Source organism: Toxotes jaculatrix, chromosome 3 (assembly GCF_017976425.1).
Source record: "Toxotes jaculatrix isolate fToxJac2 chromosome 3, fToxJac2.pri, whole genome shotgun sequence".
In the NCBI taxonomy this organism is placed as follows: Eukaryota; Metazoa; Chordata; class Actinopteri; family Toxotidae; genus Toxotes; species Toxotes jaculatrix.
Window position 1 is genome coordinate 12468116 of NC_054396.1, and position 144179 is coordinate 12612294.

At 42.1% G+C, this 144179-nt stretch overlaps 1 protein-coding gene across 3 annotated transcripts; it reads right to left on the reverse strand.

Moving 5' to 3' along the window:
• Positions 1-16906: 16906 nt before the first annotated feature.
• On the reverse strand, positions 16907-107045 carry foxp4 (forkhead box P4). Of its 3 annotated transcripts, XM_041033641.1 has the most exons (18): positions 106507-107045; positions 72720-72899; positions 56201-56290; positions 45470-45592; positions 41855-41977; positions 37658-37796; positions 34691-34892; positions 34087-34185; positions 32529-32627; positions 29147-29234; positions 27764-27847; positions 25364-25589; positions 24518-24594; positions 24261-24362; positions 21062-21183; positions 20390-20456; positions 19035-19207; positions 16907-18465 (listed from the first exon to the last, which is right to left on the reverse strand). In XM_041033641.1, the coding sequence occupies exons 2-18, from the start codon at positions 72888-72890 to the stop codon at positions 18318-18320; spliced, it is 2133 nt and encodes a 710-aa protein (XP_040889575.1). In that variant the 5' UTR covers positions 72891-72899; positions 106507-107045; the 3' UTR covers positions 16907-18317. The 3 variants fall into 3 exon arrangements, with proteins under 3 accessions (XP_040889575.1, XP_040889576.1, XP_040889577.1); XM_041033642.1 differs by lacking the exon at positions 34087-34185; XM_041033643.1 differs by lacking the exons at positions 16907-18465; positions 19035-19207; positions 20390-20456; positions 21062-21183 and adding an exon at positions 23394-23500.
• Positions 107046-144179: the final 37134 nt, after the last annotated feature.

The following is a 144179-nucleotide window of genomic DNA, read 5'->3' on the forward strand; positions in this document are numbered from 1 at the left end:
TTGGCCGAAAAAAACGCCATACTATACTATGATGTTTTTTATGACATTTTGAGGTCAAAATTTTTTTTGACTTTTTTTGGCCGATTTTGACGCCTTACTATACTATGACGTTTTTTATGACATTTTGAGGTCAAAATTTTTTTTGACTTTTTTTGGCCGATTTTGACGCCTTACTATACTATGACATTTTGAGGTCAAAATTTTTTCGACTTTTTTTGGCCGATTTTGATGCCTTACTATACTGTGACGTTTTTTATGACATTTTGAGGTCAAAAAAAATTTTGACTTTTTTTGGCCAATTTTGACGCCTTACTATACTATGACGTTTTTTATGACATTTTGAGGTCAAAATTTTTTTTGACTTTTTTTGGCCGATTTTGACGCCTTACTATACTATGACGTTTTGTATGACATTTTGAGGTCAAAAAAAATTTTGACTTTTTTTGGCCGATTTTGACGCCTTACTATACTATGACGTTTTTTATGACATTTTGAGGTCAAAAAAAATTTTGACTTTTTTTGGCCGATTTTGACGCCTTACTATACTATGACGTTTTTTATGACATTTTGAGGTCAAAAAATTTTTTGACTTTTTTTGCCCGAAAAAAACGCCTTACTATACTATGACGTTTTTTATGACATTTTGAGGTCAAAAATTTTTTTGACTTTTTTTGGCCAAAAAAAACGCCTTACTATACTATGACGTTTTTTATGACATTTTGAGGTCAAAATTTTTTTCGACTTTTTTTGGCCGATTTTGACGCCTTACTATACTGTGACGTTTTTTATGACATTTTGAGGTCAAAAAAAATTTGGACTTTTTTTGGCCGAAAAAAACGCCTTACTATACTATGACGTTTTTTATGACATTTTGAGGTCAAAAAAAATTTTGACTTTTTTTGGCCGATTTTGACGCCTTACTATACTATGACGTTTTTTATGACATTTTGAGGTCAAAATTTTTTTTGACTTTTTTGGCCGATTTTGACGCCTTACTATACTATGACGTTTTTTATGATATTTTGAGGTCAAAAAAATTTTTGATGTTTTTTGGCCGAAAATAACGCCATACTATACTATGATGTTTTTTATGACATTTTGAGGTCAAAATTTTTTTTGACTTTTTTTGGCCAATTTTGACGCCTTACTATACTATGACGTTTTTAATGACATTTTGAGGTCAAAAAAAATTTTGACTTTTTTTGGCCGATTTTGACGCCTTACTATACTATGACGTTTTTTATGACATTTTGAGGTCAAAAAAAATTTTGACTTTTTTTGGCCGATTTTGACGCCTTACTATACTATGACGTTTTTTATGACATTTTGAGGTCAAAATTTTTTTTGACTTTTTTTGGCCGATTTTGACGCATTACTATACTATGACGTTTTTTATGACATTTTGAGGTCAAAATTTTTTTTGACTTTTTTTGGCCAATTTTGACGCCTTACTATACTATGACGTTTTTTATGACATTTTGAGGTCAAAATTTTTTTTGACTTTTTTTGGCCGATTTTGACGCCTTACTATACTATGACGTTTTTTATGACATTTTGAGGTCAAAAAAAATTTTGACTTTTTTTGGCCGATTTTGACGCCTTACTATATACTATGACGTTTTTAATGACACTTTGAGGTCAAAAAAATTTTGACTTTTTTTGCCCGAAAAAAACGCCTTACTATACTATGACGTTTTTTATGACATTTTGAGGTCAAAAATTTTTTTGACTTTTTTTAGCCGAAAAAAACGCCTTACTATACTATGACGTTTTTGATGATATTTTGAGGTCAAAAAAAATTTTGACTTTTTTTGGCCGATTTTGACGCCTTACTATACTATGACGTTTTTTATGACATTTTGAGGTCAAAATTTTTTTTGACTTTTTTTGGCCGATTTTGACGCCTTACTATACTATGACATTTTGAGGTCAAAATTTTTTTCGACTTTTTTTGGCCGATTTTGACGCCTTACTATACTGTGACGTTTTTTATGACATTTTGAGGTCAAAATTTTTTTTGACTTTTTTTGGCCGATTTTGACGCCTTACTATACTATGACGTTTTGTATGACATTTTGAGGTCAAAATTTTTTTTGACTTTTTTTGGCCGATTTTGACGCCTTACTATACTATGACGTTTTTTATGACATTTTGAGGTCAAAAAATTTTTTGACTTTTTTTGCCCGAAAAAAACGCCTTACTATACTATGACGTCAAAAAATTTTTTTTTGACTTTTTTTGGCCAAAAATAACGCCATAATATACTATGATGTTTTTTATGACATTTTGAGGTCAAAAAAAATTTGGACTTTTTTTGGCCGACAAAAACGCCTTACTATACTATGACGTTTTTTATGACATTTTGAGGTCAAAAAATTTTTTGACTTTTTTTGGCCGAAAAAAACGCCTTACTATACTATGACGTTTTTTATGACATTTTGAGGTCAAAATTTTTTTTGACTTTTTTTGGCCGATTTTGACGCCTTACTATACTATGACATTTTGAGGTCAAAATTTTTTTCGACTTTTTTTGGCCGATTTTGACGCCTTACTATACTATGACGTTTTTTATGACATTTTGAGGTCAAAAAAAATTTTGACTTTTTTTGGCCGATTTTGACGCCTTACTATACTATGACGTTTTTTATGACATTTTGAGGTCAAAATTTTTTTCGACTTTTTTTGGCCGATTTTGACGCCTTACTATACTATGACGTTTTTTATGACATTTTGAGGTCAAAAAAAATTTTGACTTTTTTTGGCCGATTTTGACGCCTTACTATATACTATGACGTTTTTTATGACATTTTGAGGTCAAAAAAATTTTGACTTTTTTTGCCCGAAAAAAACGCCTTACTATACTATGACATTTTTTATGACATTTTGAGGTCAAAAAATTTTTTGACTTTTTTTGGCCGAAAAAAACGCCTTACTATACTATGACGTTTTTTATGATATTTTGAGGTCAAAAAAAATTTTGACTTTTTTTGGCCGATTTTGACGCCTTACTATACTGTGACGTTTTTTATGACATTTTGAGGTCAAAATTTTTTTTGACTTTTTTTGGCCGATTTTGACGCCTTACTATACTATGACGTTTTTTATGACATTTTGAGGTCAAAAAAAATTTTGACTTTTTTTGGTCGATTTTGACGCCTTACTATACTATGACGTTTTTTATGACATTTTGAGGTCAAAAAAAATTTTGACATTTTTTGGCCGATTTTGACGCCTTACTATACTATGACGTTTTTTATGACATTTTGAGGTCAAAAAAAATTTTGACTTTTTTTGGCCGATTTTGACGCCTTACTATACTATGATGTTTTTTATGACATTTTGAGGTCAAAAAAAATTTTGACTTTTTTTGGCCGAAAAAAACGCCATACTATACTATGATGTTTTTTATGACATTTTGAGGTCAAAATTTTTTTTGACTTTTTTTGGCCGATTTTGACGCCTTACTATACTATGACGTTTTTTATGACATTTTGAGGTCAAAAAAAATTTTGACTTTTTTTGGCCGATTTTGACGCCTTACTATACTATGACGTTTTTTATGACATTTTGAGGTCAAAATTTTTTTCGACTTTTTTTGGCCGATTTTGACGCCTTACTATACTATGACGTTTTTTATGACATTTTGAGGTCAAAAAAAATTTTGACTTTTTTTGGCCGATTTTGACGCCTTACTATATACTATGACGTTTTTTATGACATTTTGAGGTCAAAAAAATTTTGACTTTTTTTGCCCGAAAAAAACGCCTTACTATACTATGACATTTTTTATGACATTTTGAGGTCAAAAAATTTTTTGACTTTTTTTGGCCGAAAAAAACGCCTTACTATACTATGACGTTTTTTATGATATTTTGAGGTCAAAAAAAATTTTGACTTTTTTTGGCCGATTTTGACGCCTTACTATACTGTGACGTTTTTTATGACATTTTGAGGTCAAAATTTTTTTTGACTTTTTTTGGCCGATTTTGACGCCTTACTATACTATGACGTTTTTTATGACATTTTGAGGTCAAAAAAAATTTTGACTTTTTTTGGTCGATTTTGACGCCTTACTATACTATGACGTTTTTTATGACATTTTGAGGTCAAAAAAAATTTTGACATTTTTTGGCCGATTTTGACGCCTTACTATACTATGACGTTTTTTATGACATTTTGAGGTCAAAAAAAATTTTGACTTTTTTTGGCCGATTTTGACGCCTTACTATACTATGATGTTTTTTATGACATTTTGAGGTCAAAAAAAATTTTGACTTTTTTTGGCCGAAAAAAACGCCATACTATACTATGATGTTTTTTATGACATTTTGAGGTCAAAATTTTTTTTGACTTTTTTTGGCCGATTTTGACGCCTTACTATACTATGACGTTTTTTATGACATTTTGAGGTCAAAATTTTTTTTGACTTTTTTTGGTCGATTTTGACGCCTTACTATACTATGACGTTTTTTATGACATTTTGAGGTCAAAAAAAATTTTGACATTTTTTGGCCGATTTTGACGCCTTACTATACTATGACGTTTTTTATGACATTTTGAGGTCAAAAAAAATTTTGACTTTTTTTGGCCGAAAAAAACGCCTTACTATACTATGATGTTTTTTATGACATTTTGAGGTCAAAAAAAATTTTGACTTTTTTTGGCCGAAAAAAACGCCATACTATACTATGATGTTTTTTATGACATTTTGAGGTCAAAATTTTTTTTGACTTTTTTTGGCCGATTTTGACGCCTTACTATACTATGACGTTTTTTATGACATTTTGAGGTCAAAATTTTTTTTGACTTTTTTTGGCCGATTTTGACGCCTTACTATACTATGACATTTTGAGGTCAAAATTTTTTTCGACTTTTTTTGGCCGATTTTGATGCCTTACTATACTGTGACGTTTTTTATGACATTTTGAGGTCAAAAAAAATTTTGACTTTTTTTGGCCGATTTTGACGCCTTACTATACTATGACGTTTTTTATGACATTTTGAGGTCAAAATTTTTTTCGACTTTTTTTGGCCGATTTTGACGCCTTACTATACTATGACGTTTTGTATGACATTTTGAGGTCAAAAAAAATTTTGACTTTTTTTGGCCAATTTTGACGCCTTACTATACTATGACGTTTTTTATGACATTTTGAGGTCAAAAAAAATTTTGACTTTTTTTGGCCGATTTTGACGCCTTACTATACTATGACGTTTTTTATGACATTTTGAGGTCAAAAAATTTTTTGACTTTTTTTGCCCGAAAAAAACGCCTTACTATACTATGACGTTTTTTATGACATTTTGAGGTCAAAATTTTTTTTGACTTTTTTTGGCCGATTTTGACGCCTTACTATACTATGACGTCAAAAAAATTTTTTTTGACTTTTTTTGGCCGAAAATAACGCCATAATATACTATGATGTTTTTTATGACATTTTGAGGTCAAAAAAAATTTGGACTTTTTTTGGCCGACAAAAACGCCTTACTATACTATGACGTTTTTTATGACATTTTGAGGTCAAAAAATTTTTTGACTTTTTTTGGCCGATTTTGACGCCTTACTATACTATGACGTTTTTTATGACATTTTGAGGTCAAAAAAAATTTTGACTTTTTTTGGCCGATTTTGACGCCTTACTATACTATGACGTTTTTTATGACATTTTGAGGTAAAAATTTTTTTTGACTTTTTTTGGCCGATTTTGACGCCTTACTATACTATGACATTTTGAGGTCAAAATTTTTTTCGACTTTTTTTGGCCGATTTTGACGCCTTACTATACTGTGACGTTTTTTATGACATTTTGAGGTAAAAAAAAATTTTGACTTTTTTTGGCCGATTTTGACGCCTTACTATACTATGACGTTTTTTATGACATTTTGAGGTCAAAATTTTTTTTGACTTTTTTTGGCCGATTTTGACGCCTTACTATACTATGACGTTTTTTATGACATTTTGAGGTCAAAATTTTTTTTGACTTTTTTTGGCCGATTTTGACGCCTTACTATACTATGACATTTTGAGGTCAAAATTTTTTTCGACTTTTTTTGGCCGATTTTGATGCCTTACTATACTGTGACGTTTTTTATGACATTTTGAGGTCAAAAAAAATTTTGACTTTTTTTGGCCGATTTTGACGCCTTACTATACTATGACGTTTTTTATGACATTTTGAGGTCAAAATTTTTTTTGACTTTTTTTGGCCGATTTTGACGCCTTACTATACTATGACGTTTTGTATGACATTTTGAGGTCAAAAAAAATTTTGACTTTTTTTGGCCGATTTTGACGCCTTACTATACTATGACGTTTTTTATGACATTTTGAGGTCAAAAAAAATTTTGACTTTTTTTGGCCGATTTTGACGCCTTACTATACTATGACGTTTTTTATGACATTTTGAGGTCAAAAAATTTTTTGACTTTTTTTGCCCGAAAAAAACGCCTTACTATACTATGACGTTTTTTATGACATTTTGAGGTCAAAATTTTTTTTGACTTTTTTTGGCCGATTTTGACGCCTTACTATACTATGACGTCAAAAAAATTTTTTTTGACTTTTTTTGGCCGAAAATAACGCCATAATATACTATGATGTTTTTTATGACATTTTGAGGTCAAAAAAAATTTGGACTTTTTTTGGCCGACAAAAACGCCTTACTATACTATGACGTTTTTTATGACATTTTGAGGTCAAAAAATTTTTTGACTTTTTTTGGCCGAAAAAAACGCCTTACTATACTATGACGTTTTTTATGACATTTTGAGGTCAAAAAAATTTTTGACTTTTTTTGGCCGATTTTGACGCCTTACTATACTATGACATTTTGAGGTCAAAATTTTTTTCGACTTTTTTTGGCCGATTTTGACGCCTTACTATACTGTGACGTTTTTTATGACATTTTGAGGTAAAAAAAATTTTTGACTTTTTTTGGCCGATTTTGACGCCTTACTATACTATGACGTTTTTTATGACATTTTGAGGTCAAAATTTTTTTTGACTTTTTTTGGCCGATTTTGACGCCTTACTATACTATGACGTTTTTTTATGACATTTTGAGGTCAAAAAAATTTTTGACTTTTTTTGGCCGATTTTGACGCCTTACTATATACTATGACGTTTTTAATGACACTTTGAGGTCAAAAAAATTTTGACTTTTTTTGCCCGAAAAAAACGCCTTACTATACTATGACGTTTTTTATGACATTTTGAGGTCAAAAAAAATTTTGACTTTTTTTGCGCGAAAAAAACGGCTTACTATACTATGACGTTTTTGATGACATTTTGAGGTAAAATTTTTTTCGACTTTTTTTGGTCGATTTTGACGCCTTACTATACTATGACGTTTTTTATGATATTTTGAGGTCAAAAAAAATTTTGACTTTTTTTGGCCGAAAAAAACGTCATACTATACTATGATGTTTTTTATGACATTTTGAGGTCAAAAAAATGTTGACTTTTTTTGGCCGACAAAAACGCCTTACTATACTATGACGTTTTTTATGACATTTTGAGGTCAAAAAATTTTTTGACTTTTTTTGGCCGATTTTGACGCCTTACTATACTATGACGTTTTTTATGACATTTTGAGGTCAAAATTTTTTTTGACTTTTTTTGGCCGATTTTGACGCCTTACTATACTATGACGTTTTTTATGACATTTTGAGGTCAAATTTTTTTGACTTTTTTTGGCCGATTTTGACGCCTTACTATACTATGACGTTTTTGATGACATTTTGAGGTCAAAAAAAATTTTGACTTTTTTTGGCCGATTTTGACGCCTTACTATACTATGACGTTTTTTATGACATATTGAGGTCAAAAAAAATTTTGACTTTTTTTGCCCCGAAAAAAACGCCTTACTATACTATGACGTTTTTTATGACATTTTGAGGTCAAAAAAAATTTTGACTTTTTTTGGCCAATTTTGACGCCTTATTATACTATGACGTTTTTTATGACATTTTGAGGTCAAAATTTTTTTTGACTTTTTTTGGCCGATTTTGACGCCTTACTATACTATGACGTTTTTGATGACATTTTGAGGTCAAATTTTTTTTGACTTTTTTTGGCCGATTTTGACGCCTTACTATACTATGACGTTTTTTATGACATTTTGAGGTCAAAAAAATTTTTGACTTTTTTTGGCCAATTTTGACGCCTTACTATACTGTGACGTTTTTTATGACATTTTGAGGTCAAAATTTTTTTCGACTTTTTTTGGCCGATTTTGACACCTTACTGTACTATGTCAAAATCGGCCAAAAAAAGTCAAAAAAAAGTCAAAAAAAACGCCTTACTATACTATGACGTTTTTGATGACATTTTGAGGTAAAATTTTTTTCGACTTTTTTTGGTCGATTTTGATGCCTTACTATACTATGACGTTTTTTATGACATTTTGAGGTCAAAAAAAATTTTGACTTTTTTTGCGCGAAAAAAACGGCTTACTATACTATGACGTTTTTGATGACATTTTGAGGTAAAATTTTTTTCGACTTTTTTTGGTCGATTTTGACGCCTTACTATACTATGACGTTTTTTATGATATTTTGAGGTCAAAAAAAATTTTGACTTTTTTTGGCCGAAAAAAACGTCATACTATACTATGATGTTTTTTATGACATTTTGAGGTCAAAAAAATGTTGACTTTTTTTGGCCGACAAAAACGCCTTACTATACTATGACGTTTTTTATGACATTTTGAGGTCAAAAAATTTTTTGACTTTTTTTGGCCGATTTTGACGCCTTACTATACTATGACGTTTTTTATGACATTTTGAGGTCAAAATTTTTTTTGACTTTTTTTGGCCGATTTTGACGCCTTACTATACTATGACGTTTTTTATGACATTTTGAGGTCAAATTTTTTTGACTTTTTTTGGCCGATTTTGACGCCTTACTATACTATGACGTTTTTGATGACATTTTGAGGTCAAAAAAAATTTTGACTTTTTTTGGCCGATTTTGACGCCTTACTATACTATGACGTTTTTTATGACATATTGAGGTCAAAAAAAATTTTGACTTTTTTTGCCCCGAAAAAAACGCCTTACTATACTATGACGTTTTTTATGACATTTTGAGGTCAAAAAAAATTTTGACTTTTTTTGGCCAATTTTGACGCCTTATTATACTATGACGTTTTTTATGACATTTTGAGGTCAAAATTTTTTTTGACTTTTTTTGGCCGATTTTGACGCCTTACTATACTATGACGTTTTTGATGACATTTTGAGGTCAAATTTTTTTTGACTTTTTTTGGCCGATTTTGACGCCTTACTATACTATGACGTTTTTTATGACATTTTGAGGTCAAAAAAATTTTTGACTTTTTTTGGCCAATTTTGACGCCTTACTATACTGTGACGTTTTTTATGACATTTTGAGGTCAAAATTTTTTTCGACTTTTTTTGGCCGATTTTGACACCTTACTGTACTATGTCAAAATCGGCCAAAAAAAGTCAAAATTTTTTTTGACCTCAAAATGTTATAGAAAACGTCATAGTACTGTAAGGCGTCAAAATCGGCCAAAAAAAGTCAAAAAAAATTTTGACCTCAAAATGTCATAAAAAACGTCATAGTTTAGTAAGCCGTTTTTTTCGGCCAAAAAAAGTCAAAAATTTTTTTGACCTCAAAATGTCATAAAAAACGTCATAGTATGGTCTGGCGTCAAAATCGGCCAAAAAAAGTCAAAATTTTTTTTGACCTCAAAATGTCATAAAAAACGTCATAGTATAGTAAGGCATCAAAATCGGCCAAAAAAAGTCAAAAAAAATTTTGACCTCAAAATGTCATAAAAAATGTCATAGTATAGTAAGGCGTTTTTTTCGGGCAAAAAAAGTCCAAATTTTTTTTGACCTCAAAATGTCATAAAAAACGTCATAGTATAGTAAGGCATCAAAATCGGCCAAAAAAAGTCACAATTTTTTTTGGCCTCAAAATGTCATAAAAAACGTCATAGTATGGTAATGCTTCAAAATCGGCCAAAAAAAGTCATAATTTAGTAAGACGTCAAAATGTCATAAAAAGTGTCATAGTATGGTAAGGCTTCAAAATCGGCCAAAAAACATCATACTTTAGTATGACCTCAAAATGTTATAAAAAACATCATAGTATAGTAAGGCGTCAAAAAATTCCATAAAAAGTCATATTTTTGTAAGACCTCAAAATGTTATAAAAAACGTCATAATATAGTAAGGCTTCAAAAAATGTCAAATTTTTGTAAGACCTCAAAATGTCATAAAAAACATCATAGTATTATAAGGCTTCAAAATCGGCCAAAAAAATTCATACTTTAGTAAGACCTTGAAACATCATAAAAAATTTCATAGTATAGTAAGGCTTCAATCTTCGCCAAAAAACATTTAACCTCAATGTTTTCTTTGACCTGCTTTAAAAGCTCAAATAACATACTTTATTACAACATTGTTTAATTACAGTGATAAAACAATGTTGGAATAAGTTTACCTTGAAACTCAGGTAATTGTATAAGAATTTATATAAGACATGATTTTGAACTGTTATTTCAGACGTCCCCTGCTTTGAATGTTTTCTTTCATTAGAATCAGTTTTATCAGTTGTTTTGCTGCCACGGTTATGCTTTAGTAGGGACATACTGCACCTACTAGTAGGCCAGAAGGTTTGCGTTGTTGATTCTTATCCTTGACAGAGTTAATTAAAAGTTAATTAAAGATGATTGAAACATTTTTCTTCTTTACGTTGTTCATATTGTCATCAATATAATGATAGTATGAAATGTACAATGTACCAAAGTGAGGTTTAAAGTATATAAGTGCTTAGGTCTTTACTTGGATGTAGCCATGCAGCAGCAGATACATAGTGTGTTGCGTTGTTTTGAGGGACTGAAAATCCTGTTTGGAGGACAGCCCACTCCTTTAGCCACAGATACAGAGGAGAAGAAGGAAGAGGGAGGATGACAGAGTCAGTGAACGAGGGGGGGAAACAGAGAGAGATGTCAGCATGACTCTCAGTAAATTTATTTTGTGACTCATAGGGTCTGCCTGGACCTCAGTGCTCTCCATGCTGCTGGGACTTGCAGCCGTTCACACCCACCCACACACCCAATCACACACACACGAATATTGATTTTAGCATCACAGGTCTGCACACATACCCAGGGAATGGATGCATAACCATGTGTACAAATCTTTCTTCATACACATAAACAGGACTGCAAACATATGTCACACACACATACGCACACACACACCCAAAGCTTACTCTGCCCAGATGAGCAGTAAGAAATATATTCAGAGCTTTGGCCTCAGGTTTATGCCAAACACTACTGTGCCACGCCAAGAATAACCTCTTTGTGTGTTGCTCTGCACCCTGGCTCACCTTGTATAAGTATATGGTACTGAGTTTCTGCTTAGTATTCATGATGTGTGCATGCCAGTGAGTGTGTGCTTCTGTATGTGCATTTGTGTGTGCATGTGCGCTTGTGTGTCTGTAATAGGCTTAGGAAGGGGTCTCTCCCAAAACCAAATGTCACAGGGATTTAAGTGTCAAGAGTGAGTTTCCTCCCAGCTGACTAACAGAGAAGTTCACTAAAAGCACAAGATTAAACAAAGTTTCAACTTACCAAGAGACAGCCAGTTTCCATTTTTTCTTCCTGTGGCAACACATCCACGATGCAGCGCCGAGGTATAAAGATAAGCTGTAGGGCATGAACCAAACCTGCAGGGAAGACAGAGACAGGTTAGGAAGGAGAAATGAAAATGTAGGATGGGAATGAACCATAAGCACAGACAGGTGACAAAAACTAGTTCTTACCATACACAGAAGCTATTCTGTTAAACTAATGAGGCTTCGTCCACATGTATTCTGGTTATATTCCATCACATATGTTACAGGTAGTTCACTCAGTGCTCTGTCTGTTCTGCACTCTCTGGCCCACCCTGTTGGTCGGATCATGTCAGTGGACCACAGTGATGTTTGTTGCTGGGTTTGTGTTTATGAGATGCTGCTTGTGTTGTCCGGTTTGTTTACTCCTCCTGGTGGCCATTCTCTGTATCACAACACACGCTGACCTGGTTGCAGTCTGGCAGGAATGACACAGGCTGACCTTTGAAAAGTTACCATTTAACCTGCAGTTTGTCATTTGATGAGGTTTTTGTGTCGTTTCATGGGCTGTCTCCTATACTGCGATGTCACCGTAGGAGTCATTTGATAAACAAAGAAGAAAGAAGTGTATTTTCTATTTAAAAAAGTTCAGGACCGTAGCTATTAAAACTGTTAAAAGCAAATCATCAGTTAGTATTGGTAAAACACTGTCCCCTAGAGAACAGAACAATTATAATGAGCTCTCCACCAGCAAACAATTGGGGACAGTGGTTGTAATTTTAAAAAGTACATTTTGTGTTAAATGTGTTTCAGGTGAACATTATTTTAATAAATGGTGCAGTACTGGTCATGTGGAGGTTAAACTGATTCTTTTTACCTCTACAGTATGACTCAACAGGATGTCACAGGCAAATTTACTCAAGTTTCCAAAAACATTCAGCCCCACTTCCTTGTTAAGAGAAGTTGCTTTGGCTGGTTTTCCTTAATCATATTATTTAGAAACTGCAGGAGCCGCGCATTTGTGGGTCAAGGTGAAAATGTTAAATATTTTAATATTTCAAGATAATTGTAGAGGTTGTGTTCTTTAATGTAAAAGAAAATATCTAATTGTGAAGCGGTTACTAGTTTTTACAGTTTTTTCAATACCACTGGAGAAGAAACAAAGACGCGGCATAGGACAGTGTAATAAGTATTTTATTGCATTTTATAATGCCATTGTCAATAATTAGTACAGATTACATGCAACTAGACCTACTGTACAGTTTTTTTATTGTCTGCATGGACAGACACAAGAAGATTCAGGTTACAAATACACAGATATATGTGTGTGTTTTTATACAGCATGAAGGAAAGGGCAGTGACTGGCATTACATGGCTACCCGGGGTGGAGGGTCAGAGGGCTGGGCTCCACTGTCTATCTAAAGCCACCACCCAGTCCCTATCTCTGCCTCTTCCTCGGGTCACACTTTCAAATAACAAGAAACAGAACAAAAAAAAAAAAAACAAAGGATAAAGAGAGGTAAGCAGGTAAACTGAAACTAAGAAACAATACAGAGAGTCACTGCTGAAAATGTACACACATTCCTAAGGTTTAACCAGAGGAGAAATGAAGTGGTAGTTCCATTGGATTCTGGCTGTCTACTTGATAATACCTTCAGGCAATGCTCCACTTTGAGAGTCCCTTCCCCCCTCACGTGACACCTCAGAACTGTCCAATCACACATCAGGATTTGGGTTACCCACGTCCTTCGAGTCACCCGCCAGCCAATAGGATGCAGACTGGTCCTACAACACCAATACGTGGATGTACGAGAGATAACAGCTATCAGTAAAGGTGATCAGTGAAGTCAATGGAGAGTTTTGGAAGTAGCTTGGTTTTTGTTTGGTTAAGGTTGTGGCATTGGTTTAGTTATAGTTTGGTTACAGTTCAGGAGTTTGGACTAAGCAATGTTTGCTTGCAATGCCTTTGGTAGTCAGAGGATGAGCTGCATCTCTGAGAGCCATTCCACATTTTGGCATTGAGACTACGCAAGAGGAGGAGTATCAAAAATGCAACAGTGTCAGTCTTTGATCTGCCTTTGTGGGACTGGGAGATGAGGTCTGCGACTGGTCACCACCAGTCAGGTGTGTGACTCAGTGACAGCCCCATGGCACCTGCAGATGATTGACAGCTCTGCGGGTCAGAGTTCAGCACAGGAATGACAGGGGTCAGGGGTCAAAAGGAGGGGTCACAGGGAGCTGGGACACATATTGGCACCTAAAAGGACCAACAGCAATACCTTTCTAGAGCTCTGCATTTTTTTTTTAAAGCAAGAGAGGGGCTACATATTCTTACATTTTTTTCCTCTTTCTCATTTTCTTTTTGGAGGTTTTGGTCCTGTCTTTGAGGAAAAAGTCCTTCTGAGGTATCAATACATAATGAAGTAACTTTTTAGTTTGTTTTCCATTTGTTTTTTTTTCTTTCCTTAAAAATGCATAAATGCAGTACAGAGACAAAAAAGTATCAAAATAGACCTAGCTAAGATAAATATACAAACAGGTGTTACCTAAACCACTGATCTAACTTTTATTCTTTTAATTTTTTTTTAGAGATAATACACTTAAAAAATCAGCGTCCCAGACGTTTTATGAAGAACTGAAAAAAATGGAAACAAACAAAACAAAAACAAAACTATTAAACCAAGATACCTGCAGCACTTAATATGATAAATACATATACTTCAGCATTAGCAGTACAGTATAGGAATCAGAGCTGAAAGCTTTACAATAGCTAAACAGGTGCAGAGAAAAGAGAAAAAAAAAACAAACCCCAAAAAAGAAGAGAAAATCAAAGAACAAAATGGGAAAGAATGCCCTGGAGAGATAAGTCAAGCATTAATATACAAGAATACATCATGTTATGCCAAGCTGGAGAAAAAACAGAAGTGTTACATGGCGACCTGTGAACAATCTACATCTTTATAAAACAGCTTTGTTTACAGGTGTACCTTAAAGCACAAGTCAGAGATCATCTATGTACTGTATGCAGCAGTTCCTCTTGGTTTGGATATTACTAGTAGTAGTGATGAGTTTCGTTAAGTGTGTGTTGGTCTTCTCAGCATCTCTGCGAGTGTTTTGGTGAAGGGGGTGCTGCTGTGTTGTGGGTCTTTGGATATCTGGATGGTCAGAGCCTCTGTTTGCACTAACCCATAGCCCTGCTTCTATGCTTCCTGTATGTGTACGTGTGTGTCTGTGTGTGTGTGTATATGTGTCCTGATGGCACTGATATATTTTGCCCATCATTACCCCTGACAACCAGCTCCCTGCAACACCACATAGCCATTAACGACCAGTTTCTCATTGGCTGAGATCATTAATATGCACACATACAGTTAGAGCACACAGTTGAGAGGCTGTTCACGTAGCTCAGTGCTAATCAGGTGCAGGAATATGGTCAGTTTTACACAGCTGATAGAAAACTTTTCATATATAGCGAGCACTTCACAACACACTTTGAGACATAGAGAGTGCTTTAGATGTGGTTTAAGGAGAGGTAGTCATTTTTAATTCTATGGAAAGTGAAACGTCTCTATGTTTTTGGGCTCAAGCAGATGTGTTAGGGAGTCCGGATCACCAAATAACTTTTTTTTTTTTGTCAGTCATACAGTAAGTGTAACACAATTTTGGCATTCATTATTATCACCGAGGAAGAATGGAGAAAAAAAAAGGATTTAAGAGAGTTCAGTCTCCCATTGGCTATGTGTTGAACTGTTTCGAAAAGGAGGTAGTGTTATTTTTGGTTTTTATCTCGTTTCAAGATGTCTGTCTGCCACTTTGTACTTTGTTAGAAATCAGTCTCTAATGTGACAGGAAACAGTCCTGTTTGAACACAAAGTCATCAGAAAGGTTCTTTCATTAAATAAGAAAAATCGTCTGAAGTGCAAGAGATAGTTTGACAAAAAGTATGAAAATATGAACCCAACTTTGAATTACATGATGTCCCTTGGTTGTTTTCCTCTTACATTGGTATATTTTCATTGTTTTTAGTTGTTCCCTCTTTATTGTAATATTCATAGATATTTGGATTTACTCCTCCCTGTTCAAAGATCTGACTTTTGGAACCACATTACAGTAGACTTCCTCTTCCTGTAAATACTACATACAGATCAAGAGGTGATCGTGTTTGTTTCCTCGATTGAAAAACTCCAAATTTTTGTTAAGACAGCATCAGAAAAAATATACTGTAAAGCCAGGTGTTTCAACAGAGCCAAATATTTTCGTTTTGTTTAACCTCTCTTTTTGTTGGTATCTCAGATTATGAAGGTAAATGTGTTCAAATGCCTCAGGAGTGCCTCATTTTTAGGTCTGCTCATACAGTAGTAGGGCCAGTCCTAGGATTGTGTTTGGAACACGGTTCAGCCTGAGTGTGGGAGAGTTTCACCTCTAAGTGCTTTTTTCTTTTCTCTTTCTTTTTGTTCTTCAGAGGAACTGTGCGAGGTTTGTTAATACTAGTTTTTTGGCCTCATACCTAATGTGAGTCATTCGTAACCACTTATCATGTAAAAGCTTTGATGTCTCCAAATTCTAGTTTGCTTTACACACTTTGGTTTTGTGGAATGGTCAGCACTGTTCGTCATGTATAGTTTCAACACAATAGTTATATGGATACAATAATAAGAATTCAAACTCCTGGTTTGTTGTCTTTTGGCCAGTTCTTTAAGAAGAAAAAAAAAGAAACTCAAAAAGGTTAAAATAAACTACAGGGTTTTTGGTTTTCTACATATTTCTTTGGTTACCTGTAACAAAAATAAAACGGGAATAAGCAGATAACAGATTAAAACAAATGTTAAATTTGGTATGGCACTGTAGAGAAAAGTAATGCTTTTATGCTCACGGAAAATAAACAAAAAAATAAATCTCACGTGCTATTCCTTTAACACAAACTCACACAGTGAATTGCAGATAGCTTCTACACAGTAACTATTACAACCATAGAGCTTTGAATCTGAAGCTGAGCAGAGTTGCCACATTTGGTGTCCCACAGAAAGAATTCCCCCTTATTTCTTTATCAATTTGGACACAGTTCCAGGCAGAACCTTTGTGGGATGAGGTATTCTCTGACTGCAGTAATAATATATATATTTTTTAAAGCATTACTGATATTTCTCAACTAAATACACAACCGAAAAAAAGTGAATGAGAGAGAATTAACACAAAAAGATTCAGCTGTTAAATAATCTGTCTGGATAATGGCAACTTTAAGTGCTATTTCCAAATTTCTTGCCTGCTACACTTGGGACAGAAAGGGAGAGGGGCAGGTGTTGGGGTCAGGTGTCACAAGTTGGGACAATACTGCGCTTTCTTTTTTTTTTTTTTTTGCCAATACTCATTTGGAATGGTGTGAACAACCAGAGTAAATCAAACAAGTAACAATACAAAAAAAACAGCATCCTTAGAAAAGGTACGTCGAAACAGAACGCCACCATGGAAATATTGATCCTCAAAAATAAACAATGATAATAACATCATCAACATAACATCAAATAAAAAAAAGGAAATGACAAAAGCTACCACGCGTTTTTTTCTTGTTATATTCCATAATCATCGACAGTTTTCTTTTTTAGTCACAATATTTCTGTAGATGCTTCCTCCCTCTTTTCTCTCTGTTTCCTCTCTTTTCTTCTCGTTCTTAAAGTGTTCCAAGCTCGTCACTCCATCCGCACACGGAGGAGAGCAGAGGGACAGCACCGAATGGTCCTATTCCTGCGTTCTTTTTGGGGGGGTGTGGGATGGGATGGAGGTGGGTAGGAAAATGTCTTCTTTTTTTCTCACTTAGAAGCAAAGAGTTTAAAAGATGTCCGTCACTAAGTGTCTTGCTGGGGGGCAGAAGTCTGGGCAGGGACCAGGGCCACACTGCCTCTGTTAGGTCAGCCTCGCCGTGGGCTCACACACAGACGTGGAGGCAGGAGCCTGATCTGCAGAAGTGTTGGAGCACTGTTGGAGGTAATCTTTAAAAGCACTCTTCCTTCCTTCTTTCCTTCCCATCTCGAAGCCCAACAGTTTCATTTCAATCAAATCAAAGAAAATGAAAAAGCAAGTGATTGACTCAAAGAGGGGGAAGAAGGAGAGGTATACTGCACAGCCCCTGATGACTGCTCCAAATCTATATACACATGATCCTGTGTGTCTTTTTCTTTCTAACACACACTCACACACACACCTGTGTGTCTTCTCAACTGACAATTAGAAATAAAATGGCTAGCCAGGCAGCCCGAGACAACAGTGAGGAGAGTGTATGCAGAGTGGTGGGGCGAGGAGGAGAGAGTGTGTGTCCACGCCTCTAGGGGTCTCTACACAGAGGCTGATGTTACCAGGGAGGATAATGAAACATGGTTTGACAAGTGAATGAGTGTGTCTGTGCTGTGTGCATTTGTGTGAGTGTGTATGCATTAAGTGGTGTTACACCTCTGAGCCAAGTGTTGGAAAAGAAATACATGGAGGTAAAGCAGTGCTCCACAGTCTTGTTTTTGCGTCTGAAAGTAACGGAGGTCATCTAACCCTGTTTGGAGTTTCTCAATGTCGTCCTTGGTTGCTTGCATTTTCTTAAAAACAACAAAAAAACATTCTCTTTTTTTCTTTCTTCTCTCGTAAGTGTACTGTAGCTATCTTTTCCTCATCGCACCGACGAGAGGGGCTCGGGGATTGATCTCGCTATGTCCCGTCCCTCTGTCTCCGTCTTGGATCTGTCCTACTCCAGCTCTTCGGTGGGAAGATCCTCCTCCAGATCGCGCTCGTCGCTCGGCAATGGCAGGCTGTGTGTGACGCCAGCCAGGAGGGATACTGGCCGACTGTCCTCCTCAACCTCAGTGGGCTCCTCCTTCACATGCACCGGGTGGCTGGAGGAGAGAGAAAACCAGACATTAGCAAGGCAGACTTTTTGTACTCATACCATCAAATATGCTGATGCAGGAGCCTGATCCAGGTACTTTTATTGTGATTTGCTTAAGTTTTTGGAAAATGTCTCTGCTATCACTAATGTAAAATTGAAGTGCAATTGTCTGATTCAAGAAATCATGATATGGTGACTCTTAGTGAGCATACTATGATAAGAAATAGCTGTATCTGCTCCTTTTGCAGTCTTTGGATTATCTATGTAAATCATTATGTTTGGCAAGTGTCATTTTTAATCATTGCAATGAATTGTGTTCTGCAAAGAAATAAAGGTGAACTTTGATGTCTTAGATTGTTCTGTTGTGTAAAATTCTCTTACACTAAAAGGAAATGATTTCTCTCTTCAGCCATCTTTCATAAAGATAATAATAATAATGATATCACTATCACCATTATACCCTAATTGTTTTTGATTTGCTGATACACTCCCCTTTGTGAACACAGTAACTGTCAATATGCCCAATGATATATGTTGTGCAGTGCATATATATGTGTGTGTCTGTACTGTACATACCTGTACTGTTGAGGGCTGAGCGTGGGGCTGCAGCTGCCGTTGCTGTTGACCTGCTCCACAGTGGAGCTGACATCATCGTGGCCCACATGCAGCATGTTGAGGCTGGCCGCAGACGGAGGGGTCACCAGGGGAGGGCTGTTTAGCAGAGAGAGACTGCTCTCTGCCAGAGCCGCCTACACACACACACACACAGACACACACAAACAGATTTGCAAAGTCATTTTTTTTTTTTTTTTTAAATATGACATATCAAATTAGAGAAACTAAATGATAATGACAAAAGGGGTGTGCAATGTGATGAAATTATGTCCAGCATAACCAGATGTGTTGAAACTTCTAACTCTCCTCCACTTAATAAATTTAAACAGTAATGTTCAAAATTTGTTTGTAAGTTCAATTGACACATAACTAGATGTAAAATACAGTATAATAAATGGCCACAGCCACAATGAATGATGGGGAGTTTTTCTTAAAGTACTGATGAGAGCTCTTCCACATGGAGCACATTTGAAGCCACTAACTTGCTAGTGAACTTGACAAGCCACTAGGGGGCACTTATATACAGTACTTTCCCCATCATGGCTTGTACTTCTACAGTTTAAGTCCCTGACATGAGTGTCTGTGCATGTGTGTTCACATAAAAGTCTCAACGGGAATGTTAAGCGAGACTGAGCCACAACCTCAGCTTAAAAACACACACAAAGAGTGAAGCATCGAGGTCTGCATGAGAGAAAACAACTGAACCAACAGGGGCAGCTTCTGTCACTGCTCCAAACACATCCAGCTGTTTGTAGGTGTGAGTTACACCCCAACATACCCCCTCACACGGGAAAAGAAAAGACAAAAGGAGGGGAATTCTCATTGGCTCAGAGATGGATTTTCTGGGACATGCAATAATTTTATGCAGTAACCTTAATTGACAACTACTTGACGCCATAAATCATCTCCGTGGCAAAATTGCATATGTGTCGGTTTAGCGTGTATGTCTGCATAGGAGTGAAGAGATGGGTCGAGTGTGTGTATGTGTGTTTGCGTGTGTGTGTGTAGAGGTGGGGGTGGCGCATGTATGAGAAAGTGAGGTGGGAGGTGAGAATGTGTGTTGGTGTGGGAAAAGGAGGAGGGAGGTGGCGTGAACGTCGTTAGGGAATCTGCTAATTATAAGAGGGAATTGATATTAGTGCCCTTGATTGCGATTGGCTGCTCTGTATGTGTGAGTGTGTGTGTGTGTGAGAGAGAGAGAAAAAGAGAGAGAGAGAGAGAGAGAAAGAGAGAGAGAGAGAGAGAGAGAGAGAGAGAGAGAGAGAGAGAGAGAGAGAGAGAGAGAGGGAAAGGGGGGAGGAGAGGGCATTCCTTACCTGGTAGCTGGCGTTTAGGGATCCAAAGCCCAGGCCTGAAATCATGTTTTTCACCAGAGTGGGACTTCTACACACACAAACACACACACCGGGAGAGAGAGCGAGAGAGAGAGGGAGAGAGAGAGAGGGGGGGTGAGAATCACTGATTAAGTGCACATGTTGAAAGATGTCACCTCAGCCAAAGCATGCTGACAAATCTCACAAATACGTTTGTTACAAGTAGAAACACACGCAGACTGTAAACAGATGCTAAAACACACACACATGAAAGTGTCTGATATCTGGTGTGCAGGTGCGTGTGTGTATGTGTGCAATTATCCCTGGTTTCTCCGGCGGTTTGGAGAGAACATCTGTTTACATACGCTAACAAGGTTTTTTGCTCTCTTGCATCTCACACAGCTGCTTACTAATGGTGTCGACAAACAGGGAAAAACACACACACACACATATACACACATTTACAGTACATACACAATAAGCCAGCAGCCCTCTTTTTTTTTTCAATGATTGCTGAGTTGGCTTCTTGGTAATAGTAGAGGGTCCATTTAGGCAATCATAGTGCCAGCACCCATAAGCTCACACTCACATCTCACTCAACTCAAGCATGTGCATGACAGAATCCGCATATGTGTGTGAGTACATGCATACGACTGTAGGTGCGTGTGCTGTTACCCGGTCATCTTTGGTGGTCTCCTCTTTTGGTATTCAACTTCATCCACAGTCCACACGGCCCCCTTCACGTTCTCAACACGAACAAAACACTTGTGCAGACTCAGGTTGTGGCGCACAGCATTCTGGGAAAAGGGAGAGAGAGAGAAAAGAAGACCTTTAATATGACTGAAGATGAGTCAGTAAGCCTTTAGCATGGGCGTTTTGTTTTATTTAAAATATTTTCTATTTTATTTTGTTTCTACATTTTGTTTTATCTGGTTGTAATATTTTTCCCTCCAACTTTTTATACAGAAACTTTTTTTTTTTTTTTTTACATTTGCCTTAAAACATTTGTTCTTTCTTTTCTCTCAGCACATAAATGTTCCAGCGGACTTAAAAAATATGCATCTTAAATTGCCACAATATTCCATGGATTCCATGTTATCCCAATGAGGACTTCACAAGTGACATAAGAACAGCTGAAATTATTATTTTTGTTCCTTTACCTGAAGTTGTTACCTTGCTGGAGTTAAGAACACTAACTCTTGCTCTTACTCTAAGCTTGTGCTCAGTATAAACAATACTTTCCAGCTTATTGTTAGGCTCCTTCATATGTAGTGTGACCCATTGTTTTTCTCTACCTACACACACAGGGTGGACAGTGCTTATACGAGGTAGCAGTTCCCTTGCAGTGTTATTTTATCTCAGAATTTTTCTAATCAGTCATCATCAGCACACACACACAGAAACACACACACACACATCCACAGGCACTCAGACAGGCAAGCAGGCAGGCACACCGCTATCTTCGTCTCACCCCCCCAGGGACAGGCCTCCCTTTTCATCTGCTATTTGTAGTTTGTTCATGCCCAATTTCATTACCAATTTTAATTCGTCTATAATTAAATCCTGCATATTCTCTCTGACACGCTGTTCTAAGCCGAGAGGGAGGGACAGGCCAGGCATGCATCACTCCTCGCCGTAATTACACACACAGATACACATACACACACACACACACACACACACACACACACACACACACACACACACACACACACACATATAAACACACACACACGCACACACGTAATTACACAAGCCATAATCAGCGGAGGAACCCTTTCTCCCCCGCATCTCCTCAACCCCCGAGCTGTGATGCTAAGTTTTGTAAATGAGTCTGACCCCAATCTCTGCCCGCCACCCTGACAGTGCAAACACACACACACGCACAGACACACACGCCAGACACCAGTGCTATTGCAGTGCTATTTGCATTCGTCTCCGTGATGAAAGCCTAATTCTCCCAGTTAAAACATTAGCAGTCATTTACAGTGGGTCACAGCACATGTGCCACTCATCTCCACTCCCTCCGGCTGTGAGGGGGGTGGAAGCTGGAGGCAGAAATTTTTTGGAAGAAAGATTGAACAGTGTATCATCAAAAAAAAAAAATTCTTTCAGGATCACAGGTATTACTGGAAGTATGAATGACTTTATGCTGTAAATGTAAAGTTGCATCATATAGAGCACTGATCGCATTTTTAAAAAAAAATCTTACTCTATTCTATTCCATTCCCACAAGTTTCTTTACATGTGGAACCAAAAAAAGAGATTGTGCATCTGAAAAAAAATGTAAAAAACAAATGGGATACTGCTTCTTTTAGGCCTCCAACTCTTCATGCAGCACCTTGAAATAACACTCAGCACTCATTTCTCCTCCTCTCGCAATCATCCCTTTCTTTTTCTCTCTCTCTTGTCTCTTCCTCATCCTCTGCCCCTCTGTTTCTCTGATCAATGGCTTCCATTCCCTGACACCGCTGCTCTCCTCATGAAATATAACGGCTTATTAAAGGACATACATCTCTATGGCTCTATTTGACTCGCCGAGCTGCTATATAAATACATAAGGCCAATCCGAGCTATATTTAAAGGTCTGCGAGGCCAACGGCACAGGAAGCAGACACCAGACATTAATAGTTAAAATTCATAAAAGTCAGATGAGGAGGTAAAGATATTCCTGGCTGCCCTGTCTCTTAACCCTCTCCACACCACATCATCATCCCATCCCTCCTTCCTTAGTTTTGGGCTATTAGAGGAAGGCCGGGGTCTCTCCTCACCCCTCCACCTTCTCCTCCTCCTCCTCCTCCCATCTCTCTCCGTCTTTTGCTCATTCTCTCACTTTCCCTCTCTCTGGAGGAACTGACACTCAAATTAGTGCAAGGTTTCTGTAGAAATGGGTCAGCACCTACAATGGTGGGATCAGGCCAGGAGTGTGTGTGTGTGAGAGAGAGAGAAAGAGAGAGGAGGGAGACAGAGAGAATTCAATATGTGTGATCATGAGCACCAGCTTTGTATGTGCATTTCTATAATGAGGCAATATAACAGCTAGATGTGGCTCTACTGGGCTAAGTGGGGCCAACTCTCCATGTGCAATGTTGGAGGTGAGAGAATTGTTTAGGGCTGAGAGGGAGAGAGACAGAGAAAGAATAAAGGACAGAGTGAGAGAGAAGGAGAAAAGGAGAGCAGCAGGAAAGTGTCTCATAAAGAACAGAAACAGCCATTAACTGTCAAATCAGTCATATCTTTAGGAGCAGAGCAAAGTCAGCTTTTAAATTTGTGAGCAACAATGTGTGTGTTATTGCACTTGAATCAGTCTGGGAATAAGTGTTACATTTAGGCCTTCAAAGTGACTCCATCTTCTACAAAGTGAGTCATTTGGCCAGTCCTCAAAGTTTCAAATAACGCTGCAAAACCTGCCTACGAATTTTGTTTCTCTCATTGTGGTCTAACAAGCCTCAGCTGTCATCTACTTGGGTTAGGGGCTTCATCAGTGGGCACAGACCACAATTACTTTGCAGGCAATTAGCTCAGCTGATTGAGTCAGAACCGCAGTCCCAACTTTCATTTTATAAATATGGTGCTGTAAATTTTCACTCATCATTTAAACAACTCCAAACTAGTTTGCTAATTGGTCTGTTTTCTAGTTTCCATCAGTTGATCCTAAGTTTTCCAGAATAATGTTTTGTAGCAAAAACTGTCTCAGGATATTTACATCAAAGTGGATTTTGAAAGTAGTGTCAGGGTGAGGATTTAGGTTAAGAAAATGAATTGAGTTCATGTTTACTTTTTATGTCACCACTCGCATTAGTTATATATAGCCAAAAGAGTGTCTTTTGAAGGATGAAGTACAGGTTAGAGTGTATATATGTTGTGCCTTTACCTTCCATGTGGCTGTGTTTCTCCTGAAATAGGCAAACTTTCGTGTAAACCAATTGTAGATTTCGTTGAGAGTCAACTGTCTGTCTGGGGACTCCAGAATGGCCTGAGGACAGGAGGAGACAGGACAACATTTAGACGAGAGAACAACCTAATTTCCCTTTGGGGATTAATAAAGTTTTCTGTCTGTCTGTCTGTCTGTCTGTCTGAGAGCATGGACAGAGAGAAGAGATGGTGAAAAGCATCAGTGCGGAGACTTACATGACGTATAAGAGAGGCGTAGGTAAAAGGAGGCCTGACATCAGCGTTCTTGTAGAACTCACAGTTCTGAGCCAGCTCTGGAAAAACACAGGCAAGATAATCTGAAATTAGCTGCTGTGAACTGAATATTTGCAAATTCTGAGTGTGTAGTTTAACACATGTAAAGCGTAATCTAAATGTAAATGTTGATAAATGAAAATAAACATTTAAAATAAACTGGGGAACTGTCTGAGTTGTACTTTGTAAATAAATAAATCCATATAAGAAAAATCGATGAAACGTTTAAATTGTGCCAAGAAAAATCTTAGCAGTGTTTATCCAGTTGCTTGATATTATTCGTTATGCCACGTAACAGGCAAATTCTAATGGTCAGAATTTGTTGAACACAGCTTTGCAATGCCCTATCTTGTAAAGACTGTAGAGATGCTTTTGTTAAAAAATGATTTATAAGTCAGTTATATATTTCTTGCAATTTTTTTTTTACAATTCAAAGCTTTTTGCTATACTAATGTGAATGACTACAAATGAATGTGACTTCTTTCTAAGCCACATACTTGAAAATATATTACACAGATACCTTGAATTAAAAGCGACAGCATTTTTACTGCAAGAAAGGCAAGAGATGCCAGCAACTGCATCTTTCTATGAGCCATGAATGAAAGGTAACCGCTGAATGAAAACACACTGCAATTTATTTCTCTTGCAGGGAAATTTGTGAAGAAAATGATCACATGAAAACAGAAACAAGTACTGTGGGAAAAGCTTAGCTTTACATAATTATATAACTAGGACAGTAGTGAGTGAGTGTGAAAATCAAAGATAGGTGGAATGTATGTTACAGTATACCTGAGGCGATGGGGGTGCAATACTTGTCGGAGTTGCGCCTACGTATGGGCCCGACATTGTGCGTGTGGGAGTGGGAGTGTGTGTGCAGGCTAGAGGAGCTGATGACCGAGGGTCCCTGGCGCAGTGGGGTGATGGGGGTGGCAGCCGAGGTGGGAGGGTGGGGAAGACCCTCTGGGTAGGCGTCACTGTCCCGCTTTAACAGAGAGCCACTAGAAGCCAGGTTCAGCTAGAAAGAGGCAGAGACAGACATAGGGAAATAAGGGATAAAAAAAAATGAAGTTCTGCACTTTGAATAGCTTTTTTTTTCCAAATACACACAAAATCCTCATATAACTTACTGCACCTTGATTTATTAGTTTTTAGTGTAATGTTTACTGTGTGTATCAATTTACCTTGTGGTGACTGATACCAGCCTGGAAGGTGAGAAGCTTCACATTGGTAATAAAAGGGGGTAAACTAACTTTGGGTGGGCTTATCCATTATTAACATAAAAATGTAGTGTTTCTGTCCAAAGTGAGGAGAGATGTTTTAGTGCAGGGACATCAAATGGATTTTTTACATGACTAATGCTTCCCTCATGTTTACTTAAAAGCTTCACCATCTGCTGAGTGCTGCTGCTGTTTACAGGAAAGCATCATCTAGATAAGATCAGGGTCAGGTGATATCAATGCATTAGACAATGCTTTCGTATCATATACAAAGCAAATCTCCTCCAGGAAAGTGTTTCTAAACAGCTTTGTCTATTAGTTGTGTAAGAATATTAATACATTTGGGATTGTGCCTAAGTGAGCAGTCCCAGTAAGTAATCCCGCTGCGCACAGAAGTGATTTAAATACACGGGCCAGCAAAGCCACGAACCTATCAACCAATAATTTGACATTATTTAACCTACAGCAGTATAGGGGGCTACATCCAGGAAACACTACTGATGTTAACTCACATCACATTATAAAAAATAAAATAATAACATAAAGCCATCAACACTCCTTTTGAATTTCTGTCCCCACCATTTACCCAAAAGCAGCCTACATCCTTGCACAGAACCACGCACACTTGCACACACTGAACATGCGCATTCATTTATATACACAGTGCTGGCTGCAATTAACCCTAAGCTTACAAAAACAAAACCACACGACAGTATGTTTGCAAGAAGGGAGCACACACATGCACTCTGCGGTGGCAAAGTCTTCACGGACCAATACGGCCCAATTAGGCAGAGCCTTGCACACACGTGCACATGCATACACACAAAACCAGTACTCCCAGCCTCTCTGGGACAGCCGTTGCAGGGCTGCTAGTTTAGGACTAATTAAAACCACAGTGTGTGTGTGTGTGTGTTGTCGATATGTATGTAAAAAGTGTGAATCGCCTCCTCTTTACTCTGCCCCCTCTATGTACCATTTAAGCTGACTGGAGGGGGCGGGGCTGTTTAACAGGTACTTCATTAACGCTGCAACCCTGCCACATCACCACAGCAACAGTCGAACCCTGTTAATTGAGGCCAAGCTTTGTTTCCATTCCTGACGCTCCTCCCCTGCCCCTCCTCCTCCAATCCCTGACCCCGAGGCTTGTCTCCAGTGGCGACAGAACACGCCTCTTCCTGATTTCCCATTAGATGTTAATGGCAGCTGATCCCCCTGCGATCAACACATCATCCAGACACTAAAGTACACACAAAGACACACACACACACATTGCCACTCGGCTGCACCCATTTATATCCCCTCAAATTAAGACACTCTACCCCTAATTGACAATTAATTTCAACATCTTCATATTTTCATAAGACTCCTCGTCAATCTGAATAATGAAATATTCATTAGATACCTAATAACAACCTTGCCAACCAGTGTGGACACACACACACACACAGACATGTACACACACATCACATCAAATTTCGATCCCTTTTGTCGCTGCACACTGAAAATACCGCAAGAGATTGCTTTGGCTGTTTTCTCTCGGAACAGCGGAAAAAAAAAGATCAGAATTGAATCAAACACAAAACTGGGATTCAACTCGGACACAGTTTGAATCTGTCAGTGTCTGGAATTTATGACTTTCTCTAAGGAATGAAACACACGGTATCATGGGAAGTGTAAGGCGGAGAGAAGAGAGAGGGAAGGAAAGAAGAGAGAAGAAAAGAACAAGACAGACAGAAAGTAGCCCTTATGATTTATAAATAATATAATAACCCCCACTGGTCAATAGAGGGCGCAGATATCAAGCTAGACAGGAGCTGAGGAATGTTTAATACCAAGAAGGTTAAGCAATAAAGAAACTGATAAAGGGGAGTTTGTATGTGAATAAGGTGCAACAGTGGAAAAACAGCTTGGGGTCAGAGGGTGAAGGAAAATGTCATGTAATTTGGGGTTTAGGGCGCCAGTGTGTACTCACAGGTTGGTTAAAAGGCTTTGGCTCTGAGGGGCGCATGTGCAGGTGGGTCATCATGGCCTGGAGTCGCTCGCTCTCTTTCGCCAGCTGTGAAACGCACAGGGAGATATATCACCGTGAAAAACACTTTTTTTTTGTGGTATTGACACAGAATTACAATTACAATTACACCTCAGGCAGAGAGATGAATATGAGAGTCAGCTGCCTCAGCACCGGGAGCTCTCTCACACACTCACACTAGCCTGCAGACACACTCGTTCCCGTTTGACATTGTTAACTGCCGTTTAATGGGTTCTGCAACAGCCTGTGGGAACGTTGCATCCCGCGTGTGTGTTTGTGCATGAGCACAAGCGTACACACCTGTAGCCTCCAGAAACAACGGATTTAAACTAAGACTGATGGCGCCATTAATATACTCACACTCTACAGCAATGTGTGGCAATGTGCAAATATGAGAAATTTAAACACAGTGCCTGTGCTACTGTGTGTGTGTGTGTGTGTGTGTGTGTGTGTGTGTGTGTGTGTGTGTGTGTGTGTGTGTGTGTGTGAGGAGGGTAGAGTGGTGGGCTGCCTGTGGACTGCTGAGGGATGAAGTGACATGTTAGGGAGAGAGAGACGGCCGTCCTGATGTGATGTGACACCAGCTGCCTCTCTGTCACTTTGTGTTCCCTGGTGGTGGCTTCAGGGGCTCAGCTAAACGCTGTTTACCACCGCCACCAAACACAACGCTAACCCTAATTCTGGGCAGCCCCTGCACACACACACACACACACACACACACACACACACACACACACACACACACACACACACACACACACACACACACACACACACACACGCAGTGATGTGAATAGAGTATTCAGGACTGTTTTGGAAACTATGTCAAGATGTGTGTGAAGAGACAGGTTTTGTGTTTTCATTTTGTTTGGAACTTTTCTTATGGGTTGTTTAAGAACAGCATCTCACTTCTACACATCCACTGTTGGTATTTTGCTTTTGCTGGAGCATTCAGATGTTTCAAGAGTGTTGCATGCATGAACCACTTTGAGGACAAGAGAGGCCACGCAGCCTGGTCCTCCGCTTTCTAGCTCGTGTCTCTCTCTCTCTTTTCTCTTCTCCCTCTTTCCCTCCTCCCCTCTCAGCTTCGCTCTCTCTTGCTGGTGACCAGAGCAGCTTTATAATTGGAGCAGCGATGGCAGCTTCCCTGCCGACTGCTCCTTTTAAATTACAAGCTCCAATGCTCTCCATAAACTCTGCCCTGCCTCAGACAAGTTACTGCCATTGACTGGCTGAAACAGTCTTCATGACTTTGTTTGTGAGCGGATGAAAATTAATTGTGTGTTAATGTGTGTGTGTGTGTGTGTGTGTGTGCCTGTAACTCACCTGTATCTCCAGCTGCTGAACCACCTGCATCTGGACTCGGCACTGAGCAGTGCTGCGGTCATCTAGGGCGTGCTCATTGTTCAAGTGCCTGGACGAGAGGGGAGAGGTGAGATGATCAGCATTCAATCATTTCTGAGAAATATCTACAAATAAAAAAGCGTCAAGATCAAAGTGCTGCTGGTCGTAATTCAGTGACGATTTCTAAGTTACACTCAAGTCAGCAGAATCATTGTTAAATCATTTCACAGGTCCTGAGTGAAGTAACAAAACTCAGTTCTTTCACTTTTATTTAAACTGACTTATGAGCTGATTCGGCACTATTAAATAAATCATAATCTTGGAGGTTTATTTTGTCTAGTGAAGGACGCACCAGCTGTGTTTTGTGTGTGTATACTTCATTGGTGCTCAGTGAGCCATGATCCAAGACAACCACCTGGATATGAGCTCATGTGTTATCACACAAAGCCTTATCTTAAGACTTTCTGTTAGCTAAACTCCACTCCACTTATTAACAGTGGTGTGTGTACGTGTGTGTGCATGTGCACAGACGTGTGTGTGTGTGTGTAAATGGTGGCGCTGTTTGTTTCCTCCAATGTGGGAGGACCCGAGACCTTCTGATCTTTCCCAGTGCACCCCTCCCTGTCTCCCTTCCTTCATCCCTTTCTCTCCCCTCTGTCATCGCCAAGGTTATTCACAGGTTGCCGCTGCTTGCTCAGTGTATATGAGTGTGTGCGCTCATGCATATCATGGTGTGGGATATATCAGAGTCCCGGCATATCAGTTTTCTCATATCATGAGGTGTTAACTTCTAATCTGAGTAATCTTCATAAAGCCGCTTTTCTGACTTGTTTACTGTTAAAATGTATGTTACATGAGGAAATGTGTGTGTGCCTGTAGTGTATGACTGTGTGAATGTATGTGTGTGTGTGTGCGTCTTTAAGAAAGTAGAAAGTTAGGCAATATCAGCCAAAGACTAGAAATGAAACAAAAACAATGATGTCATGGCATGGCTAATCCAGGCAGATAGACGGCTCAACACAAGTGCACGATAATAATAACAAAAACATGATCTCACCCCTCTCTCTCTTTCTCTCTTTCAAGCTCTCTCTCCCTCTTCCTCACTTGTACTTTTGTCCACTCTCCCCTTCCCACTCTTCTTCCCCCACAACTCCCCAAATGCCTATGATTCACACTCATTCCAACCAATTCTGCCCCCAAAACCCTCCCCTCTCTCTATAGCCGGGCCATAAACAGTAGCAGGGATTTTTTTTTTTCGCAGTGTCCCGACAATGAGGCTCTGTTTACTCCTCTGAGTGCTGGCAGACAAGGCTTTAACCCACATTACACCCAGCTCCACCGACCACAGCCAGAATATTATACCAGAGGACAGGGAGGGGGAGGGAGGAGAGGTGGGCAGAGAGAAGAGAAGAGAAGAGAAGAGAAGAGAAGAGAAGAGAAGAGAAGAGAAGAGAAGAGAAGAGAAGAGAAGAGAAGAAAGGCCTGAAATAGTGGAGTGTCCCCCTCCTCTGTTCTTCTACTCTACCCTTTTCTCTCCTGGGGCGATGACTAAAGCTGGCTGGAAGGGAGCGCACTGTCGGACTGACGGCATTATCTGTCACTGCCTCCATTTTTTTTTCATCTTCCTCCCTCTCACTCTCTCTCTTACACACACACACTCTCTTTCACTCTATCTATCTCTCTCTCTCTCTCTCTCTCTCTCTCTCCTTCCATCTGCCCTGGGGCTACGTGAAATGAGACACCAAACAACAGCTTTCCTCTCCAAACTTTCCCAGCCTGCCTACGAGCTTTGATCTGACTGTCCGATGCCATCACAATCACTACGCACACTTCTGTGATTATGTGTGAGTGTGTGCGTACGTATTTCATCACCCCGGCTTATTAATATCTCCATTGCTCAAATAGCTAAAAGTTCCAGATAATTAGAGGGTGAGTTTGTTTAGGGCTTCATTAGAGGTTTGTGGAGCCTTTGTTAGCAGAGTGCCATGGGGAAGTCCACTGTGCTGTGTGTGTCAGAGTAGGAGGTAGCAGAATGTCAAGGCCAGATACTGCATCAGCATCCCCCAGTGACTCCAAACTGGCAAATAACAGCTATGAAAGACATGCAGAGGGAGGAGAGGAAGAAAACAGGAGGAAGATGGAGGCAGAGTGGGAACGAGTGAGAGAGAGACTGATGTCTTCACCATTGCTGTAGAAACATAAAAATGTCCTCATTGGATGAGCTAATTAAGAATAATTTTCTATTTATGCAAAGACACAATCTGTCTGACCTTTGAGAGAAAAACATACAGAGCACAAAAATGCAAAAAAAAAAACACAAAGACACTGATTCTGAGGAAGATGGGACTTGGTGACAAAGACATGGACACTGACTCACATGTTGAGATCACTTATTCCGGTCTGTGTTAAGGCAACAAATGGATGTAGACAAGTGCGCACACGAGCAGCCAAGAGAATGTGTATTAGCTGAGAGAAAAATTACTGAACAGGAGGATAGAGTTATAGTGTGAGGCTGGAAAATCTGCACACATGACACGTGTGTGTGTGTGTGTGTGTACCTGTGTGTATGCATGCATGAGCTTCAGAGCGAATGTGATGCAACAGATTGCAACTGATGAATTAGTGATGTACGTGACTGACACTCCACATTTAGCTCGTACTGTAGCTTCACTTTGTTCTGCTTTATCTTTGGTGCCTACAGGTAATCTGAATCAGAGAATGTGTCATGTTTCTTTCTTTCCTGTAATAATACCAGAGGCTAGTGTTGGTGTTGCTTCTTTAAGCACCAGGAATTGTGTTTGTTACCAATTAGTGATGAAATTGAAGGAAGTTTTAATATGGTCTTGAGCATGGTTTGCGGTTAATGCGAGGGGAGTGTGCCAATAAGATTGCATATTTACACCTCACCACCTGAAACAGAAAACAATGAACAGAAAACAATGAACATGGAACTGTAATCCAAAAAATAAATAGGTAAGGAGATTTTGCTGATCTTTAGCTGCGTGATATTTCAAAAATAGAGAATTTGGACAAAAGTGTATGAGAATAATTCAGGGAATATTTTCCTCATAACTTCACCATGGGAACTGTAGACACATCCATAAGTGGACACTTTAACGTGAGTACACGTCGAAGCAGAACCTCTGCCATTGTTATCTTTTGCCAACTGCAGTTTTACATAAACAGAATGCAGGCAAATTATATCATGAGCACTCATATTATCACTTTAAATACATTATCTTTGATGCAATCATCCCTATCAAGAACTAATATATACCTTTTTCATTTAGAAGTGCATTTTCATCTTTAACCCCAACCTACACATCATGCTGTACGGTATGTTTTTGGGTGGTTATTAACTTACTTGATAAACTGTCCCATGTCCTCACACAGTGCTTCACAGCCAGGCCACTTACACTCTCCATGGCCGTAGAGAGGATGGGAGCCAGCATGTTCCTCATGACTGTGGACAGAGAGAGACACAGTCATGAGAGACAGTAAAGCAGATGTCGAATTATCTGCATTTTTTTGGATTATGTACATAAAATGTTCAGCAAATAAAGGCAGATACGTCTTCAGAATAAGAAGCAAAGCATTAATATACCACACTTTCACACACAAACACACACATGCTAAACTAAACTGTAGCAACAGCAGCAGTATCAATACAGCCATCTGAGTCTGTTTAACAGTCATTAGTTTGTACAGTTCACAAAGCCAAGTGCAGAGAGAGGAGGATAGAGCGGAGTGGGGTCAGTTACAGAAGCCAAGCAAATAAGGGAATTGGTCCAGCAACCTCAGAGGCACATTTTGAAGTCCATGACCTGTCTTTCTGTCCTTGGCATGTGTGCTGTGCATGTGTGTGTTAGTGTTGGTGTGTGTTCTTATGTTTCAGGAGTTGACACAGAGTCGGCACAGGACCAACCAGCCATGACTGATTGGCGGCGGCTGCCGTCATGTGCTGGTTGTTCTTTTGTGGTGAGCTTATGTGTGCGCGCTTGTGTGTGTGTTTTTGTGTGTATATGTGTGCATATTTATGAGCGTGTGTGTATTTGTATGTGTGTGTGATGATGAAAGACTGGGCCAGGTCTGGTTTGGGCCCTGGGTAAAATAACTGTATCAGTGCATGTGCATGTGCATGTGCATGTGTGTGAGTGCGTGTGTGGCAGGTCCAGTAGCACATGTGGTTCAGACCTGGACCTTCGCCGGCGACTGCTGTCTCCACATATATTTACATGACCGTGTATGTGTGTATCTGTATGTGTGTGTGTGTGTGTGTGTGTGTGTGTGTGTGTGTGTGTGTGTGTGTGTGTGTGGACTGGGATGGGGATTCTCCCAAATCAACATCAGAAGGTTGTCTAACAAAAACCATTTGTCTCGCAGATGGAAACATGTCTCACTCCCTCTCTCTTTACTTTTTCGCCTCTTCCTGATCATATGTGCAGGCTGAGGTTGGAGATGTGTGCGCATGTGTATCTGCACGTGTGTGTCTTGTGTGTATGTGTGTGCTGGCTGCGGTTGAGTCAACTCAGAAGCAGCTCAGACAGCAGACATGACAAACTGCTGGCAACCACATTCCCCTCCACATCAGCCATGCATCAGCTTAGCAGGCTAACACACTAATGCTACCCCCTTCGTGATCTTCTACAGTCGAATCGGTTGGGATACGAGCAGCACACTGTAGCTGTAGTGTGACAGTGTGTGACATATTTGATCAATTAATAAAAGCTCTTTTAATTAATCCTTGCCGACCCATGCTGACCCCCTCCAAGATGAGGTCAAAGGTGAGGGTCAACAATGCCACTCGAGCAGGCAGTGAATCAGTGCTAAAGGACACTTCAGACAACGCTCCTATGATCCGTCTTTCTGGCGTAGTCTTGCCCACTCGTGTGTATATGTGTGAGTGTAAATGTGCTACTCACTGGCTGCTGGGGGGTTGGCTGCCTTTGGAGTAAAGGGGGACATGGTCATCTCCGCTGTCTGCCTTGGTGAAGGAGGATATCCACTCAAACAGTCTGGCTCTTAAAGACGGAGACAAGCCCATGAGCAGCCAAAACAGCCATGGGACAACACAACCCTAACACAGTGTACGGGGTACAAATACACCTGGCACATGCATCCCTTATAATGGCCACACTATACTGAGGAATTTATTTCTACAGCTCACTCAGACTGCCACCATCTCCTTCTATTTCTCTTCTGTGTCCACCAGCCTCTCCTCTCCTCTCCTCTCCTCCATACAATACTGGCATGTGGTTGACAGCATACTGGCACAACATACTGAACCCTATCAAATGAGCTGGGAGATGTTTACACCCTGGTGATGTGTGGTATGCCGCACGTGCATGTTTTGTGGCTGCGTTTACGTGCGTGGATGTGGAAGAACAGCTATAAGCTAAAAGTTGCTATGTCAAAAACGACATAGCAAGAATGTGTGAATTAGAAAGGCTGGAGGTCACACAGAGGACAGATGCACCATGACAACGGTGAATATTTTACTTTTTCACATTTTATTTTTTACTGTACCTGTCTCTCTTTGGGGTGTGGCTCTGTCCGTTGGGCAGGCTGTGCAGTGGGATGTGAGCGGTGGCAGCTTTGGGGAAGGCTGAGGTAGAATTGGAGCTGTTGGTGCTCAAGTCCAGGCCCTCGGCCTGTTTCAGGGCCTCCTCACTGCTCGGCACCCCCGACACCTCCTTCCACAGCTGCTGGAGGTCTGACGGACACATCGCTGCAGAGAAGGAATGCTCAGTTAACTTAGCAATGAGTCTTACTCAGCTCTAACTCTGTCGCTTTCATTATGTTTATTGCAAATATGATCATAGGATATTTAAGTTGAGTTAATTCAAACAAAGAACTAAGAAGAAAGATGCTTAATAATAAGTCAGATTAGACAACATCTGTAATATTACCCATATACAGACACACACAGGCACACTGTAAATAAACTGATGTCAGACAGAGGTCTGACCAGCTATTTTAAACCACATAAAACACACATGCAACTACTGCAGTCCCCTGGGAGTGGTTAAGAAAGGAAAAAGGGGACAAACAAAAACAGACAAGAGGTTAATTTCTGCTTGTTTTTATTATCTTTCCAGATCTTCTCTATTTCTCAACTATTTCCCAATCTCTGTTGGCAATTGCGACTGTCCTCCAACACCACTGCTCCTGTCACTACCACTATTTGTCTGAACAGAGTGGTTGCGCTCTTTGAGCTCTTTCTAGTCGCAGCTTTGTTATTTCTGCTCCAATTTCACATTGAGAGAGAGACGCCTAAAATGCCACAGAATTCTCCAATGGATCTTAACATGCACGTACACACGCATGCATGCAGCCACACACACACACACACACACACACACACATCTGTACATACACATACAGAGACCTCGCAGCAATCCAAATATTATGTCTGCTTTGTCTGCATTCTTCTGTGGTCCCGCCAAAACAAAAGTTCTCACTCCAGAGGAATGAGGTGGTGTGTGCATAGATCTCTGTGTATGTGTGTGTGTATTATCCAAGAAACCAGACTAATCTGTGGACACGCCCAGAGAGTGAAAGTGTAAAGTAGTTAAGGGATTGTTAGATAAAGTGTTTCCTCTTTTGACTTATCAGACTGGCTCATACCACATCCATCCATTCAAAAAAAAAAAAAAAAACGAACAGAAAAAATGTAACCTTGGAGAAATAAGAGATTCTGGATTCTAGTGAAAGTCAGTAGTTAACTGATAAGTGCAAAGCAAGCAAACTCAAGCTGTAAGCAGCTGAGAACAAAACAGATTAGTAAACAAAACATCCTGATTTTGTTTGCATTCAGGTGAAAATGTGCTCTCACAATTTCCTCCAGCTATACAGACACAAAGTAAAGTATAGACACAAAGGGCTCTTGCTAACCGGTACTTGTTCACACATTTCAAATGTATTTACATTTACATTTATGTCTGTGGACAAATGAGACATGCCAGGAAACAGTCTGAAGTAACTTAGAAGGTGTGGTCTAAGTCAAATCGAATGGATTTTTTTTTGGATGAGAGTGAAAGAAACTGCTAGAGCAGTTAAGTCCTTACTCACAGTTTGATTCTTATTCAAATTTGTTTACGTCTCTCTTTATTATTATTATTATTTTTTGCCATTAATAAACTCAGTAGTTTTTGTCTTTGATGAACATTTGAAGTTATAAAATATCCATCTCACAGTAAGAGAAATAAGGGCGCCTCATGTCACCCCACCACCACCACCACCTACCCACCGGACACAACGGCCCTTTGAGGCGGGGGCAACAGTGTGTGCATTTGTGTGTGTAGGTGCGAGTGTTTATGCATGTGTGTTTGTGTGTTTGTGTGGCATGGCTGGCCAGAGGAATGCTCTGGCTCACGCCTGGCTGAGCCGTCACAATGGACCGGCTCTCTCACACTGCAGGGAAATTCCACTCTGATACAGAGGGAGAGAGCGAGAGAGAGAGAGAGAGAGAGAGAGAGAGAGAGAGAGAGAGAGAGAGAGAGAAAGAAGAGGAGATGCCAAAGCCAAATGTTTGCAACTGTCTGAAAAATTACACTCTTCTATCCAAAACTGTGGCCTCTGTCTTTTCATTTGTCTTCAATTTGCATCCACTCATTTTTTTTTCACTCTCTCTGTAAACTGGTAATTCCACTTGCCCCACGGTGGACCCCCCTCTCTCTCACACACACACACACACACAATTTTTGAGTGTTGTGCTGAGCTCATTTGAAATGAAAGTTGAACTTTTTAGAAATTAAATTTATTTTTATTTAGTTTATTTCTGTTTTTGTCACATTAAGATGACAGAACAAACGTGAGTGTGTGCATGTGCGCATGAGAGAAACAAAGAGATTAGACAGAGAGAGGAAAGGAAACTGGCCTGTTTGGTCAACTCAGTCAGCGCTTTAGCAATGTTACGGCCACTTTAGAGCCCCTTAAGCATTCTGTCTGTGTGTGAGATGGTGTGTGTATGTGTGTGTGTTAGGCATTACTGCATGCGGACAAAAGTGGATACAGACACACAAACACACACATGTTCACTAAGGGCGGGCCAGTCAACAGTCAACATTTATTGTCCTAAACCTCTGCTGACAAAATGAAGGGACTGTGGGAGAAGTTACACATAGGAACAGAAAAAACATCCAGTGGGCACAGTAATGGCAAAACGATGATGTTCTTGTGTCTGGCTTATCTCAAGTACACACATGCAAACACACACTCGCACAGGCACATGCACACCTCCAAGCAGGGGGCTTAGTGGCATATTTTACCTATTATCCAAATGAGTACCTTCCACAAACCCACCAATCAGGTTTCCTTTTATCTTTTATGGGCTGATTAACTTAACAGGCTTCACATGCAGCAGTGGGTACAGGCCTGTGTGTGTGTGCTGTTGTGACCGTGTGTGCATATGTTTGTCAGAATGTGTCTGTGTTACTGAATGTTGTATGGTTAGGGAAACGTATATGGGTTTGTGTACGTGCGTGCGTGTACCTTGCTGCAGAGACTGCATGGCGGCGGTGGGCTGCAGCGGGACCAGGCCTTGTCTCTGGAGGTTGAGGATATGCTGCTGCTGAAGCTGCTGCATCTGGATCAACTGCTGCTGGAAGGCCAGCTGCTTACTGCCTAATTGCTGTTAGCCAGAAGACAGAGACACAGACAGTGGAGAAAGTTAGCAAGTTAGGTAAGGCTTCCGCGTTATTTCTGTCCTGTGGTTCACTGCAGTGATAACCAACTGCCCCACAGAGAAAATGTATTTTTACTTTATCTTATCTAACCTCAATTCTGTCCATTCTCAAAGGAAGTCATTACCACCAAAATCTTTAATGGTTCTAACACAAATGACCCACTGATGTTCATTCAGAATCTTTTTTTTTTCTGGCAACTTGCGACCAAAATTAGGAAACGTCATGATTTTGGCTAAAATATCATCTGAATAGGCAGATGAGTGAGCAAGTTTATGACACCAATACATTTTCATTTGTCTTAATAGGACAGAATCTGAAAAGCTGAACTGTTTGATTTATCAAATCAAAGTTGCCGCTGATTCATTATTATTTTAAAAGTGAAAAAAAGTCCTTCCCTGTTTTTATTCTGATGTCAGTTGGTCGGAGCCTTACATCACAAATTCATATACAAAGTCCACTGACACCATATAACATAAATAAAAGGAGGATGATGTAAAGGTTAATTGTCTGCTGCTGAAAAACAAAGAGAGAATTTTGAGGCCTCAGTGGAGAAAATTAGTGCCATATTAAAAAGGATGACGAGCCCGAAGCCAAGCTGTGAAGACCGCAGCGATGAAGAGAAAGAGGGAAGAGAATGAGGGAGGTTAAGGGGAGAGTGGGAGAGACTACATGGCGCGTGGCGATAATGTCGGTGTGTGTTACGGTGATAAATGTCCCCTTTCCTGCTCTCCCAGTCTGGGGCAGACCTGGCCTGTGCTGCGCTCTTTGAAGTCCCCCCCGACTAAACCCTGGGAGCGATGGACTTTATCTCACACAGATAACTAGTGGAGAAGAAAAATAAATAAATACAACTTGAGGAACTGCTCATTGTGTGTGCATGTGTGTGTGTGAAAGAGAGTGGCAGCCTGGAACTCTTTGAACAGAGAGGAACTCACAGGAAGGGCAGATAGGTCACTTCCTTTCAGACTTGGTGCCTGGGGAGAAGATGTGTGGTGGCAGTGTGTTTGTGTGTGGGAGGGGGCTGTTGGGGAGGTGGAATAAGCACAACAACTATTCTTTACAAAAGAAAAACAGCAGGATGAAAAAGGGGAAACACTCCTTTTTTAACCTTGTAATGGTTCAGTGGAATTTGTTTTTTAAAAACATTTTAATATTTGTACTGTACTATTTGTTGGAAGTCTGATCCACACTTAAAATATAAATGAATAAGGACACTCTAAGGGAATAAATGTATAATAGATGAAAAGCGGTGACTATTGACTGCTGATGACTGATAAGTTTTATCTACGCTCCTATTCACTGAAAACAAAAATACACCTTCTTCATACAGACTGTAGTTTCATTTTTGACCATGAGAGTAGTATTGTTTACAAAACAGTGTCAACACAAGGTCCATTAGGAGCTGTTCTGTTTTTCAATCATAGTAATCATGTAATTTCCATTTTTTAAACCGTCAGTGAACAACTCCATAAGAACTGGGCAAACATCACCTGCTGAGGAACACCATGTGATACGATCAAAAGCCCCAGACCAGTTACTCATGGATCTTGTGGTGAGATTGTTTTGCCAGTTTCTTGGTCATTCAGGTAGAACACACCAGTCACAGTTCAGGTTATCTAGTTATATGAATCACAGACAGCCACTGCTACAGTCCACGACACAGGCCTGGCTCTGTCTCAACCTGCATTTTTCATTCCATTTATTCTACAGTGTGCAGGTCAAGAAGGCCGGTGTCTGTTGTACTGTACAGTATAATTAGGAAACATGCGTCTCTTAGGTTTTGTCACAAGCAAGTGTTGTGATCACAGACAAAAACTGTGTCATGCTTACACAGTTCAGTTTGCTGAAGTGAATGGCCAAATTCTTATTTGATGCAGTAAATGTTTTATCATGATCAGAGTGTTCTGCCTGAACCAAACCTCTTTTTCCTCTCTTTTCAGCGATCCTACCCCCCTTTTCAATGTGTCTGTCCATTTTATTTCATCCACTCCCCCATCTGTCTCTCATTCCCTCCTGAGATATGGCCATGGTTCTTTAAAACACACATTGTGTGTGTGTGTGTGCCTGTGTTCTGTTTACATTAGCTGTGGCTGAGTGGCCAAAGCTAGCGCAGTAACAGGCTGTCAATGTGATTTATGAGCACATCACACACTGTCTGCTCCTGCCAGTCACACAGACGCATGCGCACACACACACGCGCACATGCACGCACGCGCACACACACACACACGTAGAGGGACACTCAGAGACAGACATGTGCACACACACATACTGTAGATGGACACTCACAGACACACATACACATGCACGCATTTCTTGTGATGGTCAGAGTCACTTCATTAAGCTGACTCCTGACCAGTCCCAAACGCATTGGCGACACACTCACACACACACACACTGACTCAACATACACATACATACTCTCTCTTTCAATGCATCACTTCCATGCAGACAGGAAAGTGAAGAGGAATTGCAGAAAAGAGGGAAAAGGGCAAAAAGTCACAGCTACTCAACCACAAACACTCCAAAATGCAAAGGAGAGAGTGTTTCTGGTTTATCCTCCTTCCTCTACTGTCCTCTCTGTCTCCTTCTATCCTCTTGTTTTTTGCTAGAGAGTAAAGGTGGTTAAAACTACCTGATTGGCTAACCATGACCTTAAACAGAATTAGTTTATGGGCTCAGAGACAATATAAACTAGATTAGCACAGTGACTTGAAGGCTTACAAACAGCACAAGCCTTACAATGAAAAACACCCTCTGCCTCTGAATCTGACAGCACCTGCTTGACCAGGAGAGATGTGAGAGTCGACCAAGAAGGTGTGATTGGTGCCTCGCAGCAACTGAAAAACACTGACTGCCGGAAATGGCCTTAGTCATATCAGCTGTATGCAGCTCTGTAGGGAGGTATATTCCCCCAAGTGTATGTGTTTGTGCAGTGAACCATCACACATCAAGCCTCTCCCTCACTGCATGTATGTGTAGCTGTGTGACCAGTGTTTGCACTTGTCTAGTTGTTACAGGACAACAAACCTGAAAACTGGGACAGCGGCAGAGCGAAGGGAGAAAGAGAAAGCGATTCAGACACCCTCTCAACATGCAAGTCAACCACAACTGGTTTGCTTTGGTCACGGTCGAGTTGGTTGACCGCTGTCGGCAAGGAGTTTGTGGGGGGGTGGGGTGGTGGGGGTCTGTCTACTGGGAAAGGGGGAAGAAGGAGAGGAGAAGGAAGAGGGGAAATCTAGGATGTGTCCCCTCATGCGTTTATCAGAAAACTCTCATGAGGTCTTTCTCTTTAAGTCTGTCTCCTGTGTGGTGCTTTGTGTGTTCAGCAACTTCTGGTAAATGAGCATTCATACAGCACACACGCGCACAAACAGGAATACACACTCCCCCACTCGTTCACACAGGTTATGACAGTAATCGCATCTGATCAATTGAGATCCTCTTTGTTGTGCCACGATGTGATCCTAGTTGATCCTCTGTTATCCTACTGTACCACAGCTGTGGTTAAACCTGGTGTGTTCATGCATAGTTCCGCGTGTGCGTTAGAGAAAGAGAGCGAGTGCAAGTGAGGCTCCTAGTGCTGCCGGGGTTAATTGACAATTAAAAGAGTGGCGGACCCCTCCTACAGAGAGATTTCACCTCAGGCTTAGAGCTGAAGGCATGCAAATGAACACTCTGGCAGGGTAGTGTATGGCTTAGCACAGCACTCCTTCACTGCCGGGGATGCTGGTGGTGGAAAATAGAAATAGAAATCCATGTTCACTAATCCTTGTTTTGAGACAAGCTTGTACACAAAACAATAAAACTGAGAACAGGAAGATGCACATGAGAGAAAGGAAAAGAGAGCGAATATATATACCCTACATCCTATACATGATCCTTGATGTCATTTTTTTTCCTTCTGCTGGCTCCCATGTCAACCACTTTTACTGTGTTTAAGGGTACTTGTGTACTTCAGAGTGTACTTGAGCTGAGTGAGTGTGTACTTCGTGAAGTTCACCTCTTTTGCCGCTTGCTTTCCGGCCTGCTGCTGCTGCTGCTGTTGCTGCTGCTGCTGCTGCTGCTGCTGAGTCAGAAGCTGGAGATGCAACTGCTCCTGCTGCTTCTTGTAATACTCCTGTAACTAGAGGCAGACACAGAAAGGGGGGAGGCAGAGTGAAGGGGAGGAGGACGAGGAGGGAGGGGGGGTTGGGGAAATATGAGGCCAGTAAGTCACAACACGCTTTGTATCAACCTCAACAATACCACAGTCTTCTAACAGTGAAATAGCCAGTCACCGTATCTTGAATGGGAGTCTCAAGGAATGCAAGTTGCACTCTATTCCTCTGCTCTCAGTGAAGGCCGCAGTTTATTGTTGTGGCATTGTGTGGTTCCTTGACAAACCACATGCAACAAGCAAACACAGACCTGACAGAGGCTGCTGAAGAATATGATGGTGCTATTATGGTGTGTCAAGTTGTGCTGCAACGTGATTTTGTATGTCAAAGCTGAGCTGAGCTGAAGTGGTGTATATAATGATCTGACTGTGGCACAGTGAGGGCAGACAGAAGGGCAACGGGCCAGAATTATACCTGCATACATGCACTAACTCACGCCATTGTAAAGGAGAAGTTAACATAACAAGAAAATATAGAAAAAGAGTGCTGGTGGCTGGCACATGTTCTTTACTCTCTCTCTCTCTCTCTCACACACACACACGCGCGCGTCTGCATGACTGAACAAGACCGTTCTAAGCCTACAGGGAAAAATGCACATGGAGATATCCCTCTGTGAATACTTTAAGCCTGCTCTTACTGTATTTACTGTACTGCTGTCATGAAACACCTGCTGGGACTGTGTGTGTGTGTGTACTGGTACATCTATCTTTGTGAGGACCAAAAGCATAGACCTTACAGAGTGCGGAGGTTTTGGGAAAGTGGGCACATTTTGGTCAGTCCTCACAATGTTAAAAGGCTGTTCGAAGGCTGAGACCTCAAGTTAGAATTGGGTTTAGGTTTGGTTAAGGGGCTGGGGAATGCATTATGTCCTCACAAAAAGTATGTGTGTGTGTGTGGGTGGCTGCGTGTGTGCACCTCTTTACTGTAATGCTAAGGGTTCTGAGTCTGTAAATCTTAAATTGGCTGTTTCTATACCATGTGCAGATAAGAGAAGTGATGTATGGTTATTTATAGATTGTCCATCCCACTGCCATAGTAACAGCCTGATGGCCTCAGAGACTCAGAGGAAAGTGACTAAAGTTTTCTTCTGACACTCCTATGTGTTCTTCACCTCAACCAGCATTTTCTTGTCTGCTGTAATTATGCAGATATTCTGTGGAATGAACCTGACTGCAATGTTAAATGCTATAATTTAAAACTACCGAATTTAGCATTGCAGTCTGGTTCTTTTATGGAAACATACACACATTAATTCATGATTCACTTATATTCTCACACACACACACACACACACACACACACACACACGCACGCACGCACGCACTCACACACACACACGCACGCACACACGCACACACGCACGCACGCACGCACGCACACACACACACACAGTCTCCTCTGACTGGCCACAGCTTGTCTGTTTTGTTTGAGTTACAACTCATTAATTTATTCAGGAAGCTCCATTAAGATTATAATCTTGCAGAGAGGGGAGCAAGGCGGGCAGGAAAACTCACACTGACCACAGTGTGTGTTTGTGTGTGCGTGTGTGAGTGTGTTGTGGAGGGTTATCCTCATGAGAACAGCTTTTACAGGTGTCCATCTGCAGTTTGTCTTTGTTTCATGGTGCATCAAATGTTCAAAGAGGCTTTTCACTAAAGAATGACTTCACAGTGCAGCAGTTGCTTCGGTCTCTCATCCGTCTGACCCCACAGTGAGCAGACTACACACCACTGCACAGCCTCTCCTCACACCCTGTGTAATGGTCCTGCTCTTTTTGTGCAAAATTGATTTACATTTCTAGTTTCAATATTATCCCAGCCATAGCTTCAATTTTGCATAATTTACTGTGCTTTTGTACTATGACGTTCCTTCTTGTCCTTAATTTATTTTAAATGCAGGACTCATTCCTTCTTGCTGCTCTTTCTTTTCCATCTGTCTTTCCTCTCTTTTATCGCTCCTTAGGCGGAGTTAATCTCTCTTTTCCGCGTCACTAGCCCTGATCGCCTCCTCATCACACAGACAAATGCATATGCAAGCACACACACACACACACACACACACACACACACACACACACACACACACACAGGCATGCATACACACAGACACGCACACTTGGCTGGAGAGTGGTGAGTTGAGGGAATAATTAAGTGATAATTAAGGTCTTTTTAATGATTTGATTCAGTGGCTCTGTGCATTAAGAGTATGTGTAAGTGAGGCACTCACCTCTCCAGCCTATTACCATGACCTTGACTTTAGTGAACACACCAAGAAAGAAAGGCAGAGCAGCTGTAGCATAAGAAAAGGTTAGGGGAAACTTAAAGGTTAAAAACACATGCACACATACACACATTCAAATCCACAAATGACTGCCCGTACAAACACACAACTGCTGTGTAGCAGCGGGCCGTAAACCTTACTTACCCACTCTTACACAATTCTGTATTGCCATGGGGATATGAAATTTAATGCTCCAGTGACTGATATGTTGGTTGATTGTTCTCTGTGTGTGTGTGGGTCTGTGAGTAAAAGTGCCTGATTTGCAGATATACACTAAGAGCAAGTCCATACTGTGGTTAATTAAGTGGGAGAGCAGTGTTAAACTCAGTGGTTTTAATAGCAGGAGTGTAATGTGTGTGTGTGAGTGTGTGTGAGTGTGCATTATCAAGCCCCCCCTCCCGTCTCCTTTTTCCTCGTTAAAGAAAAAAAGAGCTGGTGAAGAGGTTCTTAGCCGTCTGCATGTCTGTTTCCAGAAAGCCAGCACATTTCACATTTCCATTATGATACATGTTGTCAGATCTTCCCACTGCAATTTATACTTGCCTAAAGCTACCGCTCCTTATTAAATCTATCTGCTCTGGCCTTGCCTACATGTGTATGTGTTTTCTAGACATCCTCTATGCTGCAATTACTCCTCTATCCCCTCTCTGTTAATAGTGCTCTTCACAGCCTTTACAAGGTTGCGTGTGTGTTTCGCTTGTGTAGGCAGGAGGTCACACGTTGGTGTGGCTGAGTATTTGACAGATCTGTTGCAGATGAAGAGTGTTTATTGGTTTGTGTCAACATGGTAACGCCTCTATCACCTGCTGGGCATCAACACACACCCCTGAATCACTATGATTCACTGGCTGATGCTAAAAAGCGCTCGAGTGTGTGTGTGTGTGTGCGTATGTGCATGCATATAGGTGTGCAAGTATGTGCCTGCAGAGGGGAGCGTGCACATTCTCCTAGCAACAACGCTAAAGAGGAGGTACTCGAAATGACAATGTGTGTATAAGTGGATATGTGGATGTGTGTTTATCTTCAAAGATCTGTGAGCACTGAATAAGATACAATCATGCCCAGTGTGTGTCAGCGCCTACTAAAACAGACACATCTAAACATGCCAGGCTGGGACTGGGTCCATCCAAAGTGTGTGTGTGTTAATGTGTGTGTGTGTAAATGTGTGTGTATATTACCTGCTGTAGCATTAAAGCCTGCTGTTGCTGCAGCAGGGCCTGGAGCTGCGGGGGAGACAAGATCTGTTGCATCTGCTGAGGAGTGATCATCTGTGGACTCATCATAGCCATGGACACAGGCACCTAAAGACAGCACAGGAACATACACACATTTTAAATTCTTTACACACTTTCATATTAGCATGCAAGTAGGACGACCCTACCAGTGGGCTAGGCTTTTTGTGTGAAAAGGCCCAGCCAACACAGCGAGCTTTAAGCATGACTGTGCCTGCAACTGGATGCTCAACTCAAAACAAACAATTTGAATGGAGGTTGCACAGTCTGCTGGTATAGACAGGTAAAGTTAAAAGAGGTGTGCTGTCTCATATTCTCTGTTGTCAGTCACTGCTCAGAAAAGCTGGCAACATCAGACAAAGATAAACAGACAGACACAGCAAAGCACACACATACTGTTGACACTTTCCTACACAAAGCTGGCATTGTGGGAAAAAAAAAGACAATTTATGTGACAACAGGCAGAGATAAAAGGACAGATATGCAAACTCCCTACAAAATATAAATTCTTATCTGCTCCCATAAACACATGATTAGGACTCCCTCCGATTTTCTTTTCACACAGTCAAGCCAGGCTAGAAGAAAGGAACAACAAAGTGGCTATCTCACGAGATGTCTATCTCATCAGATATGGCTACAGGCAGGCAGGCAAAGACAGAGAGAGCGAGAGAGTGTGAGAGGACTGAGACCGAAATGTGGTGATTCTTGCAGATGTGTTGTGCAAGCACTCTTCATGCACATGCATTGTACACAGAGATGGGTGGACATGCTAATCTGATTACAAACACTGCAAAACCAAAGACAAAATAAGCACATGAAACAAAAACTGAGACACTTATGCACATGCATAAACGCAGACACAGTATCAGAAAAACCCCACAGATGATCATGCTGACAAAGTACTTGTATTTATTAACTGAATTAAGGCTTCAGAAAACAATAAGGGGGATTAGGACACAGAGCATTTGAGACACTGAGATATTTTTTTTGGGGGGGGGGGGGGGGGCTACAGTCTGAGAGCCTGTGTTCACAGGCTAAGGGATGACTACCTCTTCTTTCACTGCCTACACATCAATAAACTATTCTACCCTCTCAATACAAATAATCCTGTCTGTTAAGAAGTGATGGCTGCTTTACTGAGAAATACAAGGATGAGTTATCACCTCTGAAATTGGCCATTTATCTATATTCACTCGGTGGTGAAATAGCCGTCTCTCTCTCTCAGTCAAACTGTGAGTGTGTGCACATCTGTGTGTGGGCCTGTGTGTGTGTGTGTATGTGTGTGTGTGTGTGGGCTTGCACAAGTGCCAGTGTGTGGAGCTCTCTCCAGAGCAGTCTATCTACTCACCACCTGAGGGGATGGCAGGTAGGGAGGGTAGAGAACAAGGGACGGGGCGGGCTGTCACTGGTAAATTAAATCTGTAAAGAGCTGATTTGACTTTGTAAACAAGACTGTCCATAAATACTAACACACTCTTTACCACCTGGCTTCTGTCTCCTCCTCCTGCCTCCTTCCTCGCATCCTTCTCTGTCTCTTTTTCTCTATGTGTGTCTGTCAGTGACCCTAGACTCTTTTATCAAACCAGACTTCCCTCACTAAACACACTCCCAGCCACATGTGACGGTGAGGGTCCGAAGAGACAGCAGAAAAGAGGGCTAGGCCAGGTTATGGGTGAGCTATGGTATGTAGATGAATGAAAATTAGTGCATGTGAGTGGTGTGTGTGTGTGTGTGTTTGAGGTGAAGGAGAGAGAAAAAGAAGAAGAAAAACCAGAGACAGAGTGGGGTGACTGAGGGGAAGGGTGGTGTTGTGGCAGTTGGTAAAGGAACAGGCAGAGGGGACGGGGGTTGCTGGGGTGGGGTTGTGAGTAAGGTGGGGGCGGTGATGGGTGCCGCTTGGCGTCATGCCAGCTTGCCCCCGCCGCCGGGCCTTGTCAGTCTAAGCTGCCAAATGAAAAGCTGTAATTAATTGCTCTTGTGCATCCCATTCTTCCTCCCTGACAACTCATACATTCTATTTTATACACACCGCCATTGACATTTTCAAGTCACAGGCGTAATAATTACTGGAGTTATAGCACCTTTCTGTGTGTTGGCTGACGCACTAATGTCAGAGTCAAATGCGCATGCATGTGTGCAAGTGCTGATATACTGTACTATATGTGTGTGGGTGCATGTGGGAGTACATGTGTGCGTATGAACGTGCACATATGCATGTGTTTAAGATTGAATGTGTGTGTGTGGCAGGCTGAATGCTGAGTAGTTAAGGTTTGACGCCATTAATTGCCCCTATAATCTAATATCACAAAGCGTGGTGATTATGGGGCATGCGTTGCCACCGCCATACGACACCGCCAGCCTGAGAGCGCCGCCACAAAACAAAAGCCTCGCCATTAGCGATTTGACGGGCCAGGACAAAAGCGCCTCACAATGCGGAATTATATTTTCATTCGGCTTTGTCTCTCCCGGTGAATGATTTCTCCCCTTTCATTGGACTGTGAATAGGGAGAGTCTGAAAAGCCGGGCGATTTGAAGTCAGCCATTTATTAAATGCATTTAATTTTTTTTCCCGCTGTCGTCCCATTTTTTTCATGTTGCATGTTAATTTAAAAGAGAGAGATGCGTGGTAGATTAGTGGGAGAGAGGTGAAGCTGGGGGGGGGGGGGGGGGGGAGTGAATGGTGGGGCAAGTAAGACAGATACCATCCACACAGTGGAAGAAAGGAAAGGACAGGAGGGAGAGAGGGAGGAAGGAAGGAAATAATGGTTGAAAAATAGAGAGATGTGTGTGAAGAGTCATACAGCAGGTTTATGGGAAGAGAGAGTGTGGCCTAGAGCCTGAGGCAATGGCTACAACAATGATGTCACAAACACACACACACACACACACACACACACAAATGCCAGTGAACAATCACAAAATCCTGTACAGCAGGTGACTGATAAATGTGAAAGTTGGCCACTAATAATAGTCACATTTAAAAACCATAGATGTCACTCCTATCATTTCTGTGCCAGAATCAGTCACATGCGCGCGCACACACACACACGGGCAGACACACACTCTGCTGAGGGGTCGGTGGCTGACAGAGGTCAACCCCTGCCATGGAGAGAGGGAGCCGGAGGAGGGAGGAGTGGAGGAAGGAGAGGAAAAGCGAGAGACAGCCCTGTCGTTTACAGAGAGTGGAGGAGTAATTAGAGGGGATGTTTGAAGAGGGAGTTTAACTGATTAACAAAGGAAGAGAGGGAGCGAGGGAGCACCAGGAAGATGGGAAGGAGAAGGAGGAGAAAGGCATGGAGTCCCAGAGGAGTGGAGAGAGAGAGAGAAGGGGGGGGGGGGGGGGGGCGATGTAACTTGCATTTCAATGAGGCTCCATCCCTCTCTCCTCTCCTCCCTTGATGACTTTTCATTCTAACGAGGAGGAAAGCCCCACTTTCCATTTCAGATGAAACCTCGGGAAGAGAGGAAGGAGGGCTATCTGATATTAAACCAGCATGCAGCCAGGGGAAATAGGCCCAGTGCAGCTCAGCACCATGTTTATATAGAAGCCAGGCTGGTTAAATGACTACATCATCTCTAATTTAGGAGTGAACTTTGGATTTCACACCTTCACCCTCTTTCTAATTGAGGTCTCTGAATGGAAAAATACACCCAAAGCACAGCACCCTTAACCAGCTCATCATTTTTTTTAATTTAATATACACTTGTCCACCATAACTTAGCATATTTGAAATAAACAAAGATGCTCTCAAGAATGTTTTGTCCACTCCTTTTTCAGGAGTAACCTTTTGACACAAATTCAGAAAAACACACAAACTGCAACGGCCAGTGAGCGCTGAACACTCCCTCGAGCTTCACAAGCAGATAAATTTACTGCCACAGTTGTTCACCCCATGGTGGCTGAAAAATGTGAGGCCAGTTTGTGTGTGTGTGTGTGTGTGAGAGAGAGAGATGCCAGTGTGTGAGAAGAAAGGAGGCTATAATCAGAATCTAAACAGGCTCTCAGTCTAAATGATGCGGGCTCTGCCTCTGGGTCTATGGGGACACGCAGGAGAGAGGGATAATTGAAAAAATGACAAGGAGAAAGCAGGAGGAAGAGAGAGAGGCTGACACAGACCTCCCCTCCACCTCCTCGTCCTCCTCCTCCTCCTCGTCCCGCTCTCCTGGTAGGAGCAAACCACAGCGCTGTTTATCCTTGTCACTGAGCATTACCACCTCACACTGGAAGGGACGCCTGCCTCTCTGTCTCACACACACACACACACACACACACACACACACACACGTAGAGGGACACTCAGAGACAGACGTGCACACACACATACTGTAGATGGACACTCACAGACACACATACACATGCACACATTTCTTGTGTCCATATTTCATTAAGCTGACTCCTGACCAGTCCCAAACGCATTGGCGTTTAAGGTGCATAAAAACTGGCCTCTGTCTTTGAATCAGTCCATAATATCTTGCCATTATGTTTTTGCTGGTGTGTTCATTAATAAATATCATAGCTTATTGTAAAGATTCTCTCTGGACGGGGGCAGAAGTCTAACACATGAGCAGCAGCGGAGAAAGCGCTGCTCATTCACGCACATGGCAACAGCATGACCCTCGTCTGCCACTGTAACTGCCAGCAGGATGGGGGGGGTAAATTAGAGCCTACTGCTGAAATACAACCAGCACTGTGCCATTTCTTGGTGTGTAAAGGCATCAATGGTGTGTGTTGGTTCGGGATTTGTTAATTCACCAGCTATCATCCCTATCGCTCCCTCCCTCTTTCAGTCCCTCCAGGTAAACAGCCCGTCTGCGCTCATCATGCCGAGAAATGAGAGGAGGGCATGAGGATGAGGAGGTGGGAGGGGGGACCAAGAGGGTCAAAGAGAGAAGCAGAGGAATGAAGGAGAAAAGCATTTGACTGAAAAAGAGAAAAAGAAGGAGTGCCTACTGTGCTGAGAGCGTTGTTTGCAGCTCAGGGCCAGGCCTCCGCTGGAAGTAAAAGGGCCCCATTGTGTGTGGTGAGTACCCCTCCTCTAGCTAATCTTCAGCAGGGCCAGGGGCCACATTACTCTGGGGGGGAACTGATGAGCGAAGCCAGGTGGGGTTGGGGATGTTCAGGGCATCTTACCGCCTCAGGCTTCAAATCTTTTTGCTGAGCAATGTTTCTGTCTGTGTCTATGAAGAATGTACGTGTGTAAGCTATATACTGTATATCCATGTGTCTAAATGACTGCAGCATTTGTGTTAGTTATTTGGTGAACTGCAGACGTATAATGATGCATGTAAAGTTTATATGACTTACAGCATATCAACAATGGCTGCTTTAAAACATGTTTTGCCAAATCTGGTGATTTTTTTTTTTTGAGGTCGGTTGGAGGATGGATGAAATTATGGAGACTATTGATCTGAGTCCACAGAGGAAACAGTACTGAGAACAGTAAATTGGGGTCTCTACCAGCCGAGAGCTGGGACTTGGCCACGTAGACGCACACTTGTACACATACAGTATGAATGTGGATGTGCATAACACTCAGCTCTCCCTGACAGGGGCCAGACAAATGAAAAAAAGAAAAAAAAAAGAAACTTCAGAGAGGACAGTGAAAGACCAGCAAGTTCAAGTGGAAAATCCTCCTCCTCCTCCCTTTCCCCCTTCTCCTCCGTCTCTCCCTCCTTTTCTTCTCCCCCCATTCGCCGCCTCCCTCCATCTAACGCCCCAGTGCTTCAGAATAAAAATGACAACACATTTCCAGAAACACACACACACACAGACACACACAGACGCAGGGCACTTCATTGGGAAGTGTGAGAGGCCGTTATCGACCATATTTCATTACTGATTTCACTCATGTTTCAAATCACAAAATAAGAGTTTCACACTTCAGTGGTCAGACCCAAACCTCTCTTCTCCATCCTTCCCTTCTGTCTGTCCAACCCTCTGCCCAGAGCCAAACCCATTCCACTGGCTGCTCAACCTCCTCCCATACACCCTTCACAAACTGTCAGGACCCCATACTACACCCAACACACACACACACACACAAACACACTAACCTACACACACATATGCGTGCACACACAGCCCCAATTCCCTCCACATCAAATAAGAGAAACTGCCAACTAAGCACTTTCATTGAGTGGACAAAAGGAGTGCTTTGGGAAAAACACTTTGAAAGGAAATAAAAGAGAACGAGAGAAGGAACCGCTTCAATACTGCAGACTCTGGGGGGCTAAACACTCATCTTTCCACACAGTTTTGTTGATTAGTTAAAAGACTTTGAACTTTGCCTCAGAATCTTTATGTGTAGTAGTTTTTCGCAAATCCATAGTGGTTCAAAAAGGCAGCTTCGAAAAGGCAGAAAATAATTTAGCAGCATCTAGAAAACCTGTGAGTTATGACTGTAATGTTGATTAAAAGTAGTTTCGCTGAAACCAAATCTCTGCTTCCAGACTGACATGACTCAGTTTCCTGCGTGGCTCCCTCTCTTTCTCCATCCCACTGTGCTGGTGCCAGGCCTCTCCAGAGAGCAGAGAGCCAAGCTAATTAACATATCTCTAATGAGTCTTTTCATTTTTTTCCTAATTAAACGAGCTCCTCAATAATACATGAAAACAGGACACCGCGCTATTCAATTACATACGTATGGGCCACAGCCAAGCACGTGCGTTAATCTGTATGTGTGCATGCCAAGTGGCAGTGTGTTAAGTGTGCCGGGCGTGTGTGTCTGCCAAGTGGGTGTATATGTGTCTGCTTGTGCCCACCTAGTGTGCGTGCCAAGTGTGTCCATTGTAGAGAACGTGTGGCAGGTCATGGAGGCATGCTACGCATCATGCTGGGTAATCCGCCATTTGCCACTCGCTCTGCCAACTGTGTGCCCGCCAGTTCTCTCGGTTACATTCATGCCATCACCAATTAAGGTAACTGTGGCCAATTATGTCCAATACCGACTATAAATACACACCTAAAGTGTGAAATTATCCAAATACTGCGGAGGGTAAGGATATCTTTGAAGTCTCTTGCAAAGGAATTTTCACTTATACGTGTTCAGGAAAGACTGACTGAGCTTGGAAGCTCTTTGTCCATGATGCCCACAGCTAATTCACACACATACTTCTACATGCCTTGCTTAAGGGCATGTTAGCAACAGCTGCTTAATAAGAGCATTGCACTCTATAGACTTTCAAAGCCAGTATAGGAATCAAACCTGTGATCATGTGGTTGTGCATGATTTTGCATCTCTTTATTACTAATCCCTAATTTTGTCCATAACTATAACAATTTCTGAAACATATCTATTCATAATGTCAATTTTCTCAATTTCATTTAACTGTCATTTTAACTGTTAGCATTATCTACCAACATTATTAAGTATCTGTGTAAAATGATGCGCTTGTTTCTAATGTCAAATTAAAACACCTCTTTGACCTCGAATCATCTACCTCCTAAATAATCACTTGAAAATAAAATAAATAGTATTGTGATTTTCAGTGGCTGCAATTTAGTTGCGCACAACCAATTTTTCTGCAATTGCCTGTCTAGAGACTTGAGCTTTTGTCGAGTTTCTCCTGAATGTGACACATGACAGTGTGTGACACACACATGCACACAAAGTGGATTGATACCATCTCGCACAGCCAGCCAAACACGGAGACCATCTCTGAACAACCAATCAAAAAGCAGATATAATCTCAGAGTTTCTTTTTCTCTCCACTCAGATCCTCCCCTCTATTATAAATAAAGAAAAGAGGAGAAATATGATGGGGAAGGGGTGGGGGACCATGAGGGGTGAGGTGAGGGTGGCAGGAGGAGAAGTGTGTGTGTGTGGGAGGGGGTTGTCAGCGCAGACCAAGGCTTCTCTAGAGAAGTCAAGACACGAAAAGAAGTCTTCCCGCGCTCCCTGTCTGCCTCTGTCGTTCTCCCTCAGAGAGAAGGGAAAAATCTAATTATCGAGCTCCTAAAGATCTCATTATTGGCTGAGGCTCATTTGCATGTGTGAGAGCAGCCCAGCAGGAACCAACCTGAGGACGGCCATTTTGTGCCTGATGTGAGCCACTGTGTCACTGTACAGTCGCTTACTGCCACCTTTAGAAATGACCAGATTAAATGTCTGGCTTCACTCACTCCATAGCTCACTCACCCTCCCCATGGCACGACAGATGATTGCTTCAATTACAGTGACTGAGTGCAATTTCCACGATTTCAAAATGATCGTAAAGCTGGAAATTATAGTACTTAAGAAATTTCTATGTGCCACCTTAGTAGCCAGGTTTGTTGTGAAGTCTAGTAAACAGCTACTGCTGCTGCTGTTACACACAGGCACACAAACAACAACTGGGCTACACTTTGTGCTTTTGGTGCTTGTGTTTCTGACTGTGAGGATGCAAGCACAAACACACACACACACACACACACACACACACACACACACACACACACACACACACACACACACACACACACACACACACAAAAGTGTGTGTGTGTGTGTGTTGGCAGGGTGTGTGGGGCCATGTGAGCTGACAGCTCAGACAACAGAGATGTAGCGTGGATGCCCTGGAGAGTACAGCGAGGGTAGCCAGGCCAGGCACCAACAAACAAGACAAACAAGCCAGAGAGGGAGAGAGTAGAGGAGGGGTAGAGTGATGTGTATGTGTGCCAGCATGTGTGTGTGTGTGTGGGTTCAAGAGAGAGGGAGAGAGAAGGCAGTGGAAGGTAATACTTCTTTTATATAAGAGATGTGCGTATGAGGTGGGTCAACTAAGTGTGCGTTCGACCTGCGTTTGACCCCATTCATGTGAGACTGCTGTCACAGGTTAATCCCCTGCCAACATTCATAGAGGCTGGACTGGAGTTCTTTACATATCCATGCTCAACAACAGATATACATTACATGTTAACTTTTAGTTTCACTTCCCCAACATGTTGGCCTTCTCTCTCTTTTTATTTTTTTGATGAGTCAAGAAGTGAAAAATGTTTAAACATCTGTAACATGTAATTATACTCCCAAAGCAGAATAGTGACCAACAAGCATCTGACCCAGGTCAGGGTGAGGGTGTGATGACACACACTGACCCATCTGGATCAACTGTCTAGGCCGATTTATACCACGTGTGTTGGTCTGAACGTGGTATAGGAGGTGAAATCCAGAGATAGCGGTGACATTACTGTAGGTCAGAGTTTGAGTGAAAGGCTGAACCGATGGATATCAATTTAGGCCATGTATGCACCGTTTTTTGATGATTTAAAGTACAAATACAATTTTAATCTTTAGAGTATTGTAACATGTATTTTATTCTCTTACGCCCTCAAAGTCTGCATGTAATTTCTACACCTGCCAGTTTCTATCCAAAGTAAACAAAGTGATTCTTATTCCAATTCAGGTTTTGATTAAAGTGTAATCCGCAAGATCCCCTTTTTTAAAATTTTATTTCATTTTTGACATCTTCTCTAATAAGCAGTCATTAATTCTGTGGCATTTTTATACTTCCCAGAGGTCACTTGGCAATTAAACTGTGAGGCTGAACATGCAAATTTTTTTCTTCTATCAGACCTTCCACCATCTACATTTCATATGAGCTATTTTTTTTTTTTTTTAGCTTTGTCATGGAGGCCACTGCTGTTCGTGGTAAACACCTAGCTCTTCCTCTGTTTATTCCAAAGAAATCCTGCTTGCTACTGCCGGAAATATAAAAGGTATTTTTTTTGTGCACCAGAGGGTTTTTCCAGGAAAAACATGACCCAAAACCAAATATTTATGAGAACAAATGAAAAGTCCTCTATGAAGCATGAATTTTATGTTTCATTATTTGCAGGTGTCATCTGCAGCATATCCCTCTAAGACAAAGCTACAAATAATTGCCTTCTACCTACACGTCCTTCACAGTACTACTACCTTTACAAGCGAAAAGTTTCCAAATTTTCCCAAAAGCACCTTCCTGGCTTCAGACACCGCAGATGAGATATGACCTTATCTTTGCATATGACTCACATCCGTCTTTCTCTTTCTTCCATCTCTTTCTTCATTTCCCATATTGCAATGGCCCAGCTGTCTGTTTCTCATGTGGCATGTTATTGAGAAGAACACAGCAACAGCCAGACTACTTGCTGCTCTAGTAGACCCATGGCCCCACTTTATTGATATGAGACACAGCTACAAATCAAACTCGTGCATGCACTCCGCACATCACATAATTGTAAAGAACTGCCAGAGGTAATGTCATGTGTGATTTTTATCAACATACACTGATAGTAATAATGTGGGCATGCTGTCTGTGTGTGTGTGTGTGTGTGTGTGTGTGTCTGTGTGTGTGCCTCCTCAAGTGTCTTTCAGTGGGGATCCTGCACTCCAGCTAACCCCACTCTCTCTGCTTACTGTGGAATTCAGCTCTGAAAACAGCTCGCTACCCAATCACTACAAAGACCTCATTCACACACGCACTTACAGACACACTAACAATGACACACACATGCACTCAAGGAAAGAGAGAGAGACACAGACAGAAGGAGGGAAAGGGAGCGAAAAGTATATCACAGAGTGTAGTTGACGTGGCAGGTTGGTGAAGGCAAAGCTGCAGCAGCCAGGGGCTTAATGATATACAGATTATGACAATGCAGCAGTTGGGCTGTGTATCTGTGCGTGTATGTGTGTGTGTGTGTGTGCATCTGTGTGCTCTGACCTGCACAGGGCTCTGTTTGACCTCGTTGCTGCCAGGGGAGTTGAGTCCAGAGGCCTGCTGGAGGAGGAACTGTCTGGCTGCCTGAAGCGCCTACAAGAGAGAAATAGAGATGATTAGATATTCATCATGCACATATGTTCATACAGTGGAATATGTATATTTATTAACAACACACTTAAAAGTCACACACCTTCTAAAGTTACGCTTTACTTTTACATTTTTTTTAAAAGTCCACGTGTGTATGTTCAGATTCAAATAACACACAGACACACATAAATCAAACTTTTTCAATTTAGATAAAAGACAAACACAAAAACAGTCTCTCATATTGGCCACTCTCTAAACCTTCTGCTTTTTGCCAAGCTGTCAGGTCTGATTTCCTCAACCTGAGATGTCCACCTGGCACGCACACAGTACGCTCAAGTATGTGCATCTGCACTTTGTGTGTGTGTGTGTGTGTGTGTGTGTGTGTATGTGACTGAGTTCATCCCAACTCATTCAAAACCTTTAACTCCAAACTCGGACCATCTCCTCTTTCCATTCTTTGTTTCTTCGCTCTCCCATCTGTTTCACTCTCTCTTCCACAACTCTCCTCCTCCTCTTCCTCCTCGTCCGCCTCCTCCCTTTTCAGAGGAAGGTGCAAAGTAGGTTTTCCACATCCTCTGAGGCAAAAGTGTGTCAGCATATCTTCATGTGTGTCAGTTGCTCTGTATTTGCATGTGTCAGAGTGATGTAAGGAACCATTTGCCCTGATGTGCCCTAAAGAGCTGTGACTAACCACCACCCACCTCTTCCTATTTCTCCCCTTTCTGCCCTCCAGTGCCGTCTATTCAAACCAGTGACACCATCGCTCTCTTGCTCTCTGTCTTCATTCGTTCACTTTGCCCTTGAGTGTTGCCGATTCATCCTTTCGACACTGTTACCTCAGCCATCCCTCCCACCGTCCATCCTCACATCTACCTTCCTCCTCACCCTTAATAGTATTATAAACTCTGCAAATGTTTTTCACTGTTCATAATATTTCCCTCTATTCTTTGCTGTGTTGCTTGTTGCAGTATTAAAGACTCAAGCTTTCTGTCATCAAGACAAATCCGTCCCCGAGGAACGGGCATTTCTGTTGGAATGTCTGAAAGGCTCCGAAAACAAAACAAGAAAACACCCATGTCAAAACACATGAGCTGCCTCGCACTTACTGTAAGCACATACTCACACAAACACGCACGCACGCACGCACGCACACACACACACACACACACACACACACACACACACACACACAAGCTCATGACAGAGGGTTTGAGAGGAGAGACAGCAGGATGCACATTTGCTTCCTCTGACTCAAAAGGGGAAAGGTTCCTTAGTAAATATTGATTTATGAAAGTCTGTGTGTGTGTGCGCGCGCATGCGGATGTGCACACCGCAAATTAACGGCCAGAATAAGGGATGTTCTTTACCATGGAAGCTCTTACTCAACCACGAAGCACGAAAAATCAGCTTTTTTTTTGTAGTTGTGCATCGTTTCACAACCACAGAAAATTGTAACACTGTGAAAAAGTGCAGCACCCACTTACTGTATACTGTCACGTATTTAATGATTTGTCAAATCAGAAGCTTGGGTACATTTAGTAATGTTTAATTACAAAAACAGAGAGGAGAGATTACAGGGAGACAGAAAGAGAGAAGTTCTCTGTGCAGTCAGAGTGATGAAAACCATCTGTATCGAGCACACTTGCTACTTTTGCTGAGACCGCAATTAAAACACACACTCACGGACGTGGCGGTGGATGGGCCTATACAAACACACACACACATGCGCACGTATTTTAACACTTTAACAAAAATCTTGGGAACCCCCTCCCATTTACTGGTTTGACCTCAGCATTAAAGCAGGAACAGACATACACACACACACACACACACAGAAACACCAAAAAAACACAACCGCCCAGTTTGTTGGCATGTGGTGTGAATTACTCCTTGAACACCCTGTCTGCCCAAGAGTGAGAGTGTGTGTTTGTCTGTGTGTATGTGGGTGTGTGGGTGTGTGTGTGTGTGTGTGTTGGCAGGAGTTGGGGAGGCATGTCTGGCAACAATAAGGGACAATTCCACCCAAATTACCACCCTGATTACCACTATATTAAAGAGCCATTTATGGCTTTCATAAACGGTACAACCAAGCAGAGGTGATGCCTGTCTCCTCTCCTATGCCTGTATTCATAGATGTGTGTATATGTGGGAGAGACAAGAACTACAAACCAAGTATGTGATTCTCTAGATATTTAAACAATGTCTGCATTGTGGATTGTAGGTTTATTCAAACATGCCACCGAGCTAAGAGGCAACATTATTGAAATCACCTATTGTAAAGCTGTTATGTTAAAGTTTTATCCCCTAACCACAGGAAAAACCTGTTTAGTACTGGCTGGCAGGTGTCCATTAAAATTGGATCAGCTGAGGACTGGGAAATATTAATAAAAGTATTTTCTGCTATCAGTAGAAAAAGTTTTTTGGGAGGGGGGGCGGGGGGCGGGGGGGGGGGGGGGGGTATTCAATACAGTGAATTGTGTCCCAATGTTATATAATACCACACAATGCTCTTCTTTCTATTCTAAACCTTGTTTTCTAATTTGTCTTTTAATTACAATACTCATTAATTTGAACCACAGATTTTTGTAAAACTTGAATACAATATGATCGTTTCATCGGGACGTGTTTCTGCTGAAAATCAGTGAACGATAATATTAAGTTATCATCGCCCAGACCTGGGACGGTTCAAACACAGCACAAGTCAACAGTCGCACCACCGTTCACATCAACAGATCACATGAACAGATCTGACACTAACCATATCAAGGTAACTACAAACCTTATACAGTGGCTGAAAATTTAAACAGCCTTATTTTTATCCTTTGGCAAGAACCAAGATGCAAGAGAGACACTACACACTGAGGTGTTTCAGTATAGAAAATAATGGACTCAGCGAAGGAAACACATTAATCTCCCTCACCTCCTAGTCATAGTTCACAAGTGCTTTGTATTATTCAGCCCATACTAACCTGTCTACAAGTAAATGGAGGGATGTTACCACACTGCTCTAAACACAGAAGCTTGATTTCACTAAATCCATGGTTTTATTTTATGGATATTTATTATAGGTTTGGTCCAGAATCTCTCTCTCTCTCTCTCTCTCTCTCTCTCTCTCTCTCTCTCTCTCTCTCTCTCTCTCTCTCTCTCTCACACACACACACACACACACACACACTCTCAGGAGCCACCAGCAACCAGAGCCAAACTCTCTCATATCTACTTTGTCAAGAAGCACTCCTCTTCTTTGACCCTTCTCTTTCATTTCTCCTCTTCACATTCACTCCTTGCTTTTTTCTCTCTGTGACCTGGGTGAGCTGTAGCATTGTAAAGAATGCCCCCCCCCCCATCTCATCCCCTCCACACTCACCCACCTACACACACACACACCAGCTCCACCTAGACTCCCCTAACCCCAACTCCCCGCTCCCCCTGTGGCATTCTTGGGGGCGCACTGCACCTTTAAAGAAAATATGAGGGAGGCCTAAGAGGGAGGCCCAACAACAGAGTCTTTGTGCTGCCGCGGAGCACACACACAAGTACGCACACACACACGTATACACACATCAGTGGTGTCAGACAGGTTTTATTAGAGTGAGAGAGGGAGGGAGGAGGAGGAGGAAGGGGAAGGAGGGGTGAGGAGGTCACTGCTCAGCTTGGAGGCCTGAGAGCACAGTGTGAGTGTGAGTGTGTGTGTGTGTGTGTGTGAGTGTGTGTGTCAGTTCAGTGTGTGAGTTCTTCTGACTTGTCATCGCTCCCCTCTGTAAATCATCGCCTCTGACACAGCCTTTAATAACAGTGCATTTTTTAATTCAGCAGGGTCACACACACACACACACACACACGCACGCACGCACACACACAAACACACGCACACACACGCACGCACACACACGCACGCACACACACGCACGCACGCACACACACACAGATACACACACACACACAGATACACACACACACACAGTAAATGCTAGTTTCTCTCCTTAACAGATTCCCAAAAAATGGCTGACAACTATGTTTCTTTGAAAGGAGGGGGTGGTTGATGGTGCAGTTAGAGAAGCCATTAGAAAAAAATGGACAGAAATTTAATTTTGCTGCGTGTGTATTATGATCTTACGGTGAGTATATGAGTGTGTGTGTACATGCACACCTAACATGGCTGTCAAGTTACGAGTTGAATCTCATTTTTGAAGAACAAAAATGTAACAACCAACATGTAACAAGGCCAGTGCTCTTTAGATAGATAGTGTGTGTGTGTGTGTGTGTGTGTGTGTGTGTGTGTGTGTGTGTGTGTGTGTGTGTGTGTGTGTGTGTGTGTGTGTGTGTGTGTGTGTGTGTGTGTGTGCCTGTGCCTGGCTCAGGTTGCTAAAGCAAACAGGTCTGTGTGTGTGATGAATCTGGCCTCTAATCCGCCCAGTGTGTTTGGGTGAGACAGGGAGAGAGAACGCAGGAATAAGCAAAGAAATCTAAACAGAGGGAGGGGGAAGGGGAGGAGGGGGGGTTAGACAGAGGGAGAGAGAGAGAGAGAGAGAGAGACAGGTGGGTACCATATGTTGGAGTAATCCGTCAGCACTGACTGAGGTCCATTGTTGACGGCCGAAACGAAACAAACCCGTCCCCCTTCTACCCTCTCCTCCTCACCTCCCCCCCGTAGATAAACAGCCCCCGGGGCAGACAGTGGGCTGTCCTTGGGGGAGAGGGAGGAGGAGGAGGAGGGTAGGGAGTTAGGAAGGGCAAGGGGGAGGCAGGTGGTATCAGATTTCTTCGCTCTTAGACCAAGAAGAAGAGAGTGCAAAAAAGAAAGAAAGAAAGGAGCACAAGTAATGGTGAGTGAGAGGCTCATGTTTTCATCTGTCCACGACAGAGCTAAACCAGGCTAGACTAAGCAAGTGATTCAGATGTTTCAGATCTCTACTGTGCCAAACAAGTATCCCCTGTCTGCCTTACTAGCTCAGCAGCCTGGGAAGAGAGGCTTGTAATGCGCCTCTCCTCCATTCCTCTATCCCTTTTCTTCCTCTTGAGAGAACGATAGATGGAGAGACGGGTAGAGAGATATAAGGTGAAGATGTAGAAAAGAGCTTGTCACACCCTGCTGCTTCTCTTCAGGCCTGCACGCTCTCTGATTTTGGATCAGTGGGAGAGACCAGGTTCAGAAAGGAGCGGTGGATCTTCTTTTTTCTTTTTTTTTTTTTACACTTACTTCCCTCTTTCTCTCTATCTCCTTTCTGGAGTGCTGTCATTGAAGCTGAAAGCCAAGCTAAAGCTGCATCGATGCTGCCATCCTCATGGGTCACCTCGGTGATCCCTCATATCCATGTGCACTGCGCCTCCTCACTTTGGCTCCAAAAAAAAAAATACCTTGAAACTCCAATAAACCCCTCCCCTCCTTCTCTGGATACTCAGGAGGAATCATGATCAGAGACGAAGATGAAACAAGACTGAACAGATGTAACACAATCTACAAAGCATGTAAATTTGTTAAAAGGATGATCATACACCGTACCGTACTAGCTCACCTGCCTTCAGTGGCTGGCCCAGTATTTACACCCACGCACACTGTGCACAAAGTCAGATTACTGAAAAGGTGACAGTGTGGTTGCTGTATGACTTTGGGGCATTTATGAGTGAAGGGCTTGGTTACACCCGCAGTGGAATCTCACGTATCAAATGCATCACTGTCAGTCACCACAAAAGACAAGAGTGCTTTCCCAGATCACTCTCCATATAATGTATAACTCACAAAAGTTTGGCTGGCATCTCTCCAAGTATTCTGTCTTTCTTGTGCCCTGTCCCCCCCCTCCCCTCTCCTCTCTAGAAATCTGTTACCCATACCCTTATTCACCACAATAAATTCTGAGAGCAGATATGGGTTAGACGGAGGCCTAAAATAGACTGTCCAGGCCTACCAGTGGAAACCAAGCCCCATGAATGCAGCTGTTGGCCTTATGAGGGGACCCTCGCCGTCCCTTGACTGTCAAACAAACACCCACTACTGTGGCAGCAGCTGTGGGAATGGAATAGGTAGCTAAAGGTAAATGCCACATTTAGGATTAGCACGGAACTACTTAAGGGATGGTTTGTAGCATGTAGCTTTTTCTTTATCAAAATCTACCTTACACTGTTTTGTGTAGTAACTGTAAATAGCTGAAAAAACTGACAGTCTCATAACTTGTTGTAGCTGTTAACCATGAACCATCAAAGCCAGCGTTTTCATTCCAACCAAAAACTGCAGCAGCTGATTTCACTGATGCTCATATTTTCCTGCAGATGTTAAATTTAATGGGAAATTTGCAGGATTATGTTTGGGAAGTTGCTTTGTGGCATGAAAAGGAGAAAGGAGAGCGGTCTGCTGAGCAGGTACCAAAAACTTTTTTTTTTGTCTGTACAAAATAAGAAATTGTGTTCTTAAATACATAATTCTTTAATCCATAAATACATAATACTGTTGTGGAAATACTGTGAGAAAATGTTTAGGCTAACTGTCAATCATGTCTTAATTTGTTTATGGTAGATACAACACTGGAAGAGGTCATTTGTCAAAAATAAAAACAAAAAAACAAAAGAAAACATTGTAAGCCTTTAAAATTTGATGCAATTTTCCTATAGATCACATGGGTAAGGATGGAGTGGTACATATATTTAGGGCAGATCAGGGGTTTCCCGGGGGTAAACATATAGGGGTAAGGGGCAGCCTGAAGCAAAGCCTGCTAAAGCCGCCCAATTTCATGGTGGGTTACAAATAAACTATTCTCTGCCAAGACTTCGCCCCTTTCCTCTCAACTCTTCCTCATGTACGCCTTCTCTTTTTCTGGTATTAATCAGGTCTTTCCGGCCTCCCTTCACCAGCTTTCCTGCCATTTGTTTTTGCTCATAGCAACGTGGACTTCAAACCAGTTGTCCACCAATATAACTGAGCTTGCGCGGCACTGAATACCTCAATCTGTTTAGGCCGCCGTCAAGCTGAAACTATCTGGGACACCTTCAGAAATACCAGCCAGCCGCAATCCCGTTCAGCTATTTAATGTAATGTTTCCGCAATATAAAGGCACCGTTCGAGAGCTGAGGTTTTAAAACGGCTGAAGCAAGCTTCTCTGGGCCCAGACTGACCATTAAAGAGAGGAAAGACCGCGTTCAAGAGCCAACGCAATAAAAACTCACAAACTCCAAAAGAACTTCAAAATATGCCGTAATGTTTGAAAACCCTGGCTGATTTTAGATTTTTTTTTTCACATCCTATTTTTCACAAAAGGGACCTGTTCTAAACTCCGGGGACCCTGCCGTTTTCCAGATGGTTCTCTTCAGTTCAAAACTGTTTTGTGAAACGAGAAAACCTCTCCCCTTCAACTACGTCCCTACACTCATCTAATGTTTCTATTGATTCACAGGGGTATATGCACGGCCATAAAAAGGAGCTGACTGAATACCCAGGACTGCTCTATATCATGGCACAATTCATCATCACGCACACACATCTTCAACGCGCACACACACACACACACAGAGGAAAAAAATCTTCCTTAGGAGATGTCAGCTTTTCTCTATGAAGTGAAAAGGGCATCGAGAGATAGACAATTAGGAGAGGAACTCCCTTCCTCAGAATATAAAAGCAGCTCCCTCTGTACTGTAGGCCTCATCTCAGTCCAGGCAGCTAATTGATGGCAAATAGCTCTACAGCAGTTTCCTCACACACAGACACACACACACACACACACACACACACACACACACAAATACACGTCATACATTATATACACATATGCAGTTTCCCTGCGGTTTTCAACACAGCTCGTTTGGCAAGAGAGGAAGGTCTCACTCCAGACAGACCCAGCCCACAGCGGAAAGCACACCCACAGACACACACAGTGTACCTTGTAATATTTAGCCCTCATCTCGGATAAGGTAGGACAGTTAAGTAGTTTGGTCATGCTCCTGGGAAGACAAGGCCACTTAGGTGCTGGGTCTTAGTTGGATGACCTCCAGAGTTTAAGCTGCTTCTCCTGCCCAACAAGAGCAGCTCCTGAGAGGGGAGACTGCGCGAGGCCAGCCCATGATGAGGATAGCACTAGCCTGGCAACCAGGCCTCACATATGGAAACCGTTTAACTGTTATTATTAATAACCAAAAAAAAAAAAAAAAAAAAATCAAACTAATAACACATGCAAGACACTGCCAAGACCCAGCTCAGGAGACAGAGGGAAAACACATACATACACAAACAGAGACTGTCTGCCATGTGCACATGCATACACAGACACATACACACATAAAGACGCCTACTGGTTAAACAGAAAAACACGTTCCTAGTCAGTGGCCTGCAAAAGTATTAGTCTGCCTGCCTGCTTCGATGGAAATAAAACTCTTTCATGTTTTTGGTTCAGAGGGTTTTCACACCTGGTTGCGGCTGTGGAGATGGAGATGGACACACCCTCACACCCACCCGTACCACACACACACACACACACACACACACACACACACACACACACACACACGCATGCATGCATGCATGCACACACACACGCACACAAACACCGGAAGTGGGCACGTACAACAAAGGCTGGCTGCTGTACAAGAAGTTCAACTTCTAAACAAGCACAAAATCTTTAACTTCCTCAAATGAGAAGGGCTGGGGTGTGTTCTATAAAAGGAAAATGGGGAAGTGTTTGTGTACGTGTGCTACAGTCAATCCATCCAGATGTGAACGGGTACTTTTTTCAATTCAAAATAACCTAAAGCCCAGTAATTTTCTTTTCTTTTTCTATTCTTGTAAAGCTTTTCTTTTTTTTGACAAGGTTTTGCTTTTGTTGATTTGGCTGACTTTTCTAAATTTTGTTTGGAGATTTGACAAAATGGTGATTCTGTGGGACAAAATTGAGACAGCAAGAGCAAGCAACCGGAACAGTCAGACAGGTTTTAGTCGCCGGTTTATATGTATTAACATGAAAGTACAAATAGAGATAAACACATTAATACCCAAACTTTATTATGGCGAGAGGTTTTGCAGCGCTAATGCCTGGTTTAGCTTTGAGCTACTGTACTTAATACAGTCATGCACAGTTTTTCCCCTTCATTGTCACGTTGTCCAGTACTTAGTTCATATAATAGAATTTAAATGAAAGTTAACCTTTCTGGTACTAATTATAAAGCAATGAAAATGGTGAGTAAAATGTCATATGAAAACTGATTTTTTTTTTTCCATTAAGAAAGCTGTCCTTGAATGAGCTTAATTTTAGAGCAGCATTTTTAGCATCTTAGTTTTAAATAAGTTGAGACAACAGAGAAGAAACTTCTAATTAACTTTTCATATTATTATGTTAGGGTATTTGGGTGGAAGCCAGCAAGAAAAACTCATTTGTCATTTGCTGATATCATGTTTTTTCAAAACAAGTTTTATTATACTTAATTTTTGTTTCATATGTTTTGAGTTTTGGAACTTTTTACTAACAAGACAACAAATGCATTCTGTCAATCAGGTGGAAAAAGGCTGTCACGCAGAGTCCCAGTGCTCGAGAAGAAAGCAAACGAAAGAAAGAGAGAGAGAAGAGCTACATTCCTCTCCTCCTCCCTGTTGACTCTAATCTCTCTTTTAAAATGGCTCACACAAAGAACCAGCACAGACTAGCTAATTAGCAACACTTTAGGCCTCTGCAGCTATTGTGTGTGTGGTGTGTATATGTGTGTGTTCATTGTGTGCATCCCGGGCTCTCGACTGTTTCCAGGGTAACTACTTGCCTAGCAGCCTTGTAAGCGTTGCACATTTTGTCTTTACTCTTTACCTTTTCTCGTTCCCCTCTCGGTGTCCATTTCTTTCTGTGAGTACAGAGTGAGGGAATGAAGAAGTAAGGACTTCAAGAAAAGAGAGGAGACAAGGACAAAGATATGAAGCTTTTGCGTGAACTATGTGTGTGTGGGGTTGTAAACTAACGCTCTCTTGTTTGAGCACCTCACCCCAAATGAACTATGAAACTGTGCATCTGAGAAGCTGTCAATTAAAACCTATTATGGTCGTTGCTTTTTGACAGAAAAAGCCGTAGACGGTGAACCATGTGAACAGGAACCCACACACGCACACACAGAGTCACATCCCAGTGTCACTGACCAGTAATAGTAATGAGGTCATGCAGCTTTGCTCGCTGACCTTTGACCTCTTAAAAAGGCTTCGGTCACCATGGCAATACCTTCTGAAGAGTGTGAGTCAACAATTGACTTTTTCACCCTCAGAAACTTCTCCATGAAGAGTGTTCGTCCCGACTCGTGTGTGTGTATGTGTGTGTGTGTACATGTGTGTGTTATTTACCTGACAGCACAGCCAGGCCTACACAGTATAAGTGCTTCCAAACACTCCCATGGCAACCAAACCCAGCCTAACCCTTTCAGGTGCCTGGGGATGTGTGTGTATAACTCAGTCTCCACAACAGAGACAGGACAGACACACACACACACACACACACATCCTTCTTCTTCTGTTGGTATCTGTCTATTCTTGTCTCTGAGCCTCTTGGCTGGTTGGGTCAACCAACCGTGACTGTGTCCATGCTGGCTGATTTAGCCTGGTGGACCATGTCTACTGTCCGTCTATGCTTTATCCACAAGACTTGCAGCCTTGTAGTATTCCTCTGTGGAACAACTATGACAGTAAACCTTATTGATAGCTAGATTTTACATTTTCAGTCTACTCAGTGTGAAAATCATAACATATCTATTGTGCTGCTGGAACATTGCGGAGTATGAAACTGTATATGGAGGTCATAGAGTGGAGACATACAAAGGGAAAGGATTTGAAAGGACATCAATAGTGAGAACAAAAATCTACTCTCCAACTCTCACTCACTGGATTCTCCAACACTCAATGGCCTGGCTGGAAAAAGCAGTAAAAAAAAAAAAATTTATGGCCGCTCATAAATACAACATCTCAGCATCTCAGAATTAGGACTCAATGTGAGAAAGAAATCACTGAATGACGAATATGAGGAAGGGGAGTCATGTGAAACACATTACTGATCATGAGATTTGTATGTGCAGGTGTGTTTGTGGCATCATGAGTGTATCAATACAAGCAGATTCATATATAGAAAGACTGACAAGGCAAGAAAAAAGGCAAGTAAAAGTCAAAGAGGACAGATAAAGAGAGCTGCTGGTGCTTTTAAGAATCTTAGAGGAAGTTGGGGTTCTATAGGTCTCTTTGTATCGCCGCGGTAACAGCAGTGGGTGTTCTGTGATGCTAGGCAACCCAACTTGCCCCTCCTCTGTCTCAGCATGACCTTTGGTGACCTGTGAACTACACTGACCTCAAACATAAAGAGGAAGGCCAGCCCAGACCTAGGGAAAGCTTTTAGGAGGTGACAGCACTCAGAGCAAGGCCTGGGACTGATTTACTGGCCCGCACACATGACAGACGGACACATGCACTCACACACACGGGTTACACATGCAGACACACACACAGACAGACAGACAGACAGGAAAATGACACACGGACACAAATGGGATACAACCTGTCATGCGGATGCATAAAACTCAAGCATTATGTAATTAAATTAAATCCCACTGCGCTAACAAACCACAAAATGTGTCTGAAAATGTCTCCTCCTCTCCTACAGCCACCCCTTCACCTTCGTCTCCTCTGCACTCCTGACCTGAAAGTGAACTCTAGTGGAGAGCTGGAGGTCAAACAGGACATAACTGTCCGAGTGACCAACATTCACCTCCCATAATTTAGCAAAGGCCTCGCAGCCAGAGCTGCAGAATCACATATGTCTCAAAAACCACCCCACCTCCATCTATACAGACCATAATTACTCAGTCTAGCCAATCTAACAGGAAGCCATATGTTATCTGAATCATCCAGCATCTCTCAGCGTCTGTTAACACACACACCGATTTCATACATCTGTCCGCAAAGCACTCTCGGCATCAAATCCAAATGCGCACTCTTGCACATGTGCATGCACACAAAACAGCTATCTATCATCAGTGTTTGTGTATATCTGAGATCTGTATCGGCTCCCCCTGATCTCCAGTCATCACTGTGGCTCCTTAATTACACCCTTCATTAACTCACATCAGCTCGGTGCAAGTGTATAACTGTGTGTGTGTGTGTGTGTGTGTGTACGAGAGAGGGAGAGAAACAAGACTGTCAGTATATGCTTGTGCATGTGAGGAAAAAGGAAAGCACCGAGGAAAAAATAGAACATGACAAATGGGAGAGGGGATCGAAGCTCCAAACCAATTTCTAAGACTGCCTTTTTCTCAACCAATGTTCCTTTTAAACCCTTGGGGAAGGGAGACCACCGCTTCAATCTGCCTCTCACTTTCTATTTGCACGTAAGAGTGAGTTAAGGACAAGAGAGAGAAAAAGACAGAGAGAAAGAGAAAGAGGAAAAAACCCTCAGTGGTTGGTTTAGTCGACCGACAAGTGGTACTCCTGAGAGGAAACGGCACCTTTTTTGTCACCATCTCTTTCTCTTTCTTCTCCCTCCTACTTTCCCCTCTTCTCTTCCCGTCATCACCAGCCGCAACTACTGCAGCGGCTGGAACACTGGAGGCGATTAATTGATGGCGAGGGAAAACGATGAGACAGAAATGGGTGAGAACAGAGGAGAGAGGTGAGTGACGGTGCTTAAAGTGTGGACGCACATCTGCAAAAAAAAAGGGGGGTGAGCGACGTAAAGAAAAGGCAAGAATTGAAGACACCTGGTTCTCGTCAGAGCACCCTCCACCCAGCCACACACACACACACACACACACACACACACAGAGTTTGAGGTTTGTTAGGATTTATCCTGCTTACATTTCTCCTCCGCTATGCATCATTTCATGTCTACACCCGTGCCCGGCACCTCAGCAAAATGCCATACACTCGCCGCTGCACTCTCACTTTTCCACCTCTCCTTCCTCTCGCCCTATAACTCCGCTCTTTGTTTTGCCTCCCCCTCCCTCCCTCCTCTCTCCCCTCGATGATGGGGTAGAACTGGTCTTCGCCCCCTCTTCCCTTTCTTCTCTCTCTCTTCCCTCTCTCCTGCTCTGTTCTTTCTGGGGAGGCAGACAGGCCACATTCCACAGGGAGGCCCAGGCGCCCTTTTCTGACACGTCTCAGCTTTACACCCCTCCCTCATCCCCCTATTCCTCCTCTCCAGCCCTCCAATGCCCCCCCCCCAGTGTGCTGCCTCTTTACCCCTCCTTTTACCTACATTCCCTCTGGCTATATGTACCATCTCCCCAGTCCCTCGTCTCCGCCCACCCATTATGGCCGCTGACCATCTATCTATCTATCTATCTAAAATTAGATAGATACAGAGAAGATACAGATTCAGAGAACACAGAGAAGGACAGAGGCAGAAAAAGAGTCAGAGAAAGATGGAGACAGGAGACAGAGAGAGGCCAGTACAGGGGTTTGACGGCTGAAGATGGCTGTGATTTCTCTCAGGTTCCCAAGGGGCCCAAGGAAAAGACGGCTTTGTGTTCTGACAACACCGTGCTGTCAGGAGTTCTGTATGTGTGTGTGAGTGAGCGTGTGTGTGTGTGTCTTTTCTGCTCCAGTGCGCACTGGCATGGTGTTTAAGCACCAACACTGGTCTGCACTACACCTTCAGGTGAGAGACTCAAGCGTGGAGGAGAAAAGAACAAGAGGAGGAGGAGGTATATCCAAGACTTTCAAGTTGAAGCAGGAAAGCAGGTTCTTCTACAAGTATGTCAGGTGACCGCTGTCTGTATAGGGGCTGTCTGTATGAGACAGTATTGATTTTATGAGCGGTGGGATAAAAATACAGCCTCTGTGGCCAAAACTCAATTAAAAGTGCGATGGAATTAGGGATGAAAAACTTAGAGACTGAAAGTTAACTGAAGACTTAAACTGTGAAAACAGGAAATAAATTGATGGGAGGCAATTTGTGTTTATGAGGTAGATATAATAAAAATAATATCTGTTACTAGTCTATGTCTAATAATATAAAATCTAATACTGTTTTACACATTATGGACACACAACACAAACCTGAAGAAATAACACCTCTACTCCACTAAATGTAACATATTTTAATACGTTTCAAGACTTTGAATTTGAGATAAGTAAATGCAGGTAGATGATAGAAAAATGAGATAAAAGAGGTGTATGAGAAAAAAAAAAAGCTCCTGGTCGTGGTATCAGTGCAGCCACTCAACAGTGCTCACTGGCACAGAACCCCATCTCATTCAGGGGACGAAGGAGTGGGGGGGAGGCTAGAGAGGTGTATGAGGGCAACCAAGGGCTGGTAATACTGAGCAGAAATGACAGGGACACACACACAGACACATACAGAACAACCCTACTTCCAATGTGGGTTAGCTGTGGGAACAAGAGGGCATCATGATGCTGATGATCCTTATGCACTGTACAGAGTCAGCTGCGCATCATAAAATCCAGGAAAAATTACGACCATAAAATGACTAAAATCCAGGAATCAAGCCTACAATTTGTACAAAAAATAAGGTGCAGAAATGTTAACACGAGGCAAAAATGACATGTGAATCCACACTCAAATGTAAAGTGAAACAGCCGTAAACATGCAAAAGGCTGAGCGTTTCTAGAGTTATTGAAAAATGTCCATAATACAGGAAAGACACACCTCTGCCTCATGACAAGTCAAATCTTTTCAATCTGTGCAAATTGAGTCTAACAGAAAGCATTAAGGAGGGAATTACTACAATAAATTACTGTGTATTTACGGCTATATGTGTGGATGTAACAGTTTCTGTGAGGTAGGGCTGGGATCTGGAGGAAAGGTTGTGCTTCTCTTTCATGGTCCACAGCAGATAGAAGGAAAAAGAAGTACAGTGAGTGAGAGGAAGAGAAAAAAGATGGAAAGAGAGAGGGAGGTATGTTTGTGGTTGGTAACCCGCTCGAGAGAGGAAATACCAGCGTGCACACACACACACACACACAGACACACACACACATACACACACACAGGTGCAAAAACATAGAGAGCAGAGACACGTCCGAGAGAATAAAGACCTGCTTTGTATGAGCTACAGGTTTAGTGTTTATATGTGTGCATTTGTGCATGGCTGTGTATGTGTGTGTCCTCGGCTGAAGGTTGCTGAGGAAGCAGGGTGAGGATGCAGTCAGTGGAAGGAGGAGGGAGAGCAGGACAGGAGTGAAGGGCCTTGAGTGTTCTTCATTCACCTAAGGCTCCATCATTATAATTAGGGGGAATAATTTTAGCAGCAGGGAGGAAACCCTGATTTTTGTTTTTCCCTCTGGGTTTCCTCAACTTGAAACTCAGCTGGTGTCGGTAAGCCCAGAACTCACACTGACCCTCTGTGATGGGCGGACATGACACACAGACACACAAGAGGGAGAGAGTTATAAATATTACCTATATGTTTACAGAGCCAGTGCATAAATACAGAGAATTTCTTCTTTCTTAATCTCTTCATCAATTGCAGCATATGCCACATCTGTGACTGAAAAACATGAATCAGTGAGTTTCCATCATTAGATGACAACACTCAGCGGACATTCTTGTGAGGTTATGGACAAATGACTAATGTAGAGACCTCTAGATGAAAAAACATTGTGTGTGTGTGTGTGTGTGCTATGTGTGAAGGCCTGAGTCCTTCAGAGAGCAATCAGAGAAGAGCTATGTGGATTTTTGGGGGGAATGAGAAATAAAAATGTAGAATTTCATCCAAGACGTTCCGGGAAGTTTGGAAATTCCATTTGACACAGTGGCCAGTGTGTGAGTGCGTGTGTGTGTTTGTGTATGTGTGTGTATGTGTGTGTGTGGGTGTGTTTTAAGGAATAGAAGTGTGTTTGGAGGGGGGGGGACTGACGCACAGGAGGCAAGATAAATAGCATTACTGGAGACACTACACGCTGACGTGTCAAACACACACAAACACTGCCTGATGGATCAGTGAAAAAATAAAACAGAAAGACTCCTCTCACACACTCCTGGAGCATCTGAATCCTATAAGGAATGTGTGTTTGCACGCTATTGTGAGAATATTTGAGTGTATGTATGATCCCAAAACAGGACAAAATGGCGTCTCTCACCTGAGCAGAGCTTACATGGCAGGTACGTCTTCCAATTTTTTTCTCAGCCAGCAACAGCCAGTGAGAACCGTGCGTGTATGAATTATTATGGTGAACTTTGTCCCAGTGGAATTAGTTGGCACATTATGAACGGTGGATAATTAAAGCACCGACAAGCCAACCTGTCAAAGCTGTTCACGGTTCGCACATGCAAGGCTGACAATTACCAGAGTCTGGCTGGCTATATTGTCACATCTGTACATTATGTAACAGCCTGGTGTGTACATGCTGTTCTAGACAATGTACCGTACATACTGTATGTACATGAGTTGCACAAGTGGGAGGTGTTGCAAAACAAGTCTCAAAAGCACATTTACATAGGTAGATATGTAAACAAAACATCACACACACACACACCTGTTGTTGTTGCAGGTGCAGCAAGTCAACGGGACTGATCTCCCCATTGGTGTCTCCGTTAGACCCGCCCTCTCTACCTCCCCCTCCATCTGATTGGCTGCTGAGGCTGCTGACTCCGTTCTGGTTGGACGGCGTCGTTCGAATGGTCTCAGAGGCTGATTCCACCATCATCACTGGCACCTGAGAGCAGAGAAGTGGGAGGGGGAGGGGGAGCGGGGAGGGGGAGCGGGGAGTGGGGAGGGGGAGCGGGGAGTGGGGTGGGGGGGTGGGGTAGAGACAACACAGTGATTGAACAAAAGTGACCTGGGCAGTTTGAGCAGAAAGCCTATGCTCCCATCTGAGTGAACAAACAAGGCAGGAAACTAAAGTAAACACACGCTGAGATAGAGAAGTGAATTGTGTGTGTTTGTGTGCATGTGTGTACTTTGTGTAAAAGGGCTTTTTGGTCATGAGCCAGATACACACAAACATGCCCAAGTGGCCACAAAGCAACACCTGAAGCAGACACTTTTTTGTCTGCATGTGAATGTGTGTCTAGGAGCGTATCCATAGATTTGGATCAGATGTGCAGCAAATCTAAACTGACAAGGCAGTTAATACTCTGCTATACAGTTAAATAACACACACACACACACACACATATCTCCAATAATCAGAGGTGGCTTGTGCGCGCTGTGTGAGCCATGAGCAGGTTGGTCTTTGAGAAAGATCTGTTTGATGCACCTTCATAGGGCCTCTCTAATTAGAGCGTGTTCCCTCCACAAAACCCGACAAAACGAGCCGTTCCTGGATGTGTTGTTGTTTTTTGAGAAACAACGCCTCGCAAACACACAGGCACATTTGCCATCGTTAGGAGCCCGAGCGTGGGAGAGAGAAGACACAGAGGCACACACATTCACGTGCAGAACACACACAAGGCAGCTAATACAAAACAAAACAAACCTTCATACCAGCACGCAGACTGTGAACTCCTAATGACAAGCTCAATCTCGTCTTTCTGCCTCATCCAGTTTTAGAAATTAACACACACAAGTGCATAGTTTTAAAGAGGAAAGTTCTACTGCTTTTATTTCAGCAACCCGGAGTGGGTACACAAAACGCCATCGAGGCATTCTACCCGCCGTCTGCGTGCGACTCTGTGTGTGCATGTACGCGTGTTTTTCAGAGGCGTACAAGCCATGCCTTCTGGAGAAACAATAAAAGGCATTTCACGGGAGAACTTTTCTTTTCCTCTGAGGACTCACTGAATTTTCTGCTGTTGCCTCAATACAGTGGAGATGAATAGAATTTTTTGTGCCAATCAATGCACTGAATAAAAAAAAAACACATTTTAAGACTTCTACAGCAATTTGTCTTTTCACAAAAAAATTGCCTGTTACTTTGAAATCAGTGAGGTCTATGGCTAATCCCAAGAAATTTGGACTTTTTTTTTCATTTTTGCTGGACAGACATGTTACTGTGGATTTCAATGTTTCAAGCGGCAAAAGCAAAATTCCACTCACCATCATGGGACAGTGTCAGAAATTTCAGAGCAGATTTCTGAAGGTTTGAGCACATACAACAAAAAATGTGTATGGCTTAATGCCACTGAGTGTAAGTGAGAAAAAACCTTTTTTTTGGTTTGTTTGTTTGCTTTGTTTTTTAAACAGAGATGCGGTACTGACTCTACCTTGTGGTAACACTGCCTTTGTAAAGTATCTCCCATCTGCTGAAGAAGATCTTGTGACATGTTGAAAAACCAGAGATCAACTACTGCGTGGACTTCGTGGTGAGACTGTTGGCAAATGTGTTTTGTTTTTTTTCATTTGGGTGAAATAAACCTTCAGAAGTACCAGGTGCTTCTGGACAGATTTCACCAGTTCAACACTTCTTCCCTAAAAAGCAGGACCACGTGAAAGCCACAAATCACACTGCAGTATTTTTCCTCGCCACTGACTCTCCCCTGTTTCCCTTCTGGCACCCATCTGCCTGTGAAGTTAAGACTGAGAAATAGAGCGTTATTGTGACATTTAAAACTAGTCACTTAATCTCCAACCTTACTTCTCTTCCCCACACTCTCTCCCTTCTTCATTCTCCTTCCTTCCATCTCTTCCCGCCTCCGTCCAGACCCCTGCTAGGTCAAACTGCTCCCTGAGGTAATATTATGAAGCAAGGCATAGTGCTGAGTGATCAACAGATCCCACCGCACAGTCCACTGACTTTGCACTGCAATAGAAACTCCTCACATCATCACACGTCTCACTAAGCATGAATCACCGGCCTGCTACCTAGCCCACACTATACTGCGCTGTGCTGTAATGTACTGTACACCCATCTGCTTCTTACTCTTCCTCATTGACCTTATTAGCAACGAGGGGAAGAGAGATAAAGACAGACAGTGAGACAGAGCTCGCAGGTGGACAAGGGCCTAATGGGAAAGTGGGGAGTGTGTAAAGACGTGAGCGCATGCCCTCTCTTTCACACACACAGACACACAGGCAATGTGGTATGCTCCTCTAAAGGGTGTGTACTCTGTCATATCCTGTAATGGGTGTATATAAGCTGGTGTAATGGAGGTCGGGAAAAAGGCAGGGGCATAAATCTACCCTGAAGTCTCTGATTAGGACTATGATACACACACACACACACACAAGATGACACACACACACACACGCACACACTGCTTTAAGTTTAAGTGTTTCTGGTAGCAAAGAGGAGTTGCCCATGCAGAGGCCTGCCTCAACCCGCTACTCACTCTTTCTGTGTGTCTCTTTCTCGCTCTCTCAATCTCTCTACATGCTCAGACCCCCTCCAGCTGAACCCCTGACCTGAGAGAGTGTGGGGGGAGACATTCCCACTACCCCGAGGGGACCGAGCGAGGGAGGGAGGAGCGCAGATCAGAGAGATAAAGAATGTGTTTGGAGGAGAGGGAAATAAAAGGCCTCCTTTGCCTTTTAATTGGGATGGAGAAGACAAGAAGGGAAATGGGACTCAACATGTTTCTGATGACTCTGGTGTATACACGTGTATGTGTGCGTGTTTGTCTAAGAGGCTGACACCTACCTTTGTACTGTAATGGATTAGCTCACAGCAAATGCTAGGTGCATGTGTTTATGTGTGTGTCTGGTGTGATTGATGAGCAGAGAGGAGCTGGGATGAGTCCTGTTTCAACACGTAGCTTGTTCAGATGTTCCCGAAAATTTTGCACTAATAATAATCAGAACTCAACTCTCCCTCTGTTCCTTCCCACTGCTGTGGGTGTGTGGAGTTCAAACAAGCCGAGCCAAATGCCCAGTGAGCTGGCTCACCATGGCTGACTCTCAGGCTTTGTTGGAGGGATTGGCTCTGTCAAATTCCTCTTGGTCACCGCTCGTCAGAACTGTAAAGCCGGGCCAGTTTCACTTTCTGTGAATGTGTGTGTGTGTGTTTGTGTGTGAAAGAGAGAAAGAGTTGTGTACAATGTGTATTTATGTGTGCATCTGTGTTTACAGCAGCTTAGTGAGATAATAAGTCTTTATCATGTTATGCCTCATGTGGGAATATTTCCAGCAGTCCCAGAACGCCTGTTCTGTTTCCTCCGCCTTGCATCAGCTCACAGGAACGCTGCTTATTAGGCAAAGAACTGAGGGAATAAGGGTGGGAGGGAAAGTGAGGGGAGGAGGGAGAAGGAGGGAGGGGGGTAAGGGAAAAAATTGTCTGTACGAGTATCTACACTCCATCATCTATCTACTTTCATCTGACTCTTGAATTATCTGTCTTTCTCCTACTCTCTTCTTCCTGTCTTTCTCCCTCTGGTTATGCCTGGTAACTAGTGGCAGGTTCAACCCTGGAAAACATTAAAGTTTTCACCCTGAAATAGAATCCACATAGGTTATTTCTATAATCTTTGATAGTTCAATCAATATTTGTGAGCAAAGGAGACACTCTTCCTGAGACAGAAATCTGAGGAATTGGAGCTCTAACCTGTTTTGTAATCAGGAAACAGAATTTGGAGGAGCCTCTATTGACAGTGAGTGGCTGTGTGGATTCATAAAATATTTGGTTTAGCTGTTACACCCAGAGGGGCTTTATTTCATTATAATTGACAGTCACGAACTAAAAAACACACATGAAAAAACTACCCTGGTTGCTGTCATTGTGTCCACAAAATGTCCTATTTATTGTCAGTACAACAGCTCCAGGATTTGTCTCTTAAAAGCATCACAAAGAGTCTTAGCTATTTTATTTCTGTGCTTTGACAGGGACATGAACACTGATATACACAGACAGATCATAATTTAGTAAACACACCCATATTCTCACACTCTCACCCTGCAAGCTGGCAAAGACTCCTTCACTAAATAAACTGTGACATCGGCCCCCGAGGGAATCTGCTTTAACCCCAAACCCCAGAACAAGCCCAACTATCAGTTCTGGGCTCTTATGTCTCCATTAATCACTTGTTAGGTTCACGAGGGAGAGAGGCAAACAGGAGCACTGAGCAAAAATGAAATACAAAAATAAAAAAATAAAATAAAATGTCTAGTACAGTGAAACAGTTAGTGGTGTTGTGTATTAATATTACAGTAACGATACTGGAGCAGTGACTTGGAAGGACAAGGTGTTCTTGTACAATTGTAGTTTCAGGGCAGAGTTTCCACTGCCTCCTATATATCCTTACTCTTTATCTTTTCATGCAAACAGATATTTAACTATTTACCTAGTTAGGATACCTTGGGCATGCCAAGACATGTTGATTCTAAGAACAGCGTCACCCTAAATGCAGTTAAACGAAAAACTGTCAGAAAGAGAGTTGATGAATTTTCCTATGCAAATCTGCACCGCTGCAGCACTGCGATTCAGCCGTTACAAAAAGTTACATTTTTCGACTATTTTTTTCTTTCTCTTTTCTGACTTGCTAATCGAGATGCACTTTTTTTTTTTACTAGCTCCCTCTGAATACTTGAGATAGTATAATTCTGTCAGTGAATTGCTAAGAAGAAGGATGCATTAAGTTTAATTTAATTTGAAGTCTTGGATCTTTGTGTTAAATCTAAATGTATTTACAAAACTCTGTGATCTAGGCTTAAAACACACAAATGTACACATAAAGTACAGCTAACAACTGTAGCCTATATGTGTCAGATGTCTTCTACTCTCCTGACTCTGAAAGAGTGACAGAAAGCAAAAGGAGAGGAAGAGAGATAGGAGGGATATCTGCGTGGCATTTCTGAGCTGACGTGTGTTAGCTTCAATAAAAGAGAATGAGGTCAGAGGAAAGCTGAAGAAATAACACGCACACAAGTCTCACACAAGTGAGCACACATACATAAAAACATACTGCACAAATTCTTTTTCCATCATTTCCCTCTCCAAGTTTGGTTGTTTCCTCAGCAGCTGGCCGCTGCTACACTCTAGCCAGATTTGCAGCAGGATACAAGACCAGGGAAGCCAGGTAGTCTTCCATGCAGAGCTAAAGCTAGCAACTAACAGCGCTGCTCCAGGGTACTCTGGCAGGCAGCCAGCGCTAACAGGTTGGCTAACAGCAAAAGGGCTAATGCTAGATGTCTGCGGCTGCCCTGGCCCTGCTCCAGTGCTAACAGGTGAACTCCATTATCCTGCAGACAGATAGTCAGTCAGATGTGGGCCAATATCTACTACTGGCTGGCTGGCTGGCTGGCGGGCTTCAAAGAGCATCATCAAGCCAGAGAGAGAAGTTAGCAGCACAGGCCTAAGGTCCGACCTTCAGTGTGCTGTGCAGCTGGCTAATGAAGAAGCCAGTGCTGTTGTTGAAGAGTGAAGAGAAGAAGAGGGGGGCTCAGAGTGCAAATGATAAGAAAATCCCCTGCTATTTAAACATGGGGAGTTCCTCTGTACTTCTGCAGGACTGTCTGCCATATGGCAGAGTTTGTCTGAGCGTTTAAGTGAGGGTTCATGTGTACATGTAAGCTCCGCACGTGCATGTGTGCTTTCTTGTCTATTGGCTGTACAGTATGTAGCCTGCCATATATGCTTTTTACCCCCTCCTCTCTGGCGTGTATGCCTGTGTGTGCGCGTGCATGTGTGAATTGTGTGTCTGCTTGCCTGCCTGCAGTTCTCTGAAGACAAAGTCCCTGTTTACAGAGCCCATAAAGATTAGCCTCCCTCGGTCAGGTGGGTTCTGGAGCCATAGGTAAACACACAGCACATTCCGCACCGATGAGATCGCTCTGTATGTGTGTATGACCGGGGCAAACATACACTCCTGCCTTCACCTCGACCCTTCCTTTAGAGTGCAGTAAGTGATTTACCAGCTTGCAGACTGCTGTCTGTTCGAAATACTGAAGACAGACACAAAGATATGCACACGTACACACACACAAATATTTGTAGAAGGAGCGGACTTCATGCACACCTCATTTATCTGAGCCTAAAATCACGGGTTGTACATTCCTAAAGAGGTAAAGCCTGCGCATGTACATGTGCGCGTTCACGCGTGCCAGTTGGAAATCATCCTGTGATCATGCGGATGAAAAAATACCCACTTTCCCCTTCATCTCTCCCCCCTTGTCCTGAGAGGTAATGGAGGCTGAGGTCAGGCTATGACAGTCCACACAGCTAATACTCAAATTGTATTTAACATGGTGGAACAGAGGTGAAGAGGGGAGGTGGAGGAATGGAGGGCAAGAGGGAGAGGAGCTTGGAAAAAGGCGACGTGCCTTTATTTGGATCTGAAACCAGCTAGTGTGCCGCGGAGCAATTAGCAGCTCTGTCCTACGAGAGCTCTTTATTAGAATGACCTTCACAGTGAGGGGGAGGAGGGGGGGGGGGGGGGGGGGGGCAGAGAGGGAGAGAGAGAGAGAAAGGGAGAAGAAGAGAAATTTTGAGAGGGATGAAAAGGTGTCAGTGGGGAAATGGACAAACGACATGAAGGTGAAATAGATGAGTAAACTGAGACTTAAGTACACTGAGATTTAATTTTTGTATTTGCACGACAGATGCAACGTGCAGATGGTGTGTGGTGAATCTGATCTGTTTGACCCTTAGGCCACCCCGTACCAAAAAAACAGGTTGACAGGAGGTGACAAGAATTTCTAAATGTGCACACACATTCACAATTTTAGTCTTCAGTCTCTGAGTCTGTGTGTTGATGTCTGATATGTGATAGGAAAACTCTGTGGGTGTGTGTGTGTGTGTGTGAGCAGGTGCATGCGAACTGTCAAGGATACATGAATGCTCAGTCCCATTAACCATATGAAAAAGTGGAATATCCTTCAGTTTATATTAAGAGAACACTGTCTTTCAAACAGGAAAGTGCTCCATTCCTGACACTGATATCTTCCACCTTCACCAAATAAATGACTCACTTCCTAACTTTAATTATACGGGACACTTTATATTTTATTGCATGAAAAGGCAAAATTGTGAAAGAAGAGGTATATTTTCCCAAGAGGCAAATCTGTTGTAGTTTGCTTAAGGTGAGACGTAATTCCATTTATGATCAAAATTTGCATTACAAGGACGATAAAGGGAATAAATTTAATAATACCTGAAAACGAGCGAGAGAATTACAATAATAAAAGGTTACAATGGATTTTAAAAAATAGTGGTGTAAAAAATATAAATAAATAAATATCAAAGTGGACATGATATAATTTTATACATCAGCTTTCAAGTCGGGCACTTTGCATTTCCTAGTTAATTAATAGATTGGATCAGAGCAAGTTTAATCAAATATAATTGAATAAGTCCACAGTAAAAACAGGCCAGACTTTAAAGGAGACATGCGGAGAAAATGATAGCATGTCCACTTTTCAAATTAATTGAATTTTAGTACTTTTGAACTTGGTCCAAGCTGTTACAGAGGTAATTAATTCACATCCTATCCAAAAGTGCTAAAACAAGATGATATCCCTGAGCATTCAGTATGGGTGCACACACACACACACACACACACACACACATTTTTTTCTTTCAAAAAAGCAAAATAAAAATCCACACTGTTGCACACCAATGACAGACTATAATGTATTCCATGTAACTGTTAGTTTTCTTCTTCTTCTTCTAGTCTTCTTGCTCTTTTCTCCTTACTTTTGTCTTACAGGCCACAACTAAAATATTAATAATTTCTCAGGCAGTTCTCATTGCATTAAAAAATGTCTCCTTTATAATTTATCAGAGAAAGAAAAATCTTTGTTATAGTGACAAGCATGCTAATTAATAGAAGTAGAAGGAACATTGAGAGAAGTCATACTAATTTGGAACATGCTAATATTAATAGAATAATTTATGGCACAGTATAAATAAATTAATAGAGTAATTCGTTTGAAAAAGGGATGCCTTCAATTCAATTTGGGAGAAAAGAGCAAAAAAAAAATGTCTGCCTCTTGGACAAGGACATTAATAACAGTGCTCTATCACCAGAAAAAGAAAAAGAAGAGACAAACTAAACATGCACTGTTCACTTTTAAAGTGCATCAATATTTCAGTCAGTTAATGAAAATTGGATGAAGAACACTTGTATTTCCTGTCTTGTTATTTTCATTTGCTGTTTAAGGACTTTTTGACTGATACATTTGTGCAGAATCTGCAAAAGGCAGCTACTTTTTTTTTTTCTCTTTTAAATGAGATGCCTCTTACTCTTCCCATTGGCTTCATGTAAACTAACAGCTGTGTGCCAGGCAGTGGACGAGAGAGGCAGAGAAACAGAAAGAGTGAGAGAGAGAGTAACAAAGACCGAGAGCGAGAGAGGGAGAAGTGGACTGGGTCATTACTATCCTTATTACTCCTCATTAAAATACACCCATCACAAAGACATTCTGCTGCGTGTGAGTGTGTGTGTGTGTGTGCGCCTGCACGGGTACGCATGTGAGCGAGCATGTGCGTGTGTACATTTCTGGTGTTCCTGATGTGCACGTGTGTGTCCGTATGCAAAAGTGACAAAAAAAGAACAATATAATTGGAGAAATGTACGCAGTAATAATAGGTATTCAGAAAATGATAATTCATATTAAACAGGGTGCACAAAGTCAGCCTCATTTGCATGTTTTAGATTATATGCATTTCAAAAGTAATTTCCGCAGGGCATATGAATGACATTAATTCCCGGGCGGGTTCTGCTATAGACCTCAAACTATCAAACACTCAAACATTTAACAGATGAAAAAAAAAAGAGGGAGCTGGTGCCTTGGCAAGGGGAGATTTCAAGGTTAAAGTATTTGAATGTGAATTTTTAAACTTCTGTCTTGGTTTGTTTAAAGTTGCTCCACAGCTAGACTAAGAGTTTCATTAATTTGAAGATTCAGTGAACCACAGATGTTTTTTTTTTCTTACTCAGCTGTATGTGTGCATATGTGTGTGTGTGTGTGTTTTCCTGTACCAGTCCGAGAAAGACACCTCTCCTCCTAATCCACCACTATTTCCTCAGCAATAAGCCTGAATTGGTCTGACTCACTTGTGAGTCATGTGCTTGTGTCACTCCAGAACCAGACTAGCACAATCCAGCAGAGAGAAAGAAAAGACAGAGCTCCAATAGCCCACATGAACTGACCCTAACTGAAGGAGGGGAAAGAAAAAGTGATGAAAAGGATGAGAAAAAGGATGTGGCGAGGGAGGGGCACGGGGACAATGGGAAGAGCGGGCAGAAGGAGAGGGAGAGACAGAGGGTTCCCTCTCCTCGTCTGTTCACGCCGAGAGGAAGACCCCGGGGCAGGAAACAGGCTGGATGAATGTGTGATTCCAGTGGAAAACTCTGGATGCCATGGACAACATTCTTCTCTTATTAGGGAATCTGGTCTGCAGCCACATTATAGCGCCTGACTCATTACTGCGTATGTGTGTGTCTATCAGACAGACACACATGCTGCACGCGCACACACACACACACTCACACACACACACACACACACAGACACATTATCAAGATGTTCCCCACCTGTTATTCTAAGTTTTGGCCAACACACAAAGTCACAGCCAGAGAAGAGGGGAAAAATAACGAGAAGAAAGCAGATAGGAAGGGAAAGCTAAAGCGCTCAGCATGTCTGTGTCTTGTTTGTGGTTTGTCTTCATCTGTAAACAGAGCTGCTGCTGTGAGCATGTTAGCATGTCATTATCTCATTAAGAATTGATGGCTTCTGCACAGACGGTTCAAACTGTTTTGTTTGTGAGCATTCAGCGACTGATGTTGTACAAACACAACAACCACAAAACACACATATCCCACAGCGCAGCTGACACACGAATACAAGAAGATGGTAGTAAAACTCTTGCAGACGTATGCGCGCTTACTGAACAGATTCCCTTTCGATGTGTTCATCTAAAAACGAGGGTTTAAGAAGATGAATTTAATGGGTGAAAGGGGCACTTCTCCCACTTCATCCCTGCCTACCTCTCCTGTCACTGTGTCCCCTGACCACCTTTTTTGTTGCTGATGTGTAAGCACACTCAATGATGTGAAGCATTTTGTGTAAGCAGACTTCAGAGACTGAAGGAGGCAGTTAGGAGGAAGGGAGAGCATATCTAGGGGCAATAAAAGTGGGCTAATTGGGGCCTGGGAAACATGTTTGTTTTCTCTCTTGTTCTTTTTCCCCCCCCTTTCATTTTTTTTTTCCCAGCCAGTCACAGTGGATCTGTTCATCTGAGAAGGACGAGCGGAGAAAGCAAAGAGGATTAGATTCTGTAAGACACAAATCGTTGCACGCACATGCACGTATAGACGCGCAACTGCGCACACGCACACACCTACGCGGACAGATTTAACATGCCATAAGGCAGCCGTGGGGTGTGTATTGAACAAGATCTGTCTGTCTTAACCAAATGACCAACAGGGTGCAGGGCACTCCACTGGTCCACTCTGCCTTATCAATACACCGCTGCTCGGCCTATTCAGCAGCAAAGAGCTTTCCTACGGCTGCAGCTCAACTCTGGATCAATGTTATGAGCAATGCAGACAAACTGCTGCTAAACAGACTGGCCCCTGCCTCGAAGGCCCGCCACCGTACCGGCTCCCCCAGGCTTGGATAGTTCCACTAATGGAGGTCTCCGCCAGGGCCCCCGAGGGCTCCTAACCACCAAACAGGCCCCCAAGGATTCACCTCCCCCTCTTCTCTCCTCAACCTCCCTCTCTCTCATCCCCCTATCCCTCAGTCATTTCACCCTCCACACGGTGGTATCGACCTCCACCTCTTTAATCAGGACCGCTGACGTGTCCTCATATGTGCATTTGCGTGTGTTCATTACATCCATACTAACATGGAGTCTGTGTGTTTCAGCTGCTGGCTGTAAAAGTCCAGCATGACTGTTTCAGGTAGTGAAAAAAGGGGAGAAAAAAAAATTCCCTCTCTCTCACCCTCCCCCTGAACGTAGCTGGGATCCCTCACCACATGACTCCTGACTAGTCATTCTCCGTGCCCCAGCATTTGTCTTCTTTAATAACAGTGAAAATAGCAAGAGATGAAAAAAGAGCGATGGAAAGAACCTGCATATTTGTCATTTCCGATTGTTTACCTTTTTCACGGCAAATTGATTTTTACATCTCCTGTTACTGGAAGCTCTCTAGGCTCGACTGCCAGGCCTGTCTGGCTCTGGCCTCGGCTGCCAAGCCCGTCTCTGGGCTTTATGACCTGGCTCTGGGGAGGACTTTTAAGGCTTTCAACTCACAAGTCATTTCAATGATACAATACTGCTTTTGTCCTAACCACCTTTGTTGTTTTCTTTCTCTCCCTGCCGCCTCTCACTCTCTCTTTCTTTTCTTCTCTTTTCATCTCTCATTCCCAAATCCTTTTTCATCAGCTGAAAGTGAGTCGCAGAGACTCAGTCCTTTTTTCTTGTCCATACCTGTTTGTTTGCAGAAAAGGTGGACTTGTTGCATCATGACGGGTTGACTATCAAACAGAAAAGACGCGCTATAGGGCACACACACACACACACTAAAACCCTCCAGCTGATGTTTGAGGCTTGCCGTGGGGCGAGCCGGGTTGAAGGAGGCTAGAGTTTCACTGTGGTGGCTGGGCGGTGCGCTGTGGTTCGGATCTTCCTGGGTTCTGGTAGGACTGAGGTTTGCCTGCAGGGACCTCCAGTGAGCCAGGCAGCAGGCCTGAGCTAAACTGAGGCCAGAGCCAGGAATAGTCCTCAGTGCAGAGGGCAGGCCTAATGGTGTGTTTGTAAGGGCGAACCCAAACAAACAACCTGCAGTTTGAATTGAAGGACTGAGGGAGGCTCAGGCCAGATGCTGTCGAATGGGAGAAACACACACAAACACACACAAACACACGGCGTGTATGTATACAGAGAAGCAGGGGCTGAAATAGACTTGTGGCAAAAGAAGTGCACCGCGTACCTCCAGACTAAAGTCATGGCATCAGCCTCAGCCCCCGCGCACATGTCTGGACTTCTGCCTTACACACAGCCTCTGTGTGTGTATTGTGTCTGTGTATGTGTGTGTGTGTGTGTGTGTGTGCGCACTCATTCTAACCAAGGTTCCACAGTTTCTCTCTATATTCACACTAATGAGACAAAACGGCCAGAAAACCTCTTCTGTAATTACTCCCCAAGGAGCAAGGTTTCAGCATGGCCATGGTGCATAAACAAATACACACTCACACACACCCACACACAGATGTACAGTATGCTGATACATCTGAAACAGCATGAGGCTGACATTTAAATGTGCTCAACTATTGAAAAGTTTGTATATGGGAGCATGTGTGAGAGTGAAAGAGAGAATAATACTGGTAATAATCATACCACTGTGGAAGGTAAGGACATCTGCTAATTAGAGTTCTGCGGGTAATTGTGTGTGTGTGTATGTACATGTAGTAAAGGGAATTTCATAAACAAACATTAACACCATTGACCTCACAATAAGAACCTTAACTCTGACTACACTTGAGTGGTTGAGCACAGTCCAGTCTATTGTAATGACAAATCTGAATGGAGATTTGCCATAAAAACTCTAGTCTTGCTTTACCTGAGTGTGTGTGTCAGTGTGTGTCAGTGTGTGTGTGTGTGTGTGTCAGAGCGAGAGAGGAGGAGACTGAGAGAGAGAGAGATAATGGGGCATACATAAGGTCAGTGTTTTTATGAAATCGCTGTCTTTGTCACGCTGCATCAGCTCTGACTTTTCTGTATTTAATAGCGCCTTTAATTCAGCCAATGTTGGCCTGCAGCAGCTTTTAACAACTACAATAGTCTTATTCAGCACGCATACACACTCTCACACACACACACACACCACACTTGAAAACCTGCTCACAGTCAGACAAAGAAGCTGAGATATACGACAAAATCAGGCAATCATTTTGTCTGTCTGAGAGTGAATATTTGGGAAAGGAGTCTTTGAGGCGCACACACACTCCCTGCCCAGTGTTTGTGGTGGCGGAGCACAGCTGGTAACATCTGGATGTATTTTAGAAGTGTTTACATTTCCAAAATGCTGAAAAACTACACAGAAAGGGAGAACGAGAGAGACAGAATTCTGAAAAACACTGCAGGTGCCAGAAGAGTAATAAAGAAACGAGCAAGTCCCAAAAGAAGATTGTTTAAAATCTATCACAGTGGAGTTAGTTCACTTACATACACACACACACACACACACACACACACACACACACACGCTCATAACCGTTGGCCAACTGCAGTTATTGCCATAATCCTAGTCCAACAATAACTGACATCTGGTGCACTAATTGGCAGACTACAGCTTCTCCGTCTGAGTTTTGTCCCATCAAGCTTCCCTTATTGCAGCCGCTCAAATGAAAACTGAGACTTTACGCATCAGCTTCACTTCTCGGTGTGTCCTTACTGCTTACCAGCTGACAACCACTCTTACGCACTCACCGCCACACACAACACAGCAATTTCCGCCGACATGCGCACACAGACACACACACACACACACACGCACACATACAAAAAAAGCATTACTACAGACACACACACACGCACAAAACAGCTGCATTTCCATTTTACTTCTCCTAAATGACGAAAACACAAAAACAGTTGGACTTCATTCAGCCTAATCAAGACTGACACTGAGTACAGCTCTGTGAGATGACGTCAACGACGAAGAGACGCACACACAAGCGGCATACACACACATGCATAGTCTATGGGATGTAATTTCAGTGATTGGGTGTAATTTACCAGTGTAAGCTGAAACCAGACAGGGCAACAAGAGTGATCCCTGCTAGATCAAAAACAAACCATACACACTGGGGTGAAGGGCAATACACACACACACACACACACTTATCCACAGGGACACAGTCAAAGTACGCTGAAAATTAATACACACACTGTGACTTTAGGATAGTAAAAGGCCCAGGTTTGTCGGAGGTGCTACAAAATGACTAAGTGCTTGACTTGACAAGAAATGAGTATTTGAATGTTGTCCCACACAAAGTGTCCCTGGGATCACTGTAATCCGCTCAGGTATGCCACTTTCCCATGGCCCACCCTAACCTCAACACACACACACACACACACACACACACACACACACACACACACACACACACATCCACAGGGCAGATTATTAAAGCGACCTCGTGGCACATGGAGGTTTCTGATGGATTTAACATCAGGAATGATTGTTAACTTTTAGGACTAAAAAGACTTGGAGAGACTCCTGAGAAAAGCGGAGCTCTTAGCCAGACACATGGATCACATGACAACTGGGCCGCGGCAGCAGGGACCCCTGGGAAAACGGCACAGTGCCATCTCTAAGATCACAGACTCAGGAGCCAAGCAGTAATGATGCTGTGCAGCTATATCATATTTTGGTATGAATATAACATTCACATGTGCGGAAGGCTGAAGAGGATTTTGCCGTGAATATGTACATCACAGTGAAGTAGAAAAAAAAAAAAAAGAAAGATAATGACCGTGAAATAAATTAAACCTATTAAGAGGAACGTATGCTCAAGGTGACGGAAGAAATTAATTTGGATCAACTATTGAGACCCATACCTCCACCCCGCTATAGGATTTCTACCAAACTAATTATCACGCTCCACTTTCAGAAATAATAAGTAAAGTACTTAATAGGTTAGGATTCACCCCTGCATTCATATGTCCATTTAACATCCCTGCTTTCATGCCCACACACTCTTGCCTTAATGCAATTTCACATCCGTGATTTAAAATAAGGGAAGGAATTATATTTCAAGTGGTATGAGGATTAGAATATACAAGCAGTGATATTAAAATACTGTAAGGTCTTCTGTGTGTGTGTGTGTGTGCCAAGCCTTTCTGAGTGGCTGAAGCGGAGGTAAAGATGTTAAATAATGTTTTTGTCACAGTTTAGAAGGACGGAGGAATTACAATGAAACCACAGATCTCTGATTAGTCTTCTCTCACTGTATATTAATTTTTGTTCCCTCTCTCCTTTATGCTGGTTAGGAGTTTAATTTTTAAACAGAGCACAGATATGAAAAGACCCCCAAGTGTGTGCTCCTACGCCAGCAACAGAAGTCTGTTTATCTAGGCAGCCATGCGCTCCAATTATAACAACATCCAAATGCAACTATTGTTTCATTTCAAACATTCTTTAAAATTAAAATCACTTTTTTTGTGTTTTTATCCCTCTACTTACGCACCACTGAATTAGCATTTCGGCGCCCCGGGATATGGAGAAAGTACGAAGTCAAAATGCAGGTTAGGCCAGTTTTGTTCATTATCAGTGCTGCAGAAGTTAAGCCGAAAATAAATAAATAATTTAAAAAAAAATTGAACAAGCCCTTAAGACAGGCTTTATCAAAATTATGTTTTTCATTACTTATTTTTCAAAGAATTCAAATGCAATGAACATTAATCATGCATTTGTGAGGATCTTTCTGTGAACTTCTTCTTCTTTTTTTTTTTTCCATTTAAAAAACACCATCCTGTCCTTATTTCTCCCGGTGTGATATGTCACTGGGTTTTGTGTTTCTGTCATTTTGTGCACTGTGAAAAGTAAAAGGGCAGTAGCCAGTGAGAGAAAGGGAGTCAATATCTTGATGAAGTCTGAGAGGATTACTATATGTCACTTCCTCTGAGTGTAGTTCACACCACAGAGCGTACTCCACACATGCACAGTGCCAACATGACCACATACACTGCCTTTCTCCAAAGGCATCAGCTCAGCCACTGTCAGAAACATGAAAATAAAAAATAGATATAAAATATGGAGAGACTGAGTGGGGGAGTCTATTAAGTGCTGTGGTTTTCTATTAAACTCTAGTGAAGGCGGGGGAGAAAAGGGGAAGAGGAGTTCACATTATCTAAGAGAATTCCAATTAACACTCTCCCCCTCAGTAATTAGCTACTAAAATAGCTAGCGAACAAACCCGAAATCCTAACCCTGACGCCACCGCACTGCCTAATTAATTCTCAAATCAGGAGCATCTGATGCAGAAAAGAACCTGATAGTGTAGATGACAGACAGACCGGTCAGAGTAAACCATGAGGAATACGGTTAAAGTGTAAATTTAAAAAGAAAAATGTCTGTCTGCTGTGCGAGCTTGCTGTTTTTGTTCCTCATCATTTCCGCTCCCTTCCCGTGTTACTTTTCTTTTGGACTCGTGACAGCGTCTCTATATTTTAAAAGACAAAACCGCTATCGTAGACTTACTGTAACAGAACTAGAGTGGAGCTAATTAATAGGTACACTTAGTCACAAACAAAAGCCTCAGTGAGGGAATAAAAAGTTGAATAAGTGAGATTAATAAAGAGATATAAAATAAAAGAAGGAGAATATTGAGAGATCCGGGCTGAAGAAAATGAGGAGAATGAAGGCGGGAAAGCTGAAGTGAGGGACATAGCCAGAGAAGCTGATACCGTCTGCCGCTCATTTGCTTCTTCACTGGTCAGTTCTTCCACTGTTTAATGCAAACAGATGAGGCCTTTTCTCGCTCTTTTTCCAAATCCTTTCTTTTTAACGGTGGCTTCTTGGCCTCTGCGGTAACGTCAGCACAGCGTCTATTAAAACAGCATGTGTCCCAGACTGCTGCACACACACACACACACACACACACACTGTAACACACACACACACACACACAGAAAACCTTTGCACTTGGATGCTTTTTGGTGAACTTTTAACCTCTTTCCATGAAATGACATCTGGAGCATGGAGGGGTTAAGGTGTGTCTAAAGTTTTTACAAATATTGCCACATCTACATACACAACAGATATGTAGACAGACCCTATACAATCAGAGACAGGTATCAGTGTGAGCTATATTAAAATGTCATCTATCTGTGGCTCCTATCAGTGCCCAGTGCTGATGGATAACAAGATAAGGATGAACTCAATCAGCCAACAACCGATGCAGCCACAAGGTGGGCTATAAGATCCCACTATTATAATTCCAACCTAATTCATCTGCTTTTCAATATTCACATGGTGGCCTGTTTCAATTAGACACACATACTCACACACAGCTTGTCGACAATACTGTAGCTCCAGCAATATCTTTTAATATGCCGAGATACCCATCAGGTAGATTTTACACCGATTTTTGCAGCTAACGCACACCCTCACACACACAAAAGCTTATGTAAACTAAGTCTCACACACACAGACACAGTGACACATTATAAAAAAACACAAGCTGTCACACGCTGATCTGTATCTGGACAAGTCAAACTGTGATAAAGTCACTCTACAACTACAGCAATCGATGGAAGTAATTTATTTACCTCACCAGGCAATTTCTGCTCTGTCTTCAGAGAGAAGGAGAGAAGGAGGGAGAGAGAGAGAGAGAGAGAGAGAGGGAGGGAGAGAGAGAGAGAGAGAGAGAGAGAGAGAGAGAGAGAGAGAGAGAGAGAGAGAGACAGGGAGATTTGGCAAGTATGTGTGAGTGGTGTGTAAATTAATCTAGCAGCAGTGAGATCCAGAGCCATGTAAAGTCCATAAAACAAGAGGAGGTTAAAGCAGCTCACATCATACACACACACATCAGGCAAAGGTCCAACACCAAAACCACTTCTTCCAGAGAGAGAAGAGACGTGAAACGTCATCTCAGTTCCATTAATATGATGTGCTATCCCTGGATGCCACTAAAAAGAAGAAAAAGGAACAGTTAAGAGTTCCCTTCTCTTTCTTTTTCTTTCTTTCTTTCTTTTTCCTCCATTCAAAAGCAACACACGCTGGAGAGAGGCCTGTCCACGGTCCTTAACTTTAACTCAATGAAATAAAAGGCACTTAACTAACCCCTCAATGATCGATACAAACACTGCTGCTGGCTGGTGCTCACACACACATATACACACACACACACATGCAGACACACACTTATCCCACCTCCTCAGATGCTCATGCATATGCATGTCCATTGTGATTTATGCATCCTGGCGGGGGTGTGAGCCTATCTGAGAGCAAGGCCAACACACAGGTCAGCTCATTTGTAAATCAGTTGCCTATTTATGGATGTGTACGTGTGAGTGTTTGTGAGTGTGTATGCATATCTAGGGATGTTTGTGCCTATAAATCTCTGTGTATGTGCCAATGAGTAGAGGTCAGTAGTAGAATCAGGCTCATAATCACTGTAGCGCCTTCATTCATCGTATTTATTGAATTCTTTCCAGCTTCTGGTCGTGGTGAGTGTAAATCACACCAGTTCTCCACTTTGGGCTGCCTTCAGTTCAGTGTGTGTGTTCCAAGTCATGTCCGCTGAGCGCTGACTACTTCTGCCAACCAGAGCTCTGACCCCGCTCTTTGCAGCAGGAAGTCACAGAGCTTTCTGACCTCTCTTATTATTCCCAGGGAAGGCTGGGGGAAACGCCTTTAGAAAAACGCCTTCCCATCAGAAAGACTGTCAGCTAATGGGGTCCCCATGGTCTCTTCTGTCCAATGCACTGGATTATGGGTAAAAATAAGACAAGACCTACACCCAAAGAGGTGTTAGGGGTTAAACGTACGTTAATTTGTGGCATAATCTCAGCACATAGCCTTCTTTGCACACAAAGTGAAAAAAAAAAGTGTGTGCTTGCCTTTGTGGAAATTCAGTGGTGTTGCTCCACCCTCCTCCCACCTCCTCTGAACAACAGATTTGGGCTAATAGGGCAGCTGCTTGTCCCCCTCCCCTAAAACCCTGCTATGCTGCTCCCCCTGCACCCTTCCACCCTGTCTCCCTTCCCAAAAAAAGCCCAGGAGGAAGCCTGTTGTTTTCAACTTGTTTTTGACACGGCCGTGAATGGAAAAGTTCAAACTGTTGGAACGCTCATCCTTAAAAAGAAAAAAAAAAAAGTTGCGTTTAATTTGTCCACTATTTTCCTTGAGTGTTGCTTAGGATATATCCCCAGATCATTTAGAAGATAGCAATGAAAGGAATAAAGCACAGTTTGCCACGAGGCTGTCTGTTTATCTATCTATCCATCTATCTAGCTGTCTGTCTTTCCTTTTCTGTTTTGCTACGTTGTCAACACAGGCAACCGTCTCCCAGAAATAAACCCTGCATTAGGCTGGCCAGCAACCATGGTTTGTAACGTCATCACTCACACAAAAACAGTTTATGCACTCCACGATGCAAAAAATATAATTTGGAAAGACTACAGCAGGAAATGAACAAGTGCTTGGATATACAAAAAAGGAAATGTGAAAATATTGCAAGCTATTGCAACACAAAAAAAATAATACCAGGGGAAACACTATCAAGATAAAAACCCCTCAAACACACAATCAATCCCTGGTGGTGTGTGAAAGTGAGCTCACAGAAATGTTTCAATGGATTGAAAACTATTATGAGTGTGTATGAGTGTGCGCCCCATCACATAAGACAAGAGGGCCTGACCTCCGTGTGTTCATTTATGTGGCAGTGTTTGTTTGTTTGTGTGTGAGTGCATGTCAGTGTGTATGTGGCGATGGGGGGGGGGGGTGCCAATGGGTGTAACAGGAGCCAAACTGTAAGCCATATGCCGCCCCCGCCAACCCCCCACCCGCAAACCAGAGACACACACAAATACTTCCACGCATGCCCCCTTCATGAACATACTTATATGTACACACATGCACACACACAGGCTTCCCTGTTTAAAAAAAAAAAAAGCCCCTCCACTTCATTAGGAAAGTAAACACAAGTGCTGTCTGAAGTGGCTAATTAGAGACTAATTACTCCCTGCTCGTTACTAATGCAAATTAGATTACGCTGCTTAACTTCCTCGTGTCCACAACGCTGCTGTTAATTGAGGCCTTTTGAAATTAAATTACCCGCTAATTAGCATATCAAAACCATTAATTCTGAGCAAGGAGGGAAAAAAAACAACAACAAATGCCAAGTTTTGCTAATGAGTTTTGCTAATTGAATATGTACGCTCAATACAGGGGTTTGTGCCAGGAATACCTATTCAGCTGATCAGCACGCGTGTCTGCGTGCACGCGCGTGTGCGTAAGTAGCCACCATGCATCATAAGAGCAGCATATAATTAAAGCAAGCGTTCCATGTCTCCAGATGCTTTGTCTATATTTCCCTCTGAACGCTCGACTCCACTGATGCTCGGCGTACATGGTGCAAGGGATACAGCAGAGACACAGAGAAAAGGTGTGTGAGAGGGGATGGATATTCATCTCATGAGAGGTAAAAGAGCCACTGTATGTGAATGTGGAGTGTGTGTGTGTGTGTGTGTGTGTGTGTGTGTTACAGTGGTATGTGAGCAGGGTTAGCGTTTGTCCAGGCTGTAAGCCTTCTTTGAAGTAAAGAACTCTGTCTCTCTGCTGCTCTCCTAAAGCCCCGGACCCCCTGCCAGCGCCACCCCCCCCCCCCCTTCAACTGGCCCCTCTTCACCTCAGCTACAATACCTGTCCAATTAGGGAAACACACACACCCATACACATTTTATGGCCACTAGCAGGTGAACAGCCCAATCTTTCCTTCAATCAAAGCTGAATCTGTTTTTTTCTCTCTCTTCTGACTGAATAGATGATTTGAAACTTTGCGGATTAGAAATGGTGAGCATATTCATGGCCGGGCCTACCTGCTTATGAATACGAGAGGAGAGACACAGAGAAGCCAGGAGCTATTAGCTACTTTAATCTGCTGACGAAATAAAAGAATCATACATCTAAAGATCCATCTCAGCTTTGCATGTAAAACCAACAGAAATAATGTCATTTTGAACAACTCCTCTTTCCCTATTCCTAAATATCTATCCAATCAGGGTACGTGAAAAGCCCCATTCAGGTTGGCCCTTATAAAAGTTTCATCTTATTACACTTTCCAACTTCTCATTTCATTATCCCTATAATGGCAGATGAAAAAACGAATGGTAAAATTGAGAGGTAGCCATACAAAAAAATTAAATAACCATGATAATTAGATGTAAAGATATTATAATTCCTTTAACAGGATGCATAGAAACTGCTGCTCGACAATATTTGCCCTAATTGCTAGAATTATCATATTAACCAGTTACCATTTGAGTAAGTTGATTAAAAAATTGATTATTCGTCTATTTCTTTTAGGAGTTTCTTAATCAAAATCTAACATCCTTGAAAAATTAATTTGAAGCCGTTTCTTATCAGTTAATTAAATCGGGTTGGAAGTCATTTTTTCTGTGCGGCATGATTAGAACGGTTCTGTTCTCTTCTGTTCAGACACCATGACGTTAGAGGGGGAACTTTTCACTGTCTCATCAAACATTCACAACCACAAGAATAGGACTTCTTTGAAGAGCCCGCCGTCTTTTTTTTCTTCCAAACCTCTGCCTTTCTGATAAATTGCGCTATACCCAATAGATCTTTCTTTCTCGTTAACACATTCTCATTAACGGACAGAGAAAGCGAAAGGAGAGGGGAGGGGAAGAGAGAAGGGGAGCAGTGTGGAGAGGCAGAGGGGAGAGTGGGGGGGGGGGGGGGGGGGGGGGTGGAAGGGGAAGAGGGGGCTAAAGGGGTGGGGGTGGGGGGTAACAAGAGGTGGGAAAAACAGGGCAGAGATAAAGTCAAACGGGGAAATGAATACACTGACAAATTTTCGTACAGAATGAAGAAAATTAAATAATATAAAGAGGCACACACACGTGCAATGTTGCCTGGGTGACAGCCTTGGGATGGCCTGAGCTGAGACTAAACAACTAAGTCAAGAGCTAAAACAAGACCTGCTGTTACTGTAGGAACAAAATGCCTGTCTGACCAAAAACTGTTCTCTCTCAGACATTTAATGTTGGTAATCAAACTCTTATTTTCTTCAATTTGTATAAAATATACATGAAAACAGTATTTGACAGGTAAATGACAATGTATTTCCCTGATATATATTTTATGCATATATATAATAGATTTCACTTGGTTCCATATCAATTCAAATTTGCAGCTTAAAAAACTACACATCAGAGGGTGACTTCACCTCAGAAAACTAGTTTTCTATTTCTGGAAGAAGACTAATTATAAAGCTCTGCCCCTGGGAAAGAAAAGCCCCTCTTGAAGGAGAGAGGGAGGCAGAGAGTCCATTCAGCACTGGCATCAGTGGAATATAAGTTTGTCTCTCTCTACTTCAGCGAGCAGCAGAGCAGAACCGAACAGATACAGTGCACTCCGCTCATCTGTCCATCCCCGACTCCTCGGGGAGGTATGGAAGGATTGGAGAGGGAGGGAGGGGGTTCAAAAGAAGAATTAAAAGGAGAATCATTGAGGATACAGAGCGGTATGGTGAGTCTCTCTGATTGGATAATGAATTGAATAATTATTACGGCCCGGCTAGTAAAGTTACGCAGAAATCTCAGCTCGTCAACAGCCAATCAGCACGCTCCCTCATCAACGAATCAAACCCCCACCCCAGGGGGGTGAGGCGGCAGTGGTGGTGTGGGGGCTTCTATTTGCTCTTCCATCTGCCTCTCTCCCCATATTTCTCTCTCTTTTTTCTCTTACAACACGTCACTCTGTCTTTGGTACAGCTGCCCTCATCTTTCTCCATGGGAGACAGAGAATTCTCAAAGCCACAATTACCGCACAGAACTATCAATTTCCCCTTCAATTAACCCTGTGGGAAGAGAGGGGACGAGGGAGAGGAAGGAGAGAGCAGAGAAGGGGATGAGAGATTCAAATTTGGGATGAAGAGGGCCACCTTAGTCCACCCCCCACCCCCCCTCCAGCATCCTCCCCCCCAGGGTGCAGTCATGTGGTTTGGGATGAGGAGGGAGAGAATTACACCTCCTCGGGATGAACTTGACCCCACCGCTGGAGGTCAAACAAGTTACTATACAGTGCAGGCCCCCCTATCCTCATTACCAGCAAATAGGCCCAGCCACCGTTCCACTAATGCAGACTGTATGTTAATAACCAGCGCTCAAACCACAGCGCAGAGCTGTCGAAAGCTAAGAGAGAGATAGACAGAGAGAGAGAGGCAGAGCAGCAAGGAGGAGGATGGAGGGAAAGAGGGGAGAGAGAGAAAAAGGACAGAGAGGGGGAGGAATAAGGAGGGGGCGTGAGCCAGGAGTTGTGTTTCTTAGATCAGCAACTAAGGGCCTGCGCCCCACAACAACGGACGGCTGTGACGGCATGCTTCCCTCTGTGCTCTGCTCCCCCTCTCCTCCTCTTCTTTGCTGGCTCACTTCCCTTCTCACCTCCTCCTCCTCCACCCCCCCACACCCCTCCCAACTCTCTGAGCGAACCCCTGGGGGAGCCGCTCAACCAAACCCAGCCTTCAGCAAAGTTTCACAGGCAAACTTTTCACAAAGCCTCCAATAGCCATACGCCTGCCTGACACCATGGAGCATTGCAGGGTTTCATTGCCACTCACCCTCCCTCCTGTCCTCTTTTTTTGTACTTTAGTCCTTTGTGCCTCCCTCAGTCCCCTCCCTCGTTTATGCTGACTACTTTCCGAGGCTAATGCACTGTTCCTAACTGACCTTTAGACAATGGAAACCTGCAACAGCAGAAGTTGCCGATTAGGTCTACAGGTTGCGTACGGCAGCGCTGACCTTCACTGGGCCAAACCGGCATTGTGGTGTCTGCTAATCCAACAGCCCAATGGCTGCCTTTCAGCGTGGTAAAACAAACACGTCCTCAGTCCTCGAACAGAAAACATTCCTGTTTTCTCCATTACTGGATTTTTAAATACTTCATAGAAACCTCTCATACTGGAAACAATGAGGAAAAAGACAAAGTAGAAATTTGTTAAACAGTTTTATGTTGTTTCTTGTCATTTGTTGTTTTTGCCAGTGAATCGTGACTAAAGTCTTTTTGTGCAGGGCCAAGGTGGTGTGCCGAGAAAACACTGCACAGAATTTCATCACAATCACTAAATGGACTGAACAAAATTTATCAGCATAATTCAGCACATTTTCCTCACACTGGATATAATTCTTTGAAAGAGTAAAAGCACACAATTCAATGAGTTTACAACTTATTAGGAATTATTAGGAATTTGTGTGTGAATGTTCTACAGTAATTGTTCCCCGCCTCCCGTGCATGAAATTTGCTTGCGTTCAAAGCAAGTAAAAATATTTTACATAACAAAAAGATTAAAAGAAGAAAAATTTTAGTTTGGAATTTCTCTTTTGAGGTCTCTGAATTCTGTTTTCAATTTCTAGTAAAATTAAGCATTTTAGTCATTTTATCTCACACTAAAATAAATAAATAAGTGAACAAATAAACAGCTTCTTAGAGACTGATGAAAGGGCTATTGATTGACCTTGCATCGAGTCTTGTCGTGTCAGTCATATAAAATAAATGATTCGTATTGAAATGGGGGCCTGAGGAGAAGGAGCAAATGTTGGAGGTAAACTGTGATGACAGCTTGGATGTAATGAAGAGGCTGAGGGAACACAGAGCCGTGATAATTAGAGACAACAGGCATGACAGGGAGAGGAGGAGAGGAGGAGAGAGGGAGAGAGGGAGAGCGTAGAGCGGGGAGAAAGAGTAGATGGACAGGAGAAAGTGCAACAGAATAAGAGGCGAGAAACAAAAAGGCAAAAAAAAAGAAAAGAGACAGCAAGTGCTGAGTCTTTCACAGTGAGTGACTATTGGAGCTCAGACAGGGAAAAGAACACTTTCCGACCAACCACGGACCAGAAATGAAGGCAGCCCTGGCAACTGCAGGCACGCATGCTGTGTGTGCAGCCTCATGAATGACACACAAACATCTTTCCTGATATATTTTTATGACAACTGATTCAGGGAGAGGTGTTAAAAAATACAAAGGCCTTGTAGGAGGAACTGACTGTTTGTTGTAAAGTAAATTTAAAAAAAAGACTGATAAAATATTCTTTTTTAGTTCACGTATGTCTTGTTATAAGTCGACCAAAAATGTCTGTGGAAGGAGGAAAAATGCCTGGGTTGTGCCTTTGTAGATATAGTGAAACAGCAGTATATTTGAATTATGTTTTCCTCTTTTAATCCAGAAAAAAAAAACATTTTAATTAATTGTTGAAAGACAATATAGTGTTTTTTTTCCCCATTTTTAAACTTGAATTGATGCATTGAACTGGAAAATGAAAAACTGTAGTACAAAAAGGAAAACAATTACAAAACTTTCCTTTAATTAACATAAAATCTGATAAGAGTATACATTTGAACAGTATTATATGCAGACTGTTCGAATAATTGGAAAACTACCTTGGCTTGAATGGTAAGCCAAGAATTTAACAGTCCTAAAATCAAAGACTACACTCTCCTTTTACACACAAGCTTTTCCTACTTTTCAGCTCTATTCTTTTTGTTTTTCAGCGCTCTCTGCTTTCCTTTCCTCTCACCCTCTGACCAGCATTCTGCCGACAAACAGCTAACGCTGCTTCAAAGGCCATCGGCCCACAGTGCAAACACACACACACACACACACTCTGCCTTCTCTCTCCTCAGGAACATGAGAGCTGGCTCTAATTCACAGGCTGGTAAAGCTGTGGTGGACAGCAATCTTGATCTGGCAGGATTAGGCTACTTTTATTTCCCCGAGAGCCACGGGGAGGAGGGGAGAGGAGGTGGAGGGAGGTGGGTGTGTGTGTGGGGGGGGAGGGGGGGGACTCAAATCCTTCTACAAATGTCAAACAACGACTGGTGACCAGAGGCCGCAAAGATACACACTCAAACACACACAAGCTCATAAACACTCCTGAAAAAGCCCAAAGTGCCACCCAGAAAAAAGACTCATCACTCTCCGTCTCATCAGTCTGTGGAAGAGGGGACGTGGGGGCAAAGAGGGGAGGAAAGGAGGAGGAGGAGGACGGAGCGAGGGAAGGAAAGAGGGAGCAAAACAGGGAGGGAGTGCGGAGGGGGGGGATTACACAATTATTCAGATAACAGCTGGGAATAATCTAGTGGCAGATGTCTCTCGGTCAACAATGCCCACCGCACACGGGCGTGCGTGTGTGCGCGCACACACACTAACAGGGTTTCAATGCACAGCGAGCAGCCACAGAGTGAAAAAGTGGCGGCTGATGAACCAGCACGAACTACTCCACAGCACAGATTTTTTTTTTTTTTTTTTTTAAATCAGTCCTTGATGCACATTAAACAATCGATAAAAAATAATGAGAGAGAGCCTGTTTTCTCCCGAACAATGAAATGTCTCAAAAAATTAGCACAAGTTCGGAAAGTGACGACTTGTTTGCTTTTCTTCTCCTCCGACAGCCGCCTGAAAAACAGAACCTAAAACCTGAGGAATTCTGTCCGTGGAGGAGAGAGGTGGAGGGTCACCCACTGATTGACAGTTAATTGTAGTTAACACACACACACACACTCATGGTAAGCGCACACACATGCAGAGCGCTACAGCATCCTTCGTGTCAGTGAGCGATCTCCAAGACTCCAGATAGAGGCTCTGGCAGCGACTGCCCCCCCCCCCCCCCTCCCTGAAAGGGCACAGCCACAGAGTCTGCACCCCACTGGGCAAAGCCTGTACAGTTTCTTCACCTTGAGAGCCACAGCAGAAGGGAGAAGAAAAGGAGGGGGAGGACAGAAGTTGAGAGACACAGAGACCGTGTAGTCTTTCGCGATGGGCCAGATCATATTTATAATACGTACTTTAAAAACGATCTCTGAATATTTCTTCCAGAAGTTTTGGAAAAGTGAATTCCCAAGCTCTTTCCCTGTCTAACATTAACAAATCTTTGCATGAGGTTACATTTAGTGGAGGAGGAAAAGAAGGGCGGCCCAAGAAAGCAGTGGGAGCGAGCCCTGTCAATCTGTCAACCCAGGCAGCCTATTGTGATTTGGTTTAACACTGGTTAACAGCTCGTCCTGTCAGGGGATGAATCATCCCACGGCGCCTCACATGCTAATAGCTTAAGTAGGCATCCCATGTCCCCCGGAACTAATACCACAAATACTAATACCATAAAAGAGCTGTGCACGCCAACGCTCCTGCCTCACTTTCGCCTGCGTTAGCCAACATCCCGATACTTTACGGATTAGAAAACATAATGAGATGCATTTAAATGGTTATTACCTCCCCAACCCTGGATGGCAAGGAACAGGGACAAGGGCGAGGGGGGGGGGGGGGGGGGGGGGAGGTATGCTGGTTGAAGTAATTCAAATATTCTGATGCAAATCAAAAACTAAAAAAAAGAAAAGTCAAAATAAAGCTGTGAAATGATAAAGACAAATTAGAGATAAACTAAAACTGAAATGAGCAAAGAAATCTGAGGTGTTGTGACTGGTCTCGGTTTACGTCAGGAACTCAGACTGATTTGAATTCAGTCAGGTTGCTGTTGAGTTTATGGACCTGGAAGTGAATCCCTGCGCGCTCCTCCTCTTCTCAGCGTTTTATCAGAGCGTTCACTCGTCTGCTCGGCAGATTTTTTTTTACCGCCGCAGCCCCACGGACAAACGAGCGCTCAAGAGCCGTGTTAACGCTTCTCTGCAGTCAGATGGTTTATGAAATGTGCAAAACGTCTGCGTGCGTCCGTGTGTGTGTGTGTATCCGTAACGTTCCGAGTCTCTCGCGCTTCGCAGCTGTCACCTACCCTTCACAGCCATCCTTTCAATACACATTAAAGCAGTGCTGCAAGAAAGTTTAGTCACATTGTTGTTCTGAGCGAAGCTTTCCACTGATCTGCTCCCTCGGTTCCCCGCTCGATTGACGGCTGCCCTGTCAGTTTGTCGCAGCACTTTAGAAAACACCAACGGCTCTCTGATGAAGTGCTTACAAAAGGTCATAGGGTGGAGGCGATGGAGAGGAGGGGAGCCGACTACTGAGAGAGGGAGGCAGGGGAAAAGGAAAGGGAGACAGGACAGAGTGAAGGAAAATCCATAACACAAATACAGCTGTCAGAAGCAATGCAGAGTTAGCAGGGGACACAATGACCGATGAGAGCTTTTTCATGAAGACGCTCTGCTTGAACACAACAGGCGTCCTCTCAGTGACAACACTCGACACTGCTCGGGTATTTTCCTGCTTCCACTGACCATCTCATTGCGCTCTACCTGGCTGCGCCACTGGCCTCACCATCCTCTGTGACTCTGTCTCTGAACTGCATCGCTCCAACTGCTCACGATCTGCTCTCATTCCCCCCAGACTCCACAGCCACAGCCCTTCTCCTTCTCCTTCAAGCTCCAGCTCTCTGCTCCAGCCATGGCCTCAGGTGCCAAGCGCACTCTGGAGAGGCTGATCTAATGCTTCCTCAGCTATAATGACCCACGCCTAAAACCCTTGCGCTGTCGTTTCCCTTGCTTCATACAGTCTTTCACTCATATGTTCTATCTTTTTCTCTCTTGCTTCCCTTCTCCTTCCCCCTCCACCCACCCCACCCCCCTTGCCCATAGGAAACAGTCTCTTCCGCTCTGAGCTGTTGGGTCACTCCTTCTCACATCCATCAGCTGTTAATGGGCCGGTGCTCTATGGAGCTGGAGAAACATCTCCGAGCCGGGCCTGCCTCCCAGTCACCTCTCGCACACATAGAAAAACTCATCTGAAATGCACAGACATGTTAATGACCACAGGCTAAACCACTGTGTCAGGCAAAATGACTACCTTATCAATCAGAGGGAGAAAAGTGTGTACATTTTAGAGAGGGGACTGTGGGAAGGGCCTGCTGCTCTCACCGCATCTGCAATGACAGGTAATTCAAAAGGCACGAAAGGTAAAAGGCAGCAAAAGACAACAACTGCCTTTTCTCACAGGTGGTCACCTTCGCACTAAAGACCGCTAAAGGCATCTGCCCGCTTTCCTCCTCTGCTGTCCTGCAACCTCTCTGTACGACACCGCCTTCTGACCCATCATAAAAACACATCTCATCTTTGAAAAATGTGTGGGATTTATTTTATGCACACACACACACACACAGACAGACATACGCACACACACACAGTCGCGCAAGTATTCAGCCCTCAACTTTGCCTAAATAACCGGTTCAATTAGAACCACATGTATAATCAGGCCTCAGTCTAAAGCAGTGTGGCGGTAGTCTCACTGTGCAGTCAATCACTTCAATACACAACCGGAACATTCCCCCATTTGCTGGCTGACCATGTACAATAACACCTTCATTTAATCCATTCATTTGTCAATTATACTTCATTAATATTTTTTTGAAGAGGTAACAAGCAGTAATTTCTATGGTAATGATCCTCAGTGATTACATATGGAGATGTGTAGGTTTTCTATTTCAGTCATTTTATATCACTGAGGAAAAGGAACCATTTTATTGCATGAAAAAATAAAATGAATCAATATTTCATTTTAACACACAATTACACTGCTGTACTTCTCTACAACCTGTAGAACAGCTTATCCTATAATGTTTCCACATTTAAAAGGCCAACACACATGTTCAGTTCAAATGCGCACACCCTGCAACAACGGCAGCTTCAGGACCAACACTTGAAATGATTCCATTTAAAAACATGCTTTCGCTCCCTGCACAGAAACATTTTCTTTTTTTTTTTTTTTTTTTTGCTTTTCTCAAACCCCATCTAAAGGATATTGAAAATTTAACCATTTCAGCTTTTAAGCAGGTAATGCACTAAGTGCTGCAGTAGAAGTAAACCTGTGAGTATCTATCACGGGTCAAACCCTACATGTATAGCAGTGTCGTATACGGGTGCTCTTCAACATCACTTTGGAGCCAAAAGCCCACTCAGACTTGTGGGTTTGGGATAGCAGGAGGGCTTTAATGAAGAGAGAGCGAGAGATGCAGAGAGACGGACAGGCGAGCCATGAAAGCTACCGACGCACAGGACATTTAAAACTTCAAATACTGTCCATTTTCACTCAAGCAGGACAGGTGAATTGAGAAAAAAGCACTCTCGCATACACACGTTCCCGCTCTCGGATATATACACTCTTCCACACATACATTCACATGCGCTCATGCTGGAGGTAAGGACTCTCTGAGTGAGTTTATGGACTAACACAATCATGTTGGTGGCTTTTAATCCTGCTGAAGGGGTTTTAAAGCACATGAGATTCATAGCCATTATTGCCAGTCTCTAGACGGTCTCACACAAGGCTCCAGTCACACCCCGGCACACAGTCACACACACAGGACCGAGCTGAAAATCATCATTTAAGTAATGTGTCAGTAAGCACAGGAGAAACAATTGTCTGGTGGAGAACAGTCTGAAACCGATAAAAATCATCAGTACATGAGCGACAAACAATGAAGGAAAACAGGACGTGGAAAAGACACAGCTGTCGAGAGCATAGAGAGGAAAAAAAAAAAAAAAAGGAAACAAGGAAAAGTGTTGAAGCAAGTCAGATGAAAAAAGGTGGCAATGCTGAGGCAAACACACAGACACGGACACACAATAGCCGACAGAGAGCAGAGAGAGTCAATCTGTCTCTGACACCTCTGGCTTCCTGCACACGTACACTCTTTTCCCCCAAATAACTACTTCTGCCTCTCAAATACTCTTTTGTTTCATTGTCTCCCATTATATTTTCATGAAAAGGCTGTCACTGATGTGATAGCCTATCAGCAAGCAAATCACCACACAGACATGATAACTTCACAGTGATTTTATACTGTTGGTAAATGTTGCAACGTTTGAATAGAAGTAGAAATAAAAAAGATCCTTTTCTGTGACTCTGAACAGTGTCTCGCTCTTCTCCCTGTGAGTTTCTCTTTGAGGTTTTGAAAGTGATAATCACTGTGGCCATTTTAAATAAACATTTACAAATAATTGTTATTTTAGTGCTGTCCATATTGTGGGGAAATTGTACCGACAACTCTTAATATTGTTCTTTAAACTAAGAGATATCAGCTGCTGAGACTTTAGTGCATCAAAGAGAAAATGAGCATCTGAAAGAACAGGCAGCAGTAAAAATACGAATTATTAAAAAGAAAATCAACATCACAAATTATTGATTTTTTTATATGTATTATTAGGATTTTTTTTTGCCTATTTAGAATAAGACATGTACAGAGAAAAGACTGATCTGAGGTTTACAGCCAGCACACACTCCTGTAATTATTTCAGCACTATTTAAAATGGTAAAAGTGTGTTGATATGCAGGTAAAACACCTTCAGCCTCTTATGTGTCTGCTAAAATGAACAAATGTTAAAATGCTATTCCAATTCTGATTCTTTAAATAAACCAACATAAGGATGTGTGAAACTCACTGTGCATCAAAAACATTAACACATTTTTTTTTTTTAAATGAAGGCTACAACTTAATGTGGAATTCATCTAGGTGAAATAAACTTTTTTTTTTTTTTTAAATCTAATTCAGCTCCGAGCCGCCACAAAATACCTGCTTTCCGGTCTGACACCAGAAATGTGACAAGGTCATAAAACGTGATGAAGAGCTTTTTCATTCCCGCTGGATCTTCTATTAAAGTGCAATTAAAAGTGTGTCATCGCGTCGCGGAAATGCCACCACAGAGGACGGAGAAGGAGGGGTGGCGGGGTTTGGGGGGCTGGGGAGGTGGGGTGCACACAACAGGAGAGGGAGAGAGAGAGAGGACACAGTAAATAAAATTAATTATGCCAAATGCCCCGGCACCCATCAATCACGGGGCAATAACGCCCGTGTCAGGGTGTGCACCCATACGGCCCTGTATGCTTTTCTCTCAATGACAGACAACTAACAGCAATTAATTGTCATTTCATCTCTCCCTCCTTTTTTTTTTTTTTTTTTTTTTTTTTTTGTGGGTCTGCAGACATCACGCGGGACCTGAGTCCATCTGACACGCGGGGATGTTTTTGGCTGATGTCTGACATTTGATGATGAGAGTTTTACTAAAAGAACAACAGCAACAGCTACTTCTTCTTTTTTCTTTCTATTTTTTTTTTTAAAACACATACAGTGATGCTGCAGTGTTCAATGCTGTGTGTTACACACAGTTACACGAAGAGAAGGCGAATTAAAACTGTTAATCTCATTACGATATGTTATTTTAAATATATACAGATCCGATAGGAAGTTTTTTTTTTCTTAAACTCTAAGAAAAAGATTTTCCTCAGTGGTGTAGGCCTACTTTCAGTCGGGTTATGACTCCAAAAAGAAGGAAAAACATGGGTCATGCAGAGGTTCTGCTACAGACTTCAACCCCCTCAATTTCTAAATTTATAATACTTCAGTCAGCTCTAAATATGTGGACATAAATTTCATATTTTATCATAAAATGGATAACCGGTATATTTATTTTTTGTGCAACCAGTGTAATTTAAGAATGATAAAAACAAACTTAAGATGTGTTACAATGCTCTTATTAATAAATGTCTGCAGTTTGGATTAGATCTGTTTAATATTCACGTTCTAAGCGGAATTAAAACTTTTACTGTGAAAGAACAACTTTGCTCAGTGTGTGGCTGTGAAGTCGTCCAGCTACATATTACTGTTATTTATTTAATCTGCTCAGATCATATGGAAAATACAACAGGCACAGCTAAACTCAGTGAGCTCACACACCGCGGTTGCGATTTCAAAAGTCAAAAAGCGTTTGAAAAGAAAGTATTGTCCTCTGACCTATTGACTATCTCCACAAGCAAGCTTTGTTTTTTTTTCTTTCTTTTTAACTTCTCTTTCTTAAGCCAAGGAGTCTGATATCTTCAGAGAAGGCTGTGATGCTCCTTTTATAATTTTGAACGCCATTGTTTAAATTGTCAGAAACAAAAATTCAACTGTTCAAAAAGCGCAACAACAACAGCGTTTGACGGCTGAGGGTTAAACAGGTATAAAGCGGTGACAAAGCACTCAAACGATTCTCAGGCGGGTGTGTTAAATTATCACCACATAACCTGTGCCGGTGTTTATTATCAAATCCCTTAACGAGAATTATTATTAACAGGGGACGCAGCGTTAAAGTTTGTTGCCTCCATTCAAATCCACTCCCGACATCTTAGTTAGTCCAAACCTGTGAGGAAAACTTTTTTTTTTTTTTTTTTTTTTTTTGGTTGTTGTCTCATGAGCGAAGACTTCGGACAATGACACTTTCTGTAAGCACCGGCCCTCTGAGTCCAAGAAACTGTGCTTTGATAGATTACAAGAGTTCAAAGAAATTTGCCAAATCCCACTGAAATAAACGGCGATTAAAAAGAAAGCGTTTTTTTTTTCGACTCTGTACATATTCGGCGTGTTAAAGTGGCGAAGAGAGAAACTTATTCCGCCGTCGATTCTCTTTCTATTGGAAAAAAAAAGAAATGGAAGAGATGAAAACAGCTACTTCAAAGACGATTTTTAAAAAGCGTGGCTGACAAGTTTCGCGTTCAACACACCAGAAAAGACTCAAAGTTAAAATGAAACACGGAGGGAGGGAAGACTGAGAGAGGAAAACTGTGCGCTCGGCCGCGTAAGACTCTATAATACCCTATTATATTATTATTAGGCTGACTTGGAGGAGTTTCACAAACAATGTGCGATGAAAAGTTGAAGCTCGATGTTTCTGAGAAGTGAGGTGTGTAGCAGAGAGTTTCAATGGAAGCACAGAGTGAGGAAAAGAGTGAGGAAGGTAATAAAAAAAAGCGGGGTAGAAGGAAAGTGTAGATAATGCATCAACCTGTTCTCTTGTTTTCTGAAGAAGTCAACTTTCACGCCAGTGGTTGGACCATGTGGACAGCCCCGCTTCTGCTCCTCAAACCCCCGGCGCGTCCACTCTCTCGCGGCGACAAAGGGGGGGACACAAACCGCCGGGACGAAAAAAATAAAAAAATAAAAAAATAAAAAATGGAAAGAAACAGAGAGGAGAGAGAGAGAAAGACAGAGAAATCTAGGATCTAAGACCGCAGGACCATTACTTTGGACGACAAAGCGTGCTCGTTAGTCCTTTCCTTTTTCCCTTTTGTGTGCGTCCTCTCTCCTTGGAGTGGCCCCTCTGGAGTGAAGTCAGAACAATACTGCCGCTAAAACTCTGGCACTGTGCGCAAGTTGCCGCGGAGAAAGCGCGCAGCTTCTCGTCTTGTTTTGTTGCGTCTGCTTCCCCCGCTATCTCTTCAAGAGGCTTATTCAGCGCGTATAACCTCTCCACCGGTCCTCACTTTTTGGCATCCCGTCTGTTGCTTGCTCGTTCGCTGGAAATCAGGGTTGAATCAGCAGGGCTGTGAGTGTGTGTACGAGTGTGGAGTGTGTGTGTGTGTGTTGCGGGGGGACAGTGTGCTGCGCTACCGTAATGCCTCTAAAGCAGGTGCGCGTTTTCATCGCTGCCCTATCCTCGCAAAGCCCTGGCGCACAATAGGAAAACAGCAGCAGACGAGAGGTATCTCTCTCTCTCGCTCTCTCTCTCTCTCCCAGTGTGTGTGTGTGTGTGTGTGTGTGTGTGTGTGTGTGTGTGTGTGTGTGTGTGTGTGTGTGTGTGTGTGTGTGTGTGTGTGTGTGTGTGAGGGGAAGGCACTGATCTTTTGACCTCTCTTTGCATCCCGGCTGAGTTGTGCTATTGTGGAGGCAGAGAGGAACAGATGTTAGCCTGCACAGAGTTTGAGCTCAGAAACAGCCAGAAACAAAGCACCATCACCCAAACAGAACCAGTCTACTATGAAACTGTTGGCTTCTCCACACTTCGCTGATACTTTCAGACTTATCAGTAAATTAATACATTAAATAACAGGCCATTAAATAATGACCTCCATTCTCTCAGCAGGACAAAGTTTTCAAGTAGTCTAACCATCAAAATAAAGGACTTAATTTCACAAACAACAGGCTACTTTTTTAATGTTATTGACCTTATTGTGACATAACTTGAAATTTTGAATACTGCATGGTCTGGATTGGTTTATGCCAGAAAGATTTTCGTCAAGCTAAGAAATGCTGTTCCACAAATAAATAAAAAAAAAATAAAGTATAAAATCAGTTTAAGTGGGTTCACTCTTATTACACACTTACCTTGCAAATAGATAGTTATATTGTGATTGGATAAATTTTACTGTCTGCCTCACTCACTATGTCCTTTATGTATTTTGGAAGCTTGACAACTCCTTTTGCAGAGTTATTACCACCTTTTTTTCTCGTCCTCGTGAGCACATTCATTTACTAATTGATAGCATAATCAGCGTTGAGATTACTGTCTCTGATGAAATTTGGAAGTTACATCATACCTGTCGCCGCTAAAAAAAAAAAAAAAAAAAAAGTGAAGGGGAAAAAAAAGAGTCCCATAACTCATAAGAAGATCTTGGAATAATTTTGCTTTGACCATTAAATGGGATTCTGCCCTCCTGCCTTTTTCACTATCGAAGCTTTTACCATTGGAAAATGATGGCAGTCCATCACAGCACCACCCAACAATGGGCCACGACTGCAGTAAATCACAACACATTCATTAGCACGATCAATAGCACTAAAAAAAATCTGTGCGTCCCTGTGTGTGCGTGTGTGCAAATATTTGGGTGTGTGTTTGTGTGTGTCAGTGTATACGAGCACCCATATATTTTTTTTTTAGTCTGACAAATTTTTGCCAGGAATACTTTGTTATATGTCTCCAGTAAATCTCCTGAGAAGTGACAGGTGCTAATGTGAGCAACTGGATGGTGATGAATGATGCTTTTCTAAGAGGCTGTTATCACGAAGGCACACGTTCAAGTTTGATCTGCAAAAATTTGACAGTATTATTAAAAGAAAGTTCATAACTGAAACCCCAGCAGGTGTGTTTATGGTTACTTTAATATCTTTACAAAAACAAGCAACCTGCATCCTATAACTGAAGGTCTGTGAGAAGCACAATAGAGAGCAGGGACTGAATCATCCTTGTGCCTGTTGTTGTGTAACTGTTGGCATTTTGACTAAAGATATCAATCACCCCCGCCTGTTTGCAGAACCATGATTTGTTTGTTGTTGTTTGTCTGTTTTGGCTCGCGGTTGCATAAAAATCACAAGATTAAACAGCGCGCAGGAAACTTAGCAGGACTCTGTGTTCTGCACGGCCTGAATAAAGCTGAGCCGGGCCAGACTGAAGCAGGCCAAGTATGAAACCGGATTAAAATAGAGCTGGCCTGGACATCTTAAGTTAACACCCTCATTCTTGTTCTTACCAAAAGGAGGAAAAATGCTGTTTGGCCCCTCTCACCCATCTCCTATTCCCATTTAGGAACCCTTCTCTCCCTGTTAATCAGGGGGAATAATTATCAAAGTGGACAGGTAATTAAATTAAAACATAAGTGGCTACATGAGCTGGGTTGGCTGTACTACAAGGTTTTCCCTGGCTTAATTAAAGAGAAATATGGGAGCGCTCACCCACAGTGTCACAGAGCTGGTAAAAATGAGGAAAAAAGCTCCTGCCACCAACTTGAATAACTCAATCTGATCCGTTCGACACAGGATTTCGGACTGATTAAAACAGAGGTGATTCTGCCCTGTGTGTATGCGTGGGGGAGAAGAAAAAAAAAAACAGTCTTCTTCTTCACTGCTCATTCCTGACCAAATCAGTTTCACAGACTGTGTTGTTTGTTTGCGTATGAGAGCAAAAGCATATGTGTGGCGGCGAGAGTGAGGCGAGGGAGTGCAGAATGTGTGGTAGATGCATTAAAAAGCTGCGAGCTTTAGCAGCCATCTGGGAATAATGTCGTAAAATAAAGCTACAATAAAATAAAACTTACTGCTGCTGATGTTTACAAACAACCCCCACAAAATCCCCACAATGCCTTGAGAGTCAAACCCAAGGAGAGGCCTCAAACACACACACACACACACACACACACGCACGCACACACACATACAGACACACAAACACACATATATATACAAATAAACAGACCCAGAGCAGGAATCCAGTGCACAGACCAAATTATCCAAACATTCACAAACATGCTTATATGTGCCCACACCCACTTTGGTACACATGTGTGTGTGTATGTTTACAAACAAAGACAAAGTGGGAAGGCTGTATACACACGCTCACGTAAACAACCACACACACACACACATACACACACAAACATACCACTGCCGCCTCTGTGGTTATGCAAAGACAACAGCAGACTGTGGCTCAAAAACACCACTGCTATCTCCGGGCTGGGTGCATTACTATAATAAATGACGGAGCGCGTCCACGCAAAGCTTCTTTTCATCTCCTGTAGCGCAGTACCTGTGAACTGTACGTGTGTGCATGCGTGTGAGTGAGTGTGCGTCTGTGAGACCCCGTTGCAGACAGTGGTATCTGCATTAGTCTCTGAACTTACACTGATTGCTGGGAGGATCACAGCCAATCACCACCTGCTTTCTATTAGCCACTCATAAACATGTTTACTGTCACAGCTGCTCCGCCGCACACAACCGCACACACACACTGAAGTGAACAGAGAGAGAAAGACATGCTAAGAAAATGTGTTTATCACTACTCTCTCCTTGTCTTGGCCTTTAGTTGGAAGGGAATAATTAAGGAGTCCCAGCCAAGGCAGTGGTGTATGTGTTAACAAGCTGTTTTAACACACTCTCACACACTTCTTCCCATATGCAGGGACAGCACGAGAGAGTGAGAGAAGATCTCATTCTATGCCTCAGGGGCTCATTTCATTTTAAAGCACTTGTGACCCCGCAGTCGAGGCCAGGAACGAGTCTCCAGCCAGGTTACGTGTGTAAATCTGACAGGTGTGCGCTCACGTCGGAGACGCTACAAAAACAAAACAAAACAAAAAAAAAAGTTACGAAAAAAAAAGAGTTAAGGCTGTCCATGAAAAGTTGAGGAACTAAATCAGAGAAACATCTTCAAAAGGTGAAAACTTCTCTTTTGAAAGAAAATTGTCGAAGTAAAAAAAAAAAAAAAAAAAAAAAAGACTTTCTTTACTTAAGAAAGGGAAGAAATGTCTTCATGGATGAAGGATTAACTGACGATGTAGCCGTTAAATCAGAGATGGAGAAGGATTTTGGTTGTAATGCAGATCAACTTATTTGAACTTTCTTAAGAAAGTGAATATTGCTACTTTGCCATTTTGTGTTTTAAGCACCAGACTGGACTCACGCCACTGCAGTAAAACAGTTATCAAACACCAGATTTTCCTGAAACAGCCTACAAGTTGGAGTTTGGGGGATACACAGCAAAACAGATGCAGATCGCCTGCACATGTGCGTCAAAGAGACATGGAAATTTCTGTCTGCAAATTTCTGTTTGTTTTTCTTATGATGTGGCAATAAAGTAATATGATTTGACCACATCTGGGGCAGTGACACACAGAAATGCACACACACACACACACACCTATGTATTCCCACGTGTACTTCATCACACAGCACATTACACACTGACATGTGGAGGAGGAAAGGGAAGAGAGGAAACTGTTGACTACTGTTAGTTTGTGTTGCATCTTATATTCCTTATTTACTCAAGTACTGTACTTCAGTGCAAATGTGAAATACTCATACTTTCCATTTTTATGGCACTATGTTTTTACTCCACCACATTTCAGAGGGAAATATTATACTTTTTACTCTACTAAATTTATCTGACAGCTACAGCTACTGGTTACTTTAAGTAGTTCAGTCATGTGGACTATTTTTATGCATTTCTTTCACTTGATAATGTAACATTTTGCTCATACACACTTTTAACTCAAGTTATTTTGAGTGCAGGATTTTTACCTGAATGCAGTATTTTTTTATAATGCTTTTGCTTAAGGATCTGAGTACATCCATCCATACTGCTTATGTATCATTATTTGCCACTGATTGTTAATATCATGTGCGTCCTTCTCAGTTTTGAATATCATATGTTCATTGTTGTGTCTAACACTGGGCCAAAACAAGCCATCGGTGCTGGGTACAGTTGGTTCAGTGTCGACCCAGTAATTGTTTGTGTTCAGTGTTTTAGTGGCCTCCATGATGCAGGTTGAAGAACACCCAAGTCGGACATGACAGAACTGTGCCAGTCTTCATGTGCGTCTGTCTGTTTAGGTGTAACTTAATAGAAGGCTCTGAGGAAATAACCCTGAAATTCTGACTCTTCATCTGATCATGTGCAGGACATACAAACAGGCAAAAAGGCGCACACACACACATTTGCAGAGCTTTCCAGTGCCTCCCTCAGTGCGATCTTGTATCAAAGCAAACAAATGACATGCTGTCTTCTCCTCTCTCCCCCCACTGTCTTTTTTGATGTGTGGTTGTGTAAAATGACACGCCGTATCTCTCCAGCTGACATTATCACTCGCCGGCGCTCTCACATCTTCCGGCCGCACGCCTTTCCCACAGGACTCCCTACAGCAGGGGTCTTTGTCTCCGAAAGCATTGCGCACACACACACACACAGACAGACATGCACACACATTCACTCACAGAAAGATGTGGAAAAGCCTATATGATTTTACCTCTGCATTGTGTGCTGTCAGTGACTGGTCCAAGGAATGAGAGAGAGGATCGGATGGAGGGATGGAGAGGAATGATACGATAGGACTGGCTTTCTTTAGCCATCTTTTTGGTGTGTGTGTGTGTGTGTTTTCTGAAGATATGATGTGTGGTGCTTCTCTACCGTAGTAGAAGATTTTTTTTTTTTTAATGCAGCAGAGAGAGATGTAACCCAGAGAGCTCTGTCACATTAGTGCGGCCATCAGTGTTAAGCTGACATATGTAACAGCCCCGATACAATAACCAGCTCAAGACTCTATCATGTATGTGGCAATAGGTTGACACAGATGGCAGGGAGAAGTATTTGTTTTACAGGAACAAAGTAAAAAATAGGGAGCATTTATTAAAAAAAACAAAAAAACAAACGAAAAATGGCGGTAAAAATCATTGCATTTTTGTAGAATTTATGTGGTTAATTCATGAATATGTGAAGGAAATGAACTAACAAAGGTACTCAAAATTTAAAAACATCAAAGTGCAAAGAATAAAACAATGATAATATAAATAATGATAAGTACCACCAGGTCATAGAAGCTACAACAACCACCTAAATCTCCACTCGGGTGCAGAACTCCTTTCCCTTTGACATACTTCAAAGAAATGACAACCAAACACATGCTTTTGACATTGAAAATACATAGATTTCTTTTCGTTTTCTTTCTTTCTTTTTTTTTAAAATAAGCCACCTTTTCCCCATAATCTTTCAAGAATGCATCACAGTTTTTTTTTTTTGTCCTCTTTGTGTCATCGAAAGCTCTCTTCAAAAAAACGACAAGTTCATTCATTTGAGCTCAATAAAATAAAACCGTTTATCGTATTTGAAGTTTTCACAACCTTGGAGGCTTCACATCATTGAATGCAATATGTTTTTTTTTTTTCCCATATAAGTTTTGATCTAGAATTCACTATAACTGGTTATTAACATCTGCAGGGTCTGTTTGTGTATGTGAACTACGGTTATGAAAGGCTCAATGATTTCTTTTGACCTACACATCTTGGTTCTCCACATTATTCATCTTCTCTTCTTTAACTCCTCTCGCCAGCTTCAAGAAAACACACAGAAACAAGAAGCAACATCAGTGGTTTCACTGACGCAGACGTAGAGGGGGACTGTTTATGACTCTAACTCTAACTTTTTTTGTCAGTATACCCTGACTGTAAAATACTGACACTGACCATAACATGTGCCGCAGATGGACAGGAATACAAATGCAGATTTCTCCAGCCTTTCAAATATGCATGCATATTTTCAGCTTTATATAATAACATCAAAATTAACATTTGCAATAAAAAACTGGACTGTGATAATAAAAAAAAAGCTTGAGATGAATTAGAAAAAAAATACTGAAACTATGTTAGTCTATATACTGTAAAAACTATTTTCACAAACATATTCTTTTCTTTTTCTTCTTGGTTCTGTGAAGGTTGAAATTTCCAGCATAGTGGCATATTAACAATTACCATAACACATCCTACAGCATGTAAAAAAAGGCACATTAGATTCTATCAGTCTTTCATCATTACATATGAGTGTGTGTGTGTGCACTGCAGAGACAGAAAGAAAGAGAGTGAGAGAGACAGTGAAGGGCATCAGAGGTTGTCAAATTGCCACGGTGCTTTTTGTCCTGTCAAACGCTCACGTGAGCCAGTCTTGAGTGAATTTCAATAATCATACTGAAGGACTTTTCTTCTTGGGCCACATTCTGCTAAATGTATCTCTCTCCTTCTAATTCCCCTTCACAATACGTCTGGCTCAGGCTACTCATCATGTCATTGGTCCCTTTTCTATTCCCCTGTGTTTGATTCTGACAAATACATGGATTATCGGCCAGGGGGATTTTTAAATATATGGCTAATGTGAGCTTTCATGCCTGTGCTTTAATCTGCTGAGTATTTAAAACCAATCTTAAGGACGGGAGAAAACGCAGAGGTCAGGCTTTTTTTTTTTCTTTTTTTTCCCCCTTGCACTCGGTGCTGGAGAAAAGAGAGGGAGTGAGATTGGGAGAGGGAGACAGAGTGAAAATGAAAGTGAGGAAAGGGAAGTAAGAGAAAGACAATAATTTCCCTTCTATTTAAATTCTAACCAGGATTAACTGTGGAATCGCAGGTATCAAACCTCATCTGGCAGCACGGCTAAAGAGAACTCCCTCAAAGAAAGGAAAAGTTGGTCTCCTTGCTATAGTTGTGTGTATGTGTGTGTCTGTGTGTGTGTGTGTGTGTGTGTGTGATAGACGGAGAGAGAAAGATTCTGTAGTAGGAGTGTGTGTCTCTGCTTTTTCACTTGTCGTGTGCCCTCCAATGCCGGGGAAATTGGACCTAAAATAAGAAAATATATCTCTGACTCTCTGTTTAACGTGCCGGTGACACAGTACGGTGAGGGATGAAAGCTCCATCATGTGTCTGTCCGGTTGCTTCGCTGTCAGAGTGGCGTCTGCTCATTTACAATTCAGACACTTTCTACTCCTTATTACTGTCTTGCTTCCACCTTTCCTTTCATCTTTCCTCTTGTTTCTGTTCCTCTCTTGTCCTCTTGTCTCCTGTCCTATCCTCTCCCGTCCCTCTTGTCATTTTGTGTACATATGAAAGGCAAGACAGGGCCTTTGGCAGCCGCTCAAACAGGATCGAGTGTGCGTCTGTGTTGGTGCATGTCAGGCTCAAGAACAGAGGGTGATTTGCGGCATTACCTCTACAGCTTTAAACTGCATCAAGCAACTTACAGACCTCTTTTTTATGACTGTAATATGAGGTACTTAACATATCACTGCCATAAAGACGCAGGGTCGAGGAACTCGCACACACACACAGACACGCACGCATACGTACGTTACTGAGGAGAGCCGATGGTGGAGTTGGAGACAGACGTATGTATAAGCTGAGGGAAGTTTTTATGGCACGGACTCATATGTCTCACCCAGGATAGTAAAGTAGGCCAAGGCTGATATCATCTGATACACTTGTTTGCTCGCCAACCATACAATCACAGTCCTTCCATGCTGAGGAAGCATTCAAACTGCTATTTGAACATCAATGCAGCATGCAAATAACATTCACCACCCCTTTTCACACCAGATAAGATAACCACAATGCCGCGTGTGTTGCATCCTAAGGCTACACTGCTGTTACAAAACACCATAAATGAGCCCTCTCAGCAACTTCACTTTGAAAAAAGAAGAGAAAGAAGTTACCAAGTATGTATGTTTGTACGCGTGTACCGCATGTGAGTCTACATTTTTGCGTTTAAGTGTGCTGGCGTGTCTGTGTAAAAGCACACAGTGGTACTTAATGGTAAGAGAGATGGAGAGAGGATTAGAGAGGGGAGTGGAGGGGTGAGGTGGCCCTTTAATTTGGAAAGTTTGATGTGAATGACGCACATCTGGCTCCCCAAGATGATGGATTCTGCTACACATGCAATATGGGAAAGTGATCCATCCCTCTTTTCCTTTCTTGTATCTTCTCCCTCTTTCTGCATCCCCAGTCCCTTACCTCAGCCCTCCATATGATCAACACGCATCACTTCCTGCTTCCCTGACTCTCTCCCCCTTGTGCCATGACAGAAAACCTCAGCTCTGTTCAGCGCACTTGATACACACAACACATTTTCACATCTTCTTCTGACTCAAATAAGATTTGCTAATTGACGTTTCACAAGTACTGAAATTTGTGTCAGGCATCGACGGCAGCTGTACATGCGTCAGCACATGCAACAAAACGGTTTGATATTTTAATATAAAATAAAATTGTTACTTTTATTTCTTAAGTATAACTGGGGAGATAAGTGCAGTGGCAGTTCACATCTATGGCACGGATATAACACTCCCAGTAAACACTGCTTGTGCCCACTAGATGAGCTGAGAATCACGCTGCCAACTGAGCATAAGTGTTTATTTGTATAGAGTACCTGAATGTGTCATCGCTGAAGACAGAAGATATTGTTTTTGCAATTTATCTAAGTTACTTTTACGTATTTGTATTGCTCTGCTGTGGAACTGTTGCAGTGTTTAGGTGGATTTAATGAGATCACTGCTTTTGAATTTTTGGTGAATAGATTTATTATATGCAAGGTCTTTAGATGAAGCGTTCGTAATAGTTGTTCATTCTGCTGTCTTGTTGTAGGCTGTAGGAGCACCAGGTGTCTCAGTGTGCAGGTGGCTCAGTGTCACAGGCTGATTGTTTCAGATGATGAGTCAAGTTTTTTTTTCTAATTTTGTGTGTGTGTGTGTGTGTGTGTGTGTGTACTACCATTGGCTATGTTGAAAATTGAACTGTCAGTTCAGTCACAGTCATGACAGAATCACAAATCTGTCCTAAATAAGGCACAAACTCTTCCCCATGGGCATTTTATCTACACTGATTGCAATGCAATTTCACTTTCTAAACATGCTGATGCTGGCCTGTTTGCTGGTAATGTATTTCATTAGAGCTATTGTTATCAATTAATCAAAGCAAACATACATGTCATGAGAGACAGAGCTAAACATGATTACACATGTTTGGATGTGCATTTAATTTATGTGCGCGCACAGACTTTTGAGCGACCTCAGTCTGTCAGCTCTGTCATATCACTGAAAGTGCTTGTTCCTCATCATCAACATCTGTGGCTCAGATGATCACATGTCTCTATCACACTGAGGTACTGTAATTAGGAGCATGTATTAGATGCTATGAAAAAAAAATGGACTTTTGAACATGAAGTGCAATTTTATCACCTCTGAAATGTATTTATTGTGCAATCACAAGACAATCTGGTGTTAACAGCTGCTGTGGTTTCAGAAAATGTAAATGAAGATTTAAAGGACAGGTTGGGACTTCCCCATGTATATAAGGGTTTTCCCTCACCCTGTAAAAACAACTCATATTACACTGTTTTGGACTGTTATTCCACCATATTGATAACTGTTAATCTGGGTAGTTTGAAATGACGTTCACAAGTCATTTGTCCACCTTTAAGCTTCGTGCCTCCTAGTTTTCAGCCATTATTTTGCACTCTTGTTAGCTCACTGTCTGTAATGTATGTATTATTTTACAAGATTATTTATTAATCAGTTTTTAAACACGAAAACTAACATGAGTGTTGCTGTGATTCTTCTGACTGCTGAACAACTCTGTGGAAGTTATTTTTCTCCTTTCAAGCCTAATTGCTTCAAACTCTCCTATTGGGTCAGCCAGTTGTAACATAGCAATGAAAATGGCTTATGTCCTGACAGGAGTCAGGACATAAGCCATTTTCATTAAGCTTACAAACCATTTACCAGCCCTCCCTTCCAGTTTCACTGCATCCGTCCAGCTTCATTCCATTGAAAAAGACTAATTATTGATTCCATTTCCCGACAGTGTCCAGCATCAACAGTCCCATTCCCAGGGCATATTTTTCAATGTGTTACACAATAATCAACCATGCCATTAACCTCACACACCTTACAGGTCGGGGTGGTTGGTCGACCAGTGCAGACGTCACCAGCACCTTCAAAGTTCTTTCAATGCATTCAAACTTCTCCATCTCTGTTCATCATATCTTTGACTGAGACAGCAGCTCCAATATTCAATCAAACTCCTTTTCCCAACCTCCATAAATGGCAAAAAAGTACTGCAACAAAACGTTTGCCCATGACCATTTAACCCCTTCAGTCCATGTTTTTTTTTTTTCACTCTAATTTAGACTTGCAATTCAACACACCACACAGGCCATTCTGACATCTCCATTCAAACCAGCACAGTATTCATATACAATACAACATAATTTGCCTAAGGTGAAATCTGACACTGATTCAGTTCAAATTTAAGAGGACCTGATTTTTACTTGTTCGGGAATTAAAGTGTATTAGCTTTGTATAACTATTTTTATTTCAAGAACTAAATCGGATATTCCTAAGAAAACAATGTCTACTACTGCAACAACATTCGAGAAGAGCACAGTATTGGTAGTGATGTACTGGGAGATGTTTTGGCACATCCCCAAGAAGGATTTCTTTTCCACTGAAATGCTGCCAACAAACCCCTGTTTCTTACAGTTCCTGGATCAGTGTCATCCATCTGAATTAAAAAAATTAAAATAAATAAATAAATAAACTACTATAAAATAAATGTGATATGACCTCATAGCCATATAAATAAAACTGGCTATCCTGCAGTAATTGCATTCAGTGGAAAGAAGTTCTGGGCCAGTGCACTTTCGAAGTAGTGCTATGCTACAATACACCACTACACATTGGTTAGTCTTTATACCCCTAGTGAACGGAGTAGAACAACCCTAAGTGTGGGAAATAATGCCGCCCACAAAAATAGACCAGACTTAAAGCGAAAAAGCAAGAAGTAGAGATGTCTGCAGAATAGGCCTGGCAGAGCATCACAAGAGAATATATCAAGTGTCTGTTGATGCTAATGGGTCAGTATGACTAAGCAGAACATGCTGGGCTTCTTCAACATAATTTGAACATTTGGATATACTTGTATTGCCATAAACTGTGACCCATTCCTGTGTGTTACTGGCCATCTTGTCCTACCGTTTTTTTTTTTTTTGGTCTGAAGTACACATGGGGATGGTTTGTTGTCAGTCCACATTTTAGGAGCCTCCAAACTATTAGAATTGCACTATTGTGTATGCGGTGTAGAGAGTGTGCTTGGCAGCTAGATGTTTTTGGAAATACATTGCACATGCGCCATGATTCATTCAAACACATCTTTTCACAGGAGCACCAAGGCTTCTGGGCGTACTTGAGCTGTGTTCAAGCAAACGCTTGTAAATATACACAAGTTTTGTTCCCGTAGAGGATGTTGTTCTACTGAAGTCTAGAGAGGACTTTAAACTGGGAATTCGCAATGTACGACTGAACCAAGAAACTAATCACCAAGGATCCACTCAACCCACCACATTATGAAGCATTGCTGTGCTTTTATTTACTCTAGACACCCAAATTTTGTGACAATATTCACCCTTTGAGTTACAGTTTGAAAAGCTCAACAAAGCATCCAGCAAGCACAACTGAAAGCTGAGAGAAGACGGGTGTTTAACTGTGTGCAGCAGGTTTTTGAATAATATTTAACTTTTTTAGGAATAGTGATTTAGAACAGGTATTTAAAGTTATTTTTCCAAATCTTCTTGATGAGGTTATTTTATATACAGATAAAAAATCCAGGAGGTCATTACTTAATGTCACCTGCAAAGTCAAGATGAGACAATAATTTGACATCAAACTGATTTCTAATATTTGTTTTTGCTCCTTATTGTCAAACTCCCCCATAACATACAAAACTGCAATCATGCCAGTGTCCTGTCCTTCTAACATACAAGCCAAACCAACTGCAAACACAGCTGCATCAAATCATCAAGGATCAATATTATTTTTGTGCTACAACTTGTTGCGACTTAAGAGAGGAAGTGTACAATTTTCTGGATCAAAATCTGTTTCTGCACCATGTGCGTCTAAAGGGTTATAAGGCAAGTCGGAGAAAATTTCTCTTTGAATGTTGCTTTGTTAACACATGAGCATGAACACTGTTACCTCCACGCCTGGACGGTAAGAACTTTGTGTCTGTGAACATAAAACCTTCAACACTGAAGGCCATTGGAAAAGTAGAAATGATGGAATAGTTACTGTAACCAAAATACTGTCTCTTGATTTGATTTTGCTTGAAGTAAAACATTTACGGAGCCAATATTTGGTGCATTTCAAAATGTTTGATTTTGGAAGCATCCAGTATTTACCCAGCATCCCACAAAAATAGAATAAGGGGGGGGGGGGGGGGGGGGGGGGGGGGGGGGAATTAAGGAGTACAGTCTAACATACATCATCTGCTGAAGCAAATCATGTTGAAGTTTTCTTTTCTATTCTATGAATTAAATTCTAAGAATGCCACTTGAACAGCTATTCAGTTGTACCAATCTATTTTCTCCAAAACTCTTTTTTCCACTAATGATGAAAAGTACCATACCCACTGCCATCTTTTGAGAGTAAATCAGTGTTATAAATGATGATGTTTTATAGAAATGATGTTTTATTTCTTTTTTTATAAATGATTTTCCATCACGTCCACTGTAACCCTTTGTGCCTCGTCTCATCTTGGCCCACCGAGCTCGCCACTGGAGTAGATTGTCTGATGTCAATCTACAGATGCCTGGCCTCTAAGTCAGTGTCCATTTGGCATGGGGTGCACACTGATGGATTTGTAAACATTAGGACCAACATGTCCACGCACACCTCTACACACACATACAATTTCTCTCTTTCGCACTCGCTCGCTCCCACACCTGTGTCCAGATGATTATGGGGCCGTAAGGTGCCCTCTGACTCCATCAGCACAAAGGTAATCCTGTCGCTCCAGAGAAGAATCACCAGGCCTTTTTCTGCTTTCTTACTCAAACATAATTCTCCCCATTTGGCATTTTGACATCATATCTTCAGTCTCCTCCTCAGTCACCCCTACCGCGGTTTTCTTTCTCTCTGCCTGGCCAAAACACGACCACAATAACTTTATTTTATTTTTGTCCCTCGCTCCAATGCACAACATTCAACCCTTACCTCTCTATTCTCTTTTTAATGTCTTTTTTGTCCTCCTCTGCCTTTCTTCTTTCTTTTTTTCTGACTTCCAAGGTCAGACAGGACAAACAATGCCACTGGTGTCTGTCTGAATGTGGCTTGCTACCCACCACCACTGCCGCGGTTGCCTTGGCAACACACTAACCATTAATTTTCAATTAAAGCAGACAAAGAGATGACAGCTCAGGGTCCATGGAAGATGTCAAGAAGCAGTATTAATATACGACAAGTGAGCATAATTGTGTGTCCATTTTCCTCAGCTCTCATCTATGCTATCAGTGAAATGTGAAAGCGGCAGATAATTTGAGGGTGTGGGAGACGCTGGCCACTGTTTTCTTTTAACCAAGACGCCTCTGATGTATCTCTCTGGGAAATATGGCATTCATCATTACCTTTATGAATATTTTGTCAGGGATGTTATTATTTTCATTATCACTCTATCACAAAGATGTTATTTCACTTGCGATTCAAATGCTGACATGCGCACACACACACATACAGACACACACACACACACACACCTGTATGCTGTATCTGCTGCGAGGACATGGCACTGACTGTACTTCGTAGGTTGTTATTTGATTTCCATTATCAAACAGTTACAATGAGACCTCCAACTCATGCAAATGTGTGAGACGCTCTCCTTCCCTTTGTCTGGTTCTGCAGAACCGATGATATACACATTAACACACAGACACAAGTTCACACACAAAGACACAGACCGCGGAGCGGGGCCTTGTGGGGCCTTGGACAATACGGAGAATAAAATGCACAACAATGAATGTTCAACCTTACAAAATATAGGAAAATATTTTATCACAGATAAAGCAAGTGAGGCAGAGATATCTAGTGGCACAGGCGAAGAAAAGACTGTAAAATAGTGGAAAATGTTGGAGAAAACAAACCAAAAAAAGAAAAAAAATGAAGAACATATATAGTCCAGTGAGGCATGACTGGGGACAAAATGAGGATTTACAAAGAAAATGTAAAAAAAAGAATCAACAACCAAGGGGAATCTGAATGCCTTTTCAGATTTTTAAAGGTGGTTTTCAAATGACGTTGAATGTGTGCTTAACCTCCACCGCGACCTACGGTGACGCTTCTGTACACAGGTCTGCAGGCTTTACCTGGTTCTAACACAAAACCACAGACACATGCTTGTGAAATAAACTGTACAATATCTGAAGCAACCACGACACTGGCTGGTTTGTACAGTAAGTGTGTGTGTGTGTGTGTGTGTGTGTGGTAGCGTGCAAATAAGTTATGGAGGAAGTGCATCTGCCACAACACAGTTGAGTAATCAGTCATATTCCGGGTCAGATAAGTTGAGATTTGTACACTTTGTAACATGATGCAAGACAGTGTGTAGCCTCCGTTACACACTGTGGATTGGTTCCTGCGTGGATGGCGTTCATGTGGCGTTCATGGTCTAAGAGTGTGTGTTTACGTCAGTGTAAGGAAAGTACAGTTGGAGATGAGCTGAAAACAAACGTCTGCTGACAGGAGAAGAAAATTATATATGAGGAGAAATAAAGTTGTCTTGTTCGGCCAGATCTCTGTAAGAACTGACCTTGTTTTTTTCTCCCACAATCCTTCACTCACTGTTTCACCTCCCTCTATCCTCCCATAACAAAACCCCTCTTTTATCCTCACTCACCCCCACTTTTCTTTCATCCCCAACTGTCTCCCTCCCTCCCTCCCTCCCTCTCTCTCTCTGCTTCTCTGCCCACTGCTGACTGTGCCCCTTAAATCACACAGTCCCTAAACTGCCCCATAAAAGATGGCAGGTTCTCCTCTGCCCACCCCCCTTCCTCTCCCCGTCTCCTCCCCCCCGTCTCCACACATTACTGCTTTAATTAAGGTAATTACTTTCAGAGTAGTACTAATCGGATCCTCTTCTCTCCTGGTGCACATGCATGCTCATGTGTGCACACACACATACACACACACACAGACAAGCACACAATTTACTCATACACACTTTCCTTTCTTGGAATTGTATATGCACTTCAAAAGCCAGTGTGCGATGCCTGTGTAAACTGAAACCTGACCTAGTTTCAAAGTGTAAGGCTGGACCATAACTAATGACAACAGTCGAAGAAGATGCTTGTCTCGACACCTGTGATAAGCAGAAACACACCAATCATCAAATGTTCCACTGCAGATGAAAACCAAGCAGAAATGCCAACCTCCGGGTCTGCTGATCAGCTGCACTCCTTCTTAAATACTATGCATTATTAAACACCTATTAGCTCCTTCATGCTGTATGTCTAATTAAACCTGTCCCAGCCAGGCCATTCCTTTAACATAATATTACTTGACTTGTGTGTTTTAAGAGCGCCCCCCCCTTTCCTGCTTTATTTCTTTTCAGCCATCAAACACCGTCACTGCAACAGCAGTCTCGTAACACATTCATTGTGTTGTGAGTGTTACAGCAGATTTTTTTTGTTTTAACCGTTATTAACTTCAACATGTGGAACCAGCAAAAATCTGGTAATGTAATCATCCAGAACAAAAAAACTGAATCAAAACAGTGCTCGTTCTGACGAAAAAAAAAAAATAACACTCAGAGGGAAATCTGAGAAATTGTGTCGCTTGTCAGTAGACCTTGGTTGATAACTGGTGTTTTGACAGCTTTATAAAAGGGAGAAAAAGAAGTCAGTCTCTACAAACTGCACCCACATTTGGAATATTTGTGTTTATTGCTGTGTCAACAACAGACATGAAATATTAGCTCTGGGGAGCTCTTGAGATTTCATTCATGGTTTAGCTGTTACGATATGAGCAGTGTAAAGTTTGTCTACAAATGGATAAGAAGGACTGAGACGAATGCATTTGATAATAACTGCACAGCTCAAGGGATTTTCATGCACTTCATCTACCTGGTCACATGCAGGTTAGGAAGAAAGACTGATGGGAGAGGGAGGCCGCTACTAACAACCCCAGAACACACTGAACACACCGGACTCGTGGATTCATATATTTTGCTCCAGGCGTCATTTTTTTTCACTGACGGAAGAGGACACCAACTGGCTGCTAAGTTTAATTCAGTCGGATCTGTGGATGTACAACTGGCCTGTCACAGGAGACACTGTACTCCTCTCCTTCCACCACCATCCCCCCTCTCTGTTTCCCCCAAAGGCACCTTGACTGATAATGAGAGAGGGAATGCAGGTACAGCTCAGACTCAGGGGGGTTTCAATTAACACCCCGCAGATTAATAAAGAGTAATAAGGTGCACTACGTTCATGTGTGCGTGTGTGCATGTGTTTTTTTGTATGCGTTCATGTGTGCGTGTGTGTGTGTGTCCGCGTGCGGTGAAAAGACCCCTGTCGCTCAGCGTGATGGAGAGAACGGAAAGGGAAAAGGGCTGTGAAAAAGCAGTGGCAGAATGTGGAGTGGAAGACCCTCAGAGCACAGCTCTGATTGGGTATTTGCCCAAGGATTTTTAATTGGTCATCTGCTTTGTGTCACCGCAGTATGATTAACAGCAGGAGATCCCGGGCTCATTTTAACTGCACGTAGACACAAACACGCACACATTCATACTTTAATCAAGGGAAAATGGGATTTAAATCTTTAGAAACAGAAGAAAACAAACGTTGTTGCACATCAATAGAATCAGACCCAGTTTGTGATACTATTTATGGTCAACATTTTCTCAGCAGTGCATTTATACTGAAGAGTTACCTCTATATAGAGTAGTTCTCATTGTTAGTGGCAGTGTCAGCAATTTGCTCTGGATTCAAATTGACTACTTAGGCACGAAAGAGTGATGCACACATGTAATCCAGCATCACTGTTTTTACTGTAACCTTTTCTCATTGATGTCAGCCTCAGTGTTTACTGTTCACTCTGCTGTATTAGTTTAGAGGTACATCAAGTTACTGCCAACACAAGCCAAACATTCCCTTCTACTGCCGCTTCACTTTAAAGGCTTGCACCTGGCGAGGCGTGGGGCGGCTTCTACAAGAAATGCTATGTGCTTGTCAGGTTAGTGCTGACAGCAGTTGTTCAACAAAAATGCATCTGCAAAACAAAACAAAAAAAAAACCTGCTGTTTTGTGTACATTTTGACTGCAGATCAGTTATAAGTGGAACAAGAAGGAGCAGTCACACTGAGGAGTTGCATGAAGAGTTGCTGGGGACAGGATGCACACTTCCAACTTCTCAGCAAGGTAACCAAATCCTGTGCCCTGCTGTTGTGCAGACACCTACAAACAGGTGTGGGTAACATGAAATCAGATCATTGCTGTTCATGGTATGATGGCAAAATGTAAATCATTTACTGACTGCACCATGCACAAATCCACCAGCTGCTGCTTCTGGCTCCTTTTTAAATAACATCATTGAAGATACACCTAGTGCCTCATATGCTGAAGTTCTGAAAACTGCCACCACTGAGTAAAAATTTGGGTGAATATTTATGGTTTATGGTGCTCAAAGTATCCAAAAAATGCACTTGAAAAAAACTACAGCAGTGTGGACAATGGACAAACGTCACAGCACACACACACACTATCAGACAGATATTATTATTGGGTTTTTTTTTTTTTTGACACGCTGCTGTTGACTTTTTCAAAATCTGCAGTGCTTTAAGAGTCCCAAATGTAAGTGCAGTCAGATCCTTTGAACTAAAGTGGAGGTCGGAGTTACTTCAAAACTTTGGCAAGTTAAAACAAAACACTCTGCATGGCGTAATACAATTTGGAAAAATGTTTTTTTGTCATTTGTGTGAGCCGACCCTTTAGACAGAGGCCCGTGTGAGTGCGTAAGTTATGATGTTTTATTTGTCTGGTGACACTCCCTGTTGCATTTCCCATGGTGCCTCACAGAGCCTAAATAAACACATACACAAACAGACCCAAACACACCCTGGTGCCTATCACTAAACAATGTTTGTTTTACAGAGTTGATTCATCCAAGCTCTACCAGTTTCACTCTGACCCCAGCCTCTGCTCACCCTTGTTCTGTCTGTCTGTCTGTCTCTCTCTCTCTTTGTCACCACCCTCTTTGCCTCCCTCCCTCTCTCTCTCTATACAGTCCAGTAAAGGAATGCACCTACAGCTATCTCTGTCTCTTCACCTTTCCATGTTGGATACACGACTCGCACTGGCTGAAAGTTAAGACACTCCGTCTTTTCAGCATTTTTGTAATCCCCGATTGTGTCTGTGGTGTTTGCAAAAGCAGTGTTACGGGCTTTATTCATTCACTGTTAACCTAGACTGACTATGCTTTTGTCTCAACCACGTAGCATGCCCTGAATATCTCAAGCATGCAGTATAAATATTTACTCTAGCAAGGACTGGATGTGAGGTATGTTGTTATTGGTAGATGAGAAGGTATTTGTTGTATTTACTGTATGTGTCTGGGCGTGAGCACTTTTATTTGTGTGTGTGTGTAGTTCAGAGAAACCATACACAGTGCACAAGCCTGCAGATCTGAAACACAGATAACACCTGATATGTGAGGTGTGTGTGTGTGTGTGTGTGTGTGTTGTGTGTGTGTGTGAGAAGGGCTTGTCTGCATATGACTTTGCCATGTTCTAACCTTGATTTATGGTGTAGTGTGTTTTTGACTCTGCTGTACATCTGTGAGTGAGTATTTAGGGGTGAAAAGGACATTCTCAGGTACCCTGCGGCTTGTTCATGTATGTGCAAACAAAGTCTTGGGCCCCTGGGACAAGCAGCTGCAAGAATGATTGAGTGACACATGGCTCCACCCCGATGCATTTCACTCTGGCATATATAGGAATAAGGAATGCATTGAGGGCTGTTTAAATGTCAACAAAAGCCATAAAGCATTTGAACAAGAAAAGCTGCAAGGAAGACTAAAAATAATTAAGTGTGATGCAGCAAGAGGTAGTCATTGCTGGAAACTAGTCAGTCAAAGACCAGACCAGATAACCGAGTGAATGGGACCTCACCTCTGCTTTTTTTGACGTCTAGATCATCGCAAACATGAACACAGTGGAAAAGCTGATTGAAAAAGGAAGCAAAGAGAGTCACTGGGAGGATAAAAAAAAAAGTAGAGCCATGGCAGAAAAAAGCAGCAGAAGACGTGACAACAAGGAGGACAAAGCATGATAGGCCAGAGTGTGGAGGAGAGAGAATCAATCAGTCTTCAAGGGCCTGTTGATTAGACATTCTGCAGCCTTCTCCATCTTCGTTAGGCTTTAATTAATTCATAATACTGAAACAAATTACCTTTGCATGGATGAAAATTACACCTAAATGTGGCGTGGCAGTTTGGCATTTGGTGATTAAATTATCTCTAGAGATTGTGGGAGTTTGATAGAGCAGCGTTGTCTTGATGGAGTCGTGCAACATTATTAAGTTTGAAATAACAATCCTCTCATTTCCTACGTGGGGCCATTTGTAACAGAGAGGAGGAGAGATACAGTGAGGAGAGGAGAGGAGAGGAGAGGAGTGTACACAGGCCTGTCCTTCCAAACAACACCAAATGTAATGTGTCCACTGAGTCTTTCTACTAAAGGTCTGTTACATTTAAACTTGTTAGCTTTAGATAATAAGGAAAACTTTTTATTTTACTTTTAAAGACTTTATGGAATTTGGCCTTTATTCTGCTGTCTGCAACTTCGAGAGACTGAATAGATTGTGGCATATACAGTTTTTTTTTTTTTTTTTCTAATCCACTTTTCACCGAAGACTGACTTATCACACAGAAAGGGCAGATAGTGCCCCATCAAACTCAAAATGTGTGTCTTTATCAAAACCACCTCATTGCCTTTGTTCACCAGACCGTCAGTGTGGGAATTCTCCACAGACAATGAAATATAATAATAAAAAATACATACAATAAGAATACTTCCTCATGACAATACAATAAAACAGCTTTGGAGCGAGAAAGAAAGCAGGAGAGCTCAGTTTTGAAGAATGATAACAGAGTTAAGGAACAGAATGGCCAGGAGTCTTTTCTTCTCTTTTTATAGGTTATAGATTATGGTAAGCAGATAGCTGCACAGCTTTATCTTTGTCTGAGCTACTCTGTTCCTACTCGAGTTGGAGGCTTAGAAGAAGACATGCAACAGCTCCTGTATAGTCTCATCCTGCCTTTGTCGAGGTCTGGATGCAATAAAAAAAAAAAAAAAAGAAGAAAAAAACTACCAAAGACACAGACATACGTGACAAATTAAAAGACAAACTTGAATAAATCAGTGAAAAAACTTAACGAATGCAGACGCTTCCACACAGGTGCACTGCATGGTACAATTAAGCCATCAAGCAAATTAAGAAATTAACATCCAATCATGGTCTGCGACATGTATGAAAATCCCGAGCAGGACCAGTTGATTTTGTATCAAGATGGCAAGAGGAAAAGATCTAAGTGACTTTAGAAGAGGTTTCACTGTTGGGGCACAGATGGTAGGAGCTTCAGTAACAAAGACCAAGATCAACTGGCTGGTGTTTCAATAGGAACAGTGACTAAAGGGACGTCTGCATTTAGATCTGTGTGAAAGACATCAGTAAATAGGAAACTGTAGTTAACAGGGCATATTTGATAACTGTGATGCGCATGCATTAGTGCAATACGTAAGGAAAAAGAGAAGAACAAGTCTTCAGGTGACTGAAAATGTCAATGCAGGACGTGATCAGACTGCGTCAGGGAGAACAGTCCGTCCACAATTACACAGAGAGGGATATTATAGCAGGGCTGCAGTGCATAAACCCCTCATTACAAAGATGAATGCACATTTAAGAGCTCAGTGGTACAAAAACCAAAGCCACTGGTCTACAGAGATGTGGAAAAAAAATTATATGGACAGATGAGTCATCCTTCACCATATTCTCGACAAGTGGGCGAGTGGATGTGTGGCATACGCCAAAAAGAATGGTACAGGCCTGAATGCTTGACCCCTACAAGGAGGGGATCTGGTGGCTCTGTTATGCCGTGGCAGGCATTTTACTGGTGTGGTTTGGGTCCACTTGACCCCTTAGAGGAAGGGGTCACTGCAAATCAATACAACGTTTTGAGTGATCACCTTTATTCTATGATGAAAAATTTCTATCCCGACGGGCGTGGGCCCTATCCATAGGACACAAGGGGTCACGGAATGGACTGATGAGTATGAAAATGATGTGAATCATATGCTATGGCCTTTGCAGTCACCAGATCTCAAGCTAGTTGAAAAACTACAGGAGATTATGGACTAAACGTTAACTTAAGCTTTTGCTCTCTGATGATGAGACTGTTAGGTTCCTTAATTTACTACATGAAACACATATAAATAGCACATTTCCATAATGTTTTCTACTTTGTTTTTTGACTGATGCTCTTTTAATTGCAACATCTCATTGAACCCTCTGGTTCTGCAATGGTTTAAATGGCATCTCCTAATCACATAATTGCAGCGGAATATTATTTTGAGCAAATTTGACCAAAATTGGTAAACATTTGGTCCACATTTGGAAGGAAACCAACCCATAGTGCACGTTTTCTATGAATAAAGCTTGAATATACATGATGATGTACAGTATGTGAGACAGTGGTATAATTAGGATTAGAAAATCTTGCTTAGGGCCCGCATTTGGCTCCAACTTACAGCTAACCTTGTTTCTTTTGAAACTTGACCGCCATCGTTCCCTAACCTTAACCACGTGTTTATTATTGTAACCATGACGACAACTGTCCCCTAACCCTAACAGTAATTATTTCAACCCAAACTCAACCATTTTTCCCCTAAAATTGGCCAAAAAACTTTTGTGCATAAACCTGACCACACCTTAACCATGGTGTTGTCACATCATGAATCTGATTTATTTTTCAGCAGTGCTTTGTAACGTATTGGAGGCCATGGACGGCTGATACAGGGGCATCAACAAATGTTTCTTCTTCCTCATGAACAGACTATGTATTTTTGTTTTTCCATTTGGAGGATTTGTTGTTGTCCAAGGTTTGTAATCTTACTGATAAAGAAGTTACTTCAGCCTCTTGGACTGTGTAGTATGAAATTTTGTTTTTGTATTTTATGTGACTTGTGGCTGTTTCCCGTCAGGACTGATAAACGACTATCTATCTAAACGCTATCATTCAGCTACATAATCAAGCAAAGAGGTGAAAATAAAAGTTACCATTGGCTGACTAACTGGCTTGTTTGGCATCAGATTCATTATCAAGGCCTCAAGCCCTTAAGTTAAGCAACCAGTGCAAATCACCGTACAGCACACAACCAGAACAGTAAGCTGTTTGTTCACATACTGTGTGTGTGTGAGTGTGTGTGTGTACATGAATGTACTGTACATGTGTTTGCGTGTGTGTGTTTGTGAACAATGTCTTGTTTGCTCTCTCACTAACGGCGTTGTAGGGAAAAACCTCCTCCGCAGGCAATAGGAGCCTCCGTGTCAATTATCCTGCCCTGAACCTGCGATCTCCTCTCTTTTCTCCCTCTCTCCTCCCTGCCTCCCATCATCCTCAGCTCCTCTAATAGGCCCTCTCTCAGGATGATGAGAGGACATGCTCTCCTCTGATGGCAGCGCAGCACAGCTCACAATGCTCTGTGTTAGGGCAAGATTAAGACAGGGCAGAGGGAAAAACATTCCCATCAGACATAGAGGGCTCTGTGTGCACGTGTGTGTGTGTGTGTGTGTGTGTGTGTGTGTGTGCACTGACAGGTATTAGAGCATCAGGTATTGTTGCTTCCTCAAAGGGAATATGCCAAACACGCGGGTGAGATACTAATAAACACAGACATGAATACAAGTCTCTTTACTACAAAGTGAGCATGCACACACAGGAAGGATGAGAAGAGGAAGCAAGGGAATGCAAGGAGAGAGAGGGGGAGAGAGAGAGAGAGACATAGAAAAGGAGAGAGAAAGAGGGAGAGAGATGTATAAACTGTCAACACTGTCACGGAAAATGGCCCTCAAATTAAGCCGAGCGTGTGGTTCTACAAGGGACTCTGGGAAATTGCCTTTTATCGCTTCCCAAACAATGGGCCGTCTGACAGCGTTGCGTATGATAACACACACAAACACACACGCGCACACACACACACACGTGTGAACACACATCAGTGCTATGCCCGATAACTCAGCCAGCCGCTATTTACATTATTCCTCCAGCAAGCCTCCCTCTCTCTCGCACCCTCCCTCTGTCTTCTTCAGCGACTTTTACTGTCCTCGGCAGCCGCACGCTTTCATGTGGTTAATATCATGCAAAATAACAGCTTCTTATTTTCCTGCTGCCCCCCGCCACCACCATCACTGCCACCACCCACCCCTCCGCATCCCATCTTTAATGGGGGCTAAGCGCTGTAAGCTGGCTGAGCGCGAGGGCCTCTTATACACACACTACTGTGGTTATCTCCCTTCTCTGTTTATCATTGTTATTATTATTAATGCTCTGCTGTAACCGCAGCGCCGAAGACGAGAGCAGGGGAGAGGAGGGGAAGGAGAGAGGGATGAAGGGGAGGAAGAAGAAGAAGAAGAAGAGACGAGGTGGTGGAGGGTGAAAGTGCTCCTGTGATGTGATGCTTGTTAAATAAACTGCTATTTACCACTGTGACAGAGGGATTATTTACAAACACACACCATTCCCCCACCACCCACCCCCCCCTTCCTCGCTCCTGGCTCCCTCATCCTTCTCTTTTCCGAGTCATCTGTTTGATGCTCCATGAGGGCCGCGCTGGTCGGAGGATTATGACTGGTGACAGTGTAATGAAACGCTCTTCTGCTGTACTGTATTAGGATGATAGAGGCCTGCAACATGTTGTTATCTGAAGGGATTTGTAATACACTGAAGTTATGGATAATGAGGGAAGTGCTCATCAGAGCCAAAAAGCCACTATAAACTGTAATCTCACGCAAGCACCATTCCAATAAAGCAACTTCTTGATGTGGTCCTCTTGATTTCTCAGTGAAACAGCTCTACTCACTACTCAGCCAGTGGGCTAGACACAAAGTCTAGCGTAGGCTGATCAGCTTTTTAAAGGACTCTGATATATTTTTTTTTTACTAACATACATAAGTGAATCTCTTTTCTGTAAAAATATAAATGAACCATTAAATAATCTTAGAGGGACTGGTTAAATGGACAACTTGACAGAAAAAAGAGACTGAGGTTATGTCAGGTAGAGTGAATGTAAATGAAAGTGTAGCACCCGTGTTTATTTTTTTCCAATTCAAGCTGAAATTCGCTTCGAAAGACCTGCAGACGCACAGCATATAGCTGCCACACTGACTAAAATATCTGCTCAATTTTTTCATTACAAAAAGAAAATGTGTGTCTGTTTTTTGTTTGAGACTTGTACCCCCTGGGACTTGTACCCATGAGGATGTCCATGCCCATCCAGCTGATCAGTGGCAAAAGGGACTGGTACTGGTGAGATAATGAAATAGATTACAGGAAGCCCAGTTTGAGTAACAGATCCATGAGTTTGACTGCACAGCAATTTATAAAAGTTCTAAGACTTTTTTTTTTTTTTTTTTACAACTGTGGGAAACAACCACAGCAACAATCTTTTAATCTTCTATTGTGACAATTGCTATGGTAAACAGCACAATTACACCATTCAGATTATGAAGTAATCTACCAGGAATGTGCACTTGCAGGTATTTGAATGCCTATGCAGTGTGCTTTCAGAAGACATCATGTCATGTGGTTGCAAAAGTTGAACCGGTCCCACTGGGCCAACGCAGTGGCCTCACTGAAATGAATGAGAGGGCTGTTTGTCTGTACATGGCCTTACCCAGCTACCTTTATGCGATCATGCAGCAAAATAGCAATTCTATAGTTGCACAATTGTCTGACAAAACACAAGGACATGTCAATGGCAACACCTGTGCTGTGCTATTTGTTATATCAAAAGTCAAAATAAGTGATCAGGAAGCCAGAGGAGAACAGCTGCTAGAATTGTTAAAAAGGTGCATTTTATAAAGGCACTGAAACCTTTTTCCATCTGCTGTGAGTATAAAGGTAACTGGTGTCTCTTTGTAAACACTACAAGCCCAAAGCCCCCCATGAATATATCACAACTACAGCTCAGTAACTTTACTTTTTAACCCTAAAAACCCTGTGGTCACCACTCACACACACACACAGGGAACAACATGCAAGAAGATGTTCACCTCACAGATGATGGTGTGGAAGATATTAAAACAGTTAAAACTGAACCAACAAGTGCAAGTTTTATTAGCAATTACTTTTTCAGTTACTTTCAAACTCAGATTAAAGAGAGGTTATATTTGTATAAATATTTTGCAAAAAGTGAATAAATCTAATTCCATATTTTGGCAGCAGTTAGCTACTAGCCTTTTATTCAGCCCCAGATGGCTTCTATCATAATCATCTCACAATCTTTTGAAGGTTTTGCATTGATGATTACATTCAAATCAATCAAGCATTTGCTCCGTTGAAATTAAACGAAGGTAAAAGTCTGAGAGGAGTTTCTGAATATATGTGCCTTGCTTGTTTCAGTGACTCCGGTGTAATAAAAGTAAAAAATTATTACGTGAGAGACTCAAACTGGAGCTCTATTGTGTGTGTTCTATTATTCACTTTCATTATAAAGAATAATATAAGGTGACCCCCCTCGGTGGTAAAAATTAAACTTTCACCAATTTTAAACTTTCAGGGTTAGTTGTGCTGTTGGACTCCCCACTGCTTTTTACAGTACAGGTAGCCTGGATAGCAATAGGCTACAGATGCCTTTGGCCACCTCCGTCAGTCAGGCGGCTTGTCTTGCATGTCATAGTGATTCCTCGAGTCTTATGGGGAGGAAAAGAGGTGGGTGATGGCCAATAGACATTATTTAATATTCATCACCCCCTTCACTCACACCCTTCCGCCCATTCAGAGGATGGAGAGAGGCGCCATTGAGATGTTTCTGTTTAAAAACTCCACCCCTACCAATATGCCTCCCATCCCACCAAACTGCTCTGATGGTCCTCTCCCTTAGGGGTCCTTTAGAGAGGATGTGTCCGTGCCGTGTGTGTGTGTGTGTGTGTGTGTGTGTATTACCTAGAAAGAGAGAGCAATACGGTCTCAAGGGCCTTTTCTTGACACTGGAGGGGATGAAATGAAGAGAGTGAAAGAAAGAGAGTGGAAGGGAGTGAAGGGAGGGGGTAAAGGGCAGTATGAAAAAAATGGGGTGATTGGATGATGCTGACAGTTTTATGTGACCTCCTGGGTCTGTGTAGTGCACGCCCGCACGCTAACACATTCATGAATAAACACACACACACACACAAGCTCATGCATACACACACATAGTTACTGTGATACACATTAAAAGCATAAGATATGATCCAAATCACTTGCTGCCCAGAAATGCTTTTTTATTCAAATGAGTCATGTTTGTATGTATGTGTGCGTGCGTGTGTGTGTGTGGGGGGGGGGGGTAATATGAGTCCTGCACTAACAGGACCATTCATATAGCCAGTGGCTTGTAACCTACACCTTGAGTGTAACCTGACCCTCAAGGGATAAAGTGAAAGGAGAGAAGTCTGATCTCAAAATCACTACACCCAAATCTCTTTAAAAGACACACATTCACAATGACTCATTATCTTATGCGTGTGTCACCGTGCTTTTTATGAGCTCCATAGACGTCGTATTCAGAGTATTTAAAGGAGAGCCTGAAGCAGACTGGTGTACGGTTCTTTACACTTCTTCTTTGCTCTCCACTTCCCTCCCTCCCTTCCTCCCTCCCTCCCCCTGCTGAGTCCATTAAAGACCTGCAAGTTTATCAGACCTAATGTAGCGTTAGCATATACAGCTTTTGCCTGTGCCACACTCTATTCTCCCTATCTCCACCACTCACTGTGCATAAACCTCACTAATACTATCTCTGCCATTCACAGCGGATGGGCCCCGCTAACAATGCTAATTAGCAAGCGAACACAATGCACGCTTCATCTCCCCTCCCACCTGTCAGAAGTACATGCGGCACAGCCTCAAAAACCAGAGAAAATAACTTCCCTCTCTTCTCTTCTCTCCTCCTCCTCCTCCTCACCACCCTCTCTCATGCGTTAGTGCCGTTTTATGTTTTGTTTGGTTTTGCTGTGAAAACTCCAAGAGAAACTTTGCTACCTGTGCCTGTGTGTGTGTGTGTGTGTGTATGTGTGTGTGTGTGCTCCCTTCAGTGCCATTTTGTTTGATAAGAAAATGGAGAGAAGGGTGTGGAGGGTAGAGGAGAGAAACAAGAGAGAGACCAAACAAAACAGGGACATGACAGACACGAGGAGAGGGGGACACAGAATATGAGAAAGATTCCCTACTGTTTACAGTTGTAACCTCTGTTCTCTGCCTCGTGTGAGTCTTTGACAGAGGATGGAAAGATTTACTGTAGAAGAGAGGAAAGATAAATGGGGAGAGCAAGACACGCAGCACCAAAGGAGGAGACTGCTGGCCACCTAAACCCTACACCACACCCCTGTAACCATCTTTATCCCTCGATCCACACCTTGAGGGCATTCCTCAGTTCACCTCTCAGATGAAAAGAGTGAATGTAGCCTTTCTGATGCTAAACAGAGTGGTGTGTTTCTGTTCCCCAGAGGATGCAGAATCCCGTTTCATCAATTCAGCCAGCTGCCCACACACACAAGTGCTTGTTGAGTGTATGTGCGTGGGCTAATGTGTGTGTGTGTGTGAGCAGAACGCATTGTGTAAGTGGTAGTTAGAATGCGACAGCAAAAGCTGCTCTCTAAAATGGTACTCATATTCTGAAGGGCCTACAGGGTTTTAGTGGCGCTTGCTAACGAGGCATTCATACTGATCCATTACAGAGTACCACACACACACACACACAGACACACACACACACACAATATTAAACCCACCTATGAATGATGTTCTTATAGTAATACCAATGGAAAACTCTATCTAGTGTATGCTAAATTTAAAACATGCCATAGCCATCATCATAAAACATTATTCAAATTATTATTATTATTATTATTATTATTATTATTATTACAATAAAGTGAAAAACAGCACGTTCTGGTTCTTTCTCCAGGGAAAGACACCATGTAGCCAGACGGAAAAATTACTCCTTTAGCAGACTGTACAGGTAAAAGCCAACTTTTTTTTAAAAACTTTTTTCACATTTTGCTGCTGCATTGGGACTTAGTATTAGAGTTCTTTATGCTGCTCGCTTATTCCACAGCTGAGCACATGTGTAGGCATCAGCGGCCACATTCACAAAGCTTGTTAAGAATCAATGCTAGAGGCAAAATTCAATGAAAGTTCTTAGAGTGATGACATTTTCTTGAAAAAATTTCTAATTAAAATTCTATATTAACTGTCTCCACGTCCACGGTTCCTTATGCATTCAGATGTGCTGTGGGTAGGCTTGTAAATACAGGCTACCAATCATGCTAAATATAAGCACTAAATGCAAGACCATTTCTGAACTGATGAAATGCGTCACATGTTGTGAGAACTGCAGAACATGTTCAAACACTTTAAAAAATTGGGCTACTCTAGAAAATCATAAATATTAATTTGATAATACCAGCAAACCTTACAGGTGTCAGCCACATCTCCTTGCTGAGATAAAAGTTCTTCTGCACCCTAACCTCACAGTCAGTTTAAAAGTTTTCTCTAAAACCACTCTTAATTCAGGACTTCTCACAAAGAATTCTGGGCTAAGTTAAAAGCTCCTTGAAAGTAATCTCAGAATGACTGTGAAAACGATCCTAGAATTTTAGAAAAGGTGACAGGATACACTCAGTCTGAGGGCAGTGACCCCCCCCCCCCCCCTTTAGCATCGCTAGTAATTCTGATTTGAAGAATTCTAAAATGGAAAGTCAAACTGCTGCCATGGGGAGGCTGATACTGGAGGTATGTGAAGCAGCTTTTTCGTGTAAACAGGCAACAGCTGAAGACCAACACACAACATGTTCTTTGTTCAGAGCGAGGCACTGTGAGGAGGTTAGGGGACAAAATGAACTGTATTACAACTAGTTAAATGAACCAAAAAACACTTCCCATGCAAATAAGCTGTTGCCACTGCTAACCTCCACTGTTAGCTACTGCTGCCAGCAGCTTCTCTTCACCTGCCTGCAAAAACCTACATCGGCAGGGCTTAAGTCTGAGTTCAGACTTTAGCTCTGTGGGGAAAAACCCAGCCGCCTCATTGATTCCTGGACCTGTTGTTCTGTATTTCATGTCTCACCAATACTTGAGGAGACACACTCCCACCAATGGAGACCCTTACACTGATTGAATGCCAGGCTCTTTTCAGTATGAACACCCACTAACTGGTGTGGAGGTTCATGCTATCCTCATATTTCCCACCTGAAACGCAAACAGCTTTTCCACAGACTGAACCTGAGTGTCATTTCTATGAGATGGTGGACAAATGAACAGCAGCTTTTATAATGAAAGAACCAACTAAATGTCATTAACACTATCCTTTTGATAAAGCTCCTGGACATGCCAGCACTCAGATGGAGCACATACAGTCCAACAGACACAAAACAACCTGCATTCCAGTTTTTGTTTGTCCCCCTTTGAGTTCATCTCTATTCATGAGCACTGGGGCTCGGCCTCTAGACACAGACTCTGACATGCATATGACATACAGAGGTGGCAAACCCGTAGCGCTACAAGTCAACACCAAGGCATTTTTGGACATCCATCTATTTTCATTTGTATGTTACACTATTAAAAGTAACATTTGATCCTTGGAGAGATGAGGGAGTTTAAGGATATTGTATGCTTGAGATTTCAGGAAATAGTCTTGAATTCATTCCACTGAATGATTTCTTCTCCAACAAGATGCAGCAGTCTTTAGTCTAGGCTAAACAGACGCTAACAGGAAGGGCCCTTCAAAAATATTTCTCTTTGAGGGCCAACCATGGTAAAGGACCCTCAGTGTAAGCTATTGTTTGCAGGTATGCAGCATAGAGACAGAGTGCTGGTGTATTTTCTACTCTCCTGGGTTTTGGCATTTGACAGTGAAGTGAGCACTATGTGACTGACTATTGTGATGAAGCTGTCCCCTAAATGTACAATGCTGCTTTTCACGATCATGTAAATGTGCATAAATATGTAGTTTCCATTCAAAATATCTTGACAACTATTAATACAATTTACACAATTGCACTGCTTCAGTTCCATAACTGGTCCAAAGTTCCACCCCTTACCTTTTACAGTAAATGATAATGTGATGTGTGAGTGTGTGTGTGTGTGTGTGTGTGTGTGTGTGTGTGTGTGTGTGTGTGTGTGTGTGTGTGTGTGTGTGTGTGTGTGTGTGTGTGTGTGTGTGTGTATCAGAAATCTGGACAGGGTGCCGGAGGACACAAAACAGACACAAAACTTTGTCAAGCATTTGTGTGCTACATGCCCAGCTGTTGTGTTCATTGTTCGCTCTGAGTATTGAGAAGAACAAATGAGCTTCCTCTCATGTTTGGAAGAGATCTGCCCACATGGCTGGTCAATAACAATTATTTAGAAGGATACATTTCCCTTGTTTGTACATTTCAATGACATGCTGTCATTTATCCAATCAATATACATGTGCATAATGCAGTCCAAGTGTTAACTGTAATTAACCCTTCATCATCAAACAAAATATCACCCACACTGTAGAATAACCACTTCAGTTACAAGCACACACTGCGAATCAATCATTGTCTGAGTGAATATTACTCAGCACTTGGCAAACTTTATAAAATACATGTATTGGTGCACTTTTTAGGAGAAATAACTTGTTTACTGCTTTTCATTTTTTTAGTTAGCATTTTTTTTATATCAACCCATCCCTGTACTTGTGTCTTTCCTGCAGTTTGTGTGGAGTATGGAGAGGGATTAGTGACATGGTAATGGCAAGCTAAACTAAGGAACTGCCAAATCTTCAATTTCATGTTTCAGAACATTTCATTATTTATCCAACATTTAAAACTGTTTATTAAAATATTGTGATCCTGCAAATCTCAGCTGTTTTTCCACCATTCTACACCACTGTCGATCCAGAAATCAGCCATAGAAGTGTAAAGAACCGCACACCAGTCTGCCTCAGGCTCTCCTATCTAACTTGTTAATTCAAATAAAAATAAAAACCTGAGGATGTAAGGTATTCACAAGATGATAAAAAAAAAAAGTGCAGGTCTACTTGACCTACCATCAGCACATGCAAAGGTTTGCATGGGCTAATTTTAGCAAATTTTACTCATATAATGGAGAACACACAAAAGATACTGCACCTGACCACCCGGGTAATGGCCACAAATGAGAAGTTTGCACTGAGCCTGCTGTTGTCTGGTAGCGGTGTATGAAAAAACACCCTAACTGCATGATAAAAATAAAAAATACCTAGAATTTTACCTAGATTTCACCATTTACCATCACTATAGTAATGTAGTAAATCTGGACACATCTTCCCTTGAGAGGCTGATGCTGACGCTGTCTTGGGCACAAGGCTCAACACAGATAAACCGGGATAACACAACCACAGAATAAAATGATGGCAATTTTACATTATGTATACACCAGTACGTTTGATTATTTCGAGAAAACATTCAAAGAAACTCCTCAAGTCACAAACAACTTTCAGTAGGGACAATAAGACCAGCCCATTTTTTGAGTTTCTAAATGCAGCACTACAAAATTGTACCATTCCTTTCATCACAAGGTCAAGTACTTTGAGTACAAACAATGGCTACAACCTCACAGCAAACTCATAAAGTAGCGCGGCGCACAGATTCTCTCTCTTTGTACTTCGTTATGACAGAAAGTGTGTGTGTGGCTGTGCTCTTTGTGTCTGTATCTTTGTGTCCCTCTATCCTTTTAAGACATTGATTTCTCCTTACGACGGGCAGAAGGCTCTAAAAGGGGACAAAGATGGAGTGATGAATGGCTGCTGTCCTCAAGAGGGATGCTTGTTTTCTCATTTCTCTTTGATGAGGTCACAGACAAGACACTGGGTCACAGGTCATGGAGCCATATAGATTGACATCAAAAAAACACAAAAAACTCACTTTACTCTGTTCAATAGGTCTCCAGCTGCAATTACCTATAAATTGTTGCCACTAACCATGTCAAACTGGACATAAACTCTAATTTACTCACATACAGGGTCTAACATACATATAGACATGCATCTATATACTGTAAGAACAGGCAGACACATACACACACACACACGTACATCCACAGAAGTAGCTTATAAGAAAAAAAAAGTTGGCATCAAGCCCAGTTCCACAGCACAATGTCCTGTCTTGACTGTGCATAATGTTGTATACTGTATATGATTCCCACATCCCACATCTCAGTGTGTGTGTATGTGTTTGTGTGTGTGTGTGTGTGTGTGTGTGTGTGTGTGTGTGTGTGTGTGTGTGTGTGTGTGTGTGTGTGTGTGTGTGTGTGTGTGTGTGTGTGTGTGTGCATGTAGAGGTCAGAGGTCAGTGAGTGAGGAGCCGGGGAATGCTCATGGATCACACAACCAAATTCCAGCTAAACAAAGCGCTATCTGTACAACATGAATGCTTTGGGACACACTGAAAGGTGAAAACACTGGCCTCTGTCTGGGTGACTGCATGTCAGATGCACGTTCTCCCCTCTCTCTCTCTTTTTCTTTAAGAAATGTTTCATGGCTTACGGTTGTTCCAAAAACACAGTTCTTCCCTCCTCTCCTTCACCAGACAGAAGTATTTAATTTTCATCCTCTTTTTCCTTTTTTCCTTCCACCTCATCTCTCTGTCTGTGCGTCTGCCCATTGCTAGCTTGTTAGTGTTAGGGCAGTGGGGTGTTTATGAGCTGGGACACTGTGTCTGTGTGTGTGTTAAAGCATGTGTCTGTATCAACACACACTTTTGCCCATTCATGTATGTGTGTGTGTGTGTGTGTGTGTGTGTGTGTGTGTGTGGTGTGTTTGTGTGTGAAGTGTGTGTGTGGCCTAGCCGTAGTGCCGGTGCTGTGGAACGCAGAGGTCAAGGGGAGCTGACCTTCCCTGAGGCCTGAATTTGGTGAGAAGGGGCAGGAGAGATGTTAGATCCTTGGACACACACACACACACACACACACACACGCACAAACAAACACACACACTCAAGCATTAGAGGTGTTTTGTTTTCTACAACCTGGATTTAATTTTCATAGTGTAGATCATCATTGCTATTGGTGATGACAACATTATGCTCACCAGGATAATTAGCGTAGACACAGGTACCCAGTAACTCTGTGAGAGCAACAGTCGGACAGGTTTTCTTAGTGTAAATTATCCAAACTATTTTCTTTGGAAAGTCTTCGCATAAAAATCACTACACGTGCTATCCAGGTATGAGCATCTTTGTTCTTAACGTCCACATGACTTTTTCAAATAATGGAATTATAAACGGGGAATTGTTTAAACTCTGCCGTACCTGTTACTTGCCATAGTGAATTTATTATTATTATTCAAGAGGTGGACACCACATCTCTAGATCTTTGCACTGGCACAGTGGGAATAAGAAAGTTATCAGGACCAACAGGACTGTTCGGACTGCTAAAATAAGACAAAAACAACCCTCCAAACTCATATAGTCATGCAGCACTTACAGACACGTTACGCAGGCACAAACACACTCACACGCATGCACATTCACACCCACACTCCCCTCCCTCTCTCTGTTATTGAACTGCTTTTATTCTCTTGGCCTTACATTTTTTCTGCCTCCTCTACTCTTGTCTTTTAGACTAAACAAATGTAACTTGGCTGGGAAACAGCTCTGGATCCAGATGCTGTCTCTCTCTCACTCCCTCATCCTTCACTACCCGTCCTGCACACCCTTCTCCCCCACTTCGCTGACCTTTGCCCCGCCACCCTCCCACCCTTTCTGTCTCGGGCAAACCAGAAGTGCAGCAGCACCTCTCCCCTCTCTCATTCAACAACACTCATTCATCCCCCCCCCACACCTCCTCCCCACCATGAAAGTTGAGAGTTGCTCTTCTTCTCTGGTCAATACACTCTACTCTTTTGGGGGCTGGTCATTGTTTAACCACTGCACAATTTTGATAACTCTGTTGTCTTTGCTTTTACAAAACGTCTGGAAAAAAAAAAAAGGAAAGCAGGACAATGAATGATGGAGTATCCTTAAGCTAAGAGGGACCCTGTCAGGCTGGCACACCTCTCCCATCCCTCTGCCTTTAATCACTTCTATGAAGTGCTTTATGTCAGTTAAGAATGCAAAGAAGTTGCTGTGTGTTTTTAAAATGTCAGACACAGAGAGAGACTCACAATACTATGACCTGAGTGGATAATTTCGGATCACATACTGACAAGTCACGCTAGACAAACGTATTCTATCATGAAAGGTCCGTACATACGCACTGTACTGCGCACACACGCAGGATTCGTGATGACAGGGCCCACCATGAGGGTAGACATGAGGGATCTAACATTCTGTTCTGACTGGGAACTGCGGCTTTTCAAACAGGAGTGGGCCCACCACAGGACACAGAGAGAGAGAGAGAGAACTTTTTAAGCCCTGTGGTTATATTTCCCTGGAGCCTACCCCAGCTTTACAACTCCATTAACTGCTCTAGTGCAGATTTTAGCCTGCTTCGGCCCAGATTTGGTCTGAAATAAATCAGAAATTGAGGAAAGTAATGTCCAAAATGTGGGTCCCTGAGCACCTTTGGTATAATTCCTTCCACTGGCCAAGGGGAGGGAGCCAAATGTTAGTATGACTACATCTCCCACTCCCCCACAGCCCAAGCAGGGCCACCCCAAGACGCAGGGCTGCCCGCCTGACCTTCTTCATTTAAGACCTTAACGTCTTCCTCTTTACCCACTCCTTGAATTTAGCACCAGCAGCTTGTGTGTATGGTTTCTGTGTGTTCCATATACATGTGTGTGTGTGTGTGTGTGTAAGGGTCTCCAGTGATTCCCTGAACCCTACAGTCAGTCTCATTTCAGCACTTTTCTAAACATCACCTCTCAAAGCTCATTCCCGAATAAAAGACAACATGGAAAGAAAAACAGGACAGCAGCAGAAAAAGGAGGAAATGTTATTTAAAAGGTACCAGACCGCAGCATTTTCCACTGATATTATATACTCCCCGCGCAATCCAAAATATATACGGGCCGCAGGCCAAGAATGTAAAAATAAAACACATAGACTCAACATCTGGAGCAAAGTGAACAAAACCTTCATTTAATATGCCCTGAATACTGTATTCTACCATTCTACCTCTGGCCTGTCTCACTCACTAACACGCACTCTCACTCATACTCATGCACATACACACATTCTTTGTCACACATACACACCTAATGTATATATGCCTGTAGACAGCAAATACATGTGTGAATATGGAGTCTAAACCAGACTATACACGTATTAACACAAGCCACCCACAGAACAGCAGATCATCTTCCAATACAATATATTATTATATAATATCGTTAGAACACCCACATGATAATTTGTCAGAATATTTTACATCCACCTGTTTTTATTTCAAATTTGAGCTTAAAAAAACCAAAATGAGTTCAGAAGATAAAAAAAACATATCAAAACTTCTTCGACACTCAGCTGAGGTGAAACAATAGTGAATCCATAACTAGAAAATGCAAAAAAAAAAGACTGATGGTAACAGATAAATAAACAGTAACATTTTTCTTCTTTTATTTCCAGCAGCAGTGTAAAGTACATTGCTGGTACCCAGTGTTAAACTCCCCTGCTCCAACATAAAATGGTAATAAAAATAAAGAAGAAAAAAAAAAACAGTGGCAAAGCAGACAAATTAATTCATGAGAATAACATAAATGCCATATTAGGTGGGTAGCGGCAATGAAATGTCCCGACGTACCAAAGGTACAGAAGAGCTTCTGATGTTCTTTTAATTATGTGCCCTTGTTACACCCTCTTGAGAATATTCAAATAGAACTAGTTGAGAGACTTTCAGATAATTCGCCTAAAATTTGCACAACATTTGATTGGAAACATGCCCAAAGAGAAAGGAGAGAAAAAAGGCAGGAGAGAGAAACAGAGTGTATGTACGTGCAACTTTGCTAATTTTGCTTTACTTATAAGGACTAAACGTCCTCACAGAGATAGTTTGTCACTCTTTATTAATATTGGGTTTGGTGTTCAGATAAAGATTAGTTTAGGGTTTGGTTTATGGAGTGAATACAGTCAGTAAAGTCATTCTTAAGTGCGACTGTGAATTTTACATGTGTGTCTGCATGAGTGTGGGTCAGCATCCTCTCGGGAGTTCCCACTGCCGGCTGTGCTGGCAGTAGCTATCGGAGACAAAGAGCAGGCTAAGAGCTGTGTAAGTTGTGGGTTTGATTCCCGCCCAGGCCAGGTGGAGGGTGCCAGGCACAGCAAACCGCTGGGTACTGCAGCTCTGCCAAGACTGTGAACCTCTCTCATAAAACACATTAACCTCTTCATCTCCAGGGCCTTTCAAAGGATCTGTCATTAAA

Excerpts from the sequence above, each read along its gene's own strand:
- foxp4 (XM_041033641.1), bottom strand. The coding sequence starts at position 72,890 with ATGATGGTGGAATCAGCCTCTGAGACCATTCGAACGACGCCGTCCAAC. Across the intron at positions 27,848-29,146 it reads TTCAGCAGCTGGAGATACAG|CTGGCGAAAGAGAGCGAGCG; the intron begins GTGAGTTACAGG and ends TGCGTTTCACAG. Across the intron at positions 18,466-19,034 it reads CTCAGCCCTCAACAGTACAG|CCACCCGGTGCATGTGAAGG; the intron begins GTATGTACAGTA and ends TCTCTCCTCCAG.